Here is a 144,179-nt window from a genome sequence, read left to right as displayed (position 1 = left end):
AACCTTGCCTGACTAGGAGGTCAGATCCCTTCCAAGTGGCAAGGAACCAATCAGAAGTTAGCTGGTGTGCTTTACTGTAAAGGTGGCATAACAGTGATGTGCAGAGCATAGCAACCACCATGGGGGCGGCTATAGGCCATAGCAACCAGTTGACCAATCAACACAGGATAGGTTGCCCAAACCCCAAAGTGCACCAATCCTGAGACTGTTGCAGACCCCTAGACACCCCCCCTCACACACCCCCAATAAAGTCCCCTCACCTCCAAGCTCACCCTGGCTCTTCTCACTCCACCCACAGTGATGAATGGACCAAGGGCCCCAGTTAAAACAGTTAACTCATTAAACAATAAAAGACTCTGCTTTTGCATCAGAATGGGTCTCTTGATGATTTTGAGGGTTCAGAATTTGGGCACAACAAAATGAGGTTTCCACTGGCCACCTTCTTTAAAGTAGAAGACAGGCTCAGACTCCCTGTCAGCTCAAGCATGACTGAGACTAAGTAAACAAAAGCTAACAGCCAAAGTGTCTCCAACATTCACACTTTTCATTCTTGCAGGTAATAGTGTAACGAGATCCCTGTGTGGACGTATTATCGTGTTATCGGAGAAAAGAAGAAACAACGATAAAAAGGAAAAACTAAGTTTAAAAAAAAAAAAAAAAAGCACCCATGTGAAGTAAACAAGTCCGAAAGCCTCGTTTTTCATTTGTTAACGAGCCTCTGCACAGCTGTTGGCTGTGACAGCAGATGATTTAATGAGTCCAATTTAAAATGGGCTCGTCTGGGTAAGATCAATGTCTTAGAAAATACTTCTAAAATCTTGCAGCTATCGCAAATGCTGCAAATGCTGCTTCCATTTCCTGAATTTTCGATAGGCCAAATGTCAAGCACCCTGTCCCCGCTCCCCTCTAAGGGTCCCTTAGCAGCAATGGCTGTCAAGGTGCTCCCGGAAGACCACGTGGGAGGCTGAGTAGCCAAGTCTCTGGACCTGTGGAAGATAGAATGAGAATGGCCGCCATCATACATTTTAATATTTTCTACCCCAGTTGGTAGAACTGTTTGAGAAGGATTAGGATGTGTAGGTTGAAGATGTATACCTGAGGTTCCAAAAGCCCCCCCTCTCTCTCTCTCTCTCTCTCTCTCTCTCTCTTCCTCCACCTGCAGATAAAATGTGAGCTCTCGGCTAAAGCTACAGCGTCACAGCCTTGTGCTTCATGTCCTAACGATCACGGACTAAGCCGGTGAACCTGTAAGTAAGCCCCCCAATTAAATACTTTTTAAAATAATCTGTCATGGTCATTGGTGTCTCCTCACACCAGCAGAAAAGTCAGGCAGACAGGTCTTGGGGCTTTTCCGTGTCAGTCACTTAAATGCTCCTTTAGACCCGAAGCTTTTCAGAGCCCGTAAGAAGGCTCAGCCTGTCAAGGCACTTGCTCTGAGTCTGATGACCTGAGATCAATCTTTCAGGATCCACAGGGGAAGCAAGAACTGACTGACAGCTGAAAGTTGGCCTCCAACCTCTGGCATGCAAAATACACACACACAAAATAAACACATAAGCACAAATGAAGCCAAAGTACTTCATCCGTGTGGATGGTGACGGGACAGGACTCACGCTGGACAACGGGGAACACTTGCCTCATCCAGGGGTGGGCACTGCCCTGGTGAGAGCGCCTGATTTTAGCATCTGAATGTGGGTGATACCACAGATGAAAACATCTATAATCTGTTCCCTAAACTCACATGCTGGCAGCTGTTTCTCCACCTCTAGGAGCAGGCAACACCCCTGAGTACCTGCGATGCCTCCTTCACTTTGTTGATCCTTTGTTGATGGAGAAAACCCATTAGAGAACGTCACAGGCCAGGGAATCTGTTTCCCTGATGACCTGACTCAGCTCTGAAAATGATTGGCTTGTTTGATTCTTACAGCAGGAATGGGAACTTGACCGTCTTATACATTCAGATGTAGCAGCTATCCAGAACAGACCTTGAAAATCAGACAAAATAAGCCACCTCCATATTATCACAATTTACCAAAAAGGGAGGGGGGGTGTTTCTAAATCCAGAAGCATGTCAGGCGGTGGTGTCGCACACCTTTAGTCCTAGCACTAGGGAGGCAGAGACAGGGGGATCTCTGTGAGTTTGAGGCCAGCAGCCTTGTCTACAGAGTGAGTTCTAGGAGAGGCTCCAAAGCTACAGAGAAACCCTGTCTGGAAAACCACGGGGAAAAAGAAAAGAAATCCAGGAGCACTGTTGGGCCCAAAAGGGGGACCAACTCCAGGAGATGCACCCTACAGAGTCACTCACAGGACGTAAGTTCGATGCAAAAGCAAAAGGATTTTATTCCAACCCGTTGGGGTCATTCCCTAGAAAGAGAACGACCCTGAGTTTCCAAAGCAAGCAGTATTTTACATCTTTTTGGTCATTAGGCAGGAGTATGACAACATATTGATTGGCTATAACATACATGAGTCATTTACCGATTGGTTGGGAACTGAACTTACAATTTTGCCCATGAGGGATTTGGAATGTCATTTTGGTTTTTATACCTGCAAGGCCATGGGACAGCTAGTGGTTTTTCCAGGAACAGAGTGACTTATACTTATTTTCAAAACTTGGGTGCTCTGGAGCAAGGTAACCCATAACAATTTTTAGAAACCAGACAGTTGTTGAAGATAATAACATTCCTTGGAAATTAGTAATAATAACAATTTCCAGAGACTGGTCATCATGACCGACCGTTTCATGTGTTCTTTTTCCCAGAGCTGTGTGTGTGTAGCCAGAGTGATTTTTAAATACATGCTGGTGGGTATCAGGCTGGGTTTGAGTTGGAGTCTTTCAGCACAAAAAAACTCGAGCACCGAGCGTTATACAGAAGCCTGGAGAATCATTCTAGCCACGAGATGATTCAAGAAGTCAAAAAGTAAATGAGAAAAGTGGTGTCAAAATATTTTCCCATTATATGAATAAACGACACACACAAAAAGAGACAGGTGTAGACAAAACACCATGCTCAAGATGAGTTTCTGTTCAGAAGAGTTTCTGCCAGTGAAAAAAGGAAAAAAAAGCAAATTGTTTATCCTACGTCTAACTGTGTGCCTTGACATCTGTGGGATCCAGAGGAAAGTCAGAGGAGTCAGGAGGAACAAGCAGGCTGCCACTTGCGCTCCGGCCACAGGCGTCTCCCACCCAGGGCCTTGCCCACTGTTGGAATCTCAGAGTGCTAACGTGTTAGGTCAGTGTTCACATGGAACCAAGAAAAAAAAAAAAAACACATAAAATGTCAAATGATGCAACCTTTCTTCTCCAAGCTTGTTTCTTCAGTCTCAGATAGCTTACAATGAAAAGTATAAAAATAATAATTAAGGCTGGGAGTTGGTGACGCACGCCTTTAATCCCAGCACTCGGGAGGCAGAGGCAGGTGGATCTCTGTGAGTTCGAGGCCAGCCTGGTCTCCAGAGTGAGTGCCAGGATAGGATCCAAAGCTACACAGAGAAACCCTGTCTCGAAAAACCAAAAAAAATAAACAAAAATTAAAAAGTCAAAAGGAGTTTCTTCCTCTAAAAGTAGTGTCTGCACTTGGGAACTGCAGGAAACAATTCTCAGTAGAGATATAAGACACAAAGAATCCCCAAATTTATCTGTGTGAAATATAGAGTCAATGTATGATACCACAAACATGAAAGTATTATATATGACTTTCAACATTTTAAGGTCCAACCCTGATTTAACTGCTGGATGTGTTTTTTATGTAAAATCAGTATGCTATTAATAAAAATTACAATATAGATTACATGTAATCATTAATAATATCATTAATCACTAACAATGCAGAGTTACTTTAATACATCTATTGTGCACATGTATCTTTATCAGGTACTTTGCACTGGGGATGCCAGTGTTGCTCTCGCTGGCACTGGTGAGCTCCATTCACATCTTTTGGCAACTTTGGTTGTTTGAACAATGGGGTTTGAGTCTGGCTTTACCTCCTCCCACGTGTGGGCTCACTGCTCTGTCATCTTCTCTGTGCTCTTTCACTTAACTTAATTCTACTCTTAAATGCCTTCATTGCATGAGCTTCCCAATGATTTGCTGATGGTTTTATTTTCATTTTCTAACTATCGAGATTACCCCACAGAGTGTAATGGTAGCTCTGACTCCGTCCTTGGGACCTGAAGTCAGCTGTCACTCCTCCACCCTTCCTGAGGTTTGGGGACCAGTGAGTCATGTATGATGCACATGGTGGCATGGCAGAAAGTGTGAGCTACTTAATAAGTTATTAATAACAGATTATTAATAATAATATCATCAATAGTAATAAGATAGTTACTACATAATTAATTGTCTGTAATATTTAGCATCTCACTATCCTAAAATATGTTAAATGCCCTGTACCAGGGACAAATTCACTTAACTGTAGAAAAAGTTGCCATTTCCCTTGGGAGGAGCCTCGGGACTCAGGTTGGTCCTTAAAAATCAGTGTTAAAGACAGCTTCTCTTCAACACCTGATCACAATTCGTCCCTGGGGTAACAGAAGATCTGACACTAAACTGTGTTCGTGGCTGACCAGGATAAAGACTACACCCACATTCCAGGAACCACATTTTCACAATGTGTTCATAGTTGCTTGCAGTGAGCAAGGGAAGCATGTAAAAGCTTTCAGGAACTTTCCATAAGAACATGACTGTCTTCCCTCCACATCACACTAGAAGTGTGAGCATGGCCTCCTTTCCAGGGAGGTCAACCAGCAAACACACAGGTACTCCTCACCTGATCCTAGCTAGGGCTCCTGGTGGTGTCAACAGCACCGCCCAGAAGGTCCTGCTTCCTCACGTGTTGTTCTTGGGTGACTACACTTTACCTGAGCTTTTGTTTGGTTGTGAAGTGTCTGCCCTATGGTTTTAGCATTCTATGATGGAGCATTATCCTACATCTTTGGTCCAAGTGGCAAGTTCTATTTTTATGGCTTAAAAGAAATGTTTCCCTTTTGTCGAGGTCTAGACAGCTGCTCAGCACAAAGTTGTCTGTTTGAGATGAGAACCAGAGGCCATAGTTCGCATGATGGGTGGTTTTATGCATAGTTCAATTAGACCACAGGGTACCCAGATGGTTGGTCAGATATTATGAAGTAATTTTTGCATAAGATTACAATTAGATCCATTATCTTCCCCTTTCTAATATGGCAAGCCTCAGTCGGCCAGCTGAAGGCCTGAGGAGAGTAGAAAGACTAACAAAGACTAATGCAGACTAACTCTCTTGCACGTAAAGGGGCTATTCCTGCCAAAGTATGTCAGGACAGAGATGTGTCCTGCTCTAGAACTCAAATTGGAACACAGGATTTGTCTAGGTCACATTCCAAGATGACTGGTGTTCAGGTTGTTTCTATGCCGTTGGTTTTCCTGTGTCTCTGGCTTGCCAATCACAGAACCTAGGATTTCTCAGCTACTGGGGACAGAGTGGGGGAGAGGGGTGGGAGTGTTGGATAAGGCACCCTTCAGTTTTGTTCCTTCAAGGAATCCTAATTCAACCCCAAACCCTTCCCCCAGCTCACGGAGAGATTGCAGTGTGTAGGTAGGGCTCACACTATCAGCAGAGCCCAGCTGTGGACAGACAAATCTTGAGACTCTCCAGCTGAACTGGTCACACAGTAGCTGGCATGACCAGGTAGACAGGTGGGCCAAGGCATAGAGTGAGACACTCTGTACATACTGATTTGGACACAGACATGTGCTGCATGGCGGGGGTGAGGCTAAGGGACACAAAGATGGCCAGCAGCACCCTGAGGAAGAATGCATAAACAGGAAGGAGTCTTGGATAGTGATTTGTCAGCAGTATTTGTCAGAGACTTCATAACTGCAAGGCAGAAGGAGAGCCAGTCACTGGAATCTCATCCCAGCCAGGTAACCCCAAGGAGATTCAGAATGTGAACACAAATTGACTGTCTTTAACAGTTCAGGGCCTAGATTGCCCCCAAAGTGGCTGGTGGGCATATAGTAAGCCTGAGAAGAAGGTTTTTGCTTTTTGTTTTTGTTTTTTCTAGAGACTACACTCTTGTGTTTGCTGTGGGTAGCTCTTACTTTCTTACCATTGACATACAGAAGGAAGCTGTGAGGTGGTGAATTTTCAAAGGCACTGTGTACGAGGCATCCTTTTTGGGTCTTTAACACCAAAGTACCAAACTCCTCTAGCTTTGAGCATATATTTCCACATTTTGCTGGATTCAGGGTCTGTAAGGGAAAGATAAACAGCCCAGACAGCTCCCTAAGCTGCAGAGTAGGGAAGGGCTTGCATCACCCAGATCCAGAGCTGCAGGCAAGCAGAGGAAATAAGGCGCTGTGCTAGCCAGTTCCACATCAGATGTCAACTGAGGAAAAGCTTCATCAGATAGGCCTGTGGTTCATTGTCTTGATTGACAACAGATGTGGGAGGGTCCAGCCCATTGTGGGCAGTGCCACCCCTGAGCTGGTGATCTCAGGGGTCTATAAGAAAGCAGACTGAGCAAGCCATAAGGAGCAAGCCAGGAAGCAGCACCCTGTCCATGGCCTCTGCATCAGCTCCTGCCTCCAGGTTCCTGTCCTCTAACTACTTTCCATGCTGAGCTGTTGTACGGAAGTGAAATGAGCCTTTTACGCCCTAAATTCCTTCCCATGGCATTTCATGGCAGCAGCAATAGGGGCCCTAACTAGAACAGACGCTGTGGTTCAGAATGTAGGCTCAGAGAAAAGGATCCCCTTGATTCACACCTCTTGTCTCTGCTCTGTGCTCATTATCTTTGCATTTGTTGTGTGCATTAACAAGATAATAAACATGAAAGTTTTCATTACACGCCACGTGATTCTCAAGCCGCCACTGCCAGCCCCTCACCTTCTCTGATATTGTCTGCTTTTATACGGCTGCTTGTCCACTGTCTGTCCCATAAGGTGTTATAATTATTGTAGTAATCACCACCTGAAATCTGGCCTTGCAGCAATACAAACTCTCTTTTTGTGGGATTTTCTTTTAATCTTCTTCTGAGGCAGAACTCTTTGTGAAATCACTCATAGGAAATCTATTGCCTGATAATCGGAGGAGGCCAAGTTGCTATGGCCAATCTCACTCCCTCTAAAGGTTAATTGATTGGAAGTCATTGTTTACCCAGGTTTTACACAGCCCCTTCTCTGCCCCCCCCCATTCTTTCAAGCATCCGTCCAGTTACACCCTCACAGAGTCCCAGCACAGATTCTCTTGACTCTTGCAAGTTCAGGCGGATCATTGCCAGCAAGGCAGCTGTCACAGTGTCCCATCACATTCATGCTGTGTGGTCTTCTAGCTTGTGTGTATGCAAAGCCAACAATCTCAAAATATCAAGAGATGACACACACCGCTCACTGCAGTCTATTCTCTACAAAAAGCCAAGCTATTGTTTTGTCTATTTCCTTATTTCAGGATAAAATTAAAGTTCTTATTCAACCCCTGCTGGTGCACATTCCCAATGTGACAGATCAACCGGGAAGGCTCCCGCTGCAGCTCTGGGTGGTAGTTTTAATACACTAAGATGGGGAGCCTGGTGGAAAAAGTAAAACCTGCTTTTTTCCATCTGTAATTCACCAACATGGAAATGTTATGGGTGTTATCATAAAGTTTGGGAGATCATTCTTATTTGCCATAACATGCTCTGCAGATATTTTTAGAAAGAAAGTATTTCCTAAGCACAAAATTATCATTACAGGAAGTTGGGAGAAGAATGGTGCAGACTCTTTGAAGATAAAAACACAATCTGTAAAACCAAGCACAGGACTCCAGGATGGGAAGGGCCACCCAAAGTGTCTGTGTAAGGCCAGGCTAAAAGATAAGTCAGCCAGTTGGTGGAGGTACATGCCTTTAATCCCAGCACTCAGGAGGCAGAGGCCCACAGATCTCTGTGAGTTTGAGACCAGCGTGGTCTACAAGAGCTAGTTCCAGGACAGCCTCCAAAGCCACAGAGAAACCGTGCTTTGAAAAACAACAACAACAAAAAAATAAAAAAATAAAAAATAAAAGATAAGTCTGGTCACATAGCAAGACACACACACACATACACACACACACATGCACACGCACACACACACACCACTTAGCCTGGGTTTAATTTTAATTTGGGCCAGTGCTGGAAGGCCTCAGGGACACAATGGAGGGGCTTAACCCCCTAAATCCTTCCTGGGTAACAGCACAGGGAGGGGAGATGATCCTGAAATCAAAGATGTGATCTTCACCTCGTGTTTCTCATTCAGCCACTCTTCTGGAGCAGGAACTAGAGGCACCAGAAACACATGGCCCTTGCACATAAGCCTTACTCTGCTGTGAGCAGGTCTTCACCTCTGAAAGTAAGAAACATTAAATCTAGATGGGAAGGACTGGCAGGGACTCCACCCTCAGATTTTATGCTGCTCTTGTTCCCAGAGGCCCTTCTTCAAAGCATTCGGTAGTAAAGAAGTGATTGCATAAGGACTTTCTTAGGTCGTCTTCACCACCTCACATCACAAAGCCCCATGGCACACACAGGCCCATTCTGTCCTCTTCACTCCCAGACTTGGTTTGTCGAATGCACATCCTCCTGGCAGGAGCTTAGACTCTCTGTCTGGTATCTCATTCACAGCAGTGACAGCCACCCCCAACCATCACTCATCCTCCAGACACGGAACTTCTTTAATTTTTCTAACAACCTCTGAAGAATTCACTCTTGTTACTGTGGCCAACCCTGTTTGGGGAACATTTGTTTTGCTTGACTACTGTTCCAAACAAGCAAAGGACCGCAAACATCACAATTTCATTCCAGCAGGAAAAAAAATAGATAATAAACACACAAGCAGACAAAGGACCCACTTACCCGAAGCCCAGCACCTGTGAGGCAGAGGCAGGAGGGTCAGAAGTTCAAGCCAGCCTGGACCACATAATCAGTTCTGGCCAGACTGGGCTACTTGAAGCCCATTCAAAAATAAACAAGCAAACAAATAAAATAATTCTAAGCATTAATGTATCACGTAATGAACTCGGTCAAAAGGACAGGTGGCACGACCAGATGATAGAAGCAGGGGCACTATTGCTGAAGTTGGACTGGGGACCATAGCTGGCTTGTTAGATTCAGAAAGACTGAAGTCAGTGAAGAGAGGCAGACGAGCGCATGGCAGTCAGGGAGCAGCTGATCATGGAGACCTTAGCTTTAAGCTGTCCTGTGTAGATGGCTGTTGGAGAATGCTGTATTTAAGGTTTCAGTTTACCACGCCAGGATAGCTTTCTGAGCTCGGAGCAAAATGGAGGACTCCCTTTCTCAACAGGACCCCCCTTCCATGTCTAACATAAGATGACTGACCTTATTTGGAGGATGACCCTGCATAGAGTTCCAGGAAAATCCCGAATGACTCAATACATAAATCCCACTCTTCCCTTCTGCCAATATGATAAGGCTGTGTCGTTTCCAATCAGTCTTTCCCTGTGCTCATAACCCCAAGAATCCTTATATACCTTGCCCCTGGGACAATAAAATGAGCTGTCTCTCTGAAGCTGACTCCTGAAAGTTCTTTCTGTAATGCTCAGAGCTGCCAAAACCCTGATCACTGCTTCTGTTCCCTTTGCCCTCATGGGACAATTGCCAATGACCACGCCCCCACACACACAAGAAAAGGGGAGACCCCACAGATGGCCTTCCAAACTTCTGGTTTCATGTTCTGGAATTCGTTCCACAAAAGACAGAAATGTGTGCATGGAGCGCGATATATTTTGTACCAAACATGTGTGTAGTGTCTAGATCTGTTCTGGACATTGTCCCATAAACAATATGGCATAGTAAATATAAATATAATATACCATGCATATTACATTGGGCATATTCATAGCACATATATTTTATTACATGTTATAAATAATACAGATAAAAGTTGAAGTATGCAACAGTATTGTAGATCGCATGCAAATAGTGTGACATTTTGTGTAACACCTGCAGATTTTGGTACCCTGGGATTCTGGAGCCCATCCTCATGGAGTCCCAGGGTGGCTGTGAGTTGAATGCCATGCAAAGAGCAAGAAGAAGCTTATTGACAATTAGCCAAATAACGATTTAAGAAAATGAGGCTTTTTATGTGAATTAGCTTACAGAAGGTCAGCTGAGCAGCGGGGAAGGGAGTGGAACATGAACTCTGATTGGTTCCACATCTTACTGTGTGGCTGGTGAGGAAGCAAAGACCTTTCCTTTCAGGGGGGCACACCAGCATCAGGACAGGCACAAACAGGCCTAGCATTTGATCCCAGTTCAGATTCCTAAGCCACAGTGCTTAGCCCTAGAACCTGTTTGGTGTTTAGCAGACAGCAGAAGGTCAACATGATCCATGAGAAATCCATAGCTAATAAATACATTCTACTACTAGTTTGGAAGGGTGGAGATGGAGGTTTCTGTTCTGCCAGGTCCCACAGCCGCTCTAGCCCCAAATAAACACACAAAGACATTAATTTACAAACTGTTGGCTGATGGCTAGGGCTTCTTACTGGCTGGTTCTCTCTTAATTATTAACCCATAAATCCTAGTCTATGTGTTTCTGCACAGCCTTCTCTTGCCAGAGAATGCCTGGTGCATCCTATCTTCCCAGTCTCTACATGGTGTCTCTTCTGCAGCTTCTCTCTCCTTCCACCCTACACAGCCTTCTCCTTGTCTGGTAGCCCCACCTATAGTTCCTGCCTGGCTATTGGCCAATCAGTATTTTATTCATCAACCAATAAGAGAAACATATATGCAGAAGGACATCCCCCATCAGAAGGGAGTTTAAAAAAAAAAGCATGGAGACCATGATCTCAAGTTCCTGCAAACTTAAGATAAACTAGAAATTCCACACTAGTTAAATTCACATATCATCATACAAAGGCAGATTCCCCACCACCGCTTTATTTTCCCCAGCAAATTTGACTCTTGTCACTGTAATTATGCCAGGATCAAGGGTAAAAAATATCACTAAAAGTGATAAGACAGGAACTTAACCCATGCCTTACAGGATCATCTTTCAGCAAGAGTGAAAGCCTTCACCAAAGAGTCCCAAGGAGGAAAAATTCAGGCAGGTGACGTTCAGGGAAGGATGGAAGAGAAAAGAGGAACTGGAGAGTGGTCAGCAGTCCTTAGAGAGGAAGTAGGGTGTGCAGAGACGTGTAAATTCTTGTGAGGTCCTTAGAACACTGGTGAAATTCAGAAACAGTAAGAGGGTTCATGTTGAGTCAGGGGCACAAATAATGGGAGACTGACCACCAAAGTCTGAAAACAGAAGCAAACTTTATTCAAAAAAACAAAAAAAACAAAACAAAACACCGCTGTGCACAAAAACCTTATGAGCTATAGCTGAGAACACAGCCAGAGATCAGCTTCTAAAACTGTGGCAACGGGGGCTGGTTTGCGGCCTCTTCTTATAGTGAAATCAAGCACCAGGTGTGGGTCAATGAGCTTTTACAACCCTGAGGTCAGGCTTAGAGTCACGTTACATTTTGAGTTTTACAACTGTTGGTTATAGGATGTTAGGATGTTAATTTAGGATGTTTGAAAAAGTCTGTGACTGACACAGCTGCTTTTCTTTTTGCTGTCCCTGAAAGAATGCAAGGCAGAGAGAAGAGTCACATAGGAGGACAGTTAAAAGTTAAGGGATTACAATGCAGAGAGGGTCCCGTAGAGGCAATGGTTAGAAGCTAACCTTTGTCTGCCATACCTACCTAGCTGGGAAACTAGGATGAAGAAGACCATTGTTAAAAGTTTCCCCCTGTACACGATGTCCACTCTTAAGGCAGAAAGCAGCTGTTAAAGGTTACAGTGGCTGCCAGCTTTATTTTTCTCCAAGATGTGTTTGGCCTTATAATTTTATTTTCCTGTATTCCTGGACCCTTCAGTTCAGATGCTGAGCTCTTCATCAGAGAGGTTTTGATGGCTACTATCATCCTAACCACCTCACTACTGAATGCTACTTGACACTCTGGAGATCCCCCAGTCAGAATGAGCTACTGGTTTGCTCATGAGGAGACATCACCCAGGACAGCACCTCCCTCATGGAAAGCTTAAGAACCTGGTGAATGAATGAATGAATGAATGATCGAGTGAATTTCTGCAGCAAAAATCCGTATGAACTTGTTGGGGAGAGCATCCAAGGCCTCCTCGCAGTGCATGTCAAGAGAGTGGTGCTTGCTTTATCACAATGAAAAGGAAACTAATTGATTTTTATCATAATCCCATGCAAAACAATTGACCTAGATCCCTGGGACTTTTGCTCGTGGTACTAAGTGTTAACATGACAAAGCTCCTTTCCATGGTTATCTGGGCCTTGATGGGGGTTGTCCTTCTGTATATATGTTCTCTTATTAGTTAATGAATAAAACACTGCGTGGCCAATGGAGTCAGGAAGATGGGTGGGACTAGCAGACAATTCTGGGAAAAGTAGGCAGAGAGGCATGAAAAAAGAGATGCCACATAGAGACCATTAAGATATAATGCACCAGGCCTTCTCTGGTCAGATAAGGCCATGTAGAAATACATAGATTAGTAGTAATGGGTTAATAATTAAGACAGAGTTAGCCAATAAGTAGCCATAGCCATTAGCCAACAGTGTAATAATTAACATAGTGTCTGTATGCTTATTTGGGCCTGAGAAGGGCAGTGGGACCTGGTAGGACAAGAAACCGCAGCAACACCTTTCCCCAGGAAGCTTCAGGCAACTAATATTGAAAGACCCGCTCGAAATGCCCCTAAGCCCCCTGCCCCGAAGCTGCCGGAGCCTCCCAAGCCTTCACCCCGGCAGGGCTCGCGCCCCCGGCCCGCCCCGCCTGGCACCGAGCCTCGGGGCTGGGGCCGAGCAACGAGCACCAGATGGGCAGGCCCGAGAACGAGCACCAGGTAGGCTGGGGCCGAGCAACGAGCACCAGGTGGGCCGGCACGAGAACGAACACCAAGGGAGCCGGCCTGAAGCCCTGCCCCTGAGCCCCCGCCCGAAGAGAAACACTCCATCCCAAGGTCTCCGCCCCCAAGGTCAGCCATCAGGAAGGGGGGGGGGAATTGAGTCTGCTGTACCAGACACCAGACCTTGAGAATATGCTGATCTGGAATGGCTCTGTGTCTCATTTGAACCATCCAATGGAAATGATTCTGTATTTCGCCTCATTTGAAAGACTCTGTGTTTCACCTCATTTGAATAACTCTGTACTTTGCCTCATTTGAATAACCCTGTATAGCGCCTCATATACATTGACCAATGGGAATAGCTCTGTATAATGCCTCATTAGAATTATCCAATCGAATCCCTGCTCCTAGCTTGCGCCTTTTTCCCTATATAAGGACCCCTTTCCCTTGGCTCGGGGCGCTTAGCCACACAAAGGCTAAGTCGCCCGGGTACCCGCGTCTCCAATAAAGCCTCTTGTTTTTTGCATCCAGTTCGTGGCCTCGCTGATTCCTGGGTGTGTGGGTCTCCCTCTACGAAAGTGCCTCTTCGGGGGTCTTTCAATATTTTTCATCAAATTAGTGAAATTAAAGTAGCCAGTTATATGTCATGAGTGGGGTGGGACATGTACTTCAGTCTTAGGGAGGGTCTGATAAACTGTTTGAGTAAAGGCATGTTCAATGATGAGTTGGCCCCATCCATCACCTGGGAGCTAAAGGACAAGACAGCATGCTATGTCACTGTGACCTCTTATACAGGAATAATCAGCACAGCTAAGTTCAACTTACAGACCTGTATTTACTGAGCATCTAGGTGTCAGATGGACTGGATGGAGCTGTCACAACTCCCCAACACCTCAGCCTCTCACACTTCGTGACCACACCGCACAGGCTCTTTATCAAGCTCTTTATGGCACTCAGGAAGCAAAATGCTCAGCTCATACCTCCCCAGCCTGCCAGGTGCATCCAAGAAGCCTGCAAAGGCCTTTACATATGAAATTCTAATTATTTCCTATACCTGAGGACAGGCACCGTGGGGAACTCAGTAGGATTGCCGCAATTGCAAAATTATGTTTGTTTTGTGAATTTCATGGCAGTCCTGTTTTTTTTGTTTTGTTTTCTTTTGTGTTTTGTTTGTTTGTTTGTTTTTCTTCTTTCTCTCAGATATGCATCCTGGTTTCTATAATAGTGAAGAAGCTGATTTCTTTTAACTGCAATGTAAGTTTGTAATTAACCATAGCTGCTTATGTAGTATGTATTGAAGGAAATTTCAGTCTCTCCCCCGTTTCTCTGGTATGAGCCAGGAGCAAGGTATGAAACATGTTTTCTGAGTTTCACTGGAGGCTAACTAACCTGAAAGGAGTGGGCAGTAACAAGAAAAAGAGTTATTAGACAAATTGCTACATTCAGAGCCTGAGCCCATTTGCTGACTGGATGTAGAACACTCTGGTGTGGTTCTAGACTGTGACACACCTGTGTGACTGGGTTATGATATGATAGAAAGGTCTAAAAACATGTTGTCCCCTACATACTGACCTGTCTTTTAAATTATTTTCAGTTGATTACATTTTATTTATTTTCTGTGTGAGAGGCCAGCTTCCAGAAGTCAGTTCCCTTTCCACCATGTGAATCGTAGAAATCAAACTTGGGGCATCAGGCTTGGTGACAACTCCCTATACCCACTGAGACTTCTCACAGACCAAACACTGATTTCCTACACAGAGAAGTCACTACTGGTGAGACTATACTTTAAAAGGACTATGAGAATGAAGAAATATTCATGATTTAACACCAAAAAGTATTTGTTTGAATGCTTGAAGTTACTAATTTGACCAAGATTAAAGAAAATTCAAAATCCAGGCAGAAACGTGTATACAGTACCTACTATGTGCCAAGGGAAGCCTTCTGGGAAAGAGCACAGAGTGAGTACTGGCTACAGGCTCAGAAAAAGGATGGAGATGTACTTTAGAGGCCCTGCCATGCTGGCTCTGGTTTTATTATTCGTATTGACATGAACAGGTTCAGGGCCATTCCTTACAGAAGTCTACATACTGTCCCAGAAAGAGAGCCATGAAAAGCCTACCACAAGCCCAGACCTGTGCTCGGCTTAATGAATCCCCACCACCACCACCCCGTGTGCTTTAGAACAGTCATACCCTGTGAATGGTCCCTGGCCAGCCACTTGTCTGGTGAACAGTGTGGTCTCCAACTGATGGAATGTTCTGGAAGAGCTTTTTCCTCTGATTGGAGGTCCTTCACCAAATCATTTCAGCAGCCAGGGAAGATGTGTATAGAGTCCAGAACTCAAGAATGAGTCTGACTCTGAGAGACAAGCAGAGTGCAGGCTCTCCATGAAGGTGGCATCTAGACCTAAATTTTGATAGACGAAGAGTGAGGAGATGGTTCATGAGAGCAGAAGGAGGGACTACAGGGGGAGCACCATGAGGAGGGAGCAGGAGAACAGTGGGAGGGGTCAGTTCGTAGCATAAAGGACAGTTAACCACAGGGTGCTCAAAGTTCTACCTTCTGTAGGGACCACGGTGTAACAGTGCACAGCCAAGAAGTTGCAGTCAGTAATTGGCCAGGCTGGCAATGGGGTCCTGCTGGCACAGTGGCAGTCACTGTTTGGAAAGAGGTGATTTTAGTTTCTGCCATGGGGTAATTACCTCCAAGATTCATTTTTCCTCAGCATTTGAGATGAGCTGGGGAGAGGAAACAGCTCAAAGGTAGAACATGTCAGAGGAACCAAAAGGGATTGGGTCGAAAGTAGGGACTCCATCTTTCCCTCAGTGTGGGTGTGATCTTCTATGAACAGCATCCTTCAGCCTACTGTTAGATTCCTTGAAGCTCTTTCAGAATTTTTTTTCTCAATATCTTAAAGAAAACTTAAATGATAAAATATGGCACATCTTACATACTTCCCAAACAAGAAGCTACATTTTCTTGAAACATTCCAGAACGCCTTCAACAGCATGTTTAGATAAGCTTGTTAGCTGCTTAGATAAACTTGTTAACAAACAACTTTTAGGTGTGTGGGTGGGTGAGTTGAGTTTAAAAACTACCTATCATGTAAAGAAGCTCAAGACTCTTTATAATGTCAGAAATTCTTGTTACGTTGAGACTTAGTGGGAAAAACACAAATATATAAAATGTTTAAACATTTCTTTGCTTCAAATATGGCATCTGTGAAGTCAATCTTAAAAGGAAATATGACTGTTGAAACTGAAGCCATCAGCAGTTTCAGAGCAGTCATGTGGCCTTGCCTTACCATCTCTGAGAATGAAGGAATTGAGCACAGGATGCATGAGTGCTTACAGGTTGCTCTGGAAGCACCCTTTCCCCACCCTCGCCCCTCATCTTTCTGAACAGCTTTCTAGATGCCCACCACAGCCTCAGCCTCCCACAGCTGGAAGCTAGCTTCTAAACTTGTTCATTGTTTTAAACTTAAAAAAATCACAGAACTTCCTCCTCCTCCTGTCTCCCCTTCCACTTTTCCTCTTTTCCTCCTTCCCCTTCTGTTTTTTCTGGGTTGGGCAGGGATGGCCCTGGACTTACACAGACTTTTTGGGGACTCGGCATCTTTAAGCTCCAACTCCTGTTTCACAGGCATCTTCTGTGTGCAAGAGCTTTTAAAAGTTATTAAGGCTGAAGTTTACGATTTAGTTTCCTGTTCAGTTCTGAAACACTGACCTGACATTTTGTGTCTTTGTGTGTAATAGTTTATTTCATATATATTTTCATGACTACTAGTAATTCTTGAATTGTGTTGGATGTGGTAACATCTGCTTTTTCCATTTTGGCATTTTCCCAACTGTAAATTTAAAAATGGAATCAAATTTATTAAATTGAAGAGATCTAGTCTTGCTGTATCTTCCGATGTGGTGTGTTCCATTTCAGAATGTTAATCTTTGTGCCTGATACTCTTCCTGCTTATCTGTTTGTTATTCAAGACAAGCAAGTGATGGAGAGGTGATTAATTTACCTGTGATCCAAGTAAATACAGATTTCATGTGCTCTGCAGAGTCCCTGGGACTTTCAAGGGTTCTGATTCTACACATCTAGCCTGGAAGCTCTTCTCTCTAAGGAAGCCCCTCTGGCCTGTGTCTGTAAAAGCAGCTTAACTGGGTGTTGGAGAGAGGGCTCAGCAGGTAAGACCCTTGCTGCTCAACCATGAGGTTCCGATCTCAGCACTCACGTCAGGCAGCTCACAAAAGCATGCATCTGCAGCTCCTGGGGAGCTTTGCTTGCTTCTGGCTTCCACAGGTGCCTGCACACATGCACATACACTTCTAAAATGTATTTTTAAAGAAACTTAAAAACAACAATAGATGCAACCTCTTCTTGTGTGAAGAGACAATCTGGGCCCACAACATCCAGCTATTGTTTGCAAAATATCTGCCTGAGCAGCGCTCTCTTATTTAGACTCTAATTTTCTAGTAAGTTATTGGAAATAATTTTGAAATATATTTTTATACCTTTAGACAGGGTTGGGTAAAATTATTTCTCTATGGAACAGACCATAATGAGAGCTCTTCGTGCTTACTAAACAAGGTCCCTTTGCCAAAGCAGCATAGTAGCTGACACACACATTCACAGAAATCTATTTTTCTTTACTACTTTATCTGATTTGGGGAGGTCATTGACTTGTTTTGTGTTTTGTTTTGTTTTGGGGGGTGTTGGTTTTTCCAGACAGGGTTTCTTTGTATTGTTTTGGAGCCTGTCCTGGAACTTGCTCTGTAGACCAGGCTGGCCTCGAACTCACAGAGATCTGCCTCTGCCTCTGCCTCTGCCTCTGCCTCTGCCTGCCTCTGCCTCTGCCTCTGCCTCTGCCTCTGCCTCTGCCTCTGCCTCTGCCTCCGAAATGCTGTGATTAAAGGTATGCACCACCAATGCATCATTCTCAGTTTAGCTGTCCCACCTGTACTTCCTCCCTGGCTACTGACCAGTCAGTTCTTTATTAACCAATGAGAGTAATATATATACACAGTGTACAGAAGGATTATTCCACAGCACTAAAGACTAGAAGAACTTTCCATGGACTGGCTTCCCATGTGTTCAAGCCTGACTCTAGCAGCATCTCTACAGCAGGCAGTAGAGGTCAACCATCATTTAACATTACAGTTCCAGCCTGTCCTTGTGCACAGTGTGAGCTCTGTGGGGTATTAGTGCTTCACGGGGCAAGGGCAGAGCATAGTAACTTTAAAGCACAGAACCCAGCCATATCCAGTCAAACTTCCTTCTGCCTCCCTCATATCCAAAATGCCCACAAGCTCCTCAATGCTGTGCAGCAAACAGAATATGGGGAGGCAGGTATGGTTAATAGCTGCCATGCTTTCACAATTTAATACAAGTAGAAGACCTTGCAAGATTTTTCTAGGTGCTTTTCCAAGCCTCTGGTGGGCATCTATACAGAAATATCTCACTGCTTAAGGCAGCCTCTGGATGTAAATCTCTACAGTATTTCTCAAGTTGTTTACAAAACTGTTGAAGCTAATTGAGTCGCCTTTCTTGTTTTCAGTGCCTTTGTCTTCATGTCTCTGGTGGCCACACTGGCAGCGCACTGCTCACTGTTACGCTGTTCTTAGGTCATCACAAGAGTTCCTTACAGCATCTGTGCATCCAAGAGTGCTCTCTCTAATCAGTTCTTCACACAGCATCCATCCCAGTGCCTCAGGCGTCTTTGAAACTTTTCAGTGACTTTCATTGCTCTTAGGGAAAAAAATCATTCACAACCTTAACAAAATCTTTGTTTCATAGCACCAGTTGCTGCTTGCAGTTATTATTGTATCAATTAAATTGCTGATAATCCATTTTTACAGTAGATTTGAGCTCGTTGTAGAGTAGATTGCTCATTGTTCACTAGTATCAAGTGTCCTTCCTATTATTTACCGTGTGTAGCACACAGTAGGTTCATATTAGTCAAATTTCTGTCATTATAATTGAAGAGCTATGAAAATTACTTTATAAAGATGAAAGGTTTGTATTTGTTCATTGTATAGAGGCTTCAGTTTAACCCGGTGAGTCAGGCAGCTTCTATGTTTTGTTTGTGGTGGATGAAGCAGGTGGCAATGATGGCAAGGGTGTAGCAGGACAAACTTCAATTTATGGCCAGAAAGAAAGAGTAATGGGAAGGGGCCAGAGTCACCCAGTCCCCTTCTGGGTACACTCCCAATTGCAAGAACTTCCCATAGGCCCTTGATATCCATAAAACCTTTGAATGTCTATACACTTGCCATATCCTGGGGTGTAAACCTGAATACATTCAATACCCAAACTCCCCAGTATAAGAGGAATATTCATTTACTGATATCACAAGTCAAGTCCAAACCTATGAGAACCACAGTCTATAACCATGGAAACGGCCCAACATCCAGGAACAGAAACTTCCACTGGGTTCCTCCTGTGTTGACTCTATGCTCCTTATCTTGTTCCCGTTCTCTGGTTGACACCTCCTTTATGCTGTTTCTTACCTTTTCCAAGGTGATCTTTGTTTCTGCTCACATATTAACTATTTTCTATAAGTCCATGAAAGAGGCAGGCCCAGGAATCTGTGGGTCTCCAGTCTGAGGAAACGATAAATTCTCCAATAATTAGGACCTTCTTTACAATTCTCAATCTAAGAGAAAAAGAAAAACCTTGTTAGAACCAAACTGAACACATCCTGAGGAAAAATATTTGTTCTCAGTGATAACACAGTTTCCAGCCTTTAAGAAGGCCTGTCTTCCCTTGAATTATGCAAATCAGATCATTATGTAGAGCAGAGCACAGGTCTGTGAAGACTTCCTTCCTTCATTAATAAAATAGAGAAAGGCGAGTCACGAAAACGGTTCCAGCATGGGCTTTGTGAAATATTCAGCACCAGAGCCGCACTTTCTAGGGAGAGCTGGTTTGATCAATGCAATTTAATGTTCATGACAATCCAAAGTCTCACTTTCTGCTCTCATCTCCCACACAAGAAAACTAAGGTGTCAAGAAGAAATGGAGACTTCCCCTGGCTGCACAAATCCAAGCAGCAGAGAATCTCAATCATACCCAACCTCCACCAGTTATGTATGAAGACCCCTTTGGAGACAACCATTTTCAGGAATGTTCCAGGGTGCATGTCAAACATAGCTGCTAGTAAAATTTATATAAGCCCACAAGTAAATGTCATATTAAAAATATAGGAAGGGCTAGAGGTTGGCTCGCTGGTAGAAGTGCTTGCCAAGGTAGCTAGCCACAAGACCTGAGTCTGACATCCAGAGCTAACTTTAAAAATCAAAGGTTAGTAATAAAAACTAAAAACACATTGCTATCCAGGAATCTAGTTATATTACATTGCTTTCAGAGCTTCTGAGTCTGTTTCTTCTTCATGGCAAGGGAACACCATGATGGTGAAAACATTGTTCCTAACACTGCTCATTGGCATTGTGTTTGCTTCTGAAAGTAGCCATGATGGAAGAATTTGTACTAGGAAATTAGCAGTCATCCCCCACTCACACAAGCTGGGTACTAAGGATTGTACCACTTTTCATTCCATCACTCTACCCTTAAGTGGTGCAATTTCTCTCTATGAAAGTGTCATACCACAGTTTCTATATTGTGGATGATCTAATCACTTAGAGCATTTTCCTAAGTTGGTCTAGTGTTAATAAAAACACAGGAGTCAGAAATTGAGATAAAAATCTGATAAATTCAAGGACAGAGGAGGGCCTATCAGCTGACCCTACTCTCCACATTTTTCCTATCCAAAAGCCCCTCCTCTCTTTTCCTGAACCTCTCTCTTCAACTTCATCAGTCTTCCAACAACTCTATGGCTAATTCCAGTCAGCCAATTGCTGACTCCATCCTTGATCCAAGGATGGCAGGGAGAACAATTCTCTCACAACATTTCCCCCTTTTTGTCTAAATAAAAAGGAAGGGTTTTAACTGTAACATAGTAAAATCATATACAATAAGAACAATTATCAAGAATAAAATACATTCACAATGCCCAGTCGAATTAGCATTTGGTAAATTCAAAGAAAATATTCCTTTATCTGTACTATCTTAGTGAATTCAAACTTTTGTAACTTTCTTATTTTCTATCAAAACTACAGAAAACTGTAATTAAAACTATCTAAGCTTCAATCCATCAAAGACCCGAGGAGGATATATTATTACCTGATTAAACAGGAAGTGCAGAGCAAGCAACTTCCAAAACTAAGAAATAGCAGAGATATCTGGCTGCCTGGACAGTCACCCCAAAGTTCCTGTGCAACATTGGGTCATCCACCTTTTCCTATGGGCCTAGAATATCTGACAGACTTTTCTGTGAAGCAGGAATTTTGAGGACTGTCCTACCATATCTTGGCAAAGTTTGGAGGTTGCCTTTGTTTATATCCTGCTTATCAGATTTGTACAGCATACTGTCAGCAGTCATGGCAAGGGCAGTTTCTTTGCTCAGTGGCTAACTTTACCAGAAATTAAAGCAAACACCATATTCTTTGATACCCATCATCCTCTTTTGAAGTATATTAGTATTGCCAGGAGCAGACATGTCTGACTGTCATGAAAAGCTTGCATTATTAAAACATTTCCAATGCCATATTCTGTTGGTCTCTGAAGTGTTTGAAGATTATCTACTTAAAATATCTCTATATGTCCTTGAAACCATACCTACCATCACTATAAGTTTCATTGTTATAGATGACTAACTACTATCCTGTATTTCTTAATTATCCCAAGTCGCTTTCAAGGACTAGAACTTTACGTTACATTTTAAAATGATCTGCATAGGTACAATACCCTAAACAAGAAATAGAAACATATAATATAGTATAACAGAAATAAACTTAAATTTGTATCAGTATGCAAAAATCCATACCAATGTAAAATATTTGAGACTAGTGGTTGCTTTTATTATTTTGAAAGTAGATTCAATAATCTACCCTTTTATCCTATCATTTTCTATATCCCCCCTTTTTCTTTTCATAATGAGATATCTGAATCTAGTTTCCTTTGTTCAGATTGCCATAATCAATAACAACTTGTAACCAACCACTCAAAACAATGACAAATATCCATTGAACCACCAAAACCTACCCATCCAACTTCTTGGAAATGTGGGTGTCATGTTCTTAGAATTATTTCCTGATGACTGGAGGCAAGCAGCATCTTTAGAAGACCTTGAAAAGATGAGATAAAGATCAAGTCCTGGGGAAGCTGGCTGTTGTCCAGTCAGTGTGATGGGAAAGTACTGGGCTTATCTGAAATTTTGACTGGGCTAGTCTATGATGCTGGACCATCTTATCTGACTGCCTTGAAGTTGTCCTGAGCAGTTTGTAGTCCAAAGCTGATCTTTTGGTGGTGTTCATCAGCTTAGTGGAATCATCATTGTGGGGCCCCATAATCCTTTTAGAGACTTGAAACATCAGTGTTAGGAGTGGTCACAGTTCACTGAAGATAATGTAGTCATTTTAAGTGTCATAAGCAGCAGATCTCAGAGAAGTTAAAGTACTACAATCTGTTAAATACATGAGGTACACAAACTTAGTTCCTAGTTATGGACTTCAGACTCAAGCCTGAAATCATTTACAGGAAGCTAGATGGCTAGATGAAACCTTTTTCTAGAATCAGTTAGTACTCTATATGACCATTAATATCATAACAGAAGATCTTATAGATCTTATAGATTTTGCAAAAAGATTAAGAAAAGTTTTAAAAAGTCTAAATAAAACCATAGGATTATGAGATTAGTGGCAATAGAATAGACCCTTAATTTGGGTTTTCTTTTGTACCATACCCAGTTGCTCTTCTAACATGAGACTTTGTACTTTCCTAAAACAAGCATCCTTAGGTTTAGAGAAATAGAGAGTCATGCTATAACTCCAAAACCATCTTTAAGTTTTAATTGAGTTGGGAATAAAAAAGACCATTTGCTATGTATGTCTGTAGAGAACAGCAGAAACAAACATTTGGGGTGATTTATGAAAATTTTTCCCATTGCAAATGTGTTATAACATTAAGAAAAACAGTACTGTTTTTCTGGGGACATTTTCTCTAGATGATTCTCCCTTCTTCTTCAGATGCCTTATTTGTCCAATGGTCTTCAGATTCCTTAGTTGGATGCTTTTATTTTCCTGGAAAGACAAAAACAAAACCCTGCCCCAACTCTAACTTTGTGGAGTTTCCCCTTTTTGGCAGGTTATGTCTGATCAAGTGAAAGTCATCTCTTAGTGTTTTAAGTTAGTTTAGATGCAATGGCCATGAAGTTTGATGAACTATTGCCTTTTCTAATGAAGGGATCTCTCCTGTTCAATTGTAATCTTTATCACTCTTGATGGTAGCCATAGCTTTTCTTCTCCTGTGGAAACAAAAGCAAAACTTCTTCCACAATGTAATGCATATTCTGATTTCCATTCCGAGGTCAACACATCTTTGAAGTATATAGGCTGATTTTAATCAGCATTTTTTTCCTCACTATCCAGTGTCTCTCAACAGCTGCTATTCTTTCTCATTAGCACTTAAAATTTTTAAAGTTAATAAAGCTCTTTGCAACTTCCTCTGGGGTCTTTATTACCCCTTCCTGTTTATAAGCATATCTTTTAAATTATGATTAGACTTTATATAACTGTATGTCCTGTGGAATTGTGTGGTATACCTATAATATGTTTTATATTGTAATATGCAAAAAACCCTGTTTCATTTTATTAGAGACAGATACTTGAGCATTGTCAATCTTAATTTATACAGATATCCCCCATGATGGCCATAGCTTTTAATAAATATGTAATTATAGAATCAACCTTTTCAGAATTCAAAGCAGTTGCCCATTGAAATTCTGAATATGTATCTATTGTATGGTGTACATACTTTAATTTTACAAACTGCAAAATTAAACACATCTGTTTGTCAAATTTTATGATTACCCTCTGGGATACTTCCTGAAGACAGTAGAATTTGGTTATACAAAGAGCAAGTCAGATATTTCCTTATTATTTTCTTGGCTTATTTTCAAGTGATAGAAAAAAATCTTTCTTCAAACCTTTGTTATTAACATGATGTTTCCCCTGAAATTTTAAGATTCTAGCACATTCCCCACCAATAGGTAATTAATTTCATCCTTACCTAGTGCTATAGGACCTGGTAGGCCTGTATGGGTTCTGATATGTATTATATGTAGGGGATGATTTCTGCTCCTGATTATTTTTTTTGTAATTAAATAAATACCAAAGCTCTGAAAAAATCTGGAATAAGTTCAGTGGTTTCAAAATGTAAAATAACTTTTTTTTTCATATTGAGAGCCAGTGGCTATATTAAGAGGTTCTGGGAAATCTAATAATACCATGAGAATAGCATATAATTTTGATTTTTTAACTAAACCATAAGGGCTGTGAGCCTACTCTCCATATTTTTCCCATCCAAAAGCCCTGGAAATCTCCCCTCAGCTCCTCTTTTATCTTCCTAGCCCTCTCTCTTTGACCTCCTCAGTCTTCCAACAACTCTATAGTTGATCCCGGTCACCCAATCACTGACTCCATTCTTGATTCAAGGTGGTTTTATTGGCACAGCAGGCTGGCAGTGTGAACAATTATCCTGCAACAATCACTACCATATAATCTCTCACCCCTTTGATTTAAGGAGTCACAGGTTAAACATCACATAATTGGGTAAATAAACACACTTTCTATAGCTCCCTACAGACTTTCAAATGCCCAAATAAACTAAAGGTATTACTTAATAGGGTTCAGTAAAGTAAGAGTTTGCTGTGCACCTAAAATGGCCTTTCTGAGCAAAAGGGAAATTGATATTTCAATGTGATATTTTTTTAAACTGTGTCAGTTTCTTTTGTGGCACTATAACCATAACACCTGACTTGGAAAGCTTAGTGGGAAGCATTTATTTTGCCTCTTGGTTTCAGAAGTCTCTGTCCATCGTGGCAGGGAGACGCTGTGCAGCTCATGTCAGCAGGACCGAGTAGTAAAAGGTTTTCTTGTCAGAAAAGCAGATTAGAGACCCATTTCCCTCCTGTTAGACCCTCGAACTCTGAAGATGCCACAATCTCCCAAAATGGCACTTCCTGCTAGGATTCAAGCATATGAGTCTGCAGAGAACATTTTGGATTCAAATCAAAATAAAAAACTCTTAATAGAATTTCTAGTTTAGACTACATACAGCAAAAAAGGCTGCCGTGGTTTGCCATCTATCCCTACACAATTCATGTTGAAATTCAGTCACCAGGCCGGGCAGTGGTGGTACATGCCTTTAATCCCAGCACTCGGGAGGCAGAGGCAGGCGGATCTCTGTGAGTTCGAGACCAGCCTGGTCTACAAGAGCTACTTCCAGACAGCCTCCAAAGCCACAGAGAAACCCTGTCTCAAAAAACCAAAAAAAAAAAAAAAAAGAAAGAAAGAAAGAAAAAGAAAAGAAAATCAGTCATCAGTGTAAAGCCACTGGATAGGTAAGAGAGATTTAGGTGAACAGAATGCAAAGCCCCCACATATATCAGGCAATTAAAGAATAAAGGCCATGAATTTGAGAGAGCAGGATGGGTTACATGGGTTGGAAAGAGAAAAGGGAATGGGGAAAATATATTTTTAAACATTTTTAATGCTCACTCTGGGGGCTTTTGAGAGTGTGTTCCTTCTCTTTTGTTTCCTGCAATGTTGGGGAACAGTGGCAACCCCCCAGGGGTACAGTGTTCCACATGCAAAGCTGTGAGCAGAGCAGGATCCTTACTATATACAGAGTCTGCCCACACCCAGATTCCAAACTGTAAGAAAATAATTTATGATCCTCATAAATTACTCAGTCTCAAGTAACAGTTACAGCAGCCCAAAAGAGACTAAGATGAAATGTGTTGAAGGCTTTAAACCAAGACTGTTCCCAGAGGATTCGGGTATTAAGATGTAACTAGCAGAATCAGAGCCAAACATCCTCCAACTGCCTCTCCACATTGGCTGACTAAACTTGTTTACAAAGTTTATCCTCTGCTCCCACCTGACCTGAGCACTACCTCCCAACCTGAATCTTCTCACCTCACCGGAGTGCTCCCACCCAACCTTAGTCCTCCCACCTGACCTGACAGATTTTACTCTGTGCAGGTAAGCCACATTCTGGTGTACGCCTAGCTGGGTGAGAATGAGTTATCCTTCTCTGCTATTCCGACAGTTCTGTTATGCAAAGATATTTATGAAAAGATAAATTTCCATAATTGGACACATATGAAGCATGCCAGCAGACAAGTCTTTACTAATACATTTGAAATTGTCCACTAAATCACAGGTTTCCTATGCAAAGAAACGAAAATGAGGAATTAGAAAATTGCTGCATTGACAAATATCTGACTGAATTCCTCCCCAGTACAGCATGCATACAAAGTGTAGAATAAGAAATGCAAAGTTCCCTATAAACAAGGCTGATTTAAAAAAAAAAAAATGGAGATCTTTGATGACAGGTCTAATCTTGAACATTCCACAGATGCATAAAATTAGGAACACTGCCAAGAGAAATCACCTAGCTTCCCTCCTTAGGCAAGAGTATATGTATCCTGGCATTTCTCAAAGCTCACAATGGGTTTTCAATCCATAAAATAAGCAATCGAGTAAATAAAAGCATTAGTTACATAAGCTTGAGAAATGCTGGCTTAAAACTACAATTCTTCAATGCTAGACTTCTCAGAACCTTACCATACAGGTGTCTGCTGTGGACTTTGAAGGGATTTGCCTGTCATATTTTTATCAAACCAGGAATTTGTTGTCTTTCTAAAAGAAAAGGGAGCACCAGTCTTTAGTGACACCACGGCTCCTGTCCTTTTGTTTGTGGCTTTGTTTTATCCTGCTGTGGTTTCCTGTCTAAATGCCACTGCTGAGCCCTGCTGTATGTTCTGTCAAATGTTCCTGAGAACAGACTTTACAAACTGCATGAGTGTGTTTTGTAATATTTTCACAGTGATTTTGCCTCTATGAATCTAATCACATAAAACGGGAAAAACTCTCCAAGCTTTTGTTTGCATGTCTGCTTCTTCTCTGTTGTTAGCTTTTATTTAGTTTTACAATGGCATTCCTTCTCAGTAGGTTGGAAACTGAAGAATTGGCCCCTCTCCACCAGAACAGAGGACTTCTCTAGGTCAAATCTTGTGTGAGAGAGTTTATAGCGGTGTGATGTTTCTTTCCTAGAATAAACAGTCCTGGCAGGAATTGACCTTGACCGTAGGAAGTTCAAAGGATTAGGGGAAAGTGAGCACAGATTGCTGAAACTAGCTTCTGTCATGTGATCTCTGACTCCTGAGGTTCCCAGAAACCTCCCCCTCCCCTTGACCCTTCAGCTCTTCCACAGTAAAGCCTGTTGCTGCTGTCTTCTGTAATCACAAACCTAAACCTTTATATATGAAAAAGAATTATATATATATATATATATATATATATATATATATATATATATCAGCTCTACTATAAACCTTTAGGGTGCACACCCATTTATCAATAGTTTTGTTTTCTTTTTATCAGAAGACTGAGGGCAGAAATGGGTGTAAGGAATTAATCACCTTTCATCATCAACCAATCCTAGCAAGAAAGATGCTCAGCCAATGGTAATTGGGGCACTTCCTTCTTGTTCCCTCACCTTAACTCTGCACTTTTCTAAAACTTTAGATTAATCTGCTTGGGTTTTTAATCTCAAAGCTATTTAATGAAAACATCCTGGCCTAACTTTAAGGTTTTATTTTCCTTTTCTTTCTTTCTTTGTTTCTCCCTTTCTTTCTTTCCTTTTTGTTCCTTGGTATTTTTTCTCTTATTTTGAAAATTTTATTTTTTATTTTACATACCAACCCCAGTTCCTCCCCTCCCCTTCTTCCAGCCCCCACCCTTCCCCACCCCCATCCATGCCTCAGAGGGGTTAAGACCTTCATTTGGGAGTCAGCAAAGTTGGGGCATGCCAAACCAGTCCCCCCTGTATCAAGACTAAGAAAGGTATCCCACCATAGGGAATGGGCTCCAAAAAGCCAATTCATGCCCCTGGGACAGGTCCTGTTGACACTGCAAGGGGCCCCAACAGATCAAGTCACATAACTGCCTCCCATATTCAGAGCATCTATTTCGTCCCATGAGGGTTCCCAGCTGTCAGTCCATAGTCCACGAGCTCCCACTAGCTTTGGTCAGCGGTCTCTGTGGTTTTCCACATCATGACAGACATCCCTCCACCACCACCACCTCCACCCCGTTCACGTGACCCCTCCTCCCTCTCTTCAGCTGCACTCCAGGAGCTCAGCCCAGTGCTTGACTGTGGTCACTGCATGTGGCTCCATCAGTTACTGGATGTAGGTTCTATGATGACAATTAGGGTAGCCACTAATCTGATTAAAACGGAAGATCCATTCAGACACCCTCTACACTATTGCTAGGAGTCTTAGCTGAGATCAACCTTGTGGATTCCTGAGAATTTCTCTAGTACCATTTTTCTCTCTAACCCTGTAATGGCTTCCTGTATGAAGCTATCTCTTTCATTGCTTTCCCCTCTGTTCCTCTCCCAACTCAGTCTTCTAGATCCCTCATCTTCCCATCCCCCACCCTCTCCCTTCCCCTTCTACTATTTTTCCTTTCCTGGGGCCCTGCTTGTTTGTCCCTCTTAGGGTCACCCTTTTTACCTAGCTTTTTTCTTTATCCATTTTTCAGTTGAGGGTCATCTAAGTTGTTTCCAGGTCCTGGCTATTACAAATAATGCTGCTATGAACATAGTAGAGCAAATTCCTTATGGTATGATTTTGCATCCTTTGGGTATATGCCCAAGAGTGGCATTGCCAGGTCTTGAAGTAGATTGTTTCCCAATTTTCTGAGAGACCACCATACTAATTTCTAAAGTGGCTGTATAAGTTTGCACTCCTACCAGCAATGGAGAAGTGTTCCCCTTACTCCATATCCTCTCCAACATAAGCTGTCATCAGTGTTTTTTACCTTAGTCATTCTGTAAGATGGTATCTCAGAGTCATTTTGATTTGTATTCCCCTGATGGCTAAGGATGTTGAGCAATTCCTTAAATGTCTTCCAGCCATTTCAGTTCCCTCTGCTGAGAATTATCTACTTAGATCTGTAACACATTGTTTAATTGGATTATTTGGTATTTTGGTGTCTAGCTGCTTGAGTTCTTTATGAATTTTGGTGATTAGCCCTCTGTCAGATGTGGGGTAGGTGAAGATCTTTTCCCATTCTGTAGGTGGCTGTTTTGTCTTATTTACCATGTCCTTTGCCTTACAGAAGCTTCTCAGTTTCAGGAGGTCCCATTTATTGATTGTTGTTCTCAGAGTCTGTGCTACTGGTGTTATATTTAGGAAGTGGTCTCCTGTGCTTATGAATTCAAGGTTACTTCCCACTTTCTCTTCTATCAAGTTCAGTGTAACTGGATTTATGTTGAGGTCTTTGATACAATTGGACTTGAGTTTTGTGTAAGGGAATAGATATGGATCTATTTGCATCCTTCTACATGCTGACATTCAGTTACACCAGCAACATTTGTTGGAGATGTTTTCTTTTTTTTCCATTGTAAAATTTTGGCTTCTTTGTCAAAAATAAGGAGTTCATAGGTGTGTGGATTAATGTCAGGGTATTCGATTTGATTCTGTTGATCCATGTGTCTATTTTTATGCCAATAGCAAGCTGTTTTTATTATTGTAGCTCTAGAGTAGAGCTTTAAGTCAGGGACAGTGATGCCTCTCAGATCAGACCTGATACATCTTGGGCTAAAGCAACTTCCAACCTGCCCCAGTGGATGAAGATCTGTATGGCCCACAACAGGCAAGATGGCCAAGCCCTGGTCGTTGGAAGATGGAACCTTTGAGGGCCTGTAGCAGGACCGATAAGCCCCTTCCGTAGGACTCACAGAAGGAGAAATCCCTCCCCCCTCCATATAACCATCTTTACCCTTTTCTCCCCTCCTCATTACACCTCCACCTTTGCCACCCCAGTCCCCACCACCAAGGTCTCTCTCTGCCTCCCTGTTGGTACCTAACCCCTACTCCACCATCTAGTCTTTCCCTACTTCCGCCTATCCCCTCCCTCTCCCTGTCTTGTCCCTTCCCCAAACCCACAGGGGAGTTCCATATAACCCTCCTAACTCCTCTTCTGACTCTGGTTCTGGGGAAGTACCTACTTCAGTCCTCAATCTCCTATGGCCATTTCCTGACAATAACTACCTGTAAGTCCTTTGCTCTACCACATATCTCTACAACTGGAAGAACAAGAACCGCCCTCTCTTCAGCACTATCCCCAGTTCCTTACTTTCTCCAATTGATGCCATCTTTTTCATTCATCTCCCCATGTAGGAGGACTGTGAGCAGATTCTTTATACCTTCTTCACTACCGAAGAAAAGGAACAGATTTTCAGGAAAGCAACTAAAGCACTTCCTGGAATCACTTCAAGGCTGATGACCAGAGGGCAGAGAAAATTGACTGGGCTCTGCCAAGGATACCCTAATGAGACTACAACACACAGAGAGATAGGAGGTCACTCAGTGAATACCACCAGATTCTGCTAGAATGTATGACATGGGCATTCAGAAAGCCCACTAGCCTATCTAAGGTAACATATGTGAGATAGGGCCCAGATGAGTCACCTTCAACTTTCTTGGACACCTATTAGTTGTACACTCCTATAGACCTAGAGGACCTGGCAAATCTCATTGCAGTTAACCTGGCCTTTGTTATTCAGTCAGCCCCTGACATATGTAGAAAGATACAAAAGTTGGATGGGTTTGAAGGAAATAACAGGTCAGAACTATTAGAAGTAGGCAGAAAGTGTTTGATGGCAAAGACAGGAAGGAAAATCTTCTGATGAAGCCACCATGACTGTACTACAAAGGCCCAGCCGACTTTCTATGCTCCCCATGCAAATTCTGCCCATTCACACCATTATAAAAAGAGGAGACCTTTACAAAAGGGACAATGCACCTACTGCAGAGAAATGGTCATTGGAAAAATGAATGTCCATGACAGACACAAGTAGCCCTGCCAAACCCAAGTCAATCCTAGTTATGGAGGATTAGTGAGGCTGGGGCTCCTTCAACCTGTCCCTGAGCCCTCATCTGCCTTGATGAAGACATTCTTGATACAATCCAGAAGAGAACAAGTCATATTCCGACTTGGGGGCTCAAGAGAGCTGCAACATATGGTGGATCTTGCCTGACGGAAGAATCTGCCTGCCAAAGGTACTGGGCCAAAACTGGCTAACTGCCTTGTATCTTGTCATACACTTGTCACCTAGGAAGAGCTCAGAACTCACCTCCCTTCATGTCTGGCTTCTTGAACACCGAGAAAAACTTCAGAGCATCTCAGACCACGGCTGCCTGACCTGTGGCCAGGTAAATGCAAAGAAGGGAATGCTTCCCCCAGGCCAACAGTCAAGGTATAGTACCTGGTGAATTTGGGGAATTGGACTTCACTAATGTCAAGTCAGCATTGTATGGTTACAATTATCTGCTGGTCTTTGTCAGTATTGTCACAGGCTGTGTAGAGGTCTTTCCATCCTGAGCAGAAACAGCCCAAGCAGTAGCTAAGAAATTAATAATGGAAATTTTACCCAGATTTGGTCTCCCCATATCTCTGGGGTCCAACAATGGCTCAGCATTCACAGCCAAGTTATCTCAATTGCTCTCAAAAGCTGTTAACATGAACTGGAAACTTCCTTGAATGTATCATCCTCAGAGCTCATGAAGGATAGAGGATGAATAGGACTTTCAAGGAGATTTTAACTGATTATACTCTTGAAACTGGTGGGTTGACCTCTGGCCTATGCCCTTATCAGAGTGTGATGTACACCCTACTGAGAAAAGCTCACCCCATATAAAGTATTCTATGGATGGCTACCTCCCATGATCCTTGGGGTACATGCTGGACTGTTATCAGATTGCCCCACTCTAATCTTTAATTGCAATTAACTTTGGATAAGATTCTACCTCAGGCCCAGACTGTTCAACCTGTTGGGTACCATCCACCTGATCACCATTCCAGCTGGGAGATGCTGTATTAATCCACCATTTCAACACTGACCAGCTTGAAACTAGATGGAAAGGACTCCTACTGCTGTTAAGGAAACCTGTATTTCTGCCTGTGTTCATCACTCAGACCTCCAGAAGGCACCTCAACCCACAGAAGAGAATTCCAACCCCTGGGGTTGGAAAATGATTAAAAAGGGACTGTTAAAAACCAGACTTTCTAAGGTTTGACTGCCTAACATAACTTCTGGTTCTTTCTTTTGAAATTTCCATCATGATTGCCCTATGGCTCAGTTTTGTTGTTTTGTTTTCAACCTATGCAAACAGAACCTAAGTGCATCTTGACAGGGCAAAGAAAAAGGCTCCCCTATCATAGGAAACACCAGATACCATCTTGCCATGCAAAAGATTGCCTTTATCTACCAGGGCTCATTGTTTGGACAAAAGAAGGGGAACAAAAGTCTTTAGCCAGATGGATGGAATATACTTGGGATGGAATAATCTAAGCAACCAACCCCAAAGTAATCACACAGGCTTCAGCATAATCAAATATTCTTTAAGGGGTTCTGTTAATGGAAAATACAGGTGTGCTAAAATAAGAAGGGAAAGGGAGATTCATTAATCACTTCAATTGAACTTAACATACCCAGAAGTAACCCTGTCTGTAACTAAAAGCCAATGAGAAAACCCCTTCTGTGTCAGAGGGATCCCTCTATTCCTGGGCTATTAAAATTTTTTGGTTTGAAATAGGGGTTTCTCATGAAAATTGTACAAGGATACCTGGGGACAAAATGGAACACTAATGTTTTTGAAGCTGTGACTTATGTCCCCATCAATAACGTCTTTTTCCTCACTTGTCTATGCTTTCATTGTACAAATGTTTCCTCTTATTGTAATTCTGCTTTTTATTACACCCTCCCCCTTAGTAAACAGTTGCTCCCAAGATGGGCTTTTTCTGTAAAATATTACTTATTCTGCACTCCCCGAAGGACTTCAGGGTTTATATAGGATAGGACATGTTACACGCATATTACTCAGTGAATCTTTACAACTTAGAATTTCAAGAGCTCTTCCTGAAAATTGTGATGATCCCTTAAGTCTATTAGATCCCACTATAGTTGCTACTACTGCAGCCTAAGGTGAGAGTCAAAGGTACATTTTAAGTTTTAATTGCTATGCCTAAGAGATCCATGAAACAAAAATGCCCTTGAACTGCAAGCCTCTTGCCCAAGGACAGATAGTTCCTGAAATGGGAAAGTGGACTCAAAAATTTCCCAGCTTGGGTGCTAAATGAGGTACCTGCCTGTGCTCACCAGCATGAGGCTAGACTATCAGGGATCTTAGGGGGACAGAGCCAGCCACCAGAGACACATGGCAGAGGGCCAAGCTGCCACCTAACAGTTTATGCTTTAGGTGATGCAGTCGGAAAAGGCTACAGACATGCAGAAACTAGAGGTCTAGATGGATAAAAACCTCTAAACAGGTTATAGTGTGTTTTAAAATGTGTGTAACCTTAAGAAAAAAAAAAGAAAATGGATATAGACAGTCATAGAGAAAAGAAAATAGTTTAAAAATAATAAAGTCTTTAAAGAAAGAATAGAGTAATAAGAAAAACAAAAGCCATGTAATGATGGGAAATACGAAGGTGCCTGGATTCTGTATGTTGCTTTGTGAAGTATGAATTTTTAATTTTAATTTTTTAAAATGCCAATGATTGAACGGCAGCTTTTGGGAGGCATTGGATTGTGGAAGGAACCACGGAAATAAAACAGGGATGTATTGGCTTCAGAACAGAAGTCAGGAAATGTGTTGAGTTTGGGTAAAGGTTGCGCTTTTGTTTCCATGAGAAATGAAAAGCTGTGGCATTGAAGAAATATAACAATGATGTTGGTTATTTATTGTGGGAAATTACTCATGCAAGAAACCGAAACCCAGGTTAGTCTCTGAAGCCTTTCGAGACGCGACTGGAACCCCGAAAGAGAATGAGTGCCCCCTCTCTCAGCCCTTTATTCCACACATCCTGAGCACACCTGTGGCCACACCCAAAATGGGTGTGGTTAGTGGCCGAGGTGTGCAGATCTCTCCCTGCACTATGGAGTCCTTCAACCTTAATAAAGAACAGGTTTGACTGGAGGAGACCTCCCGGGGATCTTGGCTGCAGAGGAAGGGATCCAGGAAAGACTGCAGGACAGGTGGCATGTAGGCTGATCCCTCTACGTGGGAACAGCTCTGAGACTGAATGCAACATGATTAAATCTTGGTTGGCTACAGAGTCATCATAACAGTTTGGTTGTACAGTCCAAATGGACCTTAGAAAGTTGAAAGATGTCTTTCACCTGCTCAAGCATAAAACAGATCATCTTTCGCTGATTTGTGCACACTGTACACTCTAAACATGTTAATTCAGATATGTATATTACCTTTAAAAGTTTGCATGTTTAGCTGGGCGTTGGTGGTGCACACCTTTAATCCCAGCACTTGGGAGGCAGAGGCAGGTGGATCTCTGTGAGTTTGAGGCCAGGCTGGTCTCCAGAGCGAGTGCCAGGATAGGCTCCAAAGCTACACAGAGAAACCCTGTCTCAAAAAAAAGTTTGCATGTTTTCAGAACTAAAGAACTGGACACAAATAAAGACAAGACAAGTAACCCAAAGAGCCAGTCTCTCAGAATGCCTCTATTACAATTCCCTCAAAAATCTGCATCCAGAACAACTTCAAAGCTGCTAGTTGAGATGGTTCAGACTCACAGACTACTCCAGCCAAGACTTCAGATAAGCTCTACACATTGCCATCACATGGAGACTAAACAATAAATAATACAGCTAGCTGTCCCAGGACTTGACAATTATCCCAATTTTCTGAGGGTCCCCTAAAGATGCCCCAGCCAAGAGGAAGCAGTCTAGAAAACACAACAACCACATTCCCAAGAGATGGGAATGCTTGTCATTGCTTAGGGAGGTTGGTTGCAAGTGGTTATTGACCATGGTCAGGGAGGAAATTAATGAAGGAGTTCATTTAAAAAGAAAAAAGGAAGGGGATATTAGGAAAAGTATATTATTGTATCTACATTTTAAAATGATAGATTATTTTAAAAGGGTAGATTATTTAATCTACTTTTAAATTAAAAAACAACTACTAGTCTCAAACACTACACATTGGTATAGATTTTTATATAATGACACAAATTTAAGATTAATTCCTCTGTGTGTGTGTGTGTGTGTGTGTGTGTTAAGAAATACAGGTTAGTAGTTTGTCATCTATAATCAAACCTGTCATCATGTTAAATATGTTTTCAAGGTTAAGCCTAGGTTTGTTTAGCTCAGATACACTTAATAGGTAATGATCCCCAAACTTGTCAGTGATCTGTTGAATATCGAATTTAAAATGTTTAATGGAAATAGCTTCCTATGACAGACAGGCACTCCCAGATCCTAGCAGGAACCCCAAGGTCTCCAAAGAAGATAATGGGGCACCAAGCTATCTCTACCTGGATTGTAGTAATGCTAACCACTGGGATAGACTGCCCAGATGCAGCACCTGTTCCAAGGACCTGGCCCAAATTGTGGACAAGCAGGACACAGAAGGGTTTATTGCCTCACTTTGGCTGAACAAAGGTAGGTCAGTCTCTCCCATGCTCCTCCTCCAAAGGAAGTCTTCTTCCTTCTGGGCCTGGCAGTCAAAGACTGATGCCATCCTGGTACCTCTGGCCTCAATGCCATGGAGATCACAGGATCATGGAATGACCATCTAAATAACAGGCCATTTGGATTATACTTTGTGCTGTAATGTATGCTTCCCAGATCTTTGATGGTATTGATGGGTAGGCTAACTATACCTTTGTCAGCTTAGCAGCAGCAAGCAACCAGGTTCTTCAACAAGCCTGCAGCCAAATTGTTAGCTCATTTCATATCTAAAAATCAAGACTTCCTTTTTCTAGAGCTACTTGGACTCCTGTTGAGAAAAGGTTAAATTTCTCTTGCTAACAGCATTCATATTAAAAGATAAACAGGTGTCAGAATGGCTAAAATAAAAAACACCAACGACAGTTTATGCAGGAAAGGATGTGGAGAAAGGGGAACACTCCTCCATTTCTGGTGGGAGTACAAACTCCTACAGCCACTTTGGAAATCAGTGTGACAGTTCCTCAGGAAAATGAAAATCATTCTACCTCAAGATCCATCAATTCCACTCTTAGGCATATAACCAAAAGATACACATTCATATAACAAGGACATCTGTTCAACTATGTTCATAGCAGCACTATTTGTAATAGCCAGAACCTGGAATCAACCTAGATGCCCCTCAACTGAAGAGTGGATTAAGAAAATGCAGTACATTTACACAATGGCGTACTACTCAGCAGGGGGGAAAATGGAACCTTGAAATTCTCAGGCAAATGGATGAAACTAGAAGAAACCATCCTGAGTGAGTTAACCCAGTTACAAAAAGACAAACATGGTATGTACTCACTCATATATGGATTTTATGCATAGAGAATAGGATTACCAGGCTACAATCCACACAGCCAATGAAGCTAGGAAACAAGGAGGACCCTAAGAGAGACATACATGGTCCCCTGGAGAAGGGGAAAGGGACTAGACCTCCTGAGCTAATTGGGAGCATGGGGGAGGGGAGAGGGAGTTAGGAGAAAGAGAAGGAGAAAAGAGAAGGGAGAGGAGGACATGAGGCAGGAGGAAGATTGAGTCAGGGGAAGAATAGAGGAGAGCAAGAAAAGAGATGCCACAATAGAGGAAGCCATTATAGGTTTAAAGAGAAATCTGGCACTAGGAAAATGTCCAGAGACCTACAAGGATGATCCTAACTAACAATCTAAGCAATAGTGGAGAGGCTACCTTAAATGCCTTCCCCTGATAATGAGATTGATGACTACCTTATATGCTATCCTAGAGCCTTCATCCAGCAGCTGATGGAAGCAGAAGCAGACACCCACATCTAAACACTGAGCCAAACTCCTGGAATCCAGTTGCAGAGAGGGAGGAGTGATGAGCAAAGGGGTCAAGACCAGGCTGGAGAAACCCACAGGAACAGCTGGTCTGAACAAGGGGGAGCTCATGCACCCCAGACTGAACGCTGGGAAACCAGCATAGGACTGACCCAGACCCCCTGAATGTGTGTCATTTAGAAGGCCTGGCAGTCTATGGGGCCTCTGGTAGTGGATCAGTATTTATCCCTAGTATACGAAAGGACTTTGGGAGCCCATTCCACGTAGAGGGATGCTCTCTCAGCCTAGACACATGGGGAAGGTCTAGGCCCTGCTCCAAAGGATATGACAGACTTTGAAGATCCCCCGTAGAAGGCCTCATCCTTCTTGGGGAGCAGAAAGGGGATGGGATAAGTGGTTAGTAGGGGGTAGGGGAAGAGGGGAGGGAGAGGGAACTGGGAATGACATGTAAAACAAGATTGTTTCTAATTTAAATTTAAAAAGAGAGAAGAGAAAAAAAACAGGTTTCAGATGTAACTTTCCACTAAAGAAACATAATTTGAAATGATTGTTCCCAGTAATAACTGCTGTGTCTCTGGTAAATGATTAGATGGAAAGAAAGGCTGTCAAAATCTATGGAAGTTTTGAAGGTCTCAGAAAATGATCTAAGAAGTAAATTCAAGGTATAAACAAGTATATGCAAATGCAAAGTGTTTCAGATTTCTTTCCCCTTCTCTCCTATTGTCACACTAAGATTTCAAAAGTTAATAGTTAGCATTGACCAGTGAAGATCTGATAAGCTGGTAGAGCAAGGTCAACTTGCTGTTCATCCACAAGCTCAAGATTTTAGATTTCTTTTGGTTGTCTTTTAAATATAGACTTAAAGGTTCTTCTCATTAGGCTGAAGACATCTCGGTCCAATCTATATTTGGCTTTCTGGGCCTAGTTAAAAATAATGTTCGTGTTTTTTAACCCAAACCCATAGCTTTTGCTAGGACTCAAAGGTTCGAGTCTATTCCAGCTATTTTACCTGTTACCCGCTTTTTCTACAATGTGGATTTCAGTACAGATTTATAATGCTGATACATCTAAGACTTCTGTGTCTTCCTGTAAACTTAAAAAAAATCATGTATGCTTCAGAGAATTGAAGGAGTCATAAAGCTTGGATCCGCTTCTCACAGGTCAAAAAGACTACAGATAAATACAGCCTAAGTTTCCCCATCTGTCTATTGCTGAGGATAGGGTCTCTCTCCTGGTCTTAGGGCTCCTTCCCTCTCCCAACCACTAAGATGAAAGTTCCAAATATAAGATTTTTCCTTTCAGTTCTTAAACCTTAACTTCTGTCCCTAGTCTATATCTACCTCAGCAGATTTCCACTTGGCTGACAGACACATCCAAGCATCCGCTGCTGACTTCAACGTGTTCCAAACAACTGGGAGCCCTGGACTTGCTAAAAGTTGATGTGTACTGGTCTAGCCCATGTGAATGCCACATTTCCTGAATTCCCTCTCTGCCCCTGACTAGCATTCCAACCTTCCTGGACACTGACAAGATCCTAATATCAGCAGGTAATAGTTTCAGAAGAGAGTACATGGCTACTTGTCCCACACTAGGCTGGAATGTTAGATCAAAAGGAAACTCCCTGGCATAGGGGACAAAATCACTACCTACAGTGCCTGCTGACATACCAGGAAAGATACCTGTTAGAACCAAATAGGCCCAGATCTATCAACAGGTAGATTCATTAGCTGACATAGTTCTATAGAGCTATGATAGGGCACTCACCCTTCTATATGTGAAACAGAGAGGTTATTGTTTGGTTAAGAAAAAAGAAATCAGAGAAACATCACCCTTTACAAATTGCCACAAACAACATAAAATACCTTGGGGTAACACTAACCAAAAACGTGAAAGACCTGTATCATAAGAATTTTGAGTCTCTAAAGAAAGAAATTAAAGAAGATACCAGAAAATGGAAAGATCTCCCATGCTCTTGGATAAATAGGATCAACATAGTAAAAACGACAATCTTGCCAAAAGCAATCTACAGATTCAATGCAATCCCCATCAAAATCCCAACACAATTCTTCACAGACCTTGAAAGAACAATTTTCAACTTTATATGGAGAAACAAAAGATCCAGGACAGCCAAAACAACCCTGTACAATAAAGGAACTTCTGGAGGCATCACTATCCCTGACTTCAAGCTCTATTACAGAGCTATAGTCCTGAAAACAGCTTGGTACTGGCACAAAAATAGACAGGTAGACCAATGGAATAGAGTTGAAAACCCTGATATTAACCCACACACCTATTAACACCTGATTTGTGACAAACAATCCAAATTTATACGCTGGAACAAAGAGAACATCTTCAACAAATGGTGCTGGCATAACTGGTTACAAACATGTAGAAGACTGCAGTCAGACCCAAGCCTATCACCATGCACAAAACTTAAGTCAAAATGGATCAAAGATCTCAACATAAATCCAGCTACACTGAACCTATTAGAAGACAAAGTGGAAAATACCCTTGAATTACTTGGTACAGGAGACCACTTCCTGAACATTACACCAGTAGCACAGACATTGAGATCTTTAATTAATAAATGGGACCTCCTGAAGCTGAGATGCTTCTGTAAGGCAAAGGAGACAGTCAGCAAGACAAAACGGCAGCCCACAGACTGGGAAAAGATATTCACCAACCCCACATCTGACAGAGGGCTGATCTCTAAAATATACAAAGAACTCAAGAAGCTAGTCTCCAAAACACCAAACAATGCAATTAAAAAGTGGGGTACAGAACTAAATAGACCATTCTCAATTGAGGAATCTAAAATGGCTGAAAGACCCATAAGAAAGTGCTCAACATCCTTAGCTATCAGGGAAATGCAAATTAAAACAACTCTGAGATACCATCTTACTCCTGTCAGAATGGCCAAAATCAAAAACACCAATGACAGTTCATGTTGGAGAGGATGTGGAGAAAGGGGAACACTTCTCCACTGCTGGTGGGAGTGCCAACTTGTACAGCCACTTTGGAAATCAGTATGGTAATTCCTCAAGAAAATGGGAATCAGTCTACCACAAGATCCAGCAATTCCACTATTAGGCATATACCCAAAAGAAGCACATTCATACAACAAGGACATCTGTTCAACGCTGTTCATAGCAGCACTATTTGTAATAGCCAGAAACTGGAAGCAGCCTAGATGCCCCTCAACCGAAGAATGGATAGAGAAAATGTGGTACATTTACACAATGGAGCACTACTCAGCTGGGAAAAAACAATGGAATCTTGAAATTTGCAGGAAAATGGGTGGAACTAGAAGAAACCATTCTGAGCAAGGTAACCCAATCACAAAAAGACAAACATGATATGTACTCACTCATATGCAGATTTTAGACATAGAGTAAGGATTATCAGCCTACAATCCACACTGCCAAAGAAGCCAATAAACAAGGAGGACCCTAAGAGAGAAATACATGCTCCCCTGGAGAAAGGGAGGGGGTCAAGATCTGCTGAGCAAATTGGGAGCACGGGAAGAGGGGGGAGGGAGCTAGGAGATTGAGAAGGGGAGAGGAAGAGGGATGCTGAGGACATGAGGGAGCAGAAAGTATGAGTCAGGGGAAGAATAGAAGATAACAAGAATGGAGATACCATAATAGAGGGAGACATTTCTGGTTTACAGAGAAATCAGGCACTAGGGAAATGTCTGGAGATCTACAAAGATGACACCAGCTAACAATCTAAACAACGGAGGAGAGGCTACCTTAAAAGCTCTCCCCTGATTATGAGATTGATGACTGACTTATATGACATCCTATAGCCTTCATCCAGCAGCTGGTGGAAATAGAAGCAGACACCCACAGCTAAACACTGAACTGAACTGGAATCCAGATGCAGAGAAGAACGAGTGAAGAGAACAGGGGTCCAGACCAGACTGGTGAAACCCACAGAAACAGCTGACCTGAACATCCGGGAACTCTTACTCCCCAGACTGATAGCTGGAATACCAGCATGCGACTGATCAAGACCCCAGGAACATGGGTTTCTGTGAGGAAACCTCAGAAATCTACGGGACCTCCTGTAGAAGTTCAGTACTTATCCCTAGCATAGGTGTGTACTTTGGAAGCCTATTCCATATAGAGGAATACTCCCTGAACCAAGACACTCGGGAGTGGGCCTAGGCCCTATTCCAAAGGATACAATAGACACTGATGACACCCTATGGAAGGCCTCACCATCCAGGGGAAGCAGAAAGGATATGTGATAGGTAGGGTTTTAGTTGGGGGAGGGGAGGGGGGAGGGGTGGACGGGTGGGAGAAGGAAACTGGGATTGTCATGTAAAACAATCCTATTTCTGATTCAAATAAAAAAGTTGGAAAAAAGAAAAATTGTTGTTTCTATATAAACCTCTCAGGAATTGTTAGAAATAATTTGATTGTACAAACAAACAAACAAACAAAAATCATTGCAAAATCATGGTAATCTAAGGTGAAGTAAAAAACTGGTCCCTATTCTCATTTCTAGGATCCTTCTAGATCTGTCAGCCATCACAAGGCCTTTGGCCTTTCTCCTTCAGCTAATTGGTGTTGGCTCTTGCTAACTGAATGATAATTCCTGTCTGGATACCATTAAGCTGATGGTTATTATGTCCCAATATAAACAGGTGCCCATCGAAGAGTCAATGATTTGACTCAGGATACAACTCAAGGTCGGAATGTGAGAACCAAAGTTACATTTCAAGTTTTAATTACTATGCTTAAGAGATCCATGAACAAAAAAGTCTCTGATCTGCAAGCCTCTTGCCCAAGGACAGATAGTTCCTGAAATGCTGGGGGCTATTGTTTATGGGAGATAACAAGCACAAGTTTTCACTCCCCTAAACAAGTTTGATTGACCGTCTGTACCAGATGTGCTTGGTCACATGTGGGTGGGAGGGTTCACAGGCAGGAAATACATCAGGATATATGCTTGCCCCAGATTGGATATAGGATGGGTGTCTGTCAAGATGTATGCTTACCACTAATTGGACTGGATGTGAAATGCAATGAATTATGGGTGTTCCTTCTTATGTCACTGCAAACTGTGACTCAGAGCCATTTCCCAGGAACCTGGGTATAGGTCTGCCCTGAGCCCATCACCTGGTCAGTATTTAATTAATGGTTAATTAAAATTTGGGCATTAAACTGCGGTAGTGGTCTTATTCACAATTGGTGGCTTTAACACTTTCTGTTACCTGTCCCAGGATATGTTGCTGGACTACAAAGAGTGGTTCCTAAAATAGCCTGTCTAATTTTAAAAACTACTAATATTACAGCAAAAACTATTAGCAGAAATGAATCAAAAAATAGGAGAAATGAGAACAACAAAATAGAGCTACTATAAACTACCTTTTACTTAAATATAATCTTGGTTGTCAGCAATTTACTGGAATGTGTTATTTTAACATCTCTGATTTCTCTCATACTATTGGCAACCAAGTTGATGCTCCATATAAATGAATAGACAAAAAATCCCTCAAACAAATTTAAACTGGAAAATTTAGCTAAAGTGGTTCCCTCCCTCTAATATTATTTTTACTAAGTATCATAATCAGGCCCTGTGCCCTCTAATATGTCACTAACTTGGTCACCCATCAGATAAGCAATTCTAGAATCATTGCTTCCAGGCAATATTATTAACACATACCCCTAACAAATATTTAAGAGGGAAACATAAGTCAAGAGGGGAATGAGGAACCTGCCTGACTCCATTTTGAAGGCTGGAAGCCATTACATTGTATTGTTAAAAATAAGTTTCTATTTACTGTAAGAGCTGAGTTGCTCTGTTTCCTGGAACCTGACCTTCCCTAGTCTATGACTTTGACATGTTTTTGAGAATACCCTGGCCCTCTCTGAACCCTCCCTAATCACATGGTGACCATGTGATGGTTTCTCTTTCTTGTGTGAAATTCTTGTCATTTGGGATTAACAATGGCATATGTGTTTATTTCTGTTTTCTTTCCAAAGTTCCCTCAAAATAGCACTATAAAAAGTAAATTTAGAAAGGCTTTGAAAATACAATGAGCTAAAGGTTTACAAAACTAAAAAAGCCAAAGGCAGGTAAATCAATCAATCCCACAAAGAAATATAATGGGACATCGGAGAAGATGGTAACAGGGGTGCTGATTCCGTATGAGAAACCTTAACTTCTTACTGAAGGGACAGGCAGAGATCAACCATGTGATGGTTCAGCTTGTCAACTTGATAGGTTTTAGAACCACTGAAGAAATAGCCCATGAACACATCTGTGAGGGGTTTTCTATATTTAATATACTGAGAAGGGAAGACTCTACCCTAACTGGAGGCAGCTCCATCCCATCAACTGGGACCAGGATTGAGAATGGGGAAAGGGACTTGAATGCTTTCCTCTTCTCCTGCTCCATGACAGCAGGTACAAAGTGACCAGCTGGGGCTGGAGAGATGGCTCAGACGTTAAGAGCACCGACTGCTCTTCCAGAGGTCCTGAGTTCAATTCCCAGTAACCACATGGTGGCTCACAATCATCTGTTATGAGATCTGCTGTCCTCTTCTGGTGTGCAGATATACATGGAAGCAGAATGTTGTAATCATAATAAATAAAATCTTAAAAAGAAAAAGTGACCAGCTGCCTTGGGATCCTAACTCTAGGACTCCCCAATCATGATGGATGAACTGTACCCTGGAACTATAAGCCAAGAAGAACACTTTCCCCCTTAAGTCCCTGTTATCAGGGTGTTTTCTCTCATAGCCACAGGAAGAGAACTAATACAGATAACCCAGAAGAAAGGCTATCAGAAAAGATCAGCTCCCTGGCTTTCCTGACATATGTAGGAGGAGCTTTTCTGTCTGGACTACAGTCAGTTCTGTCCCACAAGCTGGCTCCCAAATAACCACACAGAGAATTGTTAATTATAAATCTTCAACTGATAGCTCAGATGTCTTACTAGTTAACTCTTACATTTTAAATTAACCCATGCTTCTTATCTACACTCCGACACATGGCGGTACCTTAAAAAAAAAAAAAAAACGTAGCCAGTTATTCCATTTTGCTTCTCTCCACATCCCCTTGTGACTCCTGAGCCTCCTCCCCTTCTTCTTCTTCTTCTTCTTCTTCTTCTTCTTCTTCTTCTTCTTCTTCTTCTTCTTCTTCTTCTTCTTCTTCTTCTTCGTGCTCTCTTTTTGTCTGCAAGTCCCACCTAACCTCTACATATCCAGCCATTGGCCAGTCAGCTCTTTTATGAACCAATGAGAGAAATACATATTTATAGTGTACAAAGACTGTTCTGCAGCAGGAATATGTCCCAAGATGGCAGAACCTGCCAGAAGAAAGACAGATCTAAAAAAAAAAAGAGAGAGAGAGAGAGAGAGAGAGAGAGAGAGAGAGAGAGAGAGAGAGAAAGAAAGAAAGAAAGAAAGAAAGAAAGAAAGAAAGAAAGAAAGAAAGAAAGAAAGAGAGTTCTACAGTTGAGCCTGAATTCCTCCAACAGCTCTAGGGAACATATTGGCAGTTTCAATTATTGTCATTTCAAAAGTTGGGCATCCGGACATGAGTTCCTAGAGCAGAGACTCCTAATGGACCATAAGATATGCAGCTCCAGGGGAGACTAAAGGGCAGTGACTGGAAGAGCTACCACCCAGTGAGATGACTTCCCAGGAGTGAGGAAATGGAGAGGGAACCCTTCACCCAGCTGATGACTTTGTTGTGCTCACAGCATCACTTTGCCCATTTGTAGGTGGTCATGGTGTCCTTCCTGTGATTATGGGGTTATATGTCACTCAGCTCACACATGAACAACACTTTGCTACCATCCAGTTTAACTATGAAGACAAGTGTCCAAAGTGGCACTGACTGAAAACAAACTTCTGACAAGAGAGCCATGTGTGACTGGGCTCTGACAGCCAGAACGCACATGATTTTTATCCCTTCCATCTTGGTTTTCCTCATACCAAAAATGGGGGGCTCTTTTAATTCTTTTATTGGTTTTTATAACATTTCAATGAGTTCATACATGTGAGATCTCATCTACTACAGAAAATTGTTAAATTTTTATATTATTGGTTTTTGATTATTTGTTTGGGGACCTGAGTATTGAACCCAGAGCCTTAATGTGCTAAGCAAGGCGTCTTCATTGAACGGAGTCCCCATCTCTACTACAGTTGCTTTAAGGCAAGAGTCAGCAAACTGTAGAGTACTAGGTGGTAGACTTTTTTCTCTAGGCTAAGTATGATTTCTTTAAAACTGAACAAATCACACTTAGCTCACAGCTCTGATACCCCCCATACACACACACACACACACACACACACACACACACACACACACACACACACAAAGCAGGTTCAGACCAGCTAACCCACTAGCTGTAATTTGTCAAGCTGTAAGGGAACAAACATCCATTCTTTTCCTATTAAAAAGTGGCATATTCAGCACCGAAATCTAAATTACATATAAAAATGAATAAAATGATGAAATAAAATTATTCCCCCAAGATTTGTAGACTGTGGGTAGAAAGAACACTGCCAGCCTCCTCCTCCTTCTCTCAGCTGAGCCTAGTCCAAGAGAGTCATCCCTGGGAACATTATACCTGTGGGAATGACATTTATCTCCAGTGGATGAATTATGTTGACAACATTACAATCCAATGTTATCAGGAGCCTGCTTCATTCTATAAATAAATTTATAGGCATCAGGCTCTTTCCATCTAAACATCTTCCCTCCCAGACTCAATGGAGAAGGAGCTTAAACTGGTATTGTTGAGCAAAAGGAAATACATAAAAAGAATTGAAAACCATCAAGTCAGCAAAATCTCAGGAAGGTGAACCTGGAAGAAGCAGAAACAGAGTCTAAAGACACAGCAGGGTCTGAATAGGCAGTGGACCTGGACCCAAGAAAACCCGTAATAAAGGGAACAGTCCTTTATGGAAGCAATGCCTGGGGGATCTGTATGTCCTACCCCAGGAGGCCAGCATCTTCTTCACACTAATCAGGCTCTACCCTTGCAAGATGAAGCTCGATGGGGTCTGAGGCAGACAGGAGACCTAAAGCATTCTTGGGAATCTCTTTGGTCGAGATGACCCAAATAAAACACAGAATTATCAGAACAAATTTCTAATCAGAATCAAAATCAACTAGACAAGATTTAGGCCAAAACCGTATTCTAAATATAAATATCAGTTGGAGATTAATTTATTTCTTGCTTCAAGAACCCTCTACCTAGGATTCCTACCTAGTTTTCTACATAGCCTCTCCCTGGACAAGCACTCCAGAATACAAATTGTCTGGAGAGCAAATGAAATCCTACCTCTTTGCTAATGAGTTAGAACATGTGGCATTCTGTGTAATTAGAAGTCTGTGATTACTTTTTTTATATATAAAACCAACCTTTCACTTCACATTTCTCTAAGTATTTGTCAGTATTTGTCTTTTATCTCTGATTGGATGGGCAATAAATTGTAATGGGAATATATAAAAACTTTTTGGCTCAGTAGTGCTGCATTGTATGATTTTCCAATTAGAGGGTTAGATGATGTATTCAAATACCCCACAGTGCTTTAAAATCCACAAAGTTCAGACAGAACAATGTCTACAATCTACAATGCCCCTTTCCCTGAGACAATGATTCAAAACAGGTAACAGGAAACTGGATTTTGGTCAATTATCTATGCAATATTACATTTAAATTTTATTCAAGTATTCCACTATTAATTTTATAATAATTATAGACTTTTGTCCATTAGTTTCTCATTTTTATGTGAGACAGACAAATTCATCAGTTGCAACAACAGTCTCACTCTAAACACATCTATGACAGAGACTAGAAGTGGCTGGTATGCAGAAAACAGACCTCCTCTTTCAAAGGTCTCCTCTTCCCTACCCAGTGTTCCACACATGACTGTCAGCTGTGAGCATAGAAGAGACGCCTCTGCTCTTAGAACCCAGACCATGAAGGAGCTCATTCTTTACTCTATAGGGAGCCTTCTATCTCTTTTGGCTTTACACAGGAACATCAATGCTCTCTATTCAAACTTTCATATGGAGCAAGCTGGAAACTCTGAGAAGCTAAAACTAGAAATCATTGCCAAAAGCCAGTCAAGGAGTTGCTGAAGTTGTCATCTGCTGGAGTCAGGGACACAGTCAGGGAGTTTCAAAAAGAAAAATTAGCATCTCAGGAAAATTTACTCATATTAGCAAACTCTCTGACCATTGTCTTTCTTAGGCTGAAGAGTATCTGCATTTGGAGGTTTAATTACTTTGAAAAAAGGAATATAGTTTCTTGCCCATGCTCTTGTCTGAAAGCAACTTTAGATTTAGGCACATTTCTGTCTTATCGACCTGCATGTTCTTGGTGCAACAGAGAAGACATTCTGCCCAGGTGAAGCAGGCATCTGGGCACTGATTCAAAATAATGTCTGCAGGGAAAAGCCCATACCCAGAGGGGCTTGCTTCTGGTTGAAAGACCCCCGAAGAGGTACTTTCGTAGAAGGAGACCCGCACCCAGGAATCAGCGAGACCACGAACTTGGATGCAAACTGCAAGAGGCTTTATTGAAAACACGGGTACCCGGGAGACTTAGCTTCTGTTAGGCCAAGCGCGACGAGCCAAGGGAAAGGGGTCCTTATATAGGGAAAAAGGCGCAAGCTAGAAGCAGGGATTCTATTGGATAATTCTAATGAGGCATTGTACAGAGCTATTCCCATTGGTCAATGTAAATGAGGCGCTATACAGGGTTATTCAAATGAGGCGAAGTATAGAGTCATTCAAATGAGGTGAAACACAGAGTCTTTCAAATGAGGCGAAATACAGAATCATTTCTATTGGATGGTTCAAATGAGACACAGAGCCATTCCAGATCAGCATATTCTCAAGGTCTGCTGTTTGGTACAACAGACTCAATTCCCCCCCTCCGCATCCAGATGGCTGACCTTGGGGGCGGAGACCTTGGGACGGAGTGTGGGGGTGTGGAGGCGGGGCCCCGGGCCGGCCTAACTGGTGCTCGTTGCTCGGCCCCAGCCCCGAGGCCGGTGCCAGGCGGGGCGGGCCGGGGGCGCGAGCCCTACCGGGGTGAAGGCTTGGGAGGCCCTGGCAGCTCCGCGGCCCCCATGTCCTTGGCCTTGGAGATGGCTCCCTGCTCGCAGCTCCGCTCCTGGACAAGCAGCACCGCTGCTCTCCCAGCTCAAGTTCCCCTTCCAGGCGCCGCCCGCGCTGCATTCTCCAGCCCCTGGCCGAACCCTGGCCCTGCCCTGCTCAGTCCCCACTGCGCTGCCCTCAGTCAACTGCTCCTCCCGCCTGCTCCAGAGAGAACACCCAGCACTGGCACAGGAGGGGAAGACAGAGGGGCAGGGGGCATGCAGAAGCATTCCGAGCGGGTCTTTCATGGTGATGACTCCCTCAGCTCTATCAAGGGACAGGAATATTTAGTAAAAAGCATGGCTGCTATGTATATGAAAATATCCAAGGATTCAGCCATTCCTTCAAGAAATATTTATTGGAGACAGACACAAGCCATACATTACACAGGTGAAAGACCAAAAATAAGCAAAAACGCCCGGGTGTTGGTGGCACATGCCTTTAATCCCAGCACTCGGGAGGCAGAGGCAGGCGGATCTCTGTGAGTTCAAGGCCAGCCTGGTCTCCAGAGCAGTGCCAGGATAGGCTCCAAAGCTACACAGAGAAACCCTGTCTCGAAAAACCAAAAAAAAAAAAAAAAGCAAAAACAAGACCTTCATGGTGACTGTACTGGTTGGTTTTCTGTCAACTTGACACAAGCTAGAGACATCTGGGCAAAGAAAATCTCAACTGAGAAAATGACCCCTATCCACTGTACTATATAGGAAATTTGTAAAACATTTCTTGACTAATGAATGATATGGAAGGGCCCAGTACACTATATGGGAAGTCCCAATCCTGACCCCATGATCCTGGATGGTATCAGAAAGCAAACTGGGGGACTAGAGAGGTGCCTTACTAGTTAAAAGCACTGGCTACTTTTCTAGAGGATATGGATTCAATTCCTAGCATCCACATGACATAGCACAATTATCTGAAACTACAGTTCCAGAGGATCTTACAGCCCTTTCTGACTTTCATAGGTACTAGGCACACACATGTCATACAGATATATATGCAGATGGAACATACATACACATTTTTTAATAGAAGAGGAGAAGGAGGAAGAGGAAGAAAGAAAAATAAAACAAGAAGAAGAAGAAGAAGAAGGAGAAGGAGAAGGAGAAGGAGAAGGAGAAGGAGAAGAAGAAGAAGAAGAAGAAGAAGAAGAAGAAGAAGAAGAAGAAGAAGAAGAAGAAGCAGAAGAAGAAGAAGAAGAAGAAGAAGAAGAAGAAGAAGAAGAAGAAGAAGAAGAAGATGATGATGACTAGAAAACTGAGGTGATGGACCCATGGAGAACATCACATCTTCAATGGTCTCTGCTTCAGTTCATACCTTTAGTTCCTGACTTTAGTTCTTATCCTGACTTCCCTTCATGGTGGATTGCAAGATGCAATAAATCCTTTCCTCCTCAAGTTTCTTTCAGTCATTGTCTTAGTTATTGGTCCATTGTGAAGAGACACTATGTTGCAGGATTTCTGCCTGGGTCCTGTCACTGCTTCAGCCCCCAAAATAACACACAGGGACTCTATTAGTTACAATACTGTTGGCCAATATTGGATAACTCTGTCTTAAGTATTAACCCATACTTACATATGGGTTATATACATAGACATAGATATAGAAACTCCTGCCTCCTCCCCTCCGGGGATCATATGGCGACTTCTCTTTACTACATTTCCCAGAATCCTCCTCGTCTCCTAGTCCCACCTATCTTGCTTTCCTGTTAGCCAACAGTGTTTGGTTCATTAGCCAATAGAGAGACATATACACAGAAGGACTCCCCATCAACACTATGACCATGGCAACTCTTTAAAAGAAAGCATTTAGTATAGGCTCAGAACATTAGCCCTTGACCCTCATGGCAGGCATTGGCTGGAGCAGTAGCTGAGAACTTAACATCCTGATCCACAATTCAGACAGAGAGAGAAACAGAGACTGGTATGAGCCTTTAAAACCTCAAAGCACACTGGAAGTAACATACTTCCTCCAACCAGGCCACACCTCCTAATCCTTCCCAAAGAGCTCATCCACTGGGGACTAATCATGCAAATAGATGAGCCTATGGGGCCATTCTCAGTCAAACCAACACAATCATTGTATTTATCACGAGATCAGAAAACAGACCAGGAGAGTGGTTTACAGCCTGTTCTTGAAGACAGATTTGAAGAACTCACTCCTAAAATGATTAATTATGACCCCGAGAGTTATACATGAAAGTGGAGAGAGCTGTGTGAGTGTGTGGTGGACGATGTCCTGAGAAGGCAGGGTTCTGACTGGCATTTAGAAGGTAGAGTGGAGTTCTGACACTGCAAAGCAATAAATTTGAACAGTTTGAAACGGGGAACATTTTACAGTGGCACCAAACTGGAAAGATGTCATTGAAGATGCAGTAGACCGAGCCCTATGAATGGAGCAGAGAGTCCCAGTCATTTAGATCAGAGGAAGGGAAAATCAGATGCCATTGAGTAATTCTGGCTTCTTTATGGAGGGAAGCAAAGAATGAGTTTGTACAATGTTTGACCATCGTCTGCTCTGAATGCTCCAGTCACTCGAGTTCTTTCAAACTCTTGATGCAAGAATGTGACCCCTGAAGTTCTCAGGCAGAGAACCCCCTGAGTACCCACATCCTCCCAGAACCTACCATTTCCCCTACCCATTTCTCTTCCTCTTAGCTTTCTCCTGAAAGTCTGTCTTAATTATTTTTCTGTCCCTATGAGAGATCTGCCTGCCTCTGCCTCCCAAGTGCTGGGATTAAAGGCGAGCGCCACCAACGCCACCAACTTTGCCAAGCATCTTTAAGAACTTGAGGGTCTAGACAAGCTGGAGTGCTAATTGAAGTCTCCACTTGCTTCTAACTGGCAAAATTTACTTTGGTGTTGCTTTGGGAAAAGGAACCAGCGCGCTTAAAACTCAATAACAGCATTCCAACCAGTCCCCCAAAATGTATTCATTTAGTATTTTAGCAAAACAAAACCAGAGTAATGCTGACATTCAGCTGGATTTCAAAACCAAATAACCTGTGGCACGGTGGTGTTTATCAGTGGCCAGTAATTTGTTTCATTATCAAATTGTGCATTTTAATGTAGCTGCCAAAAAAGTTCTCTAGTTGAAAATGCATACACACTGAAGAATTCGAAGAAAACTGGGAACGTTTGTTGAATAGCTCCACAGTCACCCCTGCTTTGACCCAGCTGAGGCGAATTACTAACTGAATGCATTTTGCATGTAATTTTTCTTAATAGAAAAGTCAATTTCCCCCTGGCCCACAGAAATAAATATCGAGCAAGTCATTTTTTTAAATATCCATTCCAAGGGGTGACAGAATATTAACATGCCTCCAGGGCCCTCATCTCCAGTGTGCTCATGCCAGCCTCCACTTTTATGGGCTCTTTCTTTTAGAAGTCGGCTGCACCTCCTCTTCCCTACTTATTTTAAATAATACTCATTTAAAGGGACTCAGCATGGCTGTATCTAAGGTGCTTCCTCTTGCTCTGTTTTTCACCCTCCTCCCTGCCCTCCCTGTGTGCTCTCTGTCTGTCTCTGTCTCTGTCTCTGTCCCTCTCCCTCTCCCTCTCTCTCTCTCTCTCTCTCTCTCTCTCTCTCTCTCTCTCTCCCACAGCAGGTAATTCTGTCCCCTTTTGTTGAGTTGCATATCTAGGCATCTTTAGTATTTAGAAGGCAGAAGGTCCCCAACAAACATTAGATAAATGAACAAATAAGCTACAAATAATAAAGAGTGTTAAGACTTGGGTCTCCTTCTGGAACTTTCCTCTGCCTCTAGTGGCCACGGCATCTGGTTACCCCATTGTGCTGGAGTCTTTGACTATAAGCTAAGGACAGACCCACCTGTTGCCCCGACCACAACACTAAGGCTTTAGAGAGCAGGTTCAAACCTCCCACATTTCCCCCTAGTTCACAGGGAGCCCTGCAGACCCCAGGAAACGTTTAGTTAGTGAGTCTCAGGCTCCTTACTCAGATGGAGCCACAGCTGCTACGGTCAGCATAAAGAGACAAAGGGGGTCAGGCTTGGTGCTGGCTGGTAGGATCTCTCTCTCCACAGTTGTAGCAAATGTGCATCCTGTATCAGGTGCTATTGTCCACAAACAGCATTTAAAACATAGAAATCTCACATGAAAGTAGATGCAGCTATGAGAGCCCATTCCACACATGAGAAATCTCAGGGCAGGGACATTAAATAAATTGTTCAAGGTGGCCCACTTAAGATCGACAGAAGCACCTCCAGAGATGAGTCTGTTTTCACGATACAGAAGGCCATGAAGCAAGTGGCTTGTGTCTGTTCCCCCAGTGATCAATTTTAAAAGAAGTGCAAGCTCACTATGAAACTCAAACAAGTTATTAGAAAACAGGTACTCTTTCTATTTGTGATATTTTAATTCCTCGTGTTGGTTCTTTTCCAACAGCCATTGTGCAATCTAATTTTGTGTAAACAAAAATCTTTTAAGTGGAAGTTTGTCTCCTCCTACTCATGTCTAAAATTAACTAAGATTGATTAGGAAGCACTCATGGAAATATCCAAGAAAATGACTTTAAATGTATTCAGTGAAATATATGAAACATAACCTTGGGAAGAATTACACAAAAAGCATAAATTATTGCCATTCATAATTGTTTTGTCTCTTAAGTTTCTAATGGTGTGGTTATATAAGTCTGACATGAGTTCCTGGATGGAAGGAGAGAGCAGACTCTCCCATGCGGTCCTCAGACATGTAGTAGTGTATCTGCCACACACTGCACACAATCAATAAATGTAAATCAAATACAATGTACCAGGCTTTTTCTTTGGGGCCACCAAACAGCTCCCAAATCATGACACGGAGACTTATAAGTTATGAATGCTCCACCTAGCTTAGACTCGTTTCTGGATAGCTCTTTTAACTTAAGTTAACCTGTTTCTCTTTATCTACCTTTTACCTCAGGACTTTTTAGTTTTCTTTCCTCCTGTATATCTTTCCCTGCTAGTGGCTCCTGGCTCATTGCCCTGGGCCTGCTCCACTCTTTCTCCTCATTCTCTTACCCTTATTTCCTTCTAGTTCATTTTGAGCCTAGGATTCTCATCCTGTTTGTTCTCTCTGCTCACCAGCCCCGCCTACTCTTTCTCCTGCCTAGTTGTTGGCCATTGAGCTCTTTCTTAGACCAGTCAGGTGCCTTAGGCAGCCAAGGTGAAACAAATGCAACACATCTTTACGGAACTAAACAAATGCAGCATAAATCAATATAACACACCTTTGCAAGGTTAAAGTAATATCCCGAAGCATGAACAAATGTAGCACGTCTTTACACAGTTAAAATAATATTCTACAACAACACAATGCTAGCAAATTAGAGACGAAATAAAACAGTTTTTTTAAATAACATATAGAATTTTGAAACAAAACAAAAGATAGAAAACTATGTATGAACTTATTAAGTTTCCAACATTTACTCTGAGTCATGAGAAGTTGAAAAAAAAAATTCTTTGCTCTGGTGCCAAAGGGTCTAAAAGTGAAAGTTAAATGGTCCAGAAAAAGGATTGATGTACACTTGTGGGGTCAGATGAAACCCGCAGGATTTGCTATCTGCTTGTAAGTGCTGGGATCTGGTGAACCTCACTAGAGCAAAGCCATTAACTGGGCAAAGCTGCTGCAGCAAAGTGAATGCAGCTGTGAAATTCAGGCTTCCACAGACTGAAATGAGCAGCATAGTCTGTAGAGAACTGGGCAGTTAGTGCTGTGGAGTAGAAAGAGGCTGTGGGGCTTAACGGATATGTCTACACAGTTCATGGAAAAGGCAAGTCTCACACCTACATCTATCCAGGGGACTGAGTTGGTTTCTTGTGATGTAGACACAAGCCCAGAGAAAACTAATCTCCTACTGTGTGCTGGTCAGTGGTTCAGGACAGCCTCATCTACACAGAACGTTCCAGGCCAGCAAAGTCTTACACAGTAAGATCTTGTCTGAAGAAAATTTAATTTTGAAAAGTCAAAAGGTAATATAAGGGGATGGCGTAACAATTATTTGTCTGGAGAGGGGGAGGACTCTGTTTCCCACTGAGCAGGTCAGCACTGACACTCAGAAACCTGTGAACTGTAGTTAGAAGACTGGACTTACAGATGCAAAGGCTGCTTTCAGGGTTTTCAATGGACAAGTAAACAGAAAGGTATGAATTGAATGTTTCCTAAAAGAAAATTCTCCTTTACAAAGATCTTAAAACAGATTGTATCAAATGTAGAAGTCCCATCTAAACTTGATAACTCAACAAATAGACATTTCAGGAAAGGGAAAAAAGAAAACCCAGTCGTGGATGATAAATGCAATTTTCCTACTAGAAAAAAAATCCATCTCTCCAAAACTGAGGAGTTTAAGGGTCGGCATTGCCACCATAAAGTTGTTATCCTGAGATCTAGCAGAAAATTTCTGAAGATAAACCTCCAAACTTAGGGGGCATCATCTAAAATTTAGGTTGCACTGATTACAGCTGGTGATGCTGACCTAAAAACAAAAACCAGTAGCCAGTAAAGTGCATGCCCTTCACCACCTTCTAGAGCCTTCCTCCTTCACACAATCCTTTACTCATCAGATAGGTCTCTTCAGCAGTCGAAGTCCGGACCTTCCCAAAGCTGCTTGCTCCAATCTCAAGAACTCCTTTAGAGAATCAGGGATGCTGAGGGCACCATTGTGTTATTTGGAAGTGAATTTACTCAAGCTAACTCTGACATACTATAGCCCTGATGTCACAGGTGAGTAGACTCAGGCTTATAGACACCAAAGGCCATCCCTATAGCCACCTTTCCACTATAATATGCTGAGTGACCAACTGTTAACCATCTGAGTAGCGAGGCATGATGTCTCATACCTGTAATCTCAACAAGTTTTTTTTTTTGACTTATCAAGATATGGTTTCCCTGTGTAACCCTGGCTGTCCTGAAACTTGCTCTGTAGTTGAGGCTGACCTCAAACTCAAGAGATCTGCCTGCCTCAGCCTCCCAAGTTCTGGGATTAAAGTTGTGTGCCACCAAGCCTAGGTGTATTCTATGTTTTTAAATGACATCTCAGTATCTCTAAGGCAGTAGTAAAATACACACACACACACACACACACACACACACACGCGTGTGTGTGTGTGTGTGTGTGTGTGTGTGTGTGTGTGTGTGTGTTAACTCCCTCTGTTCCAGTAAGTTCCACATCCATGTGTTCAACTAAGCAAAGATAGAAAATATGTTTTGCAGGGCTTCTGTACTAAGTATGCACAGATATTTTCTTGTTGTCATTCCCCAAACAATGAAGTTTGATAACTGCTCACACTGTGCTGACATTGTATTCAGGATTGTAAATAAAGCAAAGATGATGGACAGCATGCAGAGCATGTGTACGAGTTGGATTTAGATACTCCCTTGCTCTGAATACAGGATGGGAGCATCATTGTGGGCATGGAGAGGAATCTTGCTACCCTTTCCCCACAGGGACTGATGGATGATTGAACAGATTTTCAAGAACCTCACTGTTTACAAATCTCTTGCATTTTCAGTATCACAATGACAGAATAGAGGAGGAAGTTATAAGCTCTCACCATCTTCAAAACACTTGTGTATCAAAATTGTTAAGCTCTGGCTAGCTTGGAAATACCATAGAGGGTGGAACAGAGGACAGGCATCAACCTAAGTATAGGGATTCTTTAACTGAGAACAGAAACTGGGGCTATGACGGGCATGTTTATGACTAAGCAATTATAAACTAAAATTGTGTTTAAAAATATACAAGAGATAAGGACAACTGGTGTTTGTGCTGTCTTTCTTTCCCCAAATAAATAATTGCTGATAAGAATTCAGTGATTGCAGTTTTCAATATCATTGAATCCTCACAACAACCACAAGATGGGAATTAAAATCCTCACTTCAAAAGGATCAGAAGTGGAATAAGATCCCCCAAGGCAGGGCAACATCTGGGCTCAGGTGGGTGTGTCCCCAGGCTTGCATTTTTAATCACTCAAAGCTCTTTTCAACTGTTTCTCTCAACCCCAAACCCCAATGCTCCACCATGTCCACTAGACCAGGGGCCTGAGCCTGCCTACAATCAGACATTTGGGAAATGCCTGTAGCTGGGATGAATGTTCAACCACTGAGACGTGTTGATATTGGTGCATCTGACACTCTTAAAAACAGTGATGAATCATCCTCTTTTTTGCATAGCTCGTTCTAAATGTAATGAGCTGGTGATTCATGTCCCTTGTAAAATCACCCTTGGCCCACTGTTTTTCAGCAGTGTGCTGTGGTAGAAATTGTCTCTGTGGGTTGAGGCACACACGGATGTGCAGAGACATTTTTGTCACTGCATAAATAGCACTCTGTTATTTTTTAATGGATTGTTTTCTCCATCTGTTCAAATCTGTGCTATTTATTACCCTGAAGGAGGCAATAGTATCTGCCCTAATTCCCAGCCTGGAAGTTTTTGACGTAACCCGCCCTTGGCCCCGAAATAAGGGATTTGGCTCTGTTTTATGCTTCTTAACAAGTTTTGCTTAACTGTTGCTTTAGTCACACAAGCACACATGCAGGGGCACACACACACACACACACACACACACACACACACACACACACACACACACGTGATTCTGTTGTGCAGGTTTCCCACAGAGAAGCTAGCAGCAACTTGCACCACAGTCACTCTTGACAGCACAAACTGTCACCACGGTAAAGACCTGATGACAGCAAATGCCAGAGAAGGAGTCCTCTTCCTGAAGATGTTCCAGCACCCAGAGCACACAGCCTCTGGATGCATGGGCAGAGCTTCCATTACCGATAATAGGCACTATACATGCACAGTGCCCATTACCACTAATGGGAGCTAAGTGCCTACACAAGGGGAGAGAGAGGATGGTGAAAATCACCCAAGAGACGAGCAAAACTCAGTTGCCTGCTAGAGAATGTTTAAATTAAAGGCAGAACATAACTGAAGGCAGAACCACGGGGGAGCCGTTTAAACTTGAGTGCAGTGGGGGGTCATCTCCTCTCCTCTCTCTCTGTTCAGCATCTCCATTTCCTCAGCCTTGCATCTTGATGAGAGCCAATGACCTTGTGGTGCCCTCCAGGAGTGACCTGGAAATAAATCTCACACTTCCATTGACTCAAATGATGGGCTTGAGGAAGCTTTGTCGGAGGAAGGAAACAGGGCCTGGGCTGTTGCATCACAACATGAGCAAAACACACAGCACATGGTGTGGTTAATGACGCTTAAAGACCCAGGATGCAACGGTAGAGCATATTATTACAGCCATTTGGTCTCTATTCCTCGGTCCTGGAAAACATCTGTTCTCTCATAATGTTATTGCAGAGGGCAGTGAAAGAAAAGCAGGAACACAGTTCCCACCTACCCAAGGGCCAGGTACAAGCTCTGCAGACACAGAAGGTGCCTTCAGTGCCTCAGAGCCATGTCTGAATCCAGGCTCTTTACCTAGAAGTTAGTTTGTCTCTGAGAAACAATTGTTCATCCAGGACCTGAGGGTGCACAACCTGGGACTCAGAATCCAGACGTTTTTCCCAGCTCTTTGTCCAGTGGTTTAGTGTTCAGAAGGATGGCACCTCCTGAGGTGAATATCTCTCTCCTGGCAGTGCTCTGGTGTCTGAGGACCAAATGCACAGATGGGGAGATGAGCCACTAGCTCCAGGGGAGATAGTTCCAGAACTTTGGAGATATGGGACTGCGGGATATTCAAGCTCTTGCCTGCATCAGTTATTTCCAAAAATAGTTTCAAACACAAACCTCAACAACAAGTGCTTATTTTAAAGAGATGGGGAATATGGGTATGGATATGGAAATAGAAGGTGCCTTATGCTAATTTGTTATTTACAGTATGACCCCCCTCCCCCCACACCTCACACGATTCTGTAAGTTAGAAACCTGATTCAAACCATGTGGTGGGACAGCTTGATGGGGTCCCTGCACTGAGCTGACAAGTGTCAATCTAGTCAAACACCCCAAGCAGACAACCATGAAGGAGAATAAAGAGAAGAGGACAAGTGTGGAGTGGGGGAAGGAGAACACAGTGTGGAAGAGCAGAAGGAGAGGGGAGAGTTGGGAGGAAGTGGGTAGGAAACCCTGAGGCCACAGCATTTGGAGGCACTGTGAGGAGCTGCTGTGGGGGTGAGAGCAAGGGTTTGGGACCCTGAGTGAGGTATTGCTCTCAGCTCAGTCTTCCTCTCTACGTAGTTACGAATGAATAAGCCTTTTCTCTGAAGTTAAAGACTTGGTTAATAAATGGTGTGTGTGTGTGTGTGTGTGTGTGTGCGTATGCCTTTTGATAAATTTAAAAGCCATATAGATACAAGAAATTTTACAGAACTGAGGGCCAGCATACATGTATTAAAATGGTTGTATGATTGCTTGAATAATTAATTTTTGTAGAAACAAGTGCCCACTGAGCCAAGTAGAACAGTTGATTCTCTAACAAGCATGGAAACTGTGACCCGGAGCTAGAACAGCTAATACTCATGCTCCTGATACTATCTTGTAGCTCTTAGAAAAGACCAAGGGACGGCAGCTTGGTCTGCAGGCTCACTGGAGGACCATGTATTCTGTGATACAGTGTTGATATACTTCTTTACACCTAAGAAATGTTGTTTCTTACAATCCCAGTTAATGTTTTGTTTTTCTTTGATTTGATGGTTTCCTTTTAGTGATGCCAGCAATTGCAAGAAGTATGAAATCGCTTGTCTACTTCAGGGATATTAAACCACTTCCTGCAGGGAGATGACACTGTGCCATGACTCAGTTAATTCTTGGGAGTTTGATGGGCAGGTTGAGTGTCAGAGCTGATCCTCTGTCCATACACGATTTGGCAACCTGCTAATAGTGCTAATCCACTTATCACTGTAGTTTTTGCAAGGCTTAAATGTGATGTGATGTGATGTGACTACTACATGTATATTGCCAACACCATAGAAAGGTTCATTAGCACTCGTTAAGAAAATGCCCTGTGCTTGATATTTACGAGAACAGAGCGTCTACTCCAGGTACTGTTATCCATGTCTAGGGGACGAGAAAGCGGGTTCTGAATTCATAAGAATTATGTCCACCCTCAAATATCAATGAAACGAAGGAGTGAGAACTTTAAACTGAGTCCGACTCAGTCTCTCCTAGCATTAATGGAGAGGGTGCCTGAACTGGCTGTCTCCTATAATAAGATTGGTGACTACCCAAAGTGCAATCAGAGAGCCTCCATTCAGTGACCGATGGAAACAGATGCAGAGAGCCACAGCCAAGCACTGGTCCAAGCTCCTGTTGAAGAGAGAAAGGAGGATTATATGAGCCAAAGGTGTCAAGGTCATCACAAAGGAACCCACAGAAACAACTAAACTGAACTCAGGAGATCACAGACTCTGGACTGACAGCTAGGAAAGCCACATGGGACTAGCCTAGGTCTGTACCGAGAGGTTGCAGGATAAGATATCTTCATTCAAATAATACCGGCCAAGCACAGGCCAGAACGAGCCCAGAGGCAGCAAGCTAGGGAGGCCAGAGAGAGAGAGAGCTCCCACGTGTGTCTGCCGCCTTGAGAACACCCCATGCGTCATCCTGAACATCCTCTGACCACACCCTGACAGGCATGGTTAAGCACACCTGTAGCCAGCCCTTAGGAGGCGTGGTTATGGTGTTTCCCTACATAGGTCCTCTACTTTTGTGTGACAGTTGTGTAGCTTGGTCATCTGTGGGATTCCTAACAGAGGGATTGTGGCCTTTCCCTAACGCTTTGGCTGGCTTTTAGGAACTTATTCCTCATATTGGGTTGCTTGACCCAGCCTTAATACAAAGGGAGGAGCTTAGTCCTACCTCAGCTTAATATGTCATGCTTTGTTGACATCCATGGGAGGCCTGCCCCTCTCAGAACAGAAACAGCCGAGTGGATGGGGGAAGACAGGAAGCAGGGGAAGAGAATTGGAAGAGAAGAGGGAGAGGAAACTTGGATCTGAATGTAAAACAAATGGAAAAAACCTACTTAATAAAAATATTATTTTAAAATATTATTTAAATATTATTTAAAATATTATTTTAAAAAATAAATAGTCTACTGGCATTGGGATGGGATGGCCAGGAGCCTGAGCCCACATATAACCATACATGCCCCCTCTTTCCAACTCCTTTATCAGTGCCAACCATCTGTAACATCCTTGTAGCCTTGACTTTGGTGCAGGCTATAGGTGCCATCTGCTTTGTGTTGTCTCTCATCTCTTAAGGTTTGCTTCACAAACCTCTAGGGACACAGAAGATCTATGTGATGTAGATGCCCATCTGGTCTTTGTGGAGAACATATACAGATGCAAGCAATATCTCAGGTTGCAAGAGATCAGACATGCTCAAATCCAAGGGTGAAGAGGCAGCAAGTATTTTGAGTAAGACGACATGTCATCAGATGAAAAGCAGCCACAATATAAAGATTCAATTGCTTCATGTTACTTTGAAGGACAAACATTTCCATAGGGATGGATGCCCATTTATAAGTTCACTGTCCCCAGATCTTCAGGTAAGGTCCCCATCACATGTGATAGAATGACTGGAGGAGGTAAACCGAGAGGTAAAACTTCTTCAGATGGGAGAGAAGGAGCTTCCATCTTTATCAAACTTGCTATGTATAAGGGAATCTTTATTGTGCAAAGACCAAGTGGTCATTAACACTGTCAAAGAGACACAATGCTATCCATTAATATTAGCTAAATATGAAGAAATAACCAGAAACAAATCTGAATTGAAGTCCATTCTGTGAAACAATTTGTGTTAGACTCTTCAGAACAGGTAATGTCATAAAAGATAAAAGAATCTGGGGAAGAATACAGGGCACAATATTAAACTACCACAAAGACTAAAGACGTGTGCAATGAATGTCAATGCATGCTTTCAATTGAGAAATCCCTCAAATATTGGGAAACAGAAACTCCACATTGTCTTTGCAATCTCAATTCTGTGTATGTCTGTCCAAAGGTATAAGATTGTCACCTCAAAGAAGTAGTTCCCCCACTGTGCTCATTGTAATATTGTTCACAAGAGTAAAGAGAGTCCAAGTTTCTATCCATGAATATCTATCACAATGTGTGGATGTGTGTGTGTGTGTGTGTGTGTGTGTGTGTGTGTGTGTGTGTGTGTGTGCAATAGAGTATGTTTTAGCCTTGGAAAATAAAAAGAAAGCCTATTATTTCTGGCCATGTGGATGAGTCCAGGAGGCATTATGATGAGTGGAAATTTGAGCAAAAAGGTACACACTGTGTGATCTCACTTATGTGTAAGATCTGAAGATGTCAAATCAAAGTAAAGACAACAGAGAAAGTGGTTACAGGATCTGGAACTAGGGGACAGGGCAGAAGTGGTCATCAAAGAGCCCAGGCTGTCAGTTGCCGGATGGGTAACTAATGCAGACCTATGACAGTATGCTGTGTAGAGTTATTAGAAATATGTTGTGTGCTTGAAATTCGTTGAGAAAGTTAATCTTAAATATTCTCATCACTCACAAATAAACAGGTTACCGTGTGAGATGGGACCTAAATCTACTTGGTCATCCTTCCACGCATATACCTAAAACAGAGCACCATGCAGTATAGACTGAACATACAGGAATTTGTATCTGTCAAGTTAACACTGACAAAGCTGAAAAAGTAGTGGGGGAAATAAAAGGAATATGGAAACTGTTTACCTACCATGCAACTGTGCAATAATGGGTAAGAAACAATTCCAATAATTAACCAAAGCTACATACTCATGCAAACTTTATAAAATTTTGATTGTGAGTTTTTACACCAAAAATGTGTAATCCAGTGAATCAGGCTACAGCGCTGGTGTTAGTGAAGATGGAAAAATGGTTGCATCCTTTGACTTCTTTTTCATTACTTTTTAACAGATTTTTTTATTTGAAATAGAAACAAGATTGTTTTACATGACAATCCCAGTTCCCTCTCCCTGTCTCTCCCCTCCTCCCCTACCACCTCCCCAACTAAAACCCTACCTATCACATACCCTTTCTGCTCCCCCTGGATGGTGAGGCCTTCCATAGGGTGTCATCAGAATCTATCGTACATTTACACAATGGAGTACTACTCAGCAGAAAAAAACAATGGAATCTTGAAATTTGCAGGAAAACGGATGGAATTAGAGGAAACCATTCTGAGCGAGGTAACCCAATCACAAAAAGACAAACATGGTATGTACTCACTCCTATGTGAATTTTAGACATAAAGTAAAGGATTACCAGTCCACAATCCACACTGCCAGAGAAGCTAGTAAACAAGGAGGTCTCTAAGAGAGACATACATGGTCCCCTGGAGAAGAGGAAAGAGTCAAGATCTCCTGAGCAAATAGGGAGCAAAGGAGGAGGAGGGAGGGAGCTAGGAGAATGAGAAGGGGAGAAGAGGAAGGTTGCAGAGGACATGAGGGAGCAGAAAGGTTGAGTCAGGGGAAGAATAGAGGAGAACAAGAATGGAGATAGCATAATAGAGGGAGATATTTTAGGTTTACAGAGAAATCAGGAACTAGGGGAATGTCTGGAGATCTACAAACATGATACCAGCTAACAATCTAAGCAATGGAGGAGAGGCTACCTTAAATGCCCTCCCCAGATAATGAGACTGATAGCCCAAATCCAACAGCTGGTGAAAGTAGAAGCAGACACCCACAGCTAATCACTGAACAGAACTGGAATCCAGATGCAGAGAAGGATGAGTGAAGAGCAAAGGGGTCCAGACCAGGCTGGTGAAACCCACAGAAACAGCTGACCTGAACATCCGGGAACTCTTGCTCCCCAGACTTATGGGATACCAGCATGGGACTGATCCAGACCCCAAGAACATGGGTTTCAGTGAGGAAACCTCGGAAATCTACGGGACTTCCTGTAGTAGTTAAGTACTTATCCCTAGCATAGGTGTGGACCCTGGGAGCCCATTCCACATAGAGGAATACTCCCTGAGCCAAGACACATGGGGGTGAGCCTAGGCCCTATCCCAAAAGATACGATTGATCTAATAGCTGGATCTTATGAAGACATTTTGCCAGTTGAGGCTTCCTTCTTACAAATGACTCTAGGGAGAGGGAACAGGAGGAGAGGATGGCGGGGAAACTGTGGTTGGTATGTAAAATGAATTTAAACATTCAATAAAAAAATAACTCTATCTGTGTCAAGTTGACAGAAAACTATCCAGTAGAGTTGATGAGAAATCTGTAGGTGGGGAGTTAGATGGCAGCACCCTAAGGTTTGGAAAGCATGGAGTTAATTGCTACTGGTGACCAGCACATGACGCTAATTTCCAAAATTCAGACCTGGTGTTTGTTTATTTGTTTGTTTAATTTTAATGCTCAGCTCCTAGGCAGAGAGGAGGGAAAGAAAGTGACATCAGATTGATCTAAAGTTGAAGGTTTTCACATGGCTGATGTGTTGGAAAGTAAGACAGAGAATTTGAGAAAAAGAACAACAACAAAGTGCTTAGAACAGCAGGGACTGACAGAGAGAAGAAAATGAGGAAAGGGATTTAGACCTGAGGACTTCGGGGCCAGATCTGTGGACAGTTACGGCGGGAGACACAAGGAAAGGAACAGAAGGGAACATGAGCACAGTTTAAGGTGATGAAGGGAGAGATGACACCTGGTGGGGGGCTGGCCAGTGAGGTAAGGATTCCTACACTGAGGAGACAGGTGCCCAGGCCACCTGGACACACTGGCCTGTGTGCGTGGCCTTACTCAGAAGTGGAGGGCGTGTGAAGCTGTGAAGACAATGCCCAACTTCCAGAGAGAAGCAGCAGCTGGCTGGTTAGACACCAGCCCTGGTGGTGTGGAGTGGAGGATGAAGACAGCTTTATAGACAGACTTTCTATAGGAACATGGGAACTGTGGTCTGGAATGAGAATTGGAGAGTTAAGACTGGCCATTAATGCAGATCTGAAGCTGTGCACTCGGGGTGTAGAAGGGAGTGGACTCTCTTCCATGAATGCATCTTGCTCCCTTTCTAAGCAACAGGACCACCCCCTATAGGTTTATTAAAATTTAATGATCATTTTAAGCTGAGCTTACTGTAATTGTGTTTGTGGATAATAAATCTCTTTTCCTTTCTCCTTTCAAAGCTAGCTGTGTTTTCGTGGTATGAATTTCTGAGCCCTTCCAACTACAGCTGCTCCACATCAATCTTGCATGAACACCACCAACAACAAAAAAAAAGTGCATGTGCCAGCAGAAGGTGAGTGACACACTGAGCCTCTCAGCCAGGGCTGGTCACCCCGATGTGTAATCAATCAACAGGAAAGGTGTGCCTTTTGCGAAGGCCCTCCAAGAGGTCACTTTCCTAGGTGTGATCAATCTCCCCCATGCTGATCCCGTTACAGTGATTACCAGTCTACCCTCACAGCTTCCCCTCCAGGGAGCAAAGATGTGTCTGGGAATGTCCAGTGTGGTGTGTCTCAGCAGGTTAGATTGCTTTATAGCATAACTCACTGTAAATTCTCTTCATAAGTCAAAAGTGACCGGAGATTTTAAAACACCAGAAAGTGTTGTTTGTGGTGGAATTATGCTGAACAAACCACAGAAGCCACCACCACCCCGCTCCACAACGGGAGTCAGCAATTCTTTCCTTCGACATAGAAGGCAGGGGAAATCGTCTATACTCTGTGCTCCCGGAAAGTTCTTGCTGGTCAGTAAGTAATATTTATTCTCATGACCTGTGAGGGAAATAGGAGAGAAAGCAGTCTTTACTAGGTACTCAATACATGTCACCCAAATATATCATCCATGTACTCAGCTCCCTCTGGAAAGCCTCCCCTGGCTACTACCCAAGTCAGAGAGTGATGAGTCTCTCTGCATGCCCGTCTGCATGGGCCACAAAGAGGCCAGGGGATTAGGGTAAACAATATTCTTTCTGAGGCTGACTTTCATATTTGATCTTTAGTTTTGGTTTTGGTATGTGCATATTGATGCTCATGTATAGAAGCTAGAGCTTGTCATCATGTGTCTTCCCCAACTGTTCCCCATATTATCTTTTGAGACAGGGCTTCTCACTGGGCCCAGAGCTCACCAATTCTGCAAGACTGACTAGCCAGCAAACTCCAGGGATATCCCTGTCTCTGCCTCCCCAGAGCTGGGATTACAGATGTGCACTGACGATCCAGCATTGTTCAGTATTTGGAAGGCTTAACTTAGGTCTTACAAGCTTGGACATCAAGTCCTTTGCTGACTGATCTGTCTCACCAGCCCCAAGCAAGATTCACAATTGAATTGTGGACTCACCAGTGTATATTTCTCTCTCCCATGCAGTGGGACTTCATGCAGACTGATCAGGAGAGGAAAGGGTAAGGCAGGAGTTCTGGTACGGTGTCTGAAGCAGGAACATGGGACTCAAATTCAGACTGGAGCTCATACCACGAGACTGTGGATCTCATAACATGGAACCTACTGTTTTGCTGAGTGCAGACTTCTCAGGCTCTGTAATTCCATGAGTCAAATCTCTACAGCAAGCAAGCAAGCAAACAGCTGCCTGCAAGGTTCTAACTAACATGTCAATTAGGACACCTTCTCCATTCCTTTATATGGCTGAGCCCCATTTGCTTTTGCTCTGGACTGTGCACTTTTAGTGAGTGTTACTCATGTCAGCGTGGTGAGCATCTACAATCATGTTTTGCTTTTCAAATGTCCGATGGCAGGGACTTATTTAATACTCATGATATAGACCATGTCCTTGTCATTCTTTTTTTTTTTCTTTTTTTGGTTTTTCTCTGTGGCTTTGGAGGCTGTCCTGGAACTAGCTCTTGTAGACCACGGTGGAGTGCTGGGATTAAAGGTGGGTGCCACTAATGCCCGGCTCATGCTCTTGTCATTCTTCTGAGCAGTTAACAGTCATTAGAAAATTCACACAATTCGTGAGAGTTGAGATCCAAATCTGGGAACACATAACTTTAAAATCCTGCAGATTTTTTTTTCTTCTATAGCATACGCCTTTGTGCCTGTCTATTTCTGTTATCAAAAGGAATCCCTTCACAATTCAAATTAGCCTTAGAATTTAATTTTGATAAGTGACAAATGAAGAACTGTACCCTATGGAGACAGAATGCTTGAATTCAAATCCTAGAACCAACTTTCCACTACTATGCAATTGCTGATGGCTTAGCCTCCCATGCTTCAAAGTCTCCTGATCCATGAACTAGAAATATTAAATAATGTGACCTATGCATGTCTGTAAGCTGTTGCCACTGCAGCACTGGCTTCATGATAATCGTGAACAGTGAGGGCTGCTTCCTTGGCCTAGGGCAGAAGTGTTCCTGACTCTAGCTGTGGTGGCTGATACTCCTGAAGGCTGCTGCCAAAGGCATGCAGGCTCATGGAATGTCCTTCCTGCTGAAGAGCATCTTCTGTGTTTCTGGTGGGCATCTCCAAGGAAACAGAAGGATTCAAGCCTTTCTGGTTTATGTTTAGGTACAGTACACTGGCCTTTCCACCTGCAAGTCACTGAGCAAGGAAAGGCACAAGTGTAGAGACACAAGCACCTCCCACAGTGAGGCCACAGCCAGCCAGGATGTAGTAAAGAATTAGGAAAAGGGCCCGCCTTTCAGCCACCACCATATCTGATATTAACATTACTCATAACAGGCCTGACACCTGATAAGAAATGAAGAAAGATTCTAAGTGTTAAAATTAATTATCTATTTATTAATGCAAGCTGAGCTCATGAGCCCCCTCTGTCTCTATCACCAACTGGCAATATGACCGAAAAGTCAGGGCATCTCCTTGTGCTTTCCACACTGTTAAACAGTCCTTTGCCCTTGATTTTTTTTTTAAACAAGCCACTAGCATTGACTGGATAACACATGGCAGGTGACCGTGTTTCAAAAAGAAGAAAACACCATGGAATGGAAATAAAATGTAAGTGGCTAAGTCTAGGCAGCTGCTCTGGTACCTGGGAACACTGCAAGGGACAGATTGACCATCTCAAACTCTATGTGATGTGCATCCCCAGAGTCCCAGCACACCCCACTATCCTGATAATCCAGCCAGAGTACAAATGAGCTATCTAGTAGACATCTACTGTTGAGGATGGTGCAAGCTACAAGGCAGTTGTGTCGGATTAAGGTCTCTTTATTCCAGAAGACACCAAGGTAAAACACAGGCCAGAGCTAGGTTATAGCACCCAGCCAGCGCGGCCAGAACAAAAGGGGCCCAGGTCCCCACGTGCAGCCCCTTAAGAAGCTCCCTTACGTCACCCCGGCTTTCCTTCACCACGCCCTTATGGGCGAGTCCTGGGTCCACCTGGTACCTGCCCCAGGACTATTGGGCGGGGCTAGGGTGTCTCCCTACACAGTTGTGTAAGGGTCTTCTTCCTTACAACAATTTAGGTTCTGAATAACAGGCCAACAGATGCCCTCATGAGTTGTTGAGCATCTGAAGTGTTTTCTCTCTTTGATTGTCTCTCTTCAATTTCTCTGTTAGTCCTACTCCAGTCTGCGTAGCTTTCCTCTAATGTCCATTCATGGAAATAAGATTTGCCTTAGAATCTACAGTTGCTTCCACACCTCACTGGAAATGAGCACTGTGTTTGAATTCCTAATCCTTCTGCTACCTCCTGAAGAGCAGAGCCTAAACTTTACCTCTTAGTAACTAACCTTTATACATGTTTAGCTCCTAAACATATGATGTCAAACAAGAGCTTCAATTGATTGCTATTAATAGCAAAGGTGATTAAACTCCATTCCACTTCCAAGCACACAACTTTCCCCAATTACATCCCAAGAGTGAACCATGGATGATTCTATTAAATTTGGTCTTTATATATAAAATAGTCACATCATACGCACATTTAAATTGCATCTAATTAACTCCAGTCCTCTGGAGAAAGAAGTTAAGCAGTGAGGGTGATCCCACTCACTGCACACCCAAGGAACACATCCTAAATTAAGTGTGAAAACAAGAGTTATGGTGTTTCTTCAGTCTCAAGTCTCATGGGCATCTAAAAAAAATGAGTGTGATCTTAATGTTCAAATATAGCATTTTCTTCACATAACATTGCTCCCATATGGAAGGCAAGCCCCTCATCAAAACTCAGGGGCAGAAACAATACTGTGTGCCCATCCTGGACATGAACCAGAAGCCGGATCTGTTGAAAAGATGTGTGCCCATATCTAAAAATACATCTTCCTTATATATTTCCAAAGGTAATTCTGCTAAATGTAACATTTGCCTTATAAACTGACTATGAGACTTAACCTCTGTGTAAACCATGATTTTTATCCTGAAGTCAAATGGAGCCAAGGTCTTTGAACCTTTTTTCTCTGACCCAGGGTAGCAGATGCTGTCTGTGGCCTCCCATATGTGGTCTATATTCACTGTCCACTCCTGCCAGCAGCTGTTACCCTAACACAGGCTTGTGCATGGGGGATAGCCAGATGTACAGAGGAATTAATGAACTACAGAGGCACCTATAACAAGGACCTACAGGACTCAAGAGATGAGAGGCTAATTCTGGGGTGCATGCTTCACATGTCCCCACAGTTAGCTGCCAACTACAAAGAGGGGTGACTTGCTTGACCAAGCTGGATTTTGTACACTGGCTTTGTATAATGCCTTTTTCTTCTCCATGGAGTGTTTCCTGGGATCCACTGAGGAGCAAATTACCCTTGAGTCTTTGGCTCTGGATAATTACTTTTAGAGGAATCCCAACAGCAGAACACAGAACCACCATCTACATCATGGAGCTAAAAAGAGCTATAATGAACATGAGTGTGGGGTGCAGTGTTCCTGGTGCCTGGGTCATATACCACATGTGTGGGAGAACATGTGTACTGGTGGTAATCTGACTTTACACAAAGTCAGACTTTGCACAACCTCTCTAAAGTCTCCCAGCCTGTTGCCTATAAACAACTTTATACATGGCAATGTCACAAAATGTAAGCTTAACTAAATGAAATCAGTTCTAATTTGATGCCTGGGGCCACACTCTCCTGGGAAGAGAAGGTCTGGACTATGGGAAGACATGTCTTTCTACAGGATCATAGCTGTATACTCTGTCTCTAGTACTCAGAAAAATAAAAAAAAAATTACATTTTAAGTTTGTTGGTCCTTGGGCAGACTATAAATAGTGAATTAACCCCTGAACTTACTTAAGTCTGGGCATAGAGCCTCCCTTGGGGCTAAGAAACTTTAAATGTGATACAGAAACTCAGATTAACCCAATAGACAGAATAGCAAAATACTATACGAACAAAATTAATTACTGTTAATTTCTTGGTGAAAAAAATCTGTATCTCCATAAAGCTTCCGTCTCAGGAAGCTGTGCATGTAGTGATGTTTCCTGACATAAAGCTTGAGGGTGGATGACTAAGAAACATACAGGAGGCCATCACAGTTTCAGGGCAGACAGAATTCTAATGGGGGTCTATGGTGTTGCTGAATGTTGTTTAGAGATTGCATTTTTGCTGCAAAGGATACACTGACTAAGGACGTGTGGCACTTGAGGGTGCACCTCCTCTAAAGGTGTCATTTCTTGCCCAGCTCCCCGTGGGATTTTGTAATACTCAGATGGGAAGACTGACTTAAAGTGGGGTAGTGTCAATGACTATTCACTGTGGTTATTAAGAAGGATTTCCAGAGCTGAACTTGCTGCTATCTGAATTCTGCTTCCTGTATTTAAGAAGCACTGCTGCCTGCCGCTGGGGGAGGGGTCTTCCTTCACTTCCTCCATGATGTGCAACAGTTGACACAGAGTGTTATTGGCAGCCTAAGGACCCCATATGACTGACTCTAGAATGTATTTCATTTCCCAACTATGACAACTGGGCTTCTAGTTTTTATCCCCTGACTGGGACTGAAAGCAGTTCACACAGGATTGCCTTAGGCTCAACTGTAAACCTCTAATCACTGTTTACCACTTAGTAAGTAATTGATATATATATATATATATATATATATATATATATATATTCACCTGCTCTTTGTATTTTAAATAAATAATAACAATCAGGCAACATTGATTTATCTTTTTAGTACATAATCATTTCATGTCATTTTAAAATGATTCCATAGTGATCTGTGGTCATTACAGGTAGAGGTGTGATTGGTCTCATTCAAATGTAGAAAACAATCTCCACATGCTATAAAATGTAAAAGAATATACATAGAGAAAACCCAGAGCAGGCCTCCACTCTAACATTCACCGTGCAGGACTGTGTCTGTTCTTGAAACAGCCCTTTGGTGCTTATTACGGTGCTGTGTTTGAGAGTCAGGTCTCCTCGCTGCTGTCATAATGAGCTCTACAGAGAGACAATGGAGGGGAATAGAGGAGCAGAGGGAGAGAAGGGAGAGAAGCAGGAAGTTGAGGATGGGCTCCTTGTCAGAACCAACAACACAGAAGCAGCCTTAGCAAGATGGATATTTTACCATTTGTCGTTCTTTAAACAACATTCGAAGAACATGGCAAAAATGATATTTAAAGCCTAATTCATTTTCCTTATGATCCTAAGCAGAATCTTCAGGACTATAAAGGCACAACCACACCAAGTCACTACAGTCACCTGGACAGCTGTGTGGAAGTGGAGCACTTGTTCATTACTGTAAAGTAATGACAGGAGGTTTGCCAAGAAAATTAAGTTTTTTAAAATTAGTACCGAGTAAAAATGTATGCTTTTTGCTTTTGTGATGAATATATTTCATGTAAGATGTTCTGAATCCACCAGCCTCAATGCACAAGCACACACACACACACACACACACACACACACACACACGTTAATGCACATATACCTAAATACAAATGCACACACCACAGATACCTACACACACACACACCATACACAGGTTAATGCACATACACATACACACACACACACACACACACACACACACACACAGGTTAATGCACATACACATAAATACACATGCACACACCACAGATACCTACACACACACACACACAGGTTAATGCACATACACATAAATACACATGCACACACCACAGATACCTACACACACACACAGGTTAATGCACATACACATAAATACACATGCACACACCACAGATACCTACACACACACACACACACAGGTTAATGCACATACACACGCACACGCACACACACACACACACACACACACACACACAGGTTAATGCACATACACATGCACACACACACACACACACACACACACACACACACACACACACATATGCTGGGAAGGGATAAATGAATGGGGGTGCGGATACAGAAACCCTGGATGTTAAGTAAAAAGTCTGAAAAAACAAATCTACCTGAGTTCATTCAGATGTGAAGTTGGTTTGTGTCTAAAGCCCATCACACAAAGGGTAATGAGTGCCACACAGTCACCTCCCGTCTTTCCACCCACACTCTTCTTCCTGGGCATGCAAATGCTGAAGTGCTGATGTGTGCCAAAGGTATCCTTTTGAATGCTTCCTAGTTAATCAAACAAAAATATATATCTTAAGGTGCATTTTCTTCTGCCCACAGATGTGATAAATCCAGTCCACAGAAACCCAGGAAATACAAAATAATTTTTGTCACTAATCCTGGAACTATGAACTGGAAAAGCAGGTGGTTGTTGTCCCTGGAACCTCTCCACACTCCTTCTGCTTGAGTGGCATCTCTCCTGTGATTTGGGGGAGTCCTGTGATGGGCTTGTTCTGGTACTCAGACCTGAAGCACCGTCATCTTCAGTCTCACACACAGTGATCACATATGGCAGATTAATGTCAGTGGGCCTTTGCAAAAGTGAGGTTCATCATTGGAATTTTCCTGCAGTCCTGAGTTATGACCTAATGTGCTTCCCGGCAGTGCCCCAAAGAGATGAAAAAAGATGATTGGAAATATTGCATAGTGTCCATAAAAAGTCTCTTCTTTGCCATCATTCAGAGAAAAGCAAGGAGAAGATTGGCAGAGCCATCCTTTCTGGAAAGCAATGTGGTAGGTGACCATTGACACGCACCTAACAAAATGTGAAGTGGATCATGCTTGAATGTCATTTTTATCAGATTACTATGACTGTGTGTACACATAGCTCACGTCACTCCCTCACTTTGAATGGAGCCATTGCACACTGTGAAGAGTTTTGTGCATGAGGACAGATTGTAAATGGGGTTATGGTTATGGTTATGGTTTTGATTTCTATATGAACTATCTAATGTGCTTCTCTTTCAGGGCTAAAATCACACACATTATGGAGTCATACTACTGGTCTCATGATGAGGCCATAGTTGCAGGGTAGACCAGACATTCCTTTGGTTTTGTGCCCTGAAATTGGTATTTTATTATTATTATTATTATTATTATTATTATTATTATTATTATTATTATTAATTCAAGTTAGGGAACAGGCTTGTTTCACATGTAATTCCCCTCTCCCTCTCCCTCCCCTCACCCCCATTCCTTCTCCCCCACCTCCAACCTACCCCCCACCCCATCCACCCACCACTCCCCAGGCAGGGTAGGGCCCCCAACCGGGGCTCCACCAAGTCCACCAAATCTTTCTGTGCTGGGCCTAGGCCCCTCCCCATGTGTTCAGAGACAGAGCACATCCCTTCAAGTGGGATGGGCTCTCAAAGTCCCCCCCACCCACCAGGGCAAAAACGCCAGTCCACCTCCGGATGCTCCCAGGAGTGCAGGGGCCTCCCCATTGGCATCCAGCCCCCTGGCTGGATTAGTCCCGTACTGGCCTCCCAAAGAGCGTCTGGGGTCGATATGCTTTCCCTTTTTCAGGCCAACTGTTTCTGTGGGTTTCTCCAACCTGGTACAGACCCCTTCGTTCTTCATTCCTCCCTCTCTTCAACTAGGTTCCAGATTTCAGCTCAGTGTATTTCTGTGGATGTCTGTCTCTGCTTCCATCAGCCACTGGATGAGGACTCTAGGATAGCATAGAGAGTAGTCATCAATCTCATTCTAGGGGAAGGGCTTCTAGGCCATCCTCTCCTCCACTGCCCGGACTGTCAGATCGAGTCATCCTTGTAGGTCTCTGGAGATCTCCCTGGTTCCAGATCTCTTCTCGGACCTATAGTGGCTCCCTCTGATATGGTATCTCTCATCCTGCTCTGGGGGAAGAATAGAGGAGAGAAATTGGTGTTTTTATTGTTGATTTGTCTTTCCTTTAGACTAATCTGAATCCTACTCCCTGAGACAACCGTGATACAGATACTACAAGCACTTTATAAATATTGGGGCAGATTTATCCTCAAATTTAAGAAAAAGAAAAACAATGTAAATGTATACCTGTTGGTTTAACTCTGGATCCTATTTACTAATGCTTCCAGTAATGAAGCCTTGTTTCTGAGTTTGGCTCAAACAGTTCCTGGAAGAGTTTTCAAACAAGAAACAGCTCAGTGTATAAGAGCTATGAGGTGCTGAATAAACCAAATGCCTCAGGTCTACACCCCAGGAATACCATGGCTGCTGGAGTTGTGCAAATGTCACTTGGGGTACTGTTACTGCTTCTCCTTGCTCAAGTATCCTTCTACCTAAGGTCCTTGGGTGCAAGGATAATTTTTAGTTCCTCCTGAAACCAACAATAGAATTTCTTCATGTCTTATCTTTTATGCCAAAATAAGGGACCATGGAAAGCTGGCTGGTGGCCCATACCCACTCCAGAGCCTCACACCAGCCACTCTGCCTCTTTGGTTCCCAGTGTCCATATGAGGGTGCTGTGTGGACACTACAGGTTTACATACAGTGACTCCCTAAAGGCTGGGCCCGTCAGACTCTCCAGTTAAGGAATACATTAGTCAATTTACACCAGGGGCAAGTCCTGATCTTCTTGCACGGCCATGGACTGAGACGTGTTCCAGGACAGCTGTGTTCTGTGTGCTGACCACCTGTAAAATACAGTCAGGTGTGAATTATACAAGTAACATCTCACCTGAGGTTGGCTAACCATCCACTTGCCTTCATTGGTGTGCATTGCCAGAAGTGATTTTAATCTGCTCCAAATGATCAAGAGTCTTAGTATCCAGGAGGAAAGGGTGACTTTTAAAAGTCCATTTTCCCAAAAACTTTGATTGAAATTGTATCCTAAAGAGATTTTTTTAAATCCTTCTGTGTTTCTTTCTGATGTAAGCAGATGCAACCTAAAATTACTCAAATATTTATATTTCTGTCAATGGCTTTAATCCATTTTGTCACCTAATTGTATAAAGCTATCTTCTACAAACTAGGATACTGGTATTTTGAAATAAATTGATTTTTTTTAATGGACACAGTTTAAAAGAAGCTACAGATGGGGTTTATATACAGTTGTTTGCTTAGCGGATGGAATATTGAATCCTTCGCCCATTAAATGCATCCTCACCACAGATTCTCTGCACCTGCTATTTCATCTCTCAGTATGTTCCATGCTGAATATTGATGGTCCTTTGGAGATACTATGGCGTCAACTGAATGAGTAGCAGCAGCCCAATGCTGACATCTGCTGGACACATCGTTGTATGCATCAGACTCTACCCTCTAAACTGTAAATACTTAAGGAAGCACAAAGCAAAACAGAACTATGCTTTACTTAATATGCATTGCTTCTATTTGTCTGTAAATCCACCACTTATATCTATGCTAATGTCTAGAAGGTATGCACTGTGGGACACAGAGACCTAAGAGGAGATACAGAAACGGTGACGATCTCAACAGGCTGAGCTCAGAAATGATCTTGGCTGGTGATGAGTCATCTCTGGGCCACAAATCCAACTCTGCACAGACAACTCCTCTTATGATCTTTGGAAACTCAGCTCTGTTATAAATGTTCTTCACACAGTGAGGTCTCTCTGGTGTTTTCTTTGGATTCTACGGATCTATGGATTCTATTGTGAGTTATAGCTTTGGTTTGCCAAGGCAGATTGGCAGAACAATAATATTTGGGTTTGGATTATGGCCCAGATCCTCATGAATATCTCTAAGTGTAGGATAATTGATTTATTAATTACTTCATTCAACATACATGTTTTGTGTGAACTCACAATGAGACCCAGCTGCTAAAGTTTTTTTTTAATTTATTCTTTACATTCCAATCCCAATTCCCCCCTCCCTCCTTTCCTCTCACTCACCCCACTCTCCTGCCTTCCATCTGCTCCACAGAGAAGGTGATGCCTCCCCTAGGAAGTCTCCAAGTCTGTCCCATCATCTAGTTCAGGCAGGACCAAGGCACCTCTCCACACCCTGTATCTAGGCTGGGCAAGGTATCTCTCCATATAGAATGGGCTCCACTAAGTCAGTCTGTGCATTAGTGTTAGGTCTTGGACCCACTGCCACTGCCCTCATATAATTCCCAGTCACACCATTGCCACCTATATTAAGGGAGTCTAGTTTGGTCTTCTGCAGGTTCCCCATTTGTCAGACCTGAGTCACTGATCTCTCAGTGGCTCAGGTCAGCTGATTCTGTGGGTTTCCCCATCACAGTCTTGACTCCTGTGTCCATATTTTCCCTCCTCCTTCACTTCAATTGTACTCCAGGAGCTTGGCCCATTGGTTAGTTGTGGATTTCTGCATCTGCTTCCATCTGTTTCTGGAGGAGAGGCCTAGCTTCTCCGTGGTTGTGGATTGTATGCTGGGTATCTTTTGTTTTATGTCTGGTATCCTCTTATGAGTGCAACTGCTAATGTTTTGAATCCATGGCTGGATGCTGAGAAGGAATACCTCGCTGCCCAGCAGATCTGCAAAAGTTACTCACCTCACCAACTGAACCTCCACCTCCTTGCTTTCCATTGCCAGCCCAGCTGTCTCCTTCTACTTCTTGCTTCTTTCTTTGGCTGCTCTGAAACTTCACATGCAGGAAATGTTGCTGTATTCATCCTTCGGGGGTTGGCTTATTTCACTTACCATAATGTCTTCCAGATTCATCCACCATATTGAGTATGGCAGGATTACCTTGTTTTGTTTTGTAACTGTGTGTCCCGGGAAGATGAAATATTTACATACAAAGAACGAAATTTAATACTGTGTTGATGTCTCACACAACAGCATATTAAAATTCTAGAAATAAGAATGGAAGTCATGAAATTCCTCAGAAAAAAATGCAAGTGAAGGGCTTCATGCATGGGGCTGACAAACACTGCTGAGATGCGGACAGACTGACTTCAAATCCAAAGGCCTCAGCACAGTGAAGGAAACAACCAGGCACAGCAGGGGACACAGAAGGGGTGGAAACATTGAAAATCACATATATGATCAGGGATCGGTAGCTAAGCTATATGCGGAATGCCTACAACTCAAAAGCAAAATAATAGCAAAGCCCCAATAAAAACATGAGCAAAGGGCTTGAATCTTCTCTGAAGACAGTATGCGAATGGCTACAGGGACAGGTGCTCAGCATCCACGGTTATCGAGGGAATGGAAACCAAAGCCACAGCAGGATGCCACCTCATGCCTGTTAGGATGGCTATCATCAAAGCGTGAGAGTTGGTGAGGACAACAGCAAAAAAAGACATCTGTACACTGGTGGTGTAGATATAAATGGTGCATCCACCAGGAAAACAGTTTTAAATTCCAGAACAATAAGTTAAAATTACATGAAATCAAAAACCATAATATATATAACGTATCTGTAAGTTTAATAAAATAATAAAAAAACATTCCCGGACAAGTCATTGTGTGTGTGGTGCCCCAGCATCTGCCTGTGTTTCCTGTGCTTTTTCTTCTGCTCTTTTTTCTCTTTTCATTTGTTTGCTGCTGTTATGAATTTGTCTTGTTTTATTTGATCTTGTTTTCTTTCTTTTCTAAAAGCCTGTTTGTATTCTAATGGAAGAGAAGAAGAAGGGGTGTGGACTTGGGTGGGTGGGTAACGTCTGAAAGGAATTGGGAGAAGAGAAACTGTAATCAGATGTTGTGTGAAAAATCTACTTTCAAAACACCCACATAATCCATAAATCATATTTCAAAGTAATGGAAACCAGCACCTTTCCCATTTATCTGTGTGTTGGGGGTGTACATGGAACATTTGGAGGTTTGAGAATGGCTTTGAGGAACTGATTTTTCTTCTTCTACCATGTGGATTCCAGGGGCTGAACTCAGCAGCAAGTGTCTTTATGCAGTGAGCCAACTCTCTAGCCCTGAAATTAGGAGATATTCCTGTGTACATTGCAGTATTAGTTACAATGGTCAAGATAAAGGAGTGTGAGATATGCCTACAGTGTAAACTATTTAAGGCTCTTCTCTGCCACAAACCACTGATGCCCTGATTCTACCCTAAAAAAAAATCTGTATAAACTTGGAAAGTTCATACTGGACAAACTTTAAAATTAAACTTTATAGACAAAATTCATTGTTTCTAAAACTGGGTTGTTGTTTGTTGTTGTTGTTTCTAGAAACCACTCAATTAAGACACGTGCATTGAGACCCAGACACCCATGCAGAATTGAATGGAAGTGGAAAACTATGGAGCTATAGGTTCACTTTCTACTGCTGACCCTTTTTTATGTGTTTGTTTCTTCTGAAGCCACAGGATCACTAGATAGCAAAGCAACTTGTGAATTTAGCAACAGGTGACTCAGATGTGTCTCCTTTAAGTAGTGAGGTCCCCATTGTCTCTGCTGTTGTCTGTCAAGATGTTCTCCGATCCAGTCTCCAAACCAGCATAGCTAAATATCCATGTATATCATCGTGGTTGGAAAGAAGACGGTAGCTGAAATTGGACACCTATGTATTCTCTCTTCTTGAGCCGTATTGGCCTACCTGAAAATGTTCCTTGCTTCTGGTTGTGTAAATCGCTCTGGAATCAGCTGCCTATGTTCATGGCTTGTGAAACTTGGGCTGTATCTCCAAATGGCTGGGAATCCTCCTGCTTAATTCCACTCCATGTCCCAGTTCCCACTCGTGCCGCATTCTCCTTGAAGCTTCTCTCCAAAGACACACATTCTATTTCTAGCTGCTTCTGTGCCATCTCTTCTGAATTCTTTCAGTTTGCCCCTTTTATGCCATTTGGAAACAAGACCGATGCCCCCTCTCCAACTTCTCCCTACACAGGCACACTACGCCAGCATTCTCTCAGCTAGTACGCACTTCCTAATGTATAGTAATTTATTCCTAGTTCTAAAAAAAAGTACATCTTGGAAGCTTGTTAAGACACGGGGTGTTCTTCTAAAGGGGGGAGAAATAGTCCATCACTCTGGGAAACTCCTTAAAACTCGGTTAGCAAACAACTCAAAAGCTCCAGGAAGTTCCTGAAACTGTCAAGATACACTAGACCCCTCCCTCTTGATGATTGTATTGATAGAAAGAACTCCTCAGAGACATTGGTAGACCAGCCAAGCTTCCAGGAAGAGACAGAGACCAGCTCAAGTGTGTACTAAGATATTCATCCACACCTGTAGCATTGACCTCACCCCTTTGAGCATGGTCACAAGTCTGGATATGACCAGTGATAAGGATTAAGATTGGGGCTTGGAGTTCTCTCTAGCTTCCTGCTCGAGTCTTGAAGAGCATCCGGGTGGCAGGGTGGGCATCTTTGGAGTGGAAACATGTGGCAATCGTCTATTTGTTGTGTAAGTGCATTCTCCCCACTTAACCTGTACTGACTCTAGTGAATCTTGAGTTCCCACAAAATACAAGTGTCTGGAGAAGGCATTATCCAGCCTGTTGAGCTGCCTGAAAGATTACAGTGAGCTCCAGGGTTCCAGCATTCATAACCAGTCATCCCATGCTGGGGTGGAATTTTGCTGTTGCATCTTTCTTTGAGTCATTCCCACTCCTGAAAGTAACCCCTTGTCTTAAGAGTTTTCTATTGTTGTGGAATAAAACATCATCACCAAAGTCAACCAGGGATGAAAGGATCTATTTCATCTTACAGCTTATAAATTCACTGCTGATGGAAACCAGGGTAGGAACTTGTGACAGGAATAGAAGGAAAAGGCATGGAGGAGTGCTGCTTTCTGGCTTGATCCCCAGAGCTTTCTCAGTCTGCTTTCTTTTACAGCCCAGACCACCAGTCCAAGGTTAACGCCACCCATGACGGGCTGGGTCCTCCTCCTTCAATCATTGATTAAGAAAATGTTCCAAAGCCTTCCAGACAGACAAATATAGTGGGGGCGTTTTCTTTATTGATGACTCTAGCCTTGTCAAGATGACATAAAAGGGAGCCAACACACCCCTCACCCATACTCCTGTAAGTAACCCAAACAAACTCATCAGTAGCAACTTAGACTTGAGATGTCCTTACACAAGCAGAGAATACAGGCCTTCACACCTCCCAAGAGATAATGTGGCATAGCAGTCACACACCAAGGATGGTGTGGGGCCGAGTCGTCCACAGCTCCTCTTATGTCAATACCATCCATAGACCCTATATTCTATACTTACTTATCTGTCCCCTCTTTTGAGAATAGCCTGAATCAGGCAGTTGTGTCACATGGAGAGAAATCGGTAACAGCTTATCTTTGTCTCCCTTCTCCCATCTATCCCATTCCTCTAAAAATTAGAAGATATTGTTTTCCATTTCCTGAACAGCAAAGGCATCACTGTATTACAAGAGTTTTCCTGGTCTTCTTCGTGGGTTTTAAAATTGAAATTGTGAAGCTGGAACCAGTCATGCACCAGGGAGGAAAAAACCACAAAGACGGGATTTCAAGTAATAAGCAGTATTTATGGAAGGGAAGAACTTGTCTCCTAAACATGGAGATGATTACTTAAATTTTAATCGGCCAACGAATCTTTTCTCTACACAGTCCAGCAAAAACGTAGTGCAACTTGAAAATCAATGAGCTGCAGGATGAACATCCCACCTTGCATTGAATCTCCTCAGAAAGGTCTAGGTATGAATATATCAATACTTTGTGTAGAAGATCACTTTTATTGAGGTCCCATCTTTGCCCAGAACTTAATTTTTTCATACCCATACTCAAACTTGTCTCTCCCCATATAAAAAATGTGAAATTGTTCAAAGGCCCTAGATGTCTAATCTGACACATTCTCATGCAGCCAATAGACCAAGAAAACAACTAATTTCAGGTCTTACCTCTCAGTGTAACTGGGGTTGCTAATACCTGACTGTCACATTAGGACTGGGTTGAAAGCTGAACGGACCAACTTATAAGAGTGGCACACACATTCTTGTGAGTGAGCAAAGGAGAGGCACCATTCCGAGCTGTCAGTCTCTTCTCAATTACTTGTGCCTATGGTCATCTTATTGTCACTCTTTGAGATCAACACAGTCCCTGCTGAGGACAGCTGGAAGAGGTCAGAGTGAGCATGACACCAGCACAGGACCCTCAGTGGCTCATGACTGTGCCCCTGAGTCTCAATGCTCATCAAGAGACAAAAGTTGACATTACACTGAACTCCTTCAAGCACTCAAAAAACATTCATGCTCTGACCTACACAAGCATTGGAAATGAAAATGTAAGAATAATGTAACATACTCTTTCCCAGTGTATTATTAACCACACTCATTTTCCTGCCATTAGAATTTTGTTCTTTCAAGACGGAAAGCATTTGTTCAGATGTTTAAACCACTTTAAAAAAAAATGTGAGGTGAATTAGATAAGAAATTGTGATACAGTCATTCAATGAAACACTGTGAAACAACAAAAATGATCAGTTTGAAATCACATGGAATAATATGGATGAAATACCAAAAATACTAGATAAGAAACCATGACACAAACAGCATATGCTCTAAGGTTCAATAGAGAAAGAACAACAGTCAGGAATGACTCTGTAGTATAAGCTGGTGGTCTTGGGAGGAGAGCAGAGACTCGTAGTGTGGGGTGTCCTTCTGTATGCTGCAAATACACATTGTTTTTATTGGCTGTGAATAAAGCTGTTTCAGCCAATGGCTGGGGAAAAATATAGGTAGGCGGGAAATCCAAAGAGGAAGAGAGAAGGAAGGCAGGGTCAGAGAGACACCATTTAGTCGCCACCGAGGGAAGCAATATGTGAGATAATAAGCCATGAGCTTCTTGGTAAAATACAGAATGTTAGAAATGGGTTAACTTGTAGGTAGAGCTAGCCAGTAAGAAGCCTGAGCTATTGGCCAAACAATTATAATTTTAATATTAGCCTCTGAGTAATTATTTCATAAGTGGCAGCAGGACCCAGCGGGCAGGAGAGAAACTGGTCCAGCAGAATTGGGCAAGACAGAAAACATCAAACATGTTTTGTGTTTGAGGTAGGACTGCTTATATAGATTATTCCATTTGTGAAAATGCATCAGACTGTGTCTTTATGATATGTATACTTCATATATATATATATATATATATATATATATATATAATCAATAAACAGTACAAAAATAAAGCCAACATTATTACACTCAAATCTCCTGAGGATAAAATGGGATTAATTTTTACAAATCATCAGAGACCTTGTTTGGAAGGCAAATGCTTCAGATATCTCCCTGTGAGGAACACTCAGTCTGCTGCTAAGCTTAGTGTAGTGCAGATGATGGAGACAAAGAGAGGTGGGGAACTCGGAGAAGAGAAATGCATCAGTGTCCTCATTTGTAAATCTCTCGAAACCAAATAGAAGAAAACACCTCGAAACAAAAATTAACTGTATATTCCACATCACTGTTCCAGTGGGGCATTTATAGTTACAGAGCACAGGCAGCAGGGGGCAAATTATCCTGATAAAAGCTTAGTCTAAGCCTGTCAGTGTCACTGTCCCATGTTACAGTAGGAATGGGAAAAGTCCTAACTCTGTCCCTTTTACATCTCAGTTTTTTCTTTGTGGTAATGGTCTATGTGAGCAGAAGTGTCAGAGGATGATTGTCTCACCCTGAGTCTGTATACATAGCAATAATTGGGAAGCAGCCGTCTTCAAACATACTCAAACAGAATTGTGAAATGTCAGCCAAACAAACACTCCAGACCAAGATGCCTCAGGCCAGGGTTAAGGAAATTGGTTTTGCTTCCTTATTGGCAGTAGACCTACAAGGTGACTTAAAAATCACTCAAGGGGACAGAGGGTGCTCAACTGTTCAAGTGATTACCTAGCACAAGTTCAGTCTCTAGCATTGTGTTAACTGGGTATAATGGTGCACACCTGTAATCCCAGAACTCAAGAGGTAAGGCAGGAGGATCAAAAGTTCAAGGTTCTCTTTGTCCGCTAGTAAGTCTGAAGCCAGCTTAGTATACATGAGACCTTTTTAAAAAGAGAAAGGAAAAAAGAAGGAAAGAAAGAGAGAAAGAAATGAAGGAAGAAATGAAGAAAGAGTTACTCAAGAACTGTTGGGCAGAAATAGCATGTCTTATGGATTTCAAGTGCTCCCAGCTTCTTCTTCACCTCATCATAGCGTCTGATAAGCATCTCTAAAATCCATAGGTATTTGCACACAATCGGTGACTACTTGGAGCCCCTCCAAACAGAGGTCGTCTTGGAAGGAGACTTCCAGTCAGTTACCTGAATGTCTGGAGTCCCTCATATCCAGAACCATATTTAACACCAGAGTGTGAACTCCATATGCTTATGTCAATGGAGAAGGCAAAACACAGCCAGGAAAGGAAAAGACTGGGTATATACCAATGAATGAGTCTCTGAATGTCATTGATATTCTTATCATAATGCAAAATGATAAGAACATTTTTATCTAGAAAAAAAATGTTCTTTTTCAAAGGAAAAAATTCTTTTTTTCTGAAAATTGGAAGTAGAAAATATGGAAGATGAGTTAAACAAAAAGAATTATTTTGTGTGTGTGAATAAGAGCGGGCTGGGACTAAAGCCACGTTTTATGTTGAACAAATTGGTCTCTCAAGCAGTATTTCTATTGAGTTTGGCTAACTTATCTGCTGATTCACTGAGGATTCTCCACCAAACCCTATTGGACCACAATTAATGAGATAGTATGGTTTTGTTTTGTTTATATATAGGCTGTTGTGCCGACGAATAATCTAGAAGGATCGTTCATTGTCTCTCTCTTGTGTGTAAAACTATTTCAGTATGGATCATGCTGCTTGGACTCCAGAATCCTCATGTAGCTCCGCATGACACCCACCTACTCAATGACTCGTGTGGCCCAATGGGGAAAGATGGGCCAATCAGCCAAGCTCTTTTTTGTTTGTTTGTTTCTTTTTTTGGAGTGAAGCAAGAAATAGAGAGAATTTGCAAGTTAAAGCAGACAGGAAGAAGCATGAGACCAGCTAATTACACTAATGTTAAGAGTAAAGCTGCAAGAATGCTCGCTGTCGACAGCCTTAACATCACAAAGCAGAGAATGGCCCTCCTGCTCTGTCCTGTGCCTGGCATGTTCACATAACTGTGTATATCCATTCATGCAGGACACACTCATTGACCACTTGTCCTCACCAAGCACAACGAATGTCAAGCTCTGAGGTTTCAAAGTGATTATTGTTCTCACAGACCCCACAGTCCAGTGGTGAAAAGAAAAGGAAGCCAGGTGGGTGCTCAACAGGGAAGCCTCACCTAGGCTTGCTGCAGTTAGGTAGACCAGCTGGCTCCCTCTAAGGAAAGTCTCTCTGTAATTTCATTCCCTGAGCTACTGGAAGGAGGGAGCAGTGTCCACACACTTAGTCCTGCTCTCTTGTTTTATTTTCTTGCTACCGATGGTTTTGTTTTGCTTTTGCTGTTTTTGGACCGCGTCTTTCTTCAAACTCCTGCTAAGCCTCCTAAGGATGCGGGTTATGGATGTCTGCCCCATGACTGTATCATACTAATTTTTTTTTTTTTTTGGTTTATCGAGACAGGGTTTCTCTGTGTAGTTTTGGAGCCTATCCTGGAACTCTGGAGACCAGGCTGGCCTCGAACTCACAGAGATTCGCCTGCCTCTGCCTCCTGAGTGCTGGGATTAAAGGCATGCTCCACCAACGCCCGGCCCATACTAATTTTTAATGTGTTGTTTGGAAGCCTCACCAAATCCTGGAGGAAGCTATAATGCCTTATCCATGTGTGTGTTCCTCCAGTCTATAAAGAGTTCTATGCAGTCAGTTATAGAAATAGCTCAGAAGCTGCTCCTGTATAATAAGCACCTCTGAAGAAGCTGAGCTACTTGGAGAAGTTCTAGCGATGACCAACTTTTAAAAAATGTTTAGAGACGGTACATCTTCTCCCTGCAGAGGTATTACTAATTGAAAGCCATTAAAGTTTCACAAAATGGTTTGTTCTGTGTCCTGGGATGTAAAACGGTGCTATTTAGCTTAAATATTGCTAATCCAGACAGTACACAATGGCTATATTTTTAGATATGGAAAATTGTTCAAGGAAAAGTTCATCTACAAATGAAATCTCCCTGAGCCAGGTATACATTGATTGAAATCCTTTTGATTGCAAGGAACAAAATCCAACTGACACTAATTTGAGACTTACTATAAGCTTACTTTGGGATTTTTGAAAAAGTTGGAGCAAGGAAAATGAGTAGTGGCTAAAGAAGAAAGAAACTTGGCTGCCACCAGATCTTCTCTACTTCCTCTTGTCCTGGAAGTATCATTTCCTTGTGTTGAGTTTCCTCTATTCTGTAGACATCCCCATTTAATTTCACTGTCCTTGAGAATTTCCCATGTAGGTCACATTGGTAGGTGCCAAAGATTAGGGATTTCTACAGAGGTAATTTGGTCCCTGCATATACTCAAGAAGTTCCTACACATATCTGACTCAGCTCTCTTAGCTATAAGTCAAAGCTCTACAGGAGAACACTGGTTGTGATGAAGATATTTAGCCCTAATCCCAACACATTTACAGGGCTAAGATCATACTTTACCAAACAATAGCTTCTTCTTCAACCATGTGAGTCCTGAGGGAGAAAATACCTAGAGATGGGGGGCTAAGTGTAAAAGTTCAACAAACATCCACTATGAGAAAGAATTGGAAAAATGGGATTTTAAGCATAATTTTTTTAAAAAAATAAACAAGCCTTTATTTTATTAATAATTTAGTTCCTGTTGTGCCCAATAAAATAAAAATCAAATTCTTAGGAACAAACTGCAAGAAAAACTAGCAATTTTTTTTTTTGGAGTGAAGTTTCCTGATTTGCCCCTTTTGTTATTTAGATGTTTGTTTGGAAGAGTGCCCTATAAAAGGAGTTCTTACTCAACTTTTAGCAAGTGCATTTTTGCACTTAGTCCCTGGATGGATGGAACAGCTGAGCAGGCCCGTTTGTCACAGGGTGGATTGTATGACTGTCACTTGGACTCAGACTTGTTCAGCTCCCAGGTGGCCATACAGAGGGTCTTCAGATTCTTCCTGTCTTTATTATCACCTCTGCTCTAAAGCAGATGCTGTATCAAGGGCATCCCTTTGCTTAGGCTGATTGGGAATAGAGTTCAGTACAGAATAAAGTTTTTTTTTTTTAATGCAGTAAGGTGGTCAATGCATTGTATGATCAATTTCTCTGTGTAGTCTGAGAATTTTGCATGTTGGTTAGTTGAGGCCATTATTTAAAGTTAAAACTATAATCATTTTATGGAGTTATTTGACCACTTCAGGTATGTTAGTATTGGGTAAACATTTCTGACCTATCTCAGGAACATGACACATAGTTTCCCACTAAGCACTTAGACTGATGTGGCAAGCAGGAAGCATAAATTTTGAGTTAGCACAAGTCCCATTGGAGTAAGAATTCAACATGCCAGGTAAATATTCTCTTAAAATATCTGCCTGTTTGTGTGGTATAACTTCCCTCAAAATGTTAGTCTGTGGTATCCCAGAGGCACCCCCCTCCCCAAATAATCCAGGCTGTTGCCATTGCTCTTGGTTGCCTATCTGGGCTTGGTGGTAAGACCCCATTACCAAAGACACCACACACACTGGACACAGAACATGAAGAAGTCAAGGTGGTACTGACCAAGAAGGTTCCTCCCCACTGGCTAGCTTTCCTAGGACTGTAGGTTGCTGAGAAAGAGAAGTCATCAGCAGTCTTAGTCAGATGTGAACCTGTGAGCTACAATAACAACTGGAATGATAAGATAAGTCCAAAGTTGCAGTAGTGGCACTAATTTTACAGGGGCAATCATTTGCTTTCTGATTGGTTTAAGGCCCAATGCAAGGGAAGAACATAGGCCAGGCACAGTAAATCTGGCTAGAACCCATGTTTTGGGGAGTATAATCACAGGGCTAAGTGGACACAGTATCAAACTCCCCGTGAAAAAGGATACAAAGTTCCAGAAAGATGGGAAGGGAGGCGTCTGAAGCAGAGCAGAGCCGAGATACTAAAGTGTTACTGAAGCTACTCTTTTGAGAACAGACAGTGCTGGGAGGGAGGAAGAGCACAAGGAAGGGAGGAAAGAGCTACAGGAAATGAGCAGAAGAGGAATGTGGAATTTGAGAAAGTTGAGTAGATCCTGGAACTATCTACAAGCAGTGCTGCCAGACTCACTGCTGAAGACAAGAGCAAGCAAGCATCTGAGTGCTCTGACGCTTGTGTTAAGTCTCTGTTTTCTGCAGTGAATTGCAAACTGGCTTTAGACACTGGGGTATAGTCAGTCATGACAGGTGAGCCCCTTTCAGGTGTCAGTGAGATGCTATGTGGAAAGGTACATACCAGCTGCCAAGTAGGGAAAACCGGAGGCTTAATTCTGAGTCATTTGCTGTAGAGGCTTTTTAGAGCCACTGATTAGCTGAGTTCATAAACAGTGGTGGCCATGAGGAAGAACAAAAGATGAACCCTAGGCCTCTGTGGACAGAGATATGTGTTGAATTCTCCTTTTTTTCTGATGAGGAAACAGAGGCTCAGACATAGCAAGTAACCAGTCCACACACTTGGTAAGACACAGCCCCACATATCAAATCAGGACTGCAGAAGAATATTAATCACACAACACTACAAAATCTGTCAGTGAAAGCAGCAGCCCCAGACAACAACAGGAGTCTGCAGAGTACTGTCTTCCAAACGTCTGTCCACACACAGTTCTTCCTAGGGTGTCCCGGCCCCTCTCAATGAGCTTCTGGTTAGTAAATCTGGGAAGAATCCATAAAAGGTGTTCTTCAGGTTGCACAGATGGCAACAATACACATCCAGGACCCAGAAGTGACCCTCCTAGGAGAAGCCTGAAGCACAAAGGCTTTTGTTTGATTTCAACAGATAAGTCCTGTTCCACTGATTGACTGATACTCCCCAATTCGGATATGCCTAGAACGATCAGATTTCTTTTACATACTATAGATTGCCCCAGATCTTAGAGTCTGTCCAATATGAGTCTGTGAAGGCATGAACTGGAACCAGTACTACCAAACACAGAAGACTCCAGGTCTTCTATGTATGTCCCCCACATTAAACCTGGAGGCCTTTGGGAAAGATGTGTGGATCCACTGTTTTCCAAGAGGCTCCCTGCACATGTCACCACTACTGACAGTACTGGTGGTTCCTCCAAGCTGAGATGTGCTATAAACAGGGAAAAAATGACTTTAAGCTATCTCATCAATTAAGAACTTGGTATCCATTAAACACTGAAATCCAATTCATATCCATTGCCTATAAGGTTTAATAAGACACATTGAAACTAATCTCTTCTATTGCTTTTCCCTGTTTTCAATGTGGAAATTGACTTGAGTGGCTTGTACTGTTCACTGAGGATAGCCATAAGGACATATAACCTTGTCAGTATTCTCACTGTGTGATAATCACTTCACGTCCTGGATGCCCACAGTCCTCTGTTTTTGACTTTACAACGACTTTCTCAGAACATCTTCCAGTTAGCTCTTTACATGTCAGTCTCTGGGAGGTTCCAGGCCTTACCCTGTCAACTTGTCCCACCTGGACCTGGAGTGAATGCGCCTGGCAGATGTCTGTGAACAGCTAACCCCTCTGCTCTCCTTGCCTGGGGCCACATAGATGATGAAATGCACAGCCCAGACTAACTCAGGCCACTTGACCCTTGCCCTGGTGCGCTGCCCATGACAACCACAGCCTAGACCCTTTCTCTAAAGATTAGCACCAGAAGCAGATTGTAAAACTTGTCAGTCTAATTAACTACTCATTAGCAGGTTTATGAAGACCAGTTGTGAAAGAGATGGAAGCACAAAGCTAATGTGACACTGTGAATCATCTCACATTGTCAGTTTTCCGCACTGTGCTTCGCTCTCATTAGGAGAGGTAGGCAGGCAGGATCTGGGTTATTATTCCTGCGCCCTGTCTCTCCTTCTGCTGCAGCTCAGTACTTGTGGAAACTGAATGCTCACAATGATGCTGTACTTTAATTCCTGGCACTGAGAGTCCTGCTTCCATGTGATTTCCCTGACCCGTGATTGGCAGCACTCTCTTCATACCTCACATCATCTCACCGATTAGGTGTCACCTACTCTCTCCAAATGTGTTTGTTTCTATAACAAGATGGATGCGTTTAGGCTCCTTGATCCACAAAAAGTACTATTCATCACAGCATATTTTGCTAATGCCATGTATCATTTCCTGTGACGCCCCCAGCTTCACCCGGAACTATTTGGTCACATCCAGGAGGCCCCGATTTGTATGTTACCATTGTGAAATATTCTTTATGCAAAATAAAACAATCTAACTTTCAAATGTGTTTAGAAACTTGCAAGCCCATGTTGTCTATTGTTACTTATCTTCAGAACATCAGAGATGGAAGAAAGATATTTGTGTCTCATTGGAGCATGAGAAGATTTTTTTTAGCCACAACAGCCTTTATTTTGTACATTTAGAGATGATATAAATTGTCTGTTTTTATATTTTTCTTACTGATCTATAGGACTTTTGAAAATCTATTACACATGTAATTTGTAATTCTTTTATACAAGCCCATTCTGTTGCTTTTCATGAGGAGAATTCTTTTTTAACTTCTTTATTAAATGTTTGGGGGTTTTACATCATGCACTCCAATTCTGTTCACCTCTGGTCTTCCCACATGCCCCCCTCATTCCCAGTTGTCCTCCCCATGAAATAAAACAAAACAAAGTAAGCAAGCAAGCATACAAATGCAATAACAAAAAAAAACCAATAAAACAAAACAGAACAAAATACACACCACGAACAGAAAAATCTCTGCTTCTCTTTCTCTCCTGCCTCTCCATCTGTCCTGACAGCACTGGAGGCTTTGGTGTGTCATTTAATATACCCCTTTGCCCCATCAGCTTGACTGTCAACTGTCCATTGCAATGCATCATTGGTCGGGTTCAAGGCCTCTGGTTTTTCGAACACCATCCTCTCTGGATCCTCACCAGAGCTCTTCTGGGGTATCCTGTGTCTTGGTGATCTTGCAGGTATCGTTCTGCAGGACCAGTCCCTTCACGAGCTCCAGCAGGACCCAGATGGGGTAGATGCTAGGGTGGGTCAACCCAAGACCCATTGTGGGCCTGCGTGTTAGCCAGCCAGGTCAGATCCAGCCACCAGCGCCACCTGCCTAGGGTGCAAGGTGGAGTCAGCTCCCCTACATGCATCCCTCAGGGTAAGTTCATCCTCACAAGTGGTCAGGGGTGGGGCCCTCTCTACCTAAAGATTCTTTACAGTTCCAGGATCAGGTCTTCTTAGTCAAATCCAGAAACACGCTTCCTGTTTCTTATTTTGGTTGCTCTGATGCAAGTTAATTTCACATCTCGTAGGTAGGAGAAAAATGTACCATGCTATTATTTCTCACAGTGCTGGGAACTTTGGTGCCTTTTGAGGTGAAACATGATAGATCTTCTTGCCTCTACAGCTCCCCAGTACCATTTATTTAATGTTGGTTACATCATTAGTCATGTAATAATGCCATCGTTCATCGAGCCACCTGTGAATATTGGCTTCCGGTGACTCTCTCAAAGCATGTTTCAGTGATGATGGTCACAGATGAGGTTTTAACCCAGAATTCTGAGAGATATATGTATCATAATTCATTATCTGATAATTAAATTCATTGCTCAAATTTTTATAGTATAAATGGAGGAAAACACTTCTTCAACCATGCCTCCTGTTAAACTTACAGCATTTTTCTGTATTTCCAATGAGAACTCTTTGGTTGCTTGCCACTTTTGCTTTCCACACACCACCAACAGGGAGAACACTTGAAGAGCCTACAGGCGAGGTGAAAGGAGTGACCCCATTAATCAGAGTAATGGCCATCACTGAGCAAGTACAACCTAAGATTATCTAGGCAGAACATAGTGATGTCACTGACGGGAACCAGACATTGATTAGAGACCCTGCAGAAAAGGTAAGATAGGATGCCTTGGGAAGACTTCCTGTTACCCGACGTGGAATACTCGGATACATTAGAGTGAGTGCCCCGGTTGTCAGTGGACACAAGGTGCAGCACACACAGTGATAGAAATGCCTATCCCATCCCCACTGTCTTCTAGTGCTGAGGGCAAAGATGCTGAACCACGGTTGCGTAAGATCTGATACACAAACTTGGACCTGCAGCACAACTGCGAGCTGAGTTGGACCCAAGTCTGTCTGCAGCCACAGCTAGGACTTATCTCATAGCATTTATGAGAACCATGCACATATGGTCATGTGATCTTATAAAAATTAATATATTGGCCAGTGGGAGCATTCTTTCCATGTCTCCATTCTGGTTGAACACTGAGATGAGTGCACTGCCATAGCTTCCAGAGCTCCTCAGAGCATCTAGTTATCAAGTGAATAGGTCAGAAAGGAGTATCTAAGACTACTAAGGTAAAAATGGTACTGCGGCTCACCTAGTCATGTGGCACCCTGCCTAAATGGCATTGCCCCCTATGGTCTCTAGGTCAGGGGAAGGGTAGTTAAAAGCTTTAAAGGAGATGATATGGTTACATCTGGACTGTTCCTGATGGACTCACATATTGAAGGCTCAGGTACCAGCTCAGGATGCCAATGAGAGGTGGTGGAACCCATAGGACATAGGCGTAGTCACTGTCCTGTGTTTGAAGCATGTATTTAGGTCCTGTGCTTAGGACATGCCCTTGAAGAGCACTTGGGACCCTATGTCTTCCCCCATTCTCTATTGCTTCCTGGCAACCATGAAGTAGACAAATCTCCTCTCATTGACAGTAGCACCATAGGCCCAAACTGATGGGGATGAGTGACTGTAAACCAAAATTTCTAAAGCCATGAAATGCCTTTCCTCCTTAAAAGTTAGGTATGTCAGGTGTTTTTCATGGAGACAGAAAGCTGATTAATGCAGAGAGCAACCTAAACTGTGAGGGTGTCTCTGCTGGGCTTGAGTGATGATGGCTGTGATATATTGCATCTGAGGATGAAAGATTCTGAAATATTTTCAAGAGAAATCTGATGAGAATACTCTATCCTCATGGAAATCTGAGGAAAGGGGCTTTCTGGCTGATGGTGTGTCTGTAGCCATGCCCACTTAACAACCATAGAGGGGTATTTTCTGCCACCTACTTTAACTGTCAGATGGACCTCCAACCTGTGCTCCCCAGTTGTCCTAATACTCTCCCTGGGTAACCACTCCAAAGTTTACTCACCCTTGCTCATATCCACTTCAGCCTGGAGATAAAAGCTGGCTAGAGAATCTACCACATTTTCTTACTGAGGTAGTAAAAAATTGCACATTCTCTTCCAGAGACCTCCATAATTCTGAATCTGGAAATGTCCTGATGCTGCTCATTCAATCTAATAAAAGCATACAGTGTTGGGCAAATCCTAGTGACAACAGTACCATGAAGTCAAATTCTGAGTATGCCCTCTTTTTCTCTTCCAAGCAATTCATTATGGCAGCCAAGGCATGGCTTCTGAGACTTTCAGACTAGGGTTCAAATTCTCCTGTTGCTGTGATTAAAAATGCTCTGAACAAAAGAATCTTGTGGGAGAAAGAGTTTATTTGGCTTACACATCCAGGATATATGTTATAGTCCGTTGTTGAAGAAAGTCAAGACAAGAACTTCAGTCAGGAACCTGAAGGCAAGAGCCATGGAGGACACTTCTTGCTGGCTCACTCCTAGGCTCATGCTTTGATAACTTTCTCACATAGCCCCAAGACCAACTGCCTAGGGCTGTCCATTGTGGGCTTGGCCCTCTTGTATCTTTATAATAGATACCACCATGTGCCTGCTGCTGTTCACTGTGGGTTTGGCCCTCTTGCACTCTTTTATAATCAAGATAGTCCCCCACAGACACGCCCACAGGCCAATCTGACTTAGGCAATTCCTCAACTGAGGTTTTCCTCACAGATGGCTCTAGGCTGTGTCAAGCTGACAATTAAAGCTACCAGGACAATGACATTTATTTCATCTCTCTGCTTTGATTTTCTTTTTTGAAGAATGGGGTTAATAACACTGGCCCAGTAGGGTAATTACAAAGATTAAGTGGGATGCTACATATAAAGCCCCTGGCAAATCCAAAACTGAGCATTCTAGATCATTCCATGCTGCTTTGCTCTTTCACGTCCAAGCACCGGGTGCTCTTGGTCACCTGAGGCACAGGCATATGCTCCCTCAGCCCTAGGCGGATCCTGCTCACACTCCTGACTTATTCCACCCTTTAAAGTGAACTCACAGAATTTGGCCCTGTCAGGAATTCTCTGTTGCTCATGGCAGTTGGACAGAAGGTTACTTCAGAGGTGAGCTGCCATCTACACAGGCTGGAAGTGACACAGGGCTTTACACAGGTTGTCAGAAAAGCAAGCCATTTAAAAGCCAACACTGTACACCATCACTTCCTATTTCTACACAGCTTCCGTTAACATTTCCTCATCAAAGGTTGCATATAAAAGTCTACATTTGTCCTCAAAATGTTACCTAAAATGTACCAATTTTGTAGCATATACTCAAAGAGAACAAATTCACTCTTTGTTTCACCCACCTAACCACTCACTATTCTCTGGACTAACCAGGATAAATCATAGTTGTGTGAACCTCGAGAGCTTCCTCAACTGGCTAACTGTGGGGCTTACTGTTACAGCTGTCTGCAATAAATTACCTTCTGAAATATGCTTTTTTGTTATTGTTTCTTATTTAAATAAACTTGAAAATAAAAGCCAGTACAATTATATTTTTTTCCTAAGGTTGAGGAGGGCTGTGCATAATATAAGATTACTTTGGTATTTATATGCATCAAAACTAATTGACTCCAAATGGCTTTGATTTCTAAGTGTGAGGCAACAGTCTGATGAATCACTCATCATTTTACAGGTCAATTCATGACATCTTTTGATGAGCCACCTAAGGATACAGTGGGTGAATGAGCTTCAGAAATGAGTATTTAAGTGATGAGCTTTGTGAAAATAGCTTTTATAGTAGCATTGACAGGAGATGGGAAAAAATCAAGCCACAGAAATGGTTTTTATAATGGAGCTGATTTGCCCTAATAAAAATCTAAGGAGCTTGTACGAGGCAGAGACGGTGACGATCTTAACAGCTGAAGACAGCTGTACTGTGAGTGCTAAAGACTTGCCGTGAGGAAAGGGTGGAGTGAGAATGTTTATAGAAGGCATTCATACCCATGCAGCTGTTCTCCCACAATCTCTCAGCAAAGCGTCCATCACAAGTGCTAGATCTCTAGTGCTGGTGGAGACTTGGTGAGAAGCAGATCTCGTGTAAGCAATGGCTGCCATGTGATGCTCAACTACTCCTGGTCAGTGGGTGTCATAGTTACTCTTATCGATATGTCAAAATCTGACAGAAGCAACTTAAGGAGGAGGAGTTTGTTCCCATTCACAGTTCAACAGCAACATCCAAGATGGCAGGGAAGTCCTGGAGGCAGAGTGTGAGGCAGCGGAGAGATGAATGATGGTGCTCAGCTTACTTTCTCCCCTTTAGTCAGTCACAGACCTTTACCCCAATCTGGAGTCTCCACCACAGATGTACCCAGAGACATGTCCCCCAAGTGATCCCAGATCTGTCATACTGACTACTAATGTCAACTCTAACCACACTCAAAGCCTCTGTTTGAAACTTGCACTTAGTAGTCCCCTTCTTTGTTCACAAAGTTTTGTGCCTAGTCCCCCACCTCATCAGCACATGACTGTATGACAGTTTCAACTTGGTTCCCTACTTCCATCAGCACGTGACTGTATGTGAGTTTGAACCTGGTGTCCAACCCCACCAAAGCATGAACTGTATAAGCTTGAACCTAGTCTGCTTTGCTTACTGTTACCCCTTAAATGCCATAGCTAGTTCAAATCACATAGTAGGCACTTTTCTAAATTAACTGAATGAATCAAGATTATCCATGAATCAGGACTCCCCTAAGGCCATTTCTCAAGAGCAAAAGCTAAACTTCAGGCTCGGTTATGGCTCAGCTAGTAAAGCGCTTGCCTCCCAACCGTGAGGACCTCAGTTCTGATCCCCATGACTCACACTCAACCTGGGCATATTGGTGAACACTTGTGATCCTGAGATGGGAAGGAGAGGTCCCAGAGCAGCCTTCCCAATGAGATTCCAGGGCAATGAAGGAATTTGTCTCAAATTCCCTGAGGACCAACACCAGGGGTCGTCCTCTGACCACCGCATGCATATATATATATACAAATGCACACACTCATACAACAAAGACATCTGTTCAACGATGTTCACAGTAGCACTATTTGTAACAGCCAGAAACTGGAAGCAGCCTGGATGCCCCTCAACTGAAGAATGGATAGAGAAATTGTGGTACATTTACACAATGGAGTACTACTCAGCAGAAAGAAAAAAAAAATGGAATCTTGAAATTTGCAGGAAAATGGATGGAACTCGAAGAAACCATTCTGAGCGAGGTAACCCAATCACAAAAAGACAAACATGATATGTACTCACTCATATGTGGATTTTAGACATAGAGTAAAGGATTACCAGCCTACAATCCACACTGCCAGAGAAACTAATAAACAAGGAGGACCCTAAGAGAGACAAACATGGTCCCCTAGAGAAGGGGAAAGGGTCACCATCCCCTGAGCAAATCGAGAACATGGAAGGAGGGGGGAGGGAGCTACAAGAATGAGAAGGGAAGAAGAGGAAGGATGCAGAGGTCATGAGGGAGCAGAAAGGTTGAGTCAGGGGAAGAATAGAAGAAAGGATATGTGATAGGTAGGGTTTTAGTTGGGGGGTGTAGGGGAGGACGGGAGGGAGAAGGGAACTGGGATTGTCATGTAATTCAATCTTGTTTGTAATTCAAATTAAAAAGTTAAAAAAAAACAAATGCAAACACTCACTTCTGCATAAGTGAACACACATGCTTGAGGTTTTATTTGGATGCTGTTCTAAAAGTGACAGCTACTATGTACCTTTGAAATATCTCCTAACATAGGCATCTCTTCATCTCTGACATATATTTATGAAGAAAGGAGTGCCCTGAGTTACTGTTTGGCATTTTTAGTAAGATATTAAAACAACACAGATGTGCATGGTGGAGAAGCATTGGTGTGCAAGGTAGAGAAGCACTCTGTACTTGGCCAGATTTTTTTAAGAAATTTATTTGCAAAAAAAGCAAATGCCAACTTTAAGATCTCAAAATGGAATATAAGATGATACTGTGGCATTTAATTCACAACAGCACTCCAAGCACTGCAATGAGACACATTAACAAACTTCGAATGATTCCAGGTTCTGTGCATGCAGATGGATCTTGCCAGCAGTGTTTAAGTGCTAAGAGTCAATAGGTTAAAACAAATACACTCTTCATGACATTAATTCCAGTTAAAAGTTTTAAAATGGTAAGTGTTCTTCTGAACAGCCACACTGTTTCCTACCACACTGCCACATCACACCCTTGTCAAGGGAAATAAGCAGAATAACAAGAGGCCTACCCTGATGTGTAGGAGAGACGGGCAGCATATTAACTAAACCATGCCACCATTCCAATCACCACTCTTCCCTCCTGCCAGGCAGAATATCTGAGGAGGTCCTTCACACAGCCCCTACACTCACACAAGGTCCAGGGTCTGCATGCATTCGGGGGCCTGAGGCCATGCTTCCTCCGCTCCTCTAAGATGTCAAAGACGCCCTTTTAAAAGCTTCCAGACAATGCTGTTCTAAAGCCTTGAACTCCTAACAGTGAACAGGTACTTGGCCAAGACCTTTGCTCATTGTGCTATCAATAATTGAGGAGTACCGTCCATATCACAAACCTTCATGGGATATATCTCTTCCATCGCCAGTGTGGGATAAATCATCCACTGCTTTTGCGGATTCAAGCTACAGGCACACACCTTCCCTAAAGACTCAATTATTCCTTCCACTGTATCAGAAACACTCTCTCCTAGCAGATTACTCACCAGCAAATAAAAATGATGTCAGAGCTTGTGTGTGGTCATCTCCTAGGAAGACCTGCTGTGCAAGCTTCAGCTAGTGAGTTTCTCTGTGAAAGATGGCATGATGAACATACTCAAGGAGGAGAGTATACAAGAAGAGGCCTGTGATTGGTTTCTTGCCTAAGGGGTATATAAGATAAGGTCTGTGATTGGTTTCAGGGTTTAGATATCCACAGGCCATGAAGTTGCTGCATACCAGGCACAATGATGCAACCATGAGATCCAGGATGGTGAGGATGTATGATATGGGAAAATTCACAAGGAATTGGAGACAGACACATATTTATGTTCTGCTATTTTAAACCAAGTATTTCCTTTGCCTTCATTGTTTACTATCTGTGAGCCTATGAACCTAGCATAGCCATGCTAGCTCACAACCGTGTTGCGTTGCTATTTCTTTGAACTATCAGTTATTATTCCTTTCTTAGTGCTTATGCTGGAATAATTAAGGATGATGGACCTGGGAGAAGAAGGAGAAGGAAGCTGAGGAAGAGGAAAGGGGGACCTAAGCATTGTAAACCATATCATAATAATGATAACAAACATGAAAATAGGTAACAGGAGGGAACACCGTTAGGACACACCTGGAAGCTGGGCTCACCAAGGCACACTCCTCAAGACATGAGAGAGCATCACCAACATCATGACTACCAACTAAATGTGCTCAGAATTCACTGAATCTTACTGTGCTGAATAAACATATCTGAAACAGAGACTAAGCAGTGTCTTGAGTCAGTATCTCCAAAGAGCTGTCCAAGACAAGGTTTCCAATGCAATTAAATTATTAGGAAGATTCTGAGAGGATACATCTGAGGAAGGGGAACAGGGCATGGAGGAGAGACAAGAAACCCTCCAGTGACATTCTACAAAAAAAAAAAATGTCCAATGCCTGGGGTTACTCACTGATGGCCAGCCATGAAAAGCCACTCCCAGGCATTTCTAGCTCTCTGGGCTTCTGGGCACAGTATCCCAATCTTCTGATGGCATCCTCTGAAAGCAATGTCAGGTGCAGGCAGGCTGAGGGAAGGCAACACACTCAAATGGCAGTGGTGCCAAGACAAACACAGGAAGCACTGTAAAAAATGCTCACTCTGCCCAGCAGAAGTGGGGTTCAGAAAAGTCAAACCATGCTCTTCTTCACTCTGGCTCTATGCCCTGGGGCATACAGGGGCTCTAAACACCAAGAGTCATCACAGTGGAGGCATGAGTCAGTTGAGGATGTCCAGGGATTCCTTAAGGAAGTAGTATCCCATGGTTCTGCTACTCCTCACCCTCCTTTGAGTGGCCTTTGGGCTGATACAAAACAGATTGAGTCTGGAACCAAAACTCTATCCTATGTGGGTATTGCCCAACAGCCCCAAAGACACACTCAGAACTAACACTCCATCCAAAAATTAGCAAACAAAGTCAGCCATAGAATCTAAAGTTGGGGCTGGAGAGATGGCTCAGCCATTAAAGGCTAGGCTCACAACCAGAATCTAAAGTTGGAGAGTTGTAAATGTTAATTAAAAGATGTGTACAAGGAGCCTGAGTTGGGGAGGGGAGGTTCACATATGCTGTGAGGGGCATCCAGGTTCTGGTCAGGAGGACAGAGTTGTTCCAGACCAACACAAATGGTCACAGGTTAATGTCATTAAGTTGGTTTTTATCCACAAGTCATGTTACGGTCATGAACTCTGGAAATTTGTGGATTTTCAGACATAAAAGAAATATATCACCAGAGAAAAACACATGCGTAAAGGTGTGTGCTGTGAGAACTTGAGTATAGGGACCATGGCTAGGAAGGAGATAGAGTCTGAGAGGCCATTGTTCAGTGACTTGTCAAACTGCCTGAGTCAGCAGACGTCTGATTAATCTGGTGGCAGCAGACCTTTATCCCAGTTTGTAGGAGAATGCCGTTGAAGGTGAGCTAAGAGTAGAAATGGACAGATGCTTAGGGGTTGCTGCAGGAGTTGCAATGAGATAACACAATGTGATTAGCATGCTTCCTAAAGAGACTTCATAGATGAGGGAATCAGCAGTCCAAAGGAAAGGTTACTAGTCTTTCCCATAAGTCCATCTTCTGTTTGTGCACTGGCGATAGCTCAGTGAGGAAACGACACATCCATCTACTGTTAAAACTCGAAAAACCTTGATCTTCAATGAACTGCGCTCATGCAAAACATCACTGAGACGAGATGGGAACAGAACCTCTGGCATGGTATGTTGGAGAAGCAACTGGAATGACTGAGTACATCAAGCTGCAGGGAATGCTGCCTAATCTGAACTAATAATCCCAGTGATAGCACTTAGTGAGTAAAAGTCACTAATGGATAAGGCAACCAAAAACATACAAGTGTCTGAATAGACAGGCTCTGCTAAAGCATTGGTGGTGAGAGATGAGCTAACCACAGTCCTGGGAGCCATTTGCTGAAAGAATCAGTAGTGCTTGTTGTCAGACATTACATACAAAAGGGCAACACAGAGTCCACCTGAAGCTTAGACGTGGAGGAGAGGAAAAAGCAGATGGAGGACCAGGTGGGCCAATTAAGTTCAGCTTTGTGCCTGCTCGGAATCAAACGGGTGCGTGAGCAGACGGTAAAATCCATACCCAGTTCCAGAAAGGGTTAGCTCTGGAGATGAAGACGAAAGACCCACCAGGGCTTAGAGTCAACCTCGCCCAAGAATTAGTGAGAAAGAGCTTGGAAGAGGAAAACGTGTTTCTCAAGAGTAGATCCCAAGGTTACTCCAGTGTTCTACAGCTATCTCCCCTAGAGAGGGAGAATAAGCCAGGTTAAAGAGAGATCACAAGGGAGGAATGAGGACTACTACTTGTCACTTAGCAACAGGGATGTACCACCACTCTGCCACCAGCATCTTGGGTCGCCTCTTCGCCAAAGGAGTATCATAGGGTATACAACTTTAGTGGTTTGAATAGGTATGGCCCCCACAGATGAATGTGTTTGAGTGCTTAGCCCACAGGGAGTGGCACTGTTAGGAGGTATGGACTTGTTGGAATAAGTGTGGCCTTACTGGGGAAGTATGTCATTGTGAAGACAGACTTTGAGGTCTCATATATTCAAGCTACACTGAATGTGATACACAGTCTCCTTCTGCTGCCTGGAGATCAAGATGTGAAACTCTCGGCTCCTTCTCCAGCCTGTATACTGCCATAAACCTCTGAACGGTAAGCCAGCCCTAATTAAATGTTTTCCTTTATAAGAGTTCCTGTTGGTCCTGCGCAGGTGCCCGAGCCTCAGCTGAGTCTGGGCACTGCTCTATTCCCCCAACCTCTCCCATTAATCCCTGCTAGCTTCTACCTGAAACATTCCCCCCCAAGACAAGAGTGGACCTGCCCAGACAGGAAGGCCCACCCTGGATCCAGAAACACAGCACCCTTGTCCACCCACCACCCTCTGCCATCCCGCTGTCGCCAGAGGCTGAGCCTTCCACTAGCCACCTGAGAGAGGGAGAGACCCCACCTGCACTCACTGGAAGAAGGGATGGGAAGAAGACAGAGTAAGAACACACTCAACAACAGAAAAACCAATATGATACCACCAGAATCTAGGGACTCCACAACAGCAAGATCTGAAAAGCACAACACAGAGGATGAAGAGGAGATGGACCTCAAAAACTATCTTGGGAAGATGATAGAGTCCTTTAAAGAGGAAACAAGAAAATCCCTTAAAGAAATAGAAGAAAAAACAAGCAAAGAATTACATGAGATGGAGGAAAAGACAAACCAAAAAAATTAAAGAAGTAAACAAATCTCTTAAAGAATCTAAAGAAAGCAAAGAAAAAACAACCAAAGAAGTGAAGGAAGCACTCGAAACAGTTCAAGGCATGAAAGCTGAAATAGAAACAATAAAGAAAACACAGAATGAGGTGATGCTGGAAATAGAAAGGCTGGATAAACGATCAGGAACTAAAGATATGAGTATAACCAATAGAATTCAAGAGATGGAAGAGAGAATCTCAGTTGTTGAAGACTCTCTAGAGGAGATACAGTCATCGACCAAAGAAAATCTCAAGTCCAACAAATCCTTAACACAAAATATCCAGGAAATATGGGACACTGTGAAAAGGCCGAATGTAAGAATAATAGGTATAGAAGAAGGTGAAAAAATACTGCTCAAAGGTACAAAAAACATATTCAACAAAGTCATAGAAGAAAAATTCCCCAATGTACAGAAGGATATGACTATGAAAGTACAAGAAGCTTACAGAACACCAAACAGATTGGACCACAAAAAGAAGTCCCATTGACACTTAATAATCAAAATACCAAACCTTCAGAATAAAGAGAAAATATTAAGAGCAGCAAAGGAAAAAAGCCAAGTAACATATAAAGGCAGACCTATCAGAATCACACCCGACTTCTCAATGGAAACCTTGAAAGCCAGAAGGTCCTGGATAGATATCCTACAAACACTAAGGGAGCCTGGATGCCAACCCAGACTACTGTACCAAGCAAAACTTTCAATCACTATAGATGGAGAAAACAAGACATTCCATGACAAAACCAGACTTTAACAATACATATCCACAAATCCTGCACTATAGAAAGTTCTAGAAGGAAAACTCCAACCCAACGAAGATAACTACACTCACAAAAACATAGGCAATAGATAATCCAATTCTACCAAACACGAAAAGAAGCAGGAGGGCGAAATACACACACAATGACACCACCAACAATAAATCCAAAACAAACAAGAACCAACAATCAATGGACATTAATATCCCTCAATGTCAATGGTCTTAACCTGCCCATAAAAAGATACAAGCTAATAGAATGGATACGAAGACAGAATCCATCCTTCAGCTGTATACAAGAAACACACCTCAACTTCAAAGACAGACGATACCTCAGAGTAAAGGGTTGGGAAAAGATTTTCCAATCAAATGGGCCCAAGAAACAAGCTGGTGTAGCAATCCTAATATCTAACAAATTAGGCTTCAAACTAAAATCAATCAAAAGAGATGAAGAAGGACATTTCATACTCATCACAGGAAAAGTCCATCAAGATGAAATCTCAATCCTGAACATCTATGCTCCAAATACGAAGGCACCCACATTCGTAAAAGAAACATTATTAAGCTCAAACCATACATAAAACCACACACACTTATAGTAGGAGACTTCAACACGCCGCTTTCACCACTAGATAGGACAAGAAGACAGAAACTTAACAAATAAACAAAGGATCTAACAGAAGTTATGACCCAACTGGGTTTAACATATATATATATATATATATATTATATATATATATAGAGAGAGAGAGAGAGAGAGAGAGAGAGAGAACATTCCACCCAAACACAAAAGAATATACCTTCTTCTCAGCACCACATGGAACCTTCTCTAAAATTGACCACATAGTTGGCAACAAAGCAAACCTCCACAGATACAAAAGAATTGAAATAACCCCCTGTGTCTTATCAGATCACCATGCATTAAAGCTAGAATTCAACAGCAATACAAATTGGAGAAAACCTACAAACTTGTGGAAATTGAATAACACCCAATTGCACCATTCCTGGGTTGAGGAAGAAATTTTAAAAAAAGAAATTAAAGACGTCCTAGAATTTAATGAGAATGTAGACACAACATACCCAAACTTATTGGACACTTTGAAAGCAGTGCTAAGAGGAAAGTTCATAGCACTAAGTGCCCACATGAAGAAACTGGGGAAAAGTCACACTAGAGAATTGACAGAACAACTGAAAGCTTTAGAGCAAAAAGAAGCAAACACACCAAGGAGGCATAGACGACAGGAAATAATCAAACTGAAGGCTGAAATCAATAAAGTAAAAACTAGGAAAACATTACAAAGAATCAATGAAACCAAGAGTTGGTTCTTTGAGAAGATCAACAAGATAGACAAACCTCTATCCAAACTAACCAAAAGGCAGAGAGAGAGCATGCTAATTAACAAAATCAGAAACGAAAAGGGGGATATAACAACGGACACTGAGGAAATCCAGAGAATCATCAGGTCATACTTTGAAAACCTGCACTCCACAAAATTCGAAAATCTAAAGGAAATGGATAGTTTCCTGGATAGATATCACTTATCAAAATTAAAACAAGAACAGATAACAGTTTAACTCGACCTATAACCCCTAATGAAATAGAAGCAGTCATCAAAAGCCTTTCAACCAAAAAAAGCTCAGGGCCAGATGGCTTCACTACAGAATTCTACCAGAAATTCAAACAAGAGCTAATACCAGTACTCCTCAAATTGTTCCACACAATAGAAGCAGAAGGGACATTGCCAAACTCTTTTTACAAGGCTACAATCACTTTGATACCCAATCCACACAAAGATACAACTAAAAAAGGGAACTAAAGACCAATATCCCTCATGAACATGGATGCAAAAATACTCAATAAAATATTGGCGAATTGAATACAAGAGCCCATCAGAAAAATCATACACTATGATCAAGTATGCTTCATCCCAGGGATGCAAGGATGGTTCAACATACGAAAATCTATCAATGTAATCAATCATACAAACAAACTGAAAAAGAAAAACCACATGATCATCTCATTAGATATTGAAAAAGCCTTTGACAAAATCCAACATCCCTTCATGATAAAGATCTTGGAGAGAACAGGAATAACAAGAAGATATCTAAACATGATAAAAGCAATATACAACAAACCAACAGCCAACACCAAACTAAATGGAGAGAAACTCAAAGCGATTCCTCTAAAATCAGGAACAAGACAAGGCTGCCCACTCTCTCCATATCTCTTCAGTATTGCACTTGAAGTTCTAGCTAGAGCAATAAGACAAGAAAAAGAGATCAAAAGGATACAAATTGGAAAGGAAGAAGTCAAACTGTCACTATTTGCAGATGATATGATAGTCTACATAAGTGACCCGAAAACCTCTACAAGGGAACCCCTACAGCTGATAAACACCTTCAGCAAAGTAGCAGGATACAAAATTAACTCAAAAAAATCATTAGCCCTACTATATACAGATGGTAAATCCAATGAAAAAGAAATCAGAGAAACATCACCTTTCACAATATCCACAAGCAACATAAAATATCTTGGGGTAACACTAACCAAAAAAGTGAAAGACCTGTACAATAAGAACTTTGAGACTTTAAAGAAAGAAATTAAAGAAGATACCAGAAAATGGAAAGATCTCCCATGCTCTTGGATAGGTAGAATTAACATAGTAAAAATGGCAATCCTGCCAAAAGCAATCTACAGATTCAACACAATCCCCATCAAAATCCCAACAGTTTTTCATAGACATTGAAAGAACAATACTCAACTTTATATGGAAAAATAAAAAACCAAGGATAGCCAAACAACTCTTTCCAACAAAGGATCTTCTGGAGGTATCACCATCCCTGACTTCAAGCTCTATTATAGAGCCATAGTTCTGAAAATAGCTTGGTATTGGCACAAAAATAGACAGATAGACCAATGGAATAGAATTGAAAACCCTGATATTAACCCACGCACCTACGAACACCTTATTTTTGACAAAGGTGCTAAATCTATACAATGAAAAAAAGATAGCATCTTCAACAAATGATGCTGGCACAATTGGATTCGGATATGCAGAAGATTGCAGATAGATCCATACCTGCCACCATGCACAAAACTTAAGTGCAAATGGATCAAAGACCTCAACATAAATTCAGCCACACTGAATCTTCTAGTAGAGAAAGTGGGAATTACCCTTGAACAAATTGGCACAGGAGACCGCTTCCTGAACATTACACAGTAGCACAGACATTGAGATCTTCAATTAATAAATGGGACCTCCTAAAACTGAGAAGCTTCTTTAAGGCAAAGGACACAGTCAGTAAGACAAAACGACAGCCCACAGAATGGGAAAAGATCTTCACCAACCCCACATCTAACAGAGGGCTGATTTCCAAAATATACAATGAACTCAAGAAGCTAGCCACCAAAACACCAAATAATGAAATTAAAAAGTGGGGTGCAGAACTAAATAGAGAATTCTCAACAGAGAAATCTGAAATGGCTGAAAGACACTTAAGAAAGTGCTCAAAATCCTTGGCCATCAGAGAAATGCAACTCAAAACAACTCTGAGATACCACCTCACACCTGTCAGAATGGCTAAAATCAAAACACCAATGACAATCTATGCTGGAGAGGATGTGGAGAAAAAGGAACACTCCTCCATTGCTGGTGGGAGTGCAACTTGTAAGACCACTTTGGAAATCAGTATGGCGGTTGCTCAGAAAAATGGGAATCAGTCTACCTCAAGATCCAGCAATTCCTCTCTTGGGCATATACCCAAATAATGCACGTTCATACAACAAGGACATATGTTCAGCCATGTTCATAGCAGCACTGTTTGTAATAGCCAAAACCTGGAAGCAACCTAGATGCCCCTCAACTGAAGAATGGATTGAGAAAATGTGGTACGTTTATACAATGGAGTACTACTCAGCAGAAAAAAGCAATGGAACCTTGAAATTCTCAGGCAAATGGATGGAACTAGAAGAAACCATCCTAAATGAGGTAACCCAGTCACAAAAAGACAAACATGGTTTGTAATTACTCATATATGAATTTTAGACATAGAGCAAAGGATTACCAGCCTACAATCCTCTTCACCAAAGAAACTAGGAAATATGAAATACTCTAAGGGATAAATGGACCCCAGGAATGGGAAGTGGCATAAACTCCTGAGCTAATTGGGAGCATGAGGGTAGGGGAGAGGGAGCTGCCAGAATGAGAGGAGGAAAAGAGTAGAGGAGAGGAGGAAATGGAGGAGCAAAAATATTGAATTGGGGAAAGAATAGAGGAGAGTATGATGAGAGATACCATATTAGAGGGAGCCATTATAGTTCCGAGGAGAGATCTGGCACTAGGGAGATTTCCAGAGACCTACTAGGATGACACAAACTGACAATCCAGGCAATGGTGGAGAGGATAACCTAAACACCCCTCCCCTAAAATGAGATTGATGACTACTTTTTATGCCATCCTAGAGCCCTCATCCAGTGGAAGCAGAGGCAGACATCCACAGATATACACTGAACTGACCTCTGGAACCTAGTTGCAGAGAGGGAGGAATGAAGATCGAAGGGGTCGGTATCAGGCTGGTGAAACCCACAGAAACATGTGGCCTGAACAAGGGGGAGCACATGGACCCCAGACTGCTGTCTGGGAGGCCAGCACAGGACTCATCCAGACCCCTGAACATGGATGTCAATGAGGAGGCCTCTGCACTCTAGGGGGCCCCTGGTAGTGGATTAGTATTTTGCAGAGCCCCCATTGAGGGCCCTACCCTTACCTGAGGTGGTGGGTAGGTCGGGGGTGGGGGAGGAGGGGTGGGAGAGGAGGGAGAGGGAGAAGGGATTGACATGTGAAACAAGCTTGTTCCTAATTTGAACTAATAAAAAAAAATGAGTTCCTGTTAACGAGAAACCTGGCACTAAAGAAAGCTCCATGAATCCACAAGGATGACCCCAATTAGGAATCGGAGAAGCTACCTTAAGTGCCCTTCCCCGATAATGAGATTGATTACTACTTAAATGCTATCCTAGAGCCTTCCTCCAGTAGCTGATAGAAGCAGGAGCAGAGATTCACAGCCAAGCCCTGAGCCGAACTCCTGAAATCCAGGTGTAGAGAGGGAGGAGTGATGAGTAAAGGGGTCAAGACCAGGATGGGGAAACCCACAGAAACAGCTGACCTGAGCAAGTGAAAGCACACTGGACCCCAGTCTGACAGCTAGGGAACCAGCAAAGGACTGAACCAGGACCCCTGAATGTGGGTGTCAGATGGGGGCTTGAGCAGTCTATGGGGCCTCTGGCAGTGGACCCAGTATTTACCCCTAGTGCACAAATGGACTTTGGGAGCCCATTTCCCATAGAGGGATACTCTCTCAGCCTAGACACATGGGGGACGCCCTTGGTCCTGCCCCAAATGATGTGACAGACTTTGATGGTCACCAATGGAAGGCTTCACCCTCCCTGTGGAGTGGATGGGGGGTGGGATGAGGGAATGGTGGGGGGAGTGGAAGGCCGGGAGGGAGAGGGAACTGGGATTGGTGTGTAATATAAAATTGTTTTTAATTTAAATACAAATTAATTTTAAAAAGAGTTCCTGTGATAGAAACCCAAACTAAGACAACAACATATCCTGGGTGTTACAGGCTACTCACTCAGTATAACAACATTGATGTACCTGATGATTATGGGGAGCAGATGTGGGTGGCTGCAGCCCACATAAAACAGCTTGCTCTTGTACCACAAGGTCTTATATGTAAATCATAACGATATGGTCATCACTCCTAAACAGAAACACAGGCGCTCACCATCACGATCATATGCTGTACTTGTACACCCAGCACACGTCGGACTTACCTACCCGAGTGACATCCAGGACTAGGCTGTTACACAGCTGCAACCTCATCAGGTGACAGAAACTTTCAGAGCCCATTGTGATCTTAAGGGACCACTGCTGAACATGTCCTTAGGCTGTGTGTGGCTGTAGTGTTCTATATACGAAGTGAAAATAGAGTACCCAGAATTAAAATGTGACCAGGACTACATAGATCTGTTGATGGCCCCACTGTCGACTCACTATGTGGAGAGCAGGTAACTTGACCTCTTTGAGTCTCAGTTCTCACACCTGTAAATTGGGGAGAATAGCACCTATGTCAGGAACAGCTGTAAGAACTGAATGATTTAAGATGTGGATAGGGCCTAAAGGTCATCCCACCACACAGTTAACACTGTATGTTAGTAAGAGGGTTGGACAAATCAACCAAGACCTACATGGAGGGTGAATTTGGAACATCAGGCCAAAGCGTAGATTTATCACCATAGAAGCAAAAGAAAGAGCTCTCATTATTAACAATATTAGGTGTCTGAAATACCACTGGGCTTATTTTAGAAACACAGATGGTCAGGCAGATGTACGCTGCGTGGGGGTGTGTGAACAGCGAGTGACACAAACAGTAGCTGTGGTATTCATCTTGAACTATACATCTTTCTTTCTGATTATGACATTTGATGAAAAATGGAGACAACTCTACAGAATACAAATCCTTATTTATGAACGCTGTCATGTATGCATATCACATTGCAGAATTTTTACAATCAAGTTTTGCTATTTTTTAAACTTCACTCTTAACTGAGAATGCATTATGTGCTTTCCACGACCACATCACATGTATTTGCCCACTTAAACTTCTCAGCAACCCATGGAAACAATTATTGTTGGCACCTCTAATTCCTGCACATGGAAGCTGAGATATTTGTTTTGGATGCAAACCTAGTGAACACCGTGGCCAACATAACCATGTTGCTGGTCTCAGAGGCCCAGCCTTAGGTGCTATGCATCACTGCTTCTCAATTAAGGAGGAAATAAGTCCCATGGTGGGGGAAAGCCTGTATCTTACAGAGATCTGTCACACTGTGTTACAGAGGAAATCATACTCTGCTCAAATACAAAGATTAAAGACCTAACCCCTGTACCTCAAACATGGCTGTTACCAGAGACAGGCCCTTTAGAGAGGTGGTTGGCTAAGAACAGACACAGCAGAGAGGTGGCTCCCTGCAAGCCAAGGAGAGAGATCTCTGGAGAGAGCAGGCCCGTCAACCCCTCTACACACATCATGTTACACTTGGAAACACAACAATGATAAGTTCCTCTTGTGGCAGCCTGAAGTAAGAGAAGTATTCTGTCGGCCAGATCAAGTATTCTGTTGGCTCCTGATCAAGCCTGGCTGGTATGTACATTGCTGTGTCTTTACTCTCTCTCTTCTCTTGACCAATGCTTGTGTAAAGTCTTATGCCCATAGTGTTTAAGTATTGTTAATTCTATACTGTAGTAACTACCTTACAGACATCAAGTAGGGAAGTGACCACCATGTAAAGACATTCCTTTGCTTCTGGGAGAAGGGTCCCTCCTGTTTAACTCATGAAGGACAGTTGTATCATCTGGGTGAAGTCATGAATTTACAGTATTAAACTGGAGGCTGTGTGTGGATAAAGGCTATGCATGTGCGCACACACACATATGCACCCGCCAGACTGTGGTGATATATTATTCATGATTTATTAAAGCTTGCCTGAGGATTCAAAAAAGCAAGGTCAGCCACAATCTATAGAAGGCAGGCACACACCTTTAATCCCAGCAGCCAGAAGTTAGGAGGTGGTGGCACACACCTTTAATCCTAGGACTCAGAATTAAGAAGTAGACAGTTCTCTGTTAGTACAAGTCCACCCAGATCTACACATGAGTGAATCAGTCTAAAAGAGGATTCTAGTTCACACCTTTAACCCCAACATTAGGTAAGTATATAAGAAAGAAGCCAGGTCTCAGAGAGGCATTGATTCTCCAGCCAGACTGAGGAGAGGCAGCAGTTTGAGACTTGGTGAAGAGCTCGTGCATGGATCAGCCCTTTTAGTCTGAGCTACAAGTGGGAGATAGTGGCCAGCTGTTTTGCTTCCCTGATCTTCAGCTTGAACCCCAAGCTGTCTCTGGATCTTTTATTTATTCCTGTTACACCAGACTAACACAGAGTGAGCAGTGAGCTCACATGTCAACTTGAGTGGACTGTGGATCAAACATGGTGTCAATGTGTGTACCTAAGAGAAAACTTGGGTGAGAGAAGCATTCAGACTGGTGGGATCTTCAGAGATTGGCTTCTCGTAGTTAATTTTCTATTACTGTATCAAAATGCCTGAGGTAAGTAACTTACAAAGAGTGGTTTATTTTGACTCAGACTGTTAGAAGCTCCAGTCCATGACTGACAGGTCCTATTTTGCTGTCAAGCCTCTGAAAGGCAGCCTATCAAGACAGAAGTGTGCAGTAAACATCTACTTACTTCATGCCCAGGAAGCCCAAGAAAACACAATGAAGAAGACAACAGAATTCTTCAAGTGCAGGTTCCTAATGACCTGAGTGTCTCTCACTAGGCTCCACCTCTTTAGGTTTCCAACCCCACTCCATTAGTGCCAGAGCAGGGTCGAAGCCTTCTCCACATCTAAGAACCAAGTGCCACCCCTTCCAAAGCAGCACCACTGAGAGTCTGAGTGGAATAAAAGGGGAAGTGGGAAATTTGACCCCTCTCCACCTTCTCCTGGCCCTCAGCCTGAGATGTGACATCTCACCCTGCCTGCTTTTTCCTGTCTTTGAACTGGGGTGACACTACCAGCTCCTTGGCTTCCAAGTCATGGTCCCCAGACTGATTACATCACTGGCAGATGGCAGGTCCTGGCACTGCTCAGCCTCTGCAGAGGTGTGCCAGGTCCAATTAATCTATTGGTTCTGAGAGCACCCAACCCAAGCCAGCCCCAACTGATACCTTGCCTAGTTTACTCTGACACTTCATTCATAGTTTCCTTCTTGGCTTACGTTATTATTGCCATCCTGTGAACTCATTTCCAGGGCCAACTCTTTCCTGTTCTCCATTCCTGGGGCCATTTTCTAAACTCCTTTATCCAGTGACTATTTGAGTTCATGCAGGTACTGTATAAAGGTGTTACCCACCTTCCCTTAATAAATGACAAAAACATTGCAAATGAAAAGCTTTGAGAGATGGCAAGATGGCTCATTAGGTAAAGTGCTTACCACCTGACATACACACAAGTGTTGATTCACACCTATTCTAAATAAATAGATAAACAAACAAACAAACAAACAAGGGGGGATAGAAAAGCTTTTCATTGAGTACTGAGTGAAAAGATGAAGGACAAATCAGTTTTCTCCATTAGGGAATATTCTAACCCAAACCTCTGACAGTCCAGAAATTTTGTAACAAGTCCTCAGTCATTAGATATCCATTTGGCTCTGGACCCTTGGGAGCTCTGTTTAAGGTTAACAGCCTCACTGGTGGCTCACTAAAAGCTCTTTCTCATCTCCCCTGTGAAGCTTCAGGAATTTCCTCAGAATGACCCTTTCATCTTGTTAACTTTGAGGTGAGTGGGGACAGTCAAATATTCAGTAGATCTGCAAGAGGTCTGTTTAGTCAGGCTTGGCACTGTGGTGAGTAAGTTATGGCACTGTGGTGACTAAGTTACCATGAATGAGAAGTCAACTCAGGCTTGGCACTGTGGTAAGTTACCACGAATGAGAAGAAAGGCAGAATAGAGTGGAGCCCATACTAAATGCCTCCTTGTGGCACTTCTGTAGACACTGCAAGGTGGAGATGGGCAGAAGCTGTAATTCCAGTGACAAGCAGAAGCAATGGAGAGAGAATCACACTGTTCTTGAGTTGGAGCTTAAGATGAAGCTGCCCATCTCAGCTGCTAGCTCTGACATACATTCCTGGAATGCCCACCCTATGGCTCACCTCCTTCCAGCCACACCCCTCATCATCAAGGTGCTATACACCTCCCAAACACCACCGGCTCCAAACAAACTGAAAAACACTGGAGAGACATATATTTTCACTAAACCAAATGAGTTTATGTGAGCACATAATATTTACAGGAGAACTTATAATTGACATGCTCCAAAGAAACATTGGTTTGGCCTCACAAAATCTATAATGGGTGGTGAAATATATACATCTTAGATGTTTACAGCTCAATTTTTGAAGCACATTTGAGTCATTTTGTTATTGTGAAGCTACACCTTGTAAAACTTGATATGTTTTATGAATTCTCTTATCCCATCTGTGTGATCTTTTACAGCATTTTTACAGAAGATTTTTCCATATTCTGAAAATATTGCTGTGCCGCCTTCTGTCAGCTATGATGACGGTGGGGTCAATCACTTGCTGATGACAGAGTGGGGCCAGCACGTGGACCCCTTGACCAAGCGACCTGGGCTGTATCCCAGCCACCCAGGCTTTTAGTTCACTTATTGACCTTGACCAAGTCAGCCAGCCTCTATCTCTAGCTCCCTACCTGCAGGGCTGAGATAAGAATTTTCTTATTTCATAAGAAGTGTCAAAATTAGTGATGTGCTATGATGAAACTCGTTGGAATATGAATATGAGCCAGGTACAGGCAGGCAGTGAAATACAACAAAAATCTCGCCCATCTGTTCTATTTGACTTATTTTTTTCAGGAGAATTGAGGGTTTTTTTCAGATTACAGTAGAATATAATCAATATATTTGCTGTAGAAGTTCTGATAGTATTAGAAGTCCAAGCCACAAAAAAAAAAAAAAAAGCATCAAGCACAGCTAAGTCCATTAATCCTGCATCACGAGGCACAAAACCAGTGACTCTCCTCAGAACGGAGGACAGAGAAGATACTTCCCACAGAAATCAGAAGTCTGGCCTCAGTCAGTCTCTCCAGGTAGGGGGCTGATTAGGATTTGTCAAATTAATTAATGGCAAGTCTAATTGTTGATAACTTCAACAGTAAGGCAAGACTCTTAAAAAGAGCCTTCAAAAATTTTTAAAGGAGATGAAGAGATGGCTCAACAGTTAAACATGCTTGCTGTTCTTCCAGAGGGCCAGAATTCCATTCCCAACACCTGTGGCCTCTGATGATATCTGAACTCATGTGCACATACCTACAGGCAGACCCAAGCACATATACATAATTAAAACAAATTAAATATTTTAAAAGAGTATAATTTTAAAATAAAATGAAAACTCTTGTTGGTAGCCTAGCATGGTAAAAGGCTCCTGCAATCCCACATGTTAGAGGCTGAAGGAGGAGAATTGCTGCAATTGGGGCTACATAGAATGACCGTCCCAAAAGACCAACCAAACAACAAGGAAAAAAATATCTTTTTAGATAGCAAACATTTTGCCCATGTGAGGTAACCATGTTTCTGAACCAATCAGTAATTTCCTAGAGGAAACACTGATGTTTATTTATAAGCCATATATTCCAGATAAGAATTTACTCAAATAATACTTAAGTCAGGCTGAGACAGCCTCAGGTCTGAGTCTTCATGCCACAGGTTAGCTGCATGGCCTCAGAGTCTCAGTAGTCACAGCATGACATACTGTAGTTACTCTCTAGGGATCTCTGTAGAGATAGAATAGGAGTGAAATTTAATAATAAGAGGGGCAAATGCTACAGAAATAGAGAAAGAAAGAGCCAGGTATGATGGTACACACCTTTAATCACAGCACTCTGGAGGCAGAGGCCTGTGGATCTCTAATTCAAAGTTAGCCTGGTATACAAATCGAATTCCAGCACAGCCAGGGATATACAATGAAATTATGTCTCACAAAGAAAAAGGAAGGAAGGAAGGAAGGAAGGAAGGAAGGAAGGAAGGAAGGGTCAGCAATGAGTCCCAACCATACTCAGAAACATTTGGGATGCTGAAAGAAGCCATAGGTGTTCATTTGTTTCTGCATAACCACCTTCCATGTCAAACTTACAGTCATATAAATTAGAGCCTAAACAAGCAAGCTGTGGTCTAAACTTTACAAGTCAGAAGACATGATTACTGTATGTGTGTACCAGCTCAGTTCTGATAGGTTGAGCTTGAAATCTTCATCCCATTCTTACTATAAGAGAAAAGCTACTCAAACTAAAAGCCAATGGTCTTTTGTTGTTGTTCCATCATTGAGCTATGGTCCCAGGGAAAACCATTAGGATCTGAAGAGTTAGGTGCTAGGAGGAATCTCAGCTGAGAGCTCCTTGCCTGGAGCAGAAGTTTGGTAGCCATACTGGTCCACTGGTAGAAATGACTTTGGTAATTCCATTAAATGCAGGCTAGCAAGAATGGAAAGTTCCTGAACCATAGTCCTGGGAGACACCAACAATATGGGTTCAAATTTCAAACAACAAGGCAACCACTTCAATCATATATTGAGAGTGTTTCCACAGTGAAACCCTTTAATGCAGGGAAAGTCTTTGCTAGGGCATTTCCTGACTTGGAGACTCAAATGGTAAATCTCATGAAAAGTTTAAATATACAGTTAATGAAAATGAGAACACAACTTATAAATGAGAAATCAGTGGCAAAAATCAAATCAACCACCCAAAATGTAGTTTTTTTTTTTTTTTTAAACTCAGTAAACTCAACAATCCCCTAGTCACAACACTAAGCAAGAGAAAGAGAAAGATAGAACAAGTCATGGAGATGAAAGCAAGATCATAGTACTGATCGCAGGGGAAAATGAACAGCAATCAGTACTGTGGACAATACACAGGGCTCTCTCAGACAATGAATGAGCAAATCCTGCCCGGTGTTATGGGGCTCAAGGAACCAAGCATGGAATGAAACTTCCGTGTGATCCCACAGATAAGAATGAAAATCGAAAAGCCAAAGGCCAAGTTGTGTTGTTGCATCACAGGGGTATCTGGGAGGGCAGTGACAAGTCAGTGCTCAAGTCCTCCATCTGAGTCACCATCGTACAGGTGTGTGGGCACCCACACATCAGTAAAGTGACATTCTCTTTTATACCTTGTATTACCCCATTTCCCAAATTGTCCATAAGTACACCTTTATCAAAACAGCTTCAGGGAGGAGCAAATCACACAGAAAAAAATTACTGGTTTTAAAGATGTAGATTAATAGATTCTGGCAAGTGTATAAAGTGGGTGAGACTGTGGAATATTCCATCTCCCCAGAGCTCCCTAGTGCTCTTGGGCCCCACAGTTCCCCTGCTCATGAATCTGCTTCACCTTCTCTAAAAGGTGATGTAAATGAGATTGCACAGCAGAGGTTCCTGTCTGGCTTCTTGGAGCCAGCAGGATATTCTAAGATGGGCCATGGGCCTTCCTTGCTGTTTCCCAGTAGGAGTGGATGGCACAGTGGTAGCACCATGCTTTTACTCAGAGCTAATGGATGTTCATTCGGACCATTTTCTTCAGTCACCTTCCTTCTCCATCTCCCTCTACTTCCTCTTCTCCAACCCTTTTCTTTTTCTGTTATCATCAACAATAGTAAGAACTTTGGGGTACAATTTTCTCCCCCTTAGGTGGAAAACTAGGAGTGGAATTTCTCAGTACAATGGATAGCATGCCAAGCTGCTTTCCCAATCCTGAACTAAGCAGTACGTGTTCCCACCAACACTCTGAGCATTCCAGTCACTTCACCAGCTGAACACTTGGGACTTTTGATGATTTTCATTTTTATAATAACATAAGCATGTTCGGTCACACAAATGACACATCATGATCTTAATCTTCATTATATTTATGATTAGTGATGTCATTTGTAGATCTTTCTGGTCAAGTATATAATCAAATATTGTCTACTTTTCTTGTTAGATTGTGTTTCTCTTATTATGTTGGAAAACCTGTTAATATGTCCTATCTACAAGTCCTTTGTCAAACAGGTTATCTTTTCATCTTATGAGTGATATCTCTCAAGGAGCAATTTTATTCATGAATTTTAATGAAATTCATCCATTTTATTTTATAACTGTGTTTTCTGTAAAACATCACCTAATTTAGAGAGGAGTGAGCTGATGATGTAGTGTGAACAGGACGGGTTGAGGTTCACTGGAGGAACAATGGAGAGGTATGAGCCGTTTGTGTGACTGGATGGACCATTTGGGGAAGAGTGGTGAGAAGACAGAGTGTGTGCCCACCTCACTATTGACTGTACTTACATTACATGGCTAGAGGCAAAGGGTGCTAGATTAGAAGCTACTGTCTGAAGATCCACCTGGGAAAGGAAGACAGACATACTTGACTTGGTTCAACCACCTTTCAAAATAAAAGCCAAAGCAGGAGGAATCACATCTTGTCATGCAAGAAGAGAAATTCTCTACTTTATAAAGAAGGGGGTGGGTCAATAAAAGAGCAATGTAGGAAATGATTCACAAAAATACTATGTTGCATTTCAGATAAGAAAGAAAAAACTAATAAAATTAAAACAAAATCTCATCCAGTGGACAGCTAAGTGGGAGAGTCTGTGAAATAAGCAAAAATCTCACTACTGTCAAGTGGAGAGACCATTTAAGAATACGAAGTTTCTCATGATAACTTGCTTTGGTCAGCATGCTTGTCTTCCTAACCACACCCAGCAAAACAATTGTGCCTTTGTCAGTTTCAATGTATGCTACAAATCTCAAGGGAACATAGACAGAAAAGCCTTGAGACATCAACTAACTAAAAACAAAATGAGAAGCTGATCTGTGTTCTGAGTATTTTTGGCAATACCCCGTTTAATCACAGCTCCAACCAATTACCAAACTTAAAGAATTTAAAAGGAACTCTTCTCCTAAACTATAGCTTTGATACAAAGTTGAGGTGGTTTCTCTCCATCAGGCAACTGCCCAGTGATAATTTATTCATTTCTACTCGCAAAACAAATCACTAGGTAATGTTGTAATATTATTTCTACAAAGTGGGGTAGAATGTAAATTGAATGCATAAAATCTCAATATTTGATATTTTCAATAAAATTGCAATGCAGATAGAGATTCCTTTTCAAAGCTGCTTCCCAACATACCTAGAGTTTGATTTTTTCCTAACACAGAAAAGCTTTCCTAAATTAGATTTTCTTTTAATTCCTCAGGCAACTAAAAGAAAAAGAGAGAGAGAGGACACCATGCCTTCAGTATGGATCTTTCTTTTAAATGTGACAGGAAGAGACCCAATTTTCCTGACTAAATGGATTGGCAAGGTCCTAAATAATTCAGCCTCCATTTACAGTTTGGGAGTTTGCTGTGTATGAACTCCAAGCACTGACTCTCCTTGCACTCCTCTCAATCATTCAAGGGACACTTCTAAGAAGGAAGCACACACCACTGCACAGTCTTTATAGCTAGTAGCATATCCCTCGTAATTGTATGTCTGTCTTTATTTCTCCACTGCAAAAGGAGCAGTTCAATCCAGAACTACAATGCATGCTCCCCACTAGCACATGGGCCCCCAGGAGAATGTTCATTGTTCTGTCCAGGGGTGAAGAGCAAGCTGCCTGCTTTGCTCTGACCACCCAAGAGAGCCCACCAGCAAGAGAGCAAGAGACCCTTCCTCCTCAGCTTGTCAGTTGTCATGTAGTAGGCAAAACCATGCCATAGGTTCTGCTGCCTCAAAAGTCATTCGATCCATTCATGGATCGAAATCCCACAACACTTTCCCCCCCCCCTTTTTTTTTTCTAAGTAAGTTTCTAATCTTAACACAAAACTATTTACAATAAGAACAACTATCAAGTGTTGTGCAGAAGAAAGAAGAGGTAATAACATAAACAAATATGAGCCAGGCATTGGTGGCGCACCCCTTTAATTCCAGCACTCAGGAGGCAGAGGTAGGTGGATCTCTGTGAGTTCAAGGCCAGCCTGGTCTACAGAGAGAGTTCCAGGACAGCCAGAGCTGTTACACAGAGAAACCCTGTCTAAAAAAAGAAAGAAAGAAAGAGGGAGGGAGGGAGGAGGGAGGGAGGGAGGGAGGAGGAAAGAAGGATAGGAGGGAAGGAGGGAGGGAGGGAGGGAGGGAATTACAACCATCAAGAACAAAATCAAGCAAGAAACACATCCTAAATGGCCAGACCATAGGTAATTGACAAATTACAGAGATTACTCCAATATAGACTAGCTGAGATATGAGAGGATTATAGTCATAACTATCTAATCTTTAACCCCATCAAAGACCTGAGAAGGAAAATATTACCCAAGTAAGCAGGAAGTGCAAGCAAATGACAGAAACAGCTCAGTCACTCTACAATAGGGTCTTCGATGAACAACTTTGTCAGTGGCCTTCCCTGGCAACCTTCCCCTTAGGCAACCCTGTCTGACTGTGGGTGGTAAGGTTTTTGCTGACCACTCCCTCATTTGTGATGACTTTCTACTTTGGCTTTTGAAACTCTGACCTTACTTCTGAGTTTGATCATAGTAAAGACTACATTTGTTCCATAGTCACATATATTCTGTGGGCTTTCTTTACTTTTTGGTCCTTTTTCTCCTTCTGTCCTTGCCTGGCTGGTAATTTCAAGTGATGTGTCTTCAAAGTCATTGATGCTTCTGCCCAATGGAATAGGCAACAGACACTTTTTGCACAGTTTCAACCCATGCACTGTGACTTTCAGCTCCCGAGCAGCCATTTGGTTGTGTCATATAATTTTAGCGTTTTTAATGTCTCACTGTGTTTGTGTACTATTGGCCTAATTTCACCTGTTTGTCCATATTCTCATGTAGCTCCCCAGGCTTCTTCTGTAGGTTTTGTCAGGTAAAGTACAGGTGTGTGTTTTCTTCCTTTTTTTTTAAGACAGGGTTTCTCTGTGTAGCTTTGGAGCCTGTCCTGGCACTCGCTCTGGAGACCAGGCTGGCCTCGAACTCACAGAGATCTGCCTGCCTCTGCCTCCGGAGTGCTGGGATTAAAGGTGTGCGCCACCAACACCCGGCCAGGAGTGTGTTTTCAAGTTGGTTTGTCCTGTTAGTTTTCTAATGTCACTGGTCAAGCATAGAATTGCCTGTCCCAGAACTTCAGCCTAGGAGTCTATGTGGTCTGCTGGTGGGATCTTCAGGGAGTTGGTTTATGGGTAATCCTGAAACCTAGACCTGGAGGAGATGTCCTGGAACACTGGGGTCCCTTGTGGTGGAACCCAGACTCAGAACCTTCAGAGCAGCTGAGCCTTGAATTCATTGGAGTTTGAGGCCACAAAGAACAACTGGCTATAGCCTGGGACTACAACTCCCATTGAGGGTCTACTATGGGCTTTGTTACCAGGTCTTCAAGGGTAAACCAGCCTCAAGGACTTTCCTGGTCTAGGGAGGATCTAGGGTCAGTGAGGGTTGGTATGACTTTGGTGTATACATGGAGCCTAAATCTGTATAGGAAAGCAGGAAGCCTAAGGTATAGGCTTCAAGGTGCTACATGCTGGCCCTTGCTTCCATGGTGACCAACCCATAGCTAGCCTGTAAGCATGGGAGAATCCCTCCTAGTACTAGGTTAGGATTTGTTGTTGGAGTGTCAGGTTAAGTTGGGCATGATTCTCTGTCTCTAGTGAGATGTGTAAATGTGGGCAGAAGTATATGGAAATATGAACTACGCTTCCTGCTCTCTTCCGTGGTCTCCCATTTCTGCATCCCACCAAGCCGTTGCCCCTGTCCTGGCTTCCTGATGAAGGTTGTGTGTGTGTGTGTGTGTGTGTGTGTGTGTGTGTGTGTGTGCGTACGTGTGTGTGTGTGTGTGTGTGTGTGTGTGTGTGTGTGTGTGTGCTTGCTCACACACACAGCTCATTGTTCTGAAAACTATAAATCCACTCCCTGCCCTCATGCTGACAGTGCTCCATCACTGGCCCACCCCAAGTTCAAGTGCAGCCAGCCTTCCACAGTGAAGACCAGGCCCCAGCTATGTAACCTCCAAAGATCTGCTACTCTTGTTCCAAGTGGTAAGTCTTGAGCCTCGGTTGCAGTCAAGGTGGCTTGCAGCCATTCTGGCAGATTCTATTTCATGTAAATCCATATCTCCTCCAAAAGGCAAGAAATGTGATAAGTTTTCATGGCCCATTATTAACTGTATGCCTGACAAGTGAGGGTACTGACTGATTGGAGATGAGGAGTCTAATCACAGTTTGATATATATATATATATATATATATATATATCAAACTGATATATGTATATATATATATATATTATATATATATATATGTATGTATAAGGAAGATTTTCCACAGACTAGCGTCTAGATTTGCTCATTTCAAACCTTGTTTCAGTTGCTGACACCGGTGCCTTCAGTGCTCATTCGCTCAGAGCCTGAGGATGCACTCATGTCGCTCACTGCTATCACTTTGGCCACATCCCAATGAGAAATTGCCCTCATCAAGTTGACCATATGAATGTGCAGGGGAGCACTGCGGTACCACAGTGAGGAGGCGTAACTTAAACACATAGCAGGGATGGAGGGATGCACAGATGTATCCCCACTCACCTCAAAACCAAGCGTGGAGTTCCCACAGGACCAAAAAGTGCAAGAGGAATGCAGTAAAAGCCAAAGTGGAAAATCCGGGAGACGTTGCCTGTGGCGGTAAACAACGTGTCCAGATTCATCACCGTTAGTCTCACTACAGGCTTTCCTTTCCTGTGGTGCCATCAGGTGAGGAGCCGGATCCACCTCTCTCTTGCTTTGTTGCCTTCGAGAGTCTCAAAAGATACCAGAAAGCCCTTCTGCCTATTTTGCAGCCCTTGATCTTCCAACTCCCTTTCTCGTTTCTGATCATGTTTGTATCATCGCCATCATCATTATGATCATTATTATTTACTTTTTCTTTGCTTCCACAACTCGGAACCTAAATTGCACGCCTAACATTGCAAGCCATCAGAAAAGATAATTGCTTGAGTGTAATAATGTTGACTGGCAGCTTCATCTCTAAACTACTTATCAGTTCACACTCCATACATCAGGAATTGAGAGAACATGACACCCCTGTCAGTAAAACAAAACAATCTTGTGACAGCGTTTCAGTTGGATTTTTCACCTGGCACTCACCACATTAGCATTCAGTTAAAATAACTCCATTAGTTATTCCAAAGCAAAACAAAACAAAAATCTTTATTAAATCACACACATATGTAAAAAAAAAAAATAGTAGAATTGCACCGGATCCGGGGTTTTCGTCCACTTCAAAATTACCTGTCTCCATTTAGTACAACATGGTGTGTGTGTGTGTGTGTGTGTGTGTGGTTTTTGAGACAGGGTTTCTCTATGTAACAGACTTGGCTGTCCTGGAACTCCTTTTGTAGATCATGCTGGCCTGGAACTGATAGAAATCTGCGTTCCTCTGCCTCCTGAGGCATGCACCACTATGCCCAGCTTTATTGCATTTTAAAATTAGTTTCCAACAATAAGCCAGTTATAGGTCTCATGTATAAGTATAGATAGATAGATGGATAGACAAATAGATAGGTAATAGATAGACGATGATAGATAGATAGATAGATAGATAGATAGATAGATAGATAGACAAAGTGAATCATTCTTCTCACCAGGAAATAAACATCGGGCCCAACAGTAAGCACATGTCAATCTGCACAGCACAGCCTGGGGTGTCTTGGGGCCTTCTAAGTCTCTACAGATGAGTACAGAGTGCCAAGCAGACTTCCAAAAGCTGTGAGCCCTGCTTGCAAAGCACAGACTAAGATTTCCAAAAGTTTGTCCAAAACTATGGTCATGCTTCCTCTTAAAAACACACTATCTCCTTGCCAAGGACATTTCTCAACCTTCAGAGGACAGCAGAGAGTGGTGATCGATGCTATGAGCTAGAGTCAAGTGAAATGTGCTTTCATTGTACCTCTGCTATGACTGGCATGGGGGGAGGTGGACAGACCCCCTAAATCCTCTGAGCCTTGATTATCTGGCTACAAATTATGGATAATAATGTTGTGTCCATTGGCAGCAAGCAGGGTCTCTTAGACATGCTGGTCAAACAGGATTTCCATCTGTTTAAGTGATAAAGATATATAGATTTCATCTGAAAAGAAACATATTTACTTTAATAAACAAGTTTAAGAGGGAAAATATGAACTGATGTGTACTTATAATCCCAGAACTAGGAAGATGGAGGCAGAAGAATCTGAATTCAATACCAGCCTGACCTACACAGAGACCCTGCCTCACATAAACAAAACCCAAGGGGAAACCCTGCTCAACCTTCCACCCGCCTGTGTGCTCAGGGCCAGAGAAGGCTACTCTGGGGAAGGAGGAACATACAGGGTATCCTGGCAACCTTGGCCCCAATCCTAGGCCTCTGGACCCCATCCATTTCTGAAGGCAATTTTGGCTGCCTTTCCAGTGATCTTGGAAAGTGATGAATTTAGCAACTCTATTTGTTTTTCTTTTTCTTATTTTGGTTTTTCAAGACAGGGTTTCTCTGTGTAGCCCTGGCTCTCCTGGAAATTGCTTTGTAGAGCAGGCTGGTTTCGAACTCACAGAGAATCACCCACCCCTGGCTCCCAAGTGTTTGGATTAAAAGTGTTTGAAACCACTGCCCTGTTTGAATTTAGCAACTCTTACACTGTTTCTTAATCCTCGCCTAAAATCTGAGACAATGGGAAAGCCCCATTTGACAACCTATTAAGCTGATATGCTTGTTCCAAGTCTTGTAAATGTCAATAAAAACAGCCTGTATAAGAAAAGTGTTGGAAATGCTAAAATAATCAATGAGATATCATCATCAGTAATGTTTTCTCCACAACTGGAAAAATACCAAACCTATGTGCCACAAGCAGATCAGACTTTATTCTCAAAGTCTCCCTATTAGAAAAACAAAACAAACAAAAAAAAAAAAACAAAAAACAAAAAAAAAACAACCACAATGTGTTTAGAAAATGTGTCTCACTAGGAGGAAATGCCAGGTAAATGTGCCTCCGTGGAAAGTAAGATTCACAGTCAGCTTCTGCCTTTTGCCTTGAAATTTCTGCCTTGGCTGGGTGTCACTTGGCTCCCTGAAGCATTCTCAGCCTTCTGGAGTTTCCTCTGCATCACAGCATGGCTAGGAGCCTGAGTGCTGCATCTGACAGGCTTCCTGGCCAGATGCCTGGGGGGGGGGGTAGTGTGGATATAAGTGGGTACGAGTGCAATCGAGTGTGTGGATGTGACAATGTGTGTGCCTGTGTCTCCTGAATGGTGTGAAAGATGATGAAGAATGCAGTCCACAGGTCCCTTTCACACAGCATGGTTCCATGATAGTGTGTGTGAGTGTGCATGAGTGTATGAGTGTATGTGTGTACATTGAGGTAAGTGCATGCATGCGTGTGTGTGTGTGTGTGTGTGTGTGTGTGTGTGTGTGTAAAAGTGTGCTTGAGTGTGTGAGTGTGGATATGGAAGTGTTGTGTATAAATGTCTGCATGTGAATGTGTATGGTTTTGTGTGTGTGAGTGCAGGAGTGTGTATTCATGTGTGTTAGTGTGAGTGTATATGAGGGTGTGTATGTGTGTACAGTGAGGTAAATTGTGTGTATGTGTGAAAGAGTGTTTGTGTGTGTATGTATATGGAAGAGTTGTGTGTAAATGAAATGTATGAGTGTGAATGTGTATGTTTTGTATATGTGAGTACAGGAGTGTGTATTCATGTGTGTTTGTGTGAGTGTGTATGAATGTGTGTGCACCCATGTACACATGTGCTCTGCTTAGGATGGTACACAGAAGCACCATCAATGTTCAGGGTGAGCGTGGGCAGAAGTTCCTTCTCAAGCAGCTGGTTTCACGGTGATATGTGCCTGGTGCCTCCTGCTGGCGAGGCACACTGAAGCTCTGGGCTCTGAGAGACACTTGAGCTTCTGTCTTATGACTGTGGGCATCTGGTTGCCTGGGAAGGGATGTGAGATCCACAGGAGGGCAGGATCTCAGTCACCTCTCAGACCTGTGACCTAGTCTTGAGTGACCCAGCTGGACTGGCGGTGAGTAAAGAAGCTCACAGTCTTCTGTCTCTTCAGTTCTGTTGGTGTGATTACAGTTCCTTAAATATTTTCCCATTTTGCTGAAGACACTTGCTAATATACCATCACTTTCTTTTTTGTTAGAGAGTTTTTTCTCTCTCTCTCTCTCTCTCTCTCCCCCCCCCCCCCCCTCTCTCTCTCTCTCTGTGTGTGCTGGGAATGGAACTCAGGTCCCCAGGTAGAGCAGCAAGTGCTCTTGAATATTAAGCATCTTTCCAAACATTCTTTTTATTATTAAATTTTTATTTAAATTAGAAACAAGCTTGTTTTACGTGTCAATTCCAGTTCCCTCTCCCTCCCCTCCTCCTCTGCCCCCCCCCCACTGACCCTCTATCTCATCCTCTTTCTGCTCCCCAGGGAGGGAGAGGCCTTCCATTGGGGAATCTTAGAAGTCTGTCATATCATTTGGAGCAGGGCCTAGACCCTTCCCCATGTATCTAGACTGAGAGAGTAAACCCCCATGGGGAATGAACTCCCAAAGTCCATTCATATACTAGGAATAAATACTGATCCACTACCAGAGGCCTCATAGATTAACTAGACCTCCAAACTGATACCCACGTTCAGGGGGTCTGGGTCAATCCTATGCTGGTTCCCCAGCTATCAGTCTGGGTCCATGAGCTTGTTCAGGTCAGTTGTTTCTGTGGGTTTTACCAGCCTGATCTTGACCCCTTTGCTCATCACTCTTCCCTCTTTGCAACTGGATTCCAGGAGTTCAGTTCACTGTTTAGCTGTGGGTGTTTGGTTCTGCTTCCATCAGCTACTAGATGAAGGCTCTAGGGTGGCATATAAGGTAGTTATCAATCTCATTATCGGGGAAGGGCACTTAAGGCAGCCTCTCCACTATTGCTTATATTGTTAGATGGGGTCATCCTTGTAGATCTCTGGACATTTTCCTAGTGCCAGATTTCTCTTTAAACCTATAATGGCTCCCTCTATTATGGTATCTCTTTTCTTTCTCTCCTCTATTCTTCCCCCAACTCAACCTTTCTCTCCCTCATGTCCTCCTCCCCCCTCCTCTCTTCCCCTTCTCTTTTTCCTAACTATTCTCCCATACCCCAATGCTCCCAATTAGCTCAGAAGATCTTGCCCCTTTCCCCTTCTCCAGGGAACCATGTATGTCTCTCTTAGGGTCCTCCTTGTTTCCTAGCTTCTCTGACAGTGTGGATTGTAGGCTCCATATATGAGTGAGTACATACTATGTTTGTCTTTTTGTGACTGGGTTACCTCACTCAGGATGGTTTCTTCTAGCTCCATTCATTTGCCTTTGAATTTCAAGATTCCATAGGTTTTTTGTTTTGTTTTTCTGATGAGTAATACTCCATTGTGTAAATGTACCACATTTTCTCTATCCATTCTTCAGTTGAGGGGCATCTAGGTTGTTCCAGGTTCTGGCTATTACAAATAATGCTGCTATGAACATAGTTGAACAGATGTCCTTGTTGTATGAATGTGCATCCTTTGAGTATATGCCTAAGACCAACTCCCATTTTCCTGAGGAACCACCATACTCATTTCCAAAGTGGCTGTATGAGTTGGCACTCCCACCAGCAATGGAGGAGTGTTCCCTCTTCTTTACATCCTCTCCAGCATAAACTGTCATTGGTGTTTTTTTCTTTTATTTTATCCATTCTGACAGGAGTAAGATAGTATCTCAGAGTTGTTTTGATTTGTATTCCCTGATGGCTAAGGATGTTGAGCACTTTCTTAAGTGTCTTTCAGCCATTTTAGATTCCTCTATTGAGAATTGTCTATATAGTTCTGTACCCCACTGTTTAATTGGATTAGTTGGTGTTTTGGTGACTAGCTTCTTGAGTTCTTTGTGTATTTTGGAAATCATCCCCCTGTCAGAAGTGGGGTTGGTGAATGTCTTTTCACATTCTGTGGGCTGCTATTTTGTCTTATTGACTGTGTCCTTTGCCTTACAAAAGCTTCTCAGTTTCAGGAGGTCCCATTTATTAAATGTCAATCTCAGTGTCTGTGCTACTGGTGTTATGTTCAGAAACAAGTCTCCTGTACCAATTCCTTCAAGAGTCCCTCCCAGGGTGGAGGGCTGGTGGGAGGAGGGGGTTGGGGTAGAGGAGAGGGAGAAGGTTGAAGCAAGCTTGTTTGTAATTTGAACTTACAAAAAAAAAGAATAAAAAAGAGTACCTCCCACTTTCTCTTCTAAGAGGTTGAGTGTGGCTGGACTTATGTTGAGGTCTTTGATCCATTTGGACTTAAGTTTTGTGCATGGTGATAGATATGGATCTATCTGCAGTCTTCCACATGCCAGTATCCAGTTATACCAGCACCATTTGTTGAAGATGCTTTCTTTTTTCCATTATATAATTTTAGCTTCTTAGTCAAAATTCAGGTGTTTGTAGGTGTGTGTGTTAATATCAGGATTTTCAGTTCCATTCCATTGGTCTACCTATCTATTTTTGTGCCAATAACAAGTTGTTTTCAGTAAGATAGCTCTATAACAGAGCTTGAAATCAGGGATGGTGATGTCACTGGAAGGTACTTTATTGGACAGGGTTGTTTTAGCTATCCTGGTCTTTTGTTTTCCATATAAAGTTGAGAATTGTTCTTTCAAGGTCTGTGAAGAATTGTGCTGGGATTTTGATGGGGAATGCATTGAATCTGTAGATTGCTTTTGGCAAGATTACCATTTTTACTACGTTGAAACTACCTATCAAAAGCATGGGAGATCTTTCCATTTTCTGGCATTTTCTTTAATTTCTTTCTTTAAAGACTCAAAGTTCTTGTGATACAGGTCTTTCACTTGTTTGGTTAGCATTACTCCAATGTATTTTATGTTGTTTGTGGTAATTGTAAAGGGTGATGTTTTTCTGGTTTCTTTCTCAGATTTATCATCTGTATATAGTAGGGCTACTGATTTTTTTTTTAGTTAATCTTGTATCCTGCCACTTTGCTGAAGATGTTTATCAGCTATAGGAGTTCCCTGGTTGAATTTTCCAGTTACTTATGTAAACTATCATATTGTCTACAAGTAGTGAAAGTTTGGCTTCTTCCTTTTCAATTTGCATCACCTTGATCTCCTTTTGTTGTCTCATTGCTCTAGCTAGAACTTCAAGTATAATATTGAAGAGATATGGAGAGAGTGGACAGCCTTGTCTTGTTCCTGATTCTAGAGGAATCATGTTGAGTTTCTCTCCATTTAGTTTAATGTTGGCTGTTGATTTGCTGTATATTGCTTTTTTATGTTCAGGTATGTTCCTGTTATCCCTGATCTCTCCAAGACCTTTATCATGAAGGGGTGTTGGACTTTGTCAAAGGCTTTTACAACATCTAATGAGATGATCATGTGGGGTTTTTTTTCAGTTTGTTTATATGGTGGATTACATTGATGGATTTTCGTATATTGAACCATCCTTGCATCCCTGGGATGAAACCTACTTTATCATGGTGGATGATTTTCCTGATGTGTTCTTGGATTCTATTTGCCAATATTTTATTGAGTATTTTTGCATTAATGTTCATGAGGGATATTGGTCTGTAGTTCTCTTTCTTAGTTGTGTCTTTGTGTGGCTTGGGTATCAAAGTGATTGTAGCCTCGTAAAAAGAGTTTGGCAATGACCCTTCTGCTTCTATTGTGTGGAACAATTTGAGGAGTATTGGTATTAGCTGTTCTTTTAATTTCTGGTAGAATTATGCATTGAAGCCATCTGGCTCTGAGCTTTTTTTTGGTTGGGAGACTTTTGATGACTGCTTCTATTTCATTGGGGATTATAAGTCTATTAAAATTGCTTACCTGTTCTTGATTTAATTTTGGTAATTGATATCTATCCAGACAATTGTCCATTTCCTTTAAATTTTCTAATTTTGTGGACTACTAATATTGAGGGGTATTAATGGCCATTGATTGTTAATTCTTGTTTGTTTTGGATTTGGTGGTGGTGGTGGTGGTATTGTGTGTGGATTCCCCCCCAAACACACTTTTTTTCTTTGGGCTGTTGGTAAAGTGAGATTATCCATTGCCTATGTTTTTGTGAATATAGTTAACTTCCTTAGATTGGAGTTTTCCTTCCAGTACTTTCTGTAGGGCTGGATTTGTGGGTAAGTATTGTTTAAATCTGTTCTTGTCGTGGAATATCTTGTTTTCTCCATCTATAGTGATTGAGGGTTTTGCTGGGTATAGTAGTCTAGGCTGGCATCCGTGATCTGTTAGTGTTTGTAGAACATCTATCCAGGACCTTCTGGCTTTCAGAGTTTCCAAGGAGAAGTCAGGTGTAATTCTGATAGGTTTGCTTTTATATGTTACCTGGCCTTTTTCCTTTGCTGCTCTTAATATTCTTTCTTTATTCTGTGGTGAGGGGACTTTTTTGTGGTCCACTCTATTCAGTGTTCTGCATGTTTCTTGTACTTTCATTGGCATGTCTTTCTTCAGGTTGGGAAAGTTTTCTTCTGTGATTTTGTTGAATATGCTTTCTGCACCTTTGAGTTTTGTGTGTGTGTGTGTGTGTGTGTGTTTGTGTGTGTGTGTGTGTGTGTGTGTGTGTGTGTGTGTGTGTGTGTGTGTGTTTTGTTTGTTTTTTGTTTTTTGAGACAGGGTTTCTCTGTGCAGCTTTGGAGCCTATCCTGGCACTCTCTCTGGAGACCAGGCTGGCCTCGAACTCACAGAGATCCGCCTGCTTCTGCCTCCCAAATGCTGGGATTAAAGGCATGCGCCAATGCCCGGCTGAGGGGGGTTTCTTCACCTTCTTCTATACCTATTATTCTTAGATTTGGCCTTTTCACAGTGTCCCATATTTCCTGGATATTTTGTGTTAGGGATTTGCTGGAATTAAGATTTTCTTTGGTCGATGAATCTATTTCTTCTAGTGTATCTTCAATGCCTGAGATTCTCTCTTCCATCTCTTGTATTCTTTTGGTTATGCTTGCATCTGTAGTTCCTGATCATTTACCCAGCTTTTCTATTTCCAGCATTCCCTCAGACTGTGTTTTTTTTTTTTAATTGTCTCTATTTCAGCTTTCAAGCCTTGCAATGTTTGAATTATTTCCTTCACTTGTTTGGTTGTTTTTTCTTGGCTTTCCTTGTTTTCTTTAAAAGATTTGTTTATTTCTTGCAATTTTTGGTTTGTCTTTTCCTCCATTTCTTGAATTTTTGTTTGTATTTTCTTCCATTTCTTTAAGGGATTTTCTCATTACCTCTTTGAGGTTCTCTATCATCTTCATAAAGTTGTTTTTAGTTTCATTCTCTTTACTTCATCTGTGTTGGGATCTCCAGGTCTTGCTGGTGTGGAGCACCTAGACTCTGGTGGTCTCATATTGTTTTTTCTGTTGTTGAATGTGTTTGTATATTGTCTTCTTCCCATCCCTTCTTCCAATGGGTACAGGTGGTGTTTCTTCCTTCCTCTCCTGGTAGGTACGGGTCCAAGGTTTCCTTTCAGTGGGTGCAAGTAGTTCCAATATTCCCATGGTTCTCCTCCTCCTGTGGGTGGAGATGGGACTAGCACTGAGACATTGACAGACTCTGGATGGGCTGGTCCGCTGGATGGGTTCCTCCCATGCACAGTCCCCAGGCCTCAGGAGGCTCCAAGCAGGGCCCCAATGCTTTTTTAAAATGTATTTATTTATTATATATACAGTATTCTGCCTGCATGTATTCCTGCAGGCCAGAAGAGGGCGCCAGATCTCATTACAGATGTTTGTGAGCCACCATGTGGTTGCTGGGAATTGAACTCAGGACCTCTGGAAGAGCAGCCAATGCTCTTAACCTCTGAGCCATTTCTCCAAACCCCCTCCAACCATTCTTAAGACTCACGAATCAAGACACAAGAAGACAGATGAGTGTCTCTGCCAAGTTTTCACATAGGGAAGCACATGCCCATTGACCACTTCAAAATCTTATGAGTGCCCTTCCCCTGTAGTGATGACTACCTTATATGCCATCCTCAAGCCTTCATCCAGTGGCTGATGGAAGTAGAGGCATCACCCACAGCTAAACACTGAATTGAACTCTGGAACCTAGTTGCAGAGAGGGAGGAGTGATGAGCAAAGAGATCAAGACCAGGCTCGTGAAAACCACAGAAATAGCTGACCTGAACAAGGGGTTGCTCATGGACCCGAGACTGCTGTCTGGGAGGCCATCATGGGACTGATCCAGACCCCTGAACTTGGATGTCAGTGAGGAGGCCTCGGCACTCTATGGGGCCTCTCGTACTAGATCAGTATTTAACCCGGGAGTAAGAAAAGACTTTGGGAGCCCATCCCATGTGGAGAGAATGCTCTCTCAGCCTGGACACATGGGGGAGGGCCTAGGCCCTGCCCCCATGATATGACAGATTTTGGGGATGCCCCATGGAGAGCCTTACCCTCCCTGTGGAGCAGAGAGGGGATGGAAGGAGTTTGGTGTGGGTTAGGGGAGGAGGGGAGGGAGAGGTAGCTGGTATTGAATTTATAATAAAAGTATACATTCTATTAATACAAAAAAGTAACTCACAGAAATATAATTAATGGAAAGGCACACACTGAAAAGTTTCAGAATATGAGTTAAACATGATTAAACACATTTAATTCTGAAATACTATTAGCATAAGGAATGAGGAGCATACAAAATAAAAGAAAGAGAAGGACAGGGAATGAGTCAGCAGAGATCATCAACAAAAGACACTAACACTGTGGAAAGCCACAGCCAGGCATTGACATCTGAAGTCAAAGACTACAATAGAGAACTCCCAACCATCTCAGGAAGTTCCAGAAACAGGTGGCTGTGCAGATAGGACTAAAAATCTGCCATGACAGCATGCATGCCCAGAATATGGGCTTTTCTGCATTGCTTCTGTGTCATTAGCTAGAGAGGAGCCTGCATCTCCACACCCCAGAACAATGACATAATCGACTTTAAGAACAAAGCCTGTTTTGGAATCGAAGATAAAATACGTGTTTCATACTAAACACTGCATGCCCACCCCCAGTAGACAGCAAACCAATTTGTCTGAATGAGCCCAGCAGGGTTCTGCCCTCCAGGAAATGTGGAAGACTCTCCAGCAGGGAAACTTAGGGGCCTAAGAGAAAATATCCACAGAGTTGACATTTTAGAGCCACCCAAGCAGATGGCTTTGCAGTTGTCCACAAGCTCCCCACGCTCAAAGAACTAGAAATTTTTATTCAGATCTTCCTACCTCAAGCAGGTTTAAATGCCAAAGCATGAAGAGATACCTGGAAGAAGTTTCTGGAAATAAATGCAGAAATCAAAGTTAAGAATGAAAAAAAGAATCAGAGAGGTAATCAGAAATCCTCTCTAAAAGTTAAATATCTCTAGGGGGATAAGAGGGATGACTGTATCCTTAGCATCAGAATGATTTTTAAAGTAGATGAGGTGAAGGAGGAAAAGGCTTGCAGAAAAGAAATAGCTATGGGAATTTTCAAATAGTTGAAAATATTCAATAAAAAGATGGGTGATAAATTAAGGATGTTTTGAAAATATAATGGCAAAGGGATAGAAATTAGGAAAAAATTTATTTTACGTGTGTGTGTGTGTGTGTGTGTGTGTGTGTGTGTGTGTGTGTGTGTGTGTGTGTGTGTGTGTGTGTGTGTGTGTGTGTGTGTGTGTGTGTGTGTGTGTATCAGGTAATTGGTAATTATTGCTGGTGGCCCAACATCCAACTGGAAGTTTATTAGAAAGAAAAAAGTTACCAAACTTAACAAAAATAACATAAATGTTTTCAGAAATGGTGAATATAACTTTTCATACTGTTTTACCACTGAGGCTGAACAGGGTACATGATTAAAAGACCAACATCTAATCTCCTTGTAAAATTTCAAAACACACAATAACAGTTCCATAAATGGAGACCAACCATCAGATATTCAAGTTAGCATCAGACTTAAAGACTGCATGAAGAGATAGACAGAAACCAGCAAAGCCTGTTTCATTCTGTTGCTGTGAAGACACCAGGAAGGAAAGCAGCTTTCAGGAGGGGAGGGCTCATTTGACTTACACTTCCAGCACACAGTTCATCCAGGGCAGTCAGGGTAGGAACTCAAGCAGGAATGTGAAGAAACGCTACTCAGTGGCTCCCTCAAAGCCTCATCAAAGTCTAGCTTTCTTCTACAGCCCAGACCACCTGCTTAAGAAGTGTTGCCACCCACAGTGGGCTGGGTCCACCTAAACCAGTTAACCATTGAGACACTACCCCACAGATGCACACATAATTCCTTAATCTAATCTTTCCTAGACTGTAGTAATATAAAGCTGACAAAGTTAAAGGACAAGGCCTTATTTCTAATATAAAACTCTATCCCCAGCTGCATTTTAATTAAGTTGTAAAAACAGGATCAGTTAAATTTGACTAGTATTTATCACTTTGCACCAAAACCAACTAAATTGATCAAAGACCTAAATGTGAAACCTGAAACTTGTAGAAGAAAACATAGGTAATACCCTACAAGAAATAGGCATACCCCAGTAATTAAGGCCAAAAACTGACAAATGGGACATCATAAAACTGACTCTAAAAAAATGACTCTAAAAATCTTTGACACAGCTGGAGTAAAAATCAACAGGGGAAGAAGAAACCCACAGGACGGGAGACAATCTTTGTCAGCTATGTATCATCTGACAGAAGATTGGTATCCAAACTATATAAAGAACTCAAAAAACTTTACACATTTGAAAAGATAGTCCTGGTATCTGAACAGTATTCTCAAAAAAATGGCTAATAAATGTCTAACAAAATATTCACTGTCCTTGGCAATTGGAAAAACTGGTAAAGCTTTTTTATAAAAACAGATAAAATTTTTGTAAGTTTTGATATAGCCGACACTGAATCATTTTGGTTACTGTTTATTCTGTGAAGTCTAGTCTTTGTTATTATTAAATGATAAAGGATCCTAAAATGCACTGTCGTACAGTGTAATCATTTTATGATTATACATTTTTTTAGTTCTGAGGTCTCAGAGATCTGTGGAGATCCATGACCAGTTGCTGAGGCCCCTACTATGTCACATCTCAAATAAGACTCACTCAAAAGACCTGTTGGCATCTGTTCCTTACAGCCTGGCTTTTCTGCAGCATGGCTCCAAGACTAGACAGAGCTTTCCTTTAATGGCCAAGTGTCATGAGCCATGCATACAGCATCACTTCCTCCACAGACAAAGCCTACACCTAAGTCTAAAGCACAGAAACACGGGTCCTACTTCCCAACAGTGAGGGTTTGCAACGGTGCCTGCTGAAGAGACTCGAAAGGGATATCTGGACTCTCCAGGACACGTATGGGCTCCCAGGTGTCTCTGCTTACACATATGGGTAATAACTATCTTCTAAGGGACTGTACTCAGACCAGCATATTTCAAACTGTATACTTTGGATGTGTGAGCAATTTCAAAAAACTAACTTCTACATCCCGAACTTAAAATGCATGCCTGAGAATACTCATGCTGGCTGCTCCTGTCTTTGTCACACTTAAAAAAAAGGGGGGGTGGAGCCTGTCAAACACTTGACCATTTTACTAATGGATGTTGACATCAAGTAGAAGGATCTCTAGCTGCAAACAGTAGCGCAGCTCAAAATATTGGAACTGTGCTGAGAAGGAAAATGACTCTAATAACTGAATAATGGTCCTGAAATTGTTTCAATTCTTTGTCTTTAATAAAGTTGAAAGAAGTCCTAATTGAGCTGACAGCTGGTAGATCATTAAAAATAATTTTGATGATAGATAGTGAAGCGATTGTGGGCATATAACTTGGAAGGAGTTCAACTGTTTGAGTGGCTCTGCTAAACCAATGCTCCACTCCTAGCTACTTATTTATGGAAATGCATCTTCTCAAATCTTATATCTACAAGAAAAGGAAATAGAATAGATTGATTCTGTCATTGTCTCCTTCTAGAAATAAGTAATATTTGGAGGCATATGTTTGTTGAACAAAAATAGCCCAACTGTCAGAACAATGGATGCGTGTTAGAAATAAACTTTTATGTTTCTCTGAATTCAAAAGTATTTATGTGGTTTAGATTGTGTACTATTTAAGCACACTGAAGTTTTAATTCGGAAGAAATGTTAGCATCTACATTCTCATGGTCACAGATTTTAATTTCTTTTTCATGGATGTACATTTTCTACAGCAGGAAGAGGAAGATTCCTAAAGGACTTTAAGGCAGAAAGAATTTGCAATGCCTATTACAGATGAATCTGTGGAAGTGTTTTAATATGGATTACACCTAAACAGATTCTTTTCAAGAGATAATCAAGTTTTTGTGTTAGGTCTTAAAACACTCCATAGAATGTATATTTTACAATTATTTAAGTTTAGAATGAGAGATTGAGGAATATAAGGGGTATCTTCAAATTTAAAATCATTTATTTATATTAAAATAGCCTTCCAAAAGCATGAAGTGGGAGCCTAATTCCACATAAACTTTTTTATTATATTCCACAAAAAGATGCCTCTGGACCTCTTCCCATCCCACTCAGCTCCCTACTGTACCTGTGTGCATCTGTCAGCACAGGAGAAACTCGAAAGTCTTCCTTCAAATCCAGTAGATTAGTGTAACTCAATATTGTTATTTTCCTAGACCCAGCTAACTAGAGCTGCTGAGAATACTAGTTTTTAGTCAATAGGAAGGAACATGCCTATAGTAGTAGTAGTAAATAATAATAATAATAATAATAATAATAACTTCCAAACTGTAAACTTTGGAGGAATAAGGAACACAGAGACACACAGAATAGACAGTTGTCCATTTATTTTGAAGGCTGTTGAAAATGTCTGCCATACACAAGACTTAGGAATCCAGATGTGAGCTCTCTGCCTCGGTGCCCTCCTCAAACAGTCTTGTGGACATTATTGCCCCAGTGCTCACAGGATATATTCTAATGTCTATGAGTGGAGTGCTGAATGATGGAAGGAATTGAGGTTCATATCTTTGGGAGTCACTAGGTAGCCCTTGCCACCTTCAGCAATTTTCATATTAAGTGCTAATTTAATTTGAGTTCTAGCATCTGAACTGTAGTTTCCACTTCAGCACGGACTCTAACTGCATCCATGCCACCTACAGTGTGTTGTGATGTAGCTTCATGTGCCTACCCTACATGGCTAAACTACATACTTCAGAAGGGTGAGTCTGAGAATCCTCGTCCCTAAAAACATTCCCTAGTTGATTCACATGCACAGAATTGATGAAGAAGAATCAATTTAGTAATAAGAAAAGCTAGGGCAACTCATCTAAAGGTTATAAAAGCAGGAAATAGAGGCAAAGTCTCTTTATTGGAGAAAATGTCAAACACTGTGCCAGACCCAGCACGGTCTCATCAGCCCTCTTGTAGGTGGTGTGCCAGGACCTTGACTGAACTTCAGGCAGCAGAGGAAAACAACCAAATGCTGCTAGAAACCAACCATAAATGAGAGGGACTGAGTGGGATGGGGAGCTGTTCTAAGAGGACACAGCAGAGAACCTGACTGCTATGGAAGACAGAGAGGATCCCCATGCCCCAAGCAGCAGACAACCTTGAAATGTTTCTTTATTCCAAGTCTGTGACTGCTAAACAAATTAATCCCCCAAATCATTGGTTTAGCTATTTAAAGGTCTGTCAAATAGTGTGTGGAACCTTCTATAAAAATTAACTGGATGCATTTTTTACTTTTTTTTGCTATTAAACATTTGAAACTGTGTCAAATGATAGTACACTAGGTAAAATCTATTTAAGAAAAAAATCAGTAATTATCTGCCTAGTTTGGACCTCCCAGGCAGCCAACTCCTGTTTGACTTTCCTGACTCATAATCCCTAGCACTCTCAAAGGAGGAGGTGGTACGGAGATCAACTGTTCATCTTAGAAAAGGCTTGCCAACCTAGCTCCCTGTAATTCCTCTAAGGCGTTTGAAGTCTACTGTTGCCAATCCATACTTAGGCTCCCAGCTGCCCATAGTCTAGGAAGGAAGGAATGGCCTTTCTGTAACTGTCCTGGGGCCCCATGTCTATACCTTGTTAATTTTGGCTTGATTGCTGACATAGTGAGGGCAAGCAGGCAAAGAATGAACATAACTTCCTTCTTCCATTGTTCTTATATAGGCTTCCAGAAGAAGGTATGGCCCGGATTAAAGGTGTGCCTTCTCACCTCAGGATCTAGATCAAAAGCCTGTTCTTTCAGTCTCAAGATACTGATCACAGGTGTGCCCTCTATTTCTGGATTGCAGTTCATTCCAGATATAGTCAAGTTAACCACCAGACATAGACAGATTTCTGTGAATTTGAGGCTAGCCTGGTCTACAGAGTGAGTTCCAGAGCAGTCAGTGTTGTTACACAGAGAAACCCTGTCTTGAAAAACAAAATATAAACAAACAAACAAAAAAGAATAGCCACCACACCATCCAAGTGGGGATGTTTACTTTCACTCATAAATTTAGGAATCAATGTTGAATCTGAAGCAGCTCCAACTTAGCCAAAAGGTAAACATTAGAAAAACATCCAAATAAGTGGAGACCTGCAAGCTCATAACACTACTGAGAAACCTGAGTGAGTGTGTGTGTGTGCCCTTTTCTCATCATGTCACTGTTCTTTCAGACGACACAGCAGTGCTTGGGGAAGGACATTACCTACTGCCTTTCTTTGAATCTGGGAATCACCTGCAAACATCCTTTCCCTTGGAGAGCCTGAAGCAGCACTCAAGAGGGAGTTGGTGTTTCAATACATTGTTCTTATTCAGAGGCCTCCTGAGGGTGAGTCACACTTTTCCCTTGTACCTCAGTCTTTCCTCTTAATTAAATGTCTACTAGCATTTAATGGTATTTTAGGTCTTTAAATGATTTTTTATTGTCTTTAATAAATTTATCAATGGACAGCATCTTCAAAAACTCAAGCAATATCATGATCTATAAAACAAAATCAAAGGAATAGTTTCAATTCACTCAAGAAAACTGTTAAAAGTGGGAGCAAGTGTGTCTCTGACTCTTCTACCTGCTCCTGGGGCTCTTTTCCTCCTGTTGGATTGCCTTGTCCAGTTTTTTTGTGAAGGCTTCTGCCTGTCTTATTGTGTTTTACTTTGTCATGTGTCATTGTTGTCTCTTTTCTGACAAGAGGATATGGGGAGAGGGTGGATCCTGGAGAAAGGGGAGATGGGATGGGTTGGGAAGAGTGGAGGGAGGGGAAACTGGTCAGGATGTATTGTATGAGAGAATATATTTTCAATTTGAAAAAAGAGATTTAAAAAAAACTGCTACATATGTGTTGACTCCATTCTTAGACTAGGATGAAAGCCAACACTTGAATGACATAGTCAGGCCATGGTTACAGCTTTTAACAGTGCTGTGTTGGATACGTGACAGGTGCTCAGACTTACTGCCCAAACCCTGACTGCCCAGAGAGTTGTGCTGATACTGTCCAAGGATTGCTGAAGAAAATGGAAAGACAATAAGAGGCACTGCTTATGCTAGAAGATGAACTAGTGAATGTGTGCCTTTTTTTTGTTAGTAAATTAACCTGTTAATTCTGTGAATTGCTGTTGTTGTCAAATGCTATGTACTCAATAGACACATAATCCTTACCTGGCAAGAATATATTCCTGATTAACAGTGGAGGGATAATAGGAAAATCGGCAGCCAGATACAAAAGGCAATCAGGGCAGAGCCACTGCCAAATGGCACTGAGCCTCACACATTAGGAAATCGGATTTGATCTCCACAAATCAGTAGCTGTGACACTGTGTATGTCCTTGAGCCTGCATTTCTTGATCTGTGAAACAAAGTAATAACACCTCACTCATGAAGCAATGGAGGATAATAGATGTAAAAAATGCTTTGTAAATTTTAAAGTAGCTAGAAATATAAGATACTATTAATTCTGTTTCTTGTTAGTGTCACCCGTGAGCTATGAAAGCATAGTCACAGTCCTGGAAAGTACAAATTTAAGATGAAGCATTTGTCAAAGCCATCCCATTGGAAGAAGCAATATAAACAGTTTAATGAGTAGTCATACTTTTCCAGATACAGTGGCGGATGAAATATCACTGAAGATATTAAACAAGCCTCTATCTTAAAAGGATGTACTGAAATGCACATAAGGCCCACAGGATGATTCCATAGGCTCCCCTAGGAGTGTCTACGAGCAATAACACACCTGTGCTGTGATGTGATTCAGGTAAGAGGTGGGTGCTGGTCCTGGGGCAGATCTGTGTCCCCCTCTACACATCTCTAAACAGTGAGTGCTCTGCAAAAACAGGAGAAACCACAGTTCATGTCAGTGTAAGAAAGCACCCAGAACAGAATCATCTTCACAACTGCATCACTGAGGTTCCTGGAACACCCAGAACAGGGGAGTGCTAGACACAGTCACTCCTTACAATGTGACTGGATAACAGCAAGGCTTCTCTTGCGACTGAGTTCACTGAGCCAGAGGAGGTTTAATTGCCCATCACTGCCCCAGGTCATTCTTTCCAGGAAGACCCCACAGGTTCCAAGAATGATCTTCCAACACCACCATGTACTTATCCCATAATTAAATACATACATACATACATACATACACACACACACACACACACACACACACACACACACACTGCTTGAATAAATAAACTGTGGTGTAATTGTGCATCACAATATTCTAAAACAATGAAAAGAAGTGAACTTACAAATTCATCAAGAGCATGTGGAAATCTAATCAGCAAGGAAAGAAGCAATGCTGTTAGCAGCTAAGACTTTGTCAAAACCACCGAGGAGAGGGAGGATTTGTTTTGGCTCAAAGCTTTTTGGAAGCAGGTATCCTGGGCCAAGAAGTTCACACCTTGACTGACAGGAAGCAGAGAGGCATGCTGGTGCTGGGCCAGTCTCCTCCCCTTTCCAGTTAAACTGGGGCTCCAGCCTGTGGGATGGTAGTGTGCTCACTCAGGATAGATCTACTGCTCACAGTTAATACTCTCTGGAAATGCATTCTTACTCACACTAGTCCCTGCATTTTTCAATCCAATCAAGTTAACAATCAAGGCTAATCATCAATGACACAACCTGTCCCGAGGGCTCCATCCAACCATAGAGACACTTGCTCATCCACGTCCATTGCTGTTCTCACAGTAGCCAGGAAATGGGGTCAAGTTGCATGTCCATCAACAGAGACTGGATAATGAAAATATGGTATGTGCACAGTGTGAGATCTTTTTAACCAAAAGGAAGTAGAATTACAAAGTTCTTGGGAAAACAATAGGGAGAATTTGAAAACGTTTTATTAGCCGAGGTGACCCATGGTCAGAAAGACAAATGCCATACGTCCTCTCTCAGATGTAGACCTTAACTTCTAATCACACACACTATCTAGCCATTGACAAGTGCACAGAATCCAAAACAGGTGGTGATAACTAAGGCAGCACTTCTTTACAATCTTGACTAAATTTCATCCCAGCCAAAGGTATAATCAAGTCCTCCTCCAGTGTCTTCTTGGTTCTGATATATGAACCATTAGGCACATAGTGGAAAGCTATACAGTTCTTATTTTGCTGATCCCTTGACTGATGGGAGAAAAGACAGGAAATCTGGATCGGGTAGGCATACCATTATGACAAAACAAAACTGTGAATTTGGACATTTTTTTTTTCTTCCTCAACTTTCCTGTGCCTCTCTCCACGTCATTTCTGTCCCATCTCCCTTCTTTCTTCCTTTCACTTTCCAGGGGATTGCTAAGGGCATTCATTGATTTTCTGTGTTTTTCAAGATTCTTCAAAAAAAAAAAAAAAAGAATCAACAGGAGTGTGTGTGTGTGTGTGTGTGTGTGTGTGTGTGTATTGCACACACATGTGATATACCTATATTATATATAAAGAAATGTACTATGAGGAATTGGATCACATTATAGATGCTGAGAAGCCCCCAAGACTGTAGCCTGAGAGCCAGAGATCAACTCCAGTCTGAGTCTGGGAACCTAGATTAGGCTTGCTATGAGAAACTAATGTTTCAATTATGGTCCTAGGGTAGTGGGAACTGATGGCCCTACTGAAGCCATCAACTTGGAAGAGTTCCTTCCTACTATCGTGGAGCTAGTCTTTTGTCCCATTGGAGTCCAGCTCCCTGTGTTGGGGCTGCTCACATCGAGAGCAATCTGCTATTACTAAACATCCTCACAGACACGCCAAGATTAGCAAATGACCAGATACCTGGACACCTATGGTACAGTTAAGCGGACACAAGATTAGCCACCCACAGCCTGGAGGTTGGACAGAAAATTCTAAAATAGTCTGGATGTTCTGTCTCCTGAACCACAACGCTTGGCACAACACCTGACAAGAAGCCAAAGTTCATTGGTAGAAGAGGTTGTGGTGATGTCTACTGACACATTGGCCCATGCAGTTCCCACACACTACGTGGGCAATGTTCACAAATGTCCTACGTCTTAGCATAAAGGCAACCCTTGAGACATCATCCACTTCAAGGAAAGGTAAACTCTGACTTGGCAGCTTTGGGCCTGAAGCTCAGATGCCTGGAACTGTTCTGTCCTTTATGTTCCTATGGAAAGTCAGCTTGTGAGAGGAACAGCCCAGGGGAGACTGAATATCATCTGCGCTCAGAATCAATCAGCACATAAATCCAGGTTCACCTGTGGATTTCTCAGGGTCATGAACCAGTAAATTCCCTTTGACTTAAGGTGAGTAAATGCCACTTGCAACAATAAAGCTCCAAACTGTTGTAAAACTGGATGCTAGAAGCCATGTACTGTACATAACATGCCCTGAAATGTGGTTCTCACAGAGACCAGATAAGCAGAGAGAGAAGAGTCCATTCCTTGGATCACAGAGTGGGTTGTGTGCTGTGCATGGAACTCAAGGCAAACAGCTGGAATCTGTGGCTTCTGTGAAAAAAAGGAAATGTTGACCCCACCAAAGGCATGAAATAAACCTGCAACCACATGAAGGGAGGTTGGCTAAGGTGCCCCAACCCAAGGGAGGCAAACCAGGAGGACACTGATCCCAGTAACACATTTGGAAGCCTGACACCAAATCTGTCAGTCTAGATCAAGCCTGGAAACAAGCCACACTGAGAGACCAAACAAGGCAAGCTTCGTACAATGAATTGTGTATTATGAAATACAAGACTTCTCTGGTGCCCTTGGGTTGAAGGAGAGTGCCTAAGCAAGGACAAATTGGGGACCCCCCCCCACCAGCTGCATGTGTTTAAGACCCTTTAGGATGTGGCCCTAAGACTGACCTAGGCTATCTGCACATGTTACAGTTTTGTAGTGTGGTCTCCTTGTGGTGCTCCTAACAGTGTGAGCAGAGTCTCTGACTCTGTTGCCTGCTGTGAATACAGGACAGTGGAGTGATTGGCCCTAAATAGGTTGTTGATACCACTCACTGAAAGGCTTAGGGAACACTGCAGAAGAACCCACAGGAGAGCTGCAGGGGCAAGGGGATGCTGTGAAATCCAAATGTGACTCGACCCCTGCCTTCATGAATTTACTGCAGCTGCAGTTACCAGGCAAGACTGAGCCCCTTGACTTTTCATCACAGAGGGGAAGGCTCATGAGGCCTGTGCCTGGGGGAGGATTGGCAATTAATGTCATCTGTGAGAAACAATGTAACTTTCCTCAGTGCTGGAGCTACTGAGAAGTTGCCTGCTTCCAGTAAATAGCCTCCCACCCACACTCACACAGACAACCCTAATTAAACTAATTAATGAATGAATGAAACATAATTAAACTCTGTGGGTCACACACACCAAAAAGACATGAGGGGATGGCGACTTTTGGGGGAAAAATACATTACAGCTGAAGGAGGCATGAGAGAGGATAATGGGGATGAAAATGACTGAAATTCATTGTGTGTGTGTGTGTGTGTGTGTGTGTGTGTGTATGAAATTGTCAAAGAATGGAAAATGAATTTTAAAAAAGAAGGGAGGACCTACAGGAAAAGCTTCATCAAACTGGGAACATGAAAATATTTAACTGTTATTATCTATAATAATAATTTATCCTAAGTTTTCATCTGCTAAAAATTGCCCTTAAATCTTCCTGGTAAAAGAATTCTGCAATGGCAACAGAATAAGACTTGAAAAGGAAGCACTTATTTTCAGTAAAAAAAGAAAACCATAGAGAATTCTTTCCATTCTGTTAGTGGTGGTGCATACCTTTAATCCCAGCACTTGGAAGGCAGAGACAGGCAAATGTCTGAGTTTGAGTCCAGCCTGGTCTACAGAGTGTTCCAGGACATCCAGGGCGACACAGAGAAACCCTGTCTTGAAAGAGAAATAAAGAATCCTAAGTAAACAAGCATAATATGACAGATTGTTTCTATAAAAACTGAAATATCCAAGACTAAAGACCATTCTCTCTCTCTCTCTCTCTCTCTCTCTCTCTCTCTCTCTCTCTCTCTCTCTCTGTGTGTGTGTGTGTGTGTGTGTGTGTGTGTGTGTGTGTGTGTGTTTTAAGAGACAAAGCTTCCAAGGAACATAATTTAGGATTTTTTTTTTTTTACTTATTAGTCTTTTTTCAATGTGTGTACCCCCGCCCATGTGTTGGGGTATGCATGCATGCAGAAGTCAGAGATCAGTTTAGCTTCCTCAATGGTTTCTGCACATTGTTTTTTGAGGCAAGGTTTCTCCCTGAGTCTGAAGCTCACTGACTGAATGGCTATACTTGCTGACCAACAAACCCCAAGATACCTTCCTGTTTCTGCCTCCGTCTACTCTGGGATGACAGGTGAGCAGCGCTCTACCCAGCTGTTCATGCAGGTGCAGAGGATTCTAACTCAGATCTCCTTGCTTCCATGGCAAGCACTTTGCCAGCCGAGGCAGCTCCTCAGCTCCTCTGCTTCATGTTTTTGATGCTAAGACAGCCACTTTATGGAATACGCACCAAAAAAAGTACATATAGCATAAGTCCCATTTAAGTAACACTGGCTCTTGGAAATTTTGATTTAAATATTCAGACTTATTTGTTTGCTTTACAATTTTTCCTAAGTGCTTCAGTATTCTTCGGTTTTTATAGTCACAAACCTTTGTTATTAGAAGCCTTACTTCACCTCAAATACTTTATGTACTATTTGAAAAAAAAAAAAAAAGAAGTACCTAGGGGGAAATTCCTGTAAGAAGAGTAAACCCAATTTAACAGAAAATATAGAAAATTGTTGATGAAGTGCTTTGTGTGTGCATGTTCCACCCAAAGGAAGCATCAGCCAGGCTCTGGAGTGTGCGGAGAATGGAAGACACGCGGCACTGGTGCTGGGTAATGGCTCATTTTAGTGTCAGGTTGGTTGTATTGAGTGTCAACATTATATAGCAAGTTCCCAAGGGGATTGAGGAAGGGGCTGGGTGGGGGGATTGAGATCTCAGCCCCTCTACTGTTAGATGAGCTCACAGGCTACAAGATAAAAGTTACATATACTGTGAGGGCCAGGCAATAGCTAGTTTTATTGCTGTGGTTCAAACTACTCATGAGTTTATGTGTGTTTTTATGGGGAGACTGCATTTAAATAACATTCTAACATGAGATTTGCCAGAGAAAACAAATCCTGTGAATTGCTGTCCTGATTTGTAGACTCTGTTTCCCTTTCAAAAACAATGGCACAACAGTCAGGACATTAGACCATTCTCAGTTATAACAATGGATTGCATGCTTGGTTTAAAATATCCAAAATGGGGTTTGGAGAGACAGTTCAGCAGTGAGGAGCACTGCTGCTCTTCCAAACAACCAGGGTTCAGCTCCCAACATCCACACGGTGGCTCACAACCACTTTTTCCTCCAGTGCCAGAGATCTAACCCCTCTTCCGGCATTCTGCAGCACCAGGCACTCGGGTGGTGAACAGACAGACATTCAATCACTCGAGATACATAGAAAACATTAAAGTAATAACAAATATCCTTTTAAAGTATCAGAAATACATTTTGTGTGTATGCAAGGAATTCCCTGTGTCACCTATAAAAAATACTCATCTCTACAGTCCACAGAAAGTCTCCTACCACCTCCTCTGTGCCATGTTTCTGCTTTGGAAATCTGTCTGTTGTAGGGGAAAGTCAAAATTTGTAAAAGTCTTTGATTCCCATGGACCCACTAAGCACCATGTTTCACATGGGACATAAAATAATGATTATGTATACATATTGGTACAATTCCCAAAGTGTGTCTTTGCCCAAGAGAAGCAGGGGCAAGCAAAGGGGGAGACAGGGATATTCAACTCACTTACCCATGGTGCAGCACAGGCTCCAAAAACCAAATGTCATCGAAATGGAATTGAGTTTTGAAAGAAACATATGTAGTTAAAAATTTCAGCCATTTTGTCAGACTACCTCTCAGGTAAGTATGGTTTAGCGAATTCCCACTGCTCTAGGGGCAGGCTCCTTATGACTGAATTTGTATTCCACCCTCTAGTACAAGTAAGATGAAGACTAAAACTCTACCACAGCATGAGCAACTGGAAAATGTTTCTTAATACACGCATAGACATGCACAGTATGTTTAAGAATCTGGTCAGTTAATGTTCAGTCAAGACTTTAAGTGAAGAGCCAGGCTGCTAAGGAGCAAATATGAACTAGGCAGAGGGTATGAGAGAACATGGGTGTTTCTAGCATAGAGAACACTTTACATGCTTGACAGTGAAAAGAAAGTTGTAAAATGACAGAAACTGAGCACATAATAAATGGCATAATTTCAGAGCAATAACTAGCCCAGGGGTAGAAGTTTGGAGACAAGGGCAAAAGTCAGGAAAGCAGAGTGATGGTGTCAGGAGGGCAGAAGATGATGATGAGAGCTGCAAGTCATCTCAGAGGAGGCAAGAAGGTCAGATACCCTTGGCACAGTGATGAGGCCGGCAAGGAGGGAAGGGAGCAGACAGAACCATGACAGTAAACAACCTTGAGGCAGAGGCGTAAAGGCTTCAAGTGTGTAATGCTGACTGTCTTGGTGAGGCAGAAAAATGATCTACAAAGCACAAAGCTTAAAATGTGATGAGACTGCATGTCCACAGAGGAAATGGGCTGAAAGGGTCTGATGAAAACTTGTAGGAGCACAGAGAGGCTGGACAGAACAAAGACAGAACGGGCCGTTGGCAGTGAGACGTGCCCTATCAATACTCAATCCCTAGTTGAGGATCAGAACAGAAGTGGACCACGGAATGAGAGGGAGGCCTGGAGTGTGCTGGGGCTTAATGGTACCAGTGTCAGGTTTAACTCAATGGCCCCCGGTTGCCTGTGTGGCTTAAAAAGAAATGAAACACAAGCAGACTCTCGAAGGAGAATCTGCAGGGTGAGAAGCAGATGCTCGCTCTCCCACACATCGCCTCTCTGTGGCGTCTTCAGCCTTCCCCTCCACGCTTCCTGTGTCCCTGCAAATCCACGGCTCTGCTACCCCCTGCTTAAGAGCTTCTCCGTCCTTAACTCTCCCCCTACCACCCGGCTCAGTCCTCAAGACTCACCTAGGACCTCCCTTGTTAAAGGCCCCTATGATTAACTGCTACCTGATAAAGCAGGAAAGGAAGAAGGGAGAAGGGAGAGAAGGAAAAGCTCCTCATATTCTTCCCCTTCCTATAGATACACACCATTATCTCACAGGAAAAAAAAAAAAAACCACATGATGCTGGTCAGACCAACTGTTAGTATTTAGGCCTCTGTACTGGCCTGTCCTTGGGGTTCTGATAGGACACGCCCTCAGCTGCTGCCACTAAGAGCACCACCACCTGTGCCTATTCACTATGTTCCCTTTAAAAGGGCCCTTCGTGCCTCCCATCCCTCTCTTTTTTCTCTCCCTCTCTGTCTGTCCCTCTCCCTCTCTGCCTCTCTTTTCTCTCCCCCACTGCTCCTGTCCCTGGAGGTCACTATCCCCCTTTGCCCTTTTTTTTGATCCTATTACCCTAATTAAAAAAAAAAAACCTCCATTTGAATTCTGTTGCATGGTGTCTTTCTCAAGACTTATCATTACATACTTTTTAAAAAAAATTATAACACCAACAGTTTCACAACACTTCCACAATTTCCAGGCAACAACTGAAACTAACACAATTCCAGTTCCAGCCTAACTCAGTGAGGAGGTGAATGTTTGCCCTT

At 42.4% G+C, this 144,179-nt stretch overlaps 3 long non-coding RNA genes across 4 annotated transcripts; all 3 read right to left on the bottom strand.

Moving 5' to 3' along the window:
* Positions 1–72,921: 72,921 nt before the first annotated feature.
* LOC118239600 lies at positions 72,922–76,487 on the bottom strand. Its single transcript, XR_004772178.1, has 3 exons — positions 75,588–76,487; positions 73,603–73,746; positions 72,922–72,969 (listed from the first exon to the last, which is right to left on the bottom strand). It is a non-coding gene; the product is annotated as an uncharacterized LOC118239600 (long non-coding RNA).
* An 11,909-nt stretch (positions 76,488–88,396) lies between these two features.
* Positions 88,397–135,837, bottom strand: LOC118239601. Its single transcript, XR_004772179.1, has 2 exons — positions 135,707–135,837; positions 88,397–89,809 (listed from the first exon to the last, which is right to left on the bottom strand). It is a non-coding gene; the product is annotated as an uncharacterized LOC118239601 (long non-coding RNA).
* A 3-nt stretch (positions 135,838–135,840) lies between these two features.
* On the bottom strand, positions 135,841–140,471 carry LOC113833449. 2 transcript variants are annotated; one of them, XR_004772177.1, is made up of 5 exons: positions 140,270–140,471; positions 138,744–138,995; positions 137,165–137,272; positions 136,278–136,367; positions 135,841–135,893 (listed from the first exon to the last, which is right to left on the bottom strand). It is a non-coding gene; the product is annotated as an uncharacterized LOC113833449 (long non-coding RNA). The 2 variants fall into 2 exon arrangements; XR_004772176.1 differs by lacking the exon at positions 140,270–140,471 and having other exon boundaries at positions 138,744–140,252.
* Positions 140,472–144,179: the final 3,708 nt, after the last annotated feature.

The sequence above is a fragment of the Cricetulus griseus genome, assembly GCF_003668045.3.
Source record: "Cricetulus griseus strain 17A/GY chromosome 1 unlocalized genomic scaffold, alternate assembly CriGri-PICRH-1.0 chr1_0, whole genome shotgun sequence".
NCBI classification, from domain to species: Eukaryota; Metazoa; Chordata; class Mammalia; order Rodentia; family Cricetidae; genus Cricetulus; species Cricetulus griseus.
The sequence above is the reverse complement of the archived record's forward strand: the minus strand, read 5'-3'. Positions and strand labels throughout refer to the sequence as shown.